At 32.8% G+C, this 144,179-nt stretch overlaps 12 protein-coding genes across 36 annotated transcripts; 10 read left to right on the plus strand and 2 right to left on the minus strand.

The window, feature by feature from the left end:
- Positions 1-1,419: 1,419 nt before the first annotated feature.
- LOC18099369 (putative transcription factor bHLH086) lies at positions 1,420-3,194 on the plus strand. The gene is made up of 5 exons (XM_006383248.3): positions 1,420-2,115; positions 2,235-2,339; positions 2,430-2,495; positions 2,613-2,678; positions 2,780-3,194. Exons 1-5 carry the CDS (start codon positions 1,492-1,494, stop codon positions 2,909-2,911), a joined length of 993 nt encoding a protein of 330 aa, XP_006383310.3. The 5' UTR covers positions 1,420-1,491; the 3' UTR covers positions 2,912-3,194.
- A 7,439-nt stretch (positions 3,195-10,633) lies between these two features.
- LOC112324681 (uncharacterized) lies at positions 10,634-11,443 on the plus strand. The gene has a single exon (XM_024588751.2). It carries the CDS (start codon positions 10,634-10,636, stop codon positions 11,441-11,443), a length of 810 nt encoding a protein of 269 aa, XP_024444519.2.
- Positions 11,444-18,731: 7,288 nt separating this feature from the next.
- On the plus strand, positions 18,732-44,457 carry LOC18099368 (putative disease resistance protein RGA4). 13 transcript variants are annotated; one of them, XM_024589368.2, is made up of 5 exons: positions 18,732-22,312; positions 22,590-22,672; positions 22,879-22,918; positions 23,037-23,171; positions 23,273-23,795. In XM_024589368.2, exon 1 carries the CDS (start codon positions 19,000-19,002, stop codon positions 22,258-22,260), a length of 3,261 nt encoding a protein of 1,086 aa, XP_024445136.1. In that variant the 5' UTR covers positions 18,732-18,999; the 3' UTR covers positions 22,261-22,312; positions 22,590-22,672; positions 22,879-22,918; positions 23,037-23,171; positions 23,273-23,795. The 13 variants fall into 13 exon arrangements, with proteins under 13 accessions (XP_024445136.1, XP_052304201.1, XP_024445135.1 ...); XM_052448241.1 differs by having other exon boundaries at positions 23,088-23,171; XM_024589367.2 differs by having other exon boundaries at positions 22,607-22,672.
- Positions 27,308-65,329, plus strand: LOC18106657 (putative disease resistance protein RGA4). 8 transcript variants are annotated; one of them, XM_052448235.1, is made up of 7 exons: positions 27,308-29,041; positions 62,012-62,261; positions 62,379-63,918; positions 64,171-64,282; positions 64,387-64,587; positions 64,789-64,917; positions 65,087-65,329. In XM_052448235.1, exons 1-3 carry the CDS (start codon positions 27,339-27,341, stop codon positions 63,864-63,866), a joined length of 3,441 nt encoding a protein of 1,146 aa, XP_052304195.1. In that variant the 5' UTR covers positions 27,308-27,338; the 3' UTR covers positions 63,867-63,918; positions 64,171-64,282; positions 64,387-64,587; positions 64,789-64,917; positions 65,087-65,329. The 8 variants fall into 8 exon arrangements, with proteins under 8 accessions (XP_052304195.1, XP_052304193.1, XP_052304194.1 ...); XM_052448233.1 differs by having other exon boundaries at positions 27,309-29,041; positions 62,012-63,918; positions 64,200-64,282; XM_052448234.1 differs by having other exon boundaries at positions 27,310-29,041; positions 62,012-63,918; positions 64,747-64,917.
- Positions 29,174-33,310, plus strand: LOC18099365 (putative disease resistance protein RGA3). 5 transcript variants are annotated; one of them, XM_024589358.2, is made up of 6 exons: positions 29,174-31,074; positions 31,357-31,467; positions 31,572-31,772; positions 31,894-32,098; positions 32,226-32,288; positions 32,389-33,310. In XM_024589358.2, exon 1 carries the CDS (start codon positions 29,526-29,528, stop codon positions 31,020-31,022), a length of 1,497 nt encoding a protein of 498 aa, XP_024445126.2. In that variant the 5' UTR covers positions 29,174-29,525; the 3' UTR covers positions 31,023-31,074; positions 31,357-31,467; positions 31,572-31,772; positions 31,894-32,098; positions 32,226-32,288; positions 32,389-33,310. The 5 variants fall into 5 exon arrangements, with proteins under 5 accessions (XP_024445126.2, XP_024445129.2, XP_024445127.2 ...); XM_024589361.2 differs by having other exon boundaries at positions 32,547-33,310; XM_024589359.2 differs by having other exon boundaries at positions 31,928-32,098.
- On the plus strand, positions 52,608-54,042 carry LOC18106659 (glutamine synthetase). Its single transcript, XM_024589373.2, has 3 exons — positions 52,608-53,162; positions 53,411-53,566; positions 53,665-54,042. The coding sequence occupies exons 2-3, from the start codon at positions 53,421-53,423 to the stop codon at positions 53,873-53,875; spliced, it is 357 nt and encodes a 118-aa protein (XP_024445141.2). The 5' UTR covers positions 52,608-53,162; positions 53,411-53,420; the 3' UTR covers positions 53,876-54,042.
- Positions 65,330-70,105: 4,776 nt separating the features above from the next.
- On the plus strand, positions 70,106-73,965 carry LOC18106655 (U-box domain-containing protein 4). The gene is given in 3 exon segments (XM_024588263.2): positions 70,106-70,579; positions 72,827-73,628; positions 73,630-73,965. Coding segments are annotated over 3 exon segments (1,182 nt in total). The 5' UTR covers positions 70,106-70,256; the 3' UTR covers positions 73,687-73,965.
- Positions 73,966-76,139: 2,174 nt separating this feature from the next.
- Positions 76,140-78,641, plus strand: LOC18106653 (probable aquaporin NIP-type). Its single transcript, XM_006372532.3, has 5 exons — positions 76,140-76,604; positions 76,711-76,932; positions 77,830-78,027; positions 78,107-78,168; positions 78,290-78,641. The coding sequence occupies exons 1-5, from the start codon at positions 76,467-76,469 to the stop codon at positions 78,507-78,509; spliced, it is 840 nt and encodes a 279-aa protein (XP_006372594.1). The 5' UTR covers positions 76,140-76,466; the 3' UTR covers positions 78,510-78,641.
- A 5,314-nt stretch (positions 78,642-83,955) lies between these two features.
- LOC18106652 (protease Do-like 7) lies at positions 83,956-96,850 on the plus strand. The gene is made up of 24 exons (XM_024588996.2): positions 83,956-84,349; positions 84,435-84,505; positions 84,657-84,791; positions 85,270-85,328; positions 86,022-86,058; positions 86,899-87,024; positions 87,480-87,569; positions 88,591-88,656; positions 88,757-88,813; positions 88,898-88,963; positions 89,134-89,241; positions 90,107-90,187; positions 90,617-90,666; positions 91,056-91,221; positions 91,798-92,310; positions 92,976-93,158; positions 93,239-93,344; positions 93,722-93,892; positions 93,970-94,049; positions 94,151-94,378; positions 94,970-95,185; positions 95,318-95,475; positions 96,212-96,323; positions 96,409-96,850. Exons 1-24 carry the CDS (start codon positions 84,061-84,063, stop codon positions 96,589-96,591), a joined length of 3,351 nt encoding a protein of 1,116 aa, XP_024444764.1. The 5' UTR covers positions 83,956-84,060; the 3' UTR covers positions 96,592-96,850.
- Positions 96,851-110,292: 13,442 nt separating this feature from the next.
- LOC18106649 (uncharacterized) lies at positions 110,293-110,955 on the plus strand. Its single transcript, XM_006372528.3, has one exon. The coding sequence runs from the start codon at positions 110,547-110,549 to the stop codon at positions 110,778-110,780; it is 234 nt and encodes a 77-aa protein (XP_006372590.1). The 5' UTR covers positions 110,293-110,546; the 3' UTR covers positions 110,781-110,955.
- Positions 110,956-120,896: 9,941 nt separating this feature from the next.
- On the minus strand, positions 120,897-123,303 carry LOC18106647 (uncharacterized protein At1g66480). Of its 2 annotated transcripts, none has more exons than XM_006372526.3 (2): positions 122,571-123,297; positions 120,897-121,372 (listed from the first exon to the last, which is right to left on the minus strand). In XM_006372526.3, exons 1-2 carry the CDS (start codon positions 123,159-123,161, stop codon positions 121,313-121,315), a joined length of 651 nt encoding a protein of 216 aa, XP_006372588.1. In that variant the 5' UTR covers positions 123,162-123,297; the 3' UTR covers positions 120,897-121,312. The 2 variants fall into 2 exon arrangements, with proteins under 2 accessions (XP_006372588.1, XP_006372587.2); XM_006372525.3 differs by lacking the exon at positions 120,897-121,372 and adding an exon at positions 121,462-121,841 and having other exon boundaries at positions 122,571-123,303.
- A 9,822-nt stretch (positions 123,304-133,125) lies between these two features.
- Positions 133,126-134,569, minus strand: LOC18106646 (transcription repressor MYB6). The gene is made up of 3 exons (XM_006372524.3): positions 134,338-134,569; positions 134,125-134,254; positions 133,126-133,895 (listed from the first exon to the last, which is right to left on the minus strand). Exons 1-3 carry the CDS (start codon positions 134,465-134,467, stop codon positions 133,421-133,423), a joined length of 735 nt encoding a protein of 244 aa, XP_006372586.1. The 5' UTR covers positions 134,468-134,569; the 3' UTR covers positions 133,126-133,420.
- Between the last annotated feature and the right edge of the window lie 9,610 nt (positions 134,570-144,179).

Below are 144,179 nucleotides of genomic sequence, written 5' to 3' on the forward strand. Positions count from 1 at the left end.
AAGTTAATTAACAATGATGGGATTTTAAGAGAAAAGATGTGTGTTGATCTGTACATAGAGATGAGGTTCAGTAAAGTTATTACAGAGAAACAACACATCTCCTTGAAACAAGGAGTTTGCCTTATTCCAATGCCAGCTCTAACATTTGTGTCATTTTTTATCCCTTGCATTTTTCTTATCTGACAGAAAACATGGACGATGATCTTCTTAGGGTTTGCAAAAGATATAGTTAAAATGTCTTCGATGATTAGCCAAAGAATTTTAACTTCAATATATTGTTATTCTGTCTTCTTTATAATACAGGTATGGTGGCTTCTGGTGTACGGCTGATTGGATAATTTTTCTACCCTAAACTATATCTCCACTCCTCAAAGTCTTGTTAACTTTCTCCATTGATGATGAATTTATTTTATGCCCAATAATGCTTACTTAAATATTCGTTAATGTTGTGGTCCTTTGCGTTATTATAGATCTAGGCATGTAGCTGATGAATATATCATATATTTAAATGTACCAAAGTCAAAAGCGAAAGTTTTACGTACGTGAATTCCTGAGGATCACGCTTGTCTGATTGATTAATTTAACAAGATAGGATGTTCATTGAGTTTAGATGTGACAATATCATAATTACGAGTTTAAACCCACCTCTGCATGAGTTTCAACTAAGGTGTGCTAGTTTTATAATAATAATAATAAAAAATCTTCAAATTCATGCATTTCAAGATGCATGGTCCTAACTCTTAGAAGTAATGAGTTTCTTTTCCGTGTCGGATCTCTGATTTGGTCCTCACAATAAGTAGCCATACCACTAAGAAAACATGGCGGGGTTCAAAATCATAATCACGCAACGATGCTAACATGTGAGAAATTCTGGAAACAAAATTAGTGAACTGTTGAAAAGGAATTTTCAATGTTCAAATAGTTGATGAATTATACCAATCAAGTGTTTGGTTGCAACAATTTTATAATCACCAAAGCGAGTTCACACAGTAGCATGGAATGTAAGAAAATCATAAAATAGGGCATGAATCCACGTGCTTAAGCTACAAGGAAAGATTGCAGGAAGCACCCTCTCTACATTAGTCTAAGTTCTTGAAGGTGACAGTAACTACATGGGAATCTGAAAGACGTGGGATTGCCGATACATCCGCCGAGGCTTTTGCTGCTTTGCCCTAATTACCTTCCCCTTTCTTCTTCTTCTTCTTCCATTTTTATTATTCACCAATCTGCCAGCTAACAATCCCAATACAAAGATCAAATAAATTCTTTTATTAGTTCATTATTGAAACAAAATACTTCTTACTTGGACTTTTAACCACCAATCACACTTAGCTTAGTGAAAGGATTACATGCAAATTATATATTATTAATATAATACCATTATCCTTGAGTTCCTACAAATAGGGGCTAGAGGTTGTTTTCTTTCTTCATATGCTAGCCTTAGCTTGAGCTAGACCAAAGTAAGTTCAAGTTCTAGTTTATTCTCTCTCAATGGCACTTGCCAAGGACCGTATGGATTCGGTTCAAACTTGCGCCCTTTATGGAAATGTGATGGGGGATCTTTCCTCCTTGGGGCCTAATTATGGATTTGATGAAGAGGGAGATAGGAACTTTGAGAAAAATAGTGCGCTTATGATCAAGAATTTAGCTATGAGCCCTTCTCCTCCTTCTCTTGGCAGTCCAAGCAGTGCAAATTCTGGTGAACTAGTGTTTCAGGCTACTGACAATCAAGTTGAGGAAGCTCATTCTTTGATCAACTTCAAAGGTACCGGATTTGATAGTATCATGCATGCTAATGGATCTTTGATTAGCTTTGAGCAAAGTAATAGGGTTTCTCAAACTAGTAGTCACAAAGATGACTACTCTGCTTGGGAGGGTAATTTGAGTTGCAATTACCAGTGGAACCAAATCAATCCAAAATGTAACGCAAATCCTCGGTTGATGGAAGATCTTAATTGCTATCAAAGTGCAAGCAACTTCAACTCCATAACCAACAGTGCTGAAAAGGAAAACCATGGTGATTGGTTATACACTCATGAATCCACAATTGTTACTGATAGCATTCCCGATTCTGCAACACCAGATGCCAGCAGCTTCCATAAGCGTCCCAATATGGTACTGTCATCAATTATCATCCCCATGTTGTTCTTCATAATTGTTGCTGACCCTTTTCTTGAATTATAAATCAATGACAAAATTCATGGTCATAACATTGGAAGTGATTTTGGTTGCAGGGAGAGAGTATGCAGGCTCTAAAGAAGCAACGCGACAGCGCCACAAAAAAGCCGAAACCCAAGTCTGCTGGTCCAGCTAAGGATCCACAAAGTATTGCTGCCAAGGTTTGCTTCAACATTTCAAGGCTTACCAGGTTTCAATATAAAATTACTAATCTTGCTCTCAAATTAAGCAAAATGATTTTGATTCCTCAGAATCGACGAGAGCGGATTAGCGAGCGCCTTAAGATGTTGCAGGATTTAGTCCCTAACGGCTCCAAGGTAGACTTCAATTTCAGTTGTATTTTCCCTTGGCTTCTACAGACAAGAATGACCATGAGTTTCTTGTAAAATTGGATCCAGTTTATTAATTCTATGTTCTTATGATATATCACACAGGTTGATTTGGTTACTATGCTAGAGAAAGCCATTAGTTATGTTAAGTTTCTTCAATTGCAAGTAAAGGTAATTACTTCGATAATTCTATCTCTTTAATTTTTCCTATTTTATGGAATGGAATAGTGTAAATTGATCCTTGACATTTCTTCTTCTTTTTGCTCCTGCAGGTGTTGGCCACTGATGAATTCTGGCCAGTTCAAGGTGGTAAAGCTCCTGATATTTCTCAAGTAAAGGGAGCCATTGATGCCATACTCTCATCTCAGACTAAAGACAGAAATTCAAACTCAAGCTCAAAGTGATTGGTCCAAGAAAATCCAAGAAGAGAAAAGAGAAGTGATTTCCATGTGATTATATCATGTGAAAACAATTACTTCACAGGCAAAGAAATTAAAATCTTTGTTTTGGAAATAGGCAACGCTGGATTTTGTAGCAAATATTTCGTTTGTTTTCATGTGGAGATCTTGTAGACTTGTAATCAAATCTTATTTTCATGATCATGTAATGAAAACTGTGACTGCAACCTTGTCCCAGTTTCTAAATTCCAGAGAATCTATCCATTTTTTTTTTTGATCTTCATGTTAATTACTTGAAGACTCCTACACGAAGATCTATATCAATCAACAATTTAAGTATGAATTCTTTATCAATATCTTTCATTCTTAGCACACAAAAAAAAGTTAGCTAGTCATCAAATTGTTCCATCATGTCTCTGCTTACAGAAAACAATTGTATGCATAAGAGCAATTACATGGTATATAAGGGAATCTGCTGAACTAACAATTTAGTGTAGCTGATTCCCTGACTCCATAGTTATCTAAAAAGACATTGATTGATTTTTTCTTGGAATTTACTCAAAGAAATAAGTAAATAAAAACAAAATACTAACAATATCTATAAGTTAATTATGTTTCTTCAAAATAAAAACACTAAAATATTGTTAAATACTCATATTTCAATTTTTTTCCTCAAAAAGTGAGGTCTAATGGGTTTAAGACACTTGCATGATTGTTTTTACGGTAGAAACAATGTTTTTTAAAATTTTAAAATTTATTTACTTGAAATTATTTTTTACATGTTTTTAATATGCTAATGTCAAAAATAAATTTTGAAAAATAAAAAATATATATTACTTTTATATATTTCAGAACGAAAAAAAAAACCTATATCACAATAACAAACAATATCCCTCACTTCAATTTCTATAAATTTAGGACCTTTAAAAGGAGATCCCAAATTTTTAACAGCCAGGTTGTCCACTGTGGGACTTTCCACCTCCTTTCAATGAGGCGTAAAATTGATTCCATCATGTATTAAGATTTTCAGTTCTTAGTAAACTAGATTTAAACAATAGCATCTTCAAAAAAAGAAGAAGAATATCAATGATGAAAAAAGAATATATATATATATATATGAAATGGAATTTTGGAGACAATTATGAAAAGGGTTATGATATAATAGAAAATCACAGGTACAAGCTGTCGAGCATGTAATTGCACATGACAATGCATAGTTTACAATATGCACCTATATGATAAGAATTAAATTTATGTAAATTCATCTACGCAAATGTAGCTGGGCCAGCAAACACTCAAGGGTCTTGTTCATCATTAGCTCGTACACCTGCAAAAGATCTTCATAGGAAAAAATTCTGGGATCTGCATTTTGACTCTCCAATTGTTGCTGATGAGCTAAGAAATATTCTTTTTATAAAGCAAAAATTTGGGATTTTCGTACTTTTATAGTATTTATTATTGTAAATTGAATAACAAAATACACATCCGACCAATAGTATATTTATAGAGAGAGTGCACACAGATACAAAAATTATACACACAAACTTGAATGTGATGTATGGGATCATGCATGATCACTTGTTATATCGATCATCTCCCAAATTAATTGTATTAAATATTAATTGTGATTAAAATTTGTCTATGTAACATTTTCGTTTATGTATTCTTACTTATTTTATAATCGCCAGGTACTTTATTCTATATAATATAATTATTTTTCGTTTTTGTTGGAGTGAGTTTACGGGAATTGGCTGTATAATTAAAAGGATTGGCTCCATCCTGAATCACTAAGGTAGTCTAAAATATGCTGGTCACTGTATGAAACCAAAGACGAAAAGGAAAAAAGAAAATAAATTCAAGAATTCTCTGATTATGATAGCGAAGATATATATATATATCCTATTTGAATTATACTGTAATATTATCTGTAATGTCATCGATATATACCAATATAATATTTTTATCGATACATTCATGTATAAATTATATTGTCGGTTTAATTCTATCAATATTGCGTCTATAAAAACTTAGACGTCATAACACTGTTTAGTTTTTTTTTATTTTATTTTAATTGTGATTCTCTCGATATATACCAATGATATATTTCTGTCGATATTTACTGATGAAATTAACAATAAAAAAATTTGGTTGGTATATATTACAACAATATATCAACGAAAAAAATCATGACAAAGAAAGTTCAATCATTAAATATAATGGTAAAATATCTACGGTAAATAAATAGTGAAAAAAATCAAATATAAGCCATCAAACCAAATGAGTTTTCTGGTCAATATTTGAAGTAAGCGGACAACAATATCTTCAATCATGCATGACGACTTGATGCAAGGTTTAATCTAATTGTGGGGGAGAGAAAAATTAATGCGATCGAGGACATTTTAGTTTGAGCATGTTTCAGTTTTAAATTGCAAGGGATCACATGGCTAATCACATGCATTAATGCCACTTGGACAGGTGTAATGTACAAAGAATAAACTCTAATTATTTAAATGAAACAGCAGAATGACAGCAAACGAATTTCAAAAAAATGGTCAGTGCTTCTCGGTCTCCGGTTGAGTTGGCCACTACAATCATCGTCGGAAACTGCTGGCGTTTAAGAACATGTACGGCTTCTAATGTTGGTCAATGCTTAATATATAGTCCTTGAACTAAAAGTTTTTATTATTCACTACCTCAAACTTTCAATGGTTTCTCAATTAGCCCTTTCCCATTGGATTCCAAGTTTCACCATGAATTAACTAACGGAGCCCTGTTTATTTTTATTTTTTATGTTTTAAAAGTGTTTTTGATAAACAAATATATTTTTTTAATTTTTTTTATTTCAAATTAATTTTTTTAATGTTTTTATGTTATTTTGATGTGTTGATGTCAAAAATAATTTTTATAAAATAAAATAATTTTATTTTGATGCATTTTCAAACAAAAAAACATTTTGAAAAGCAAACGCTGCCACACTTCAATATCCTCTTAAATTCTATCCAAAAACTCAGTTAAAATACCTGCTAAAATTCTGAAATTCACATTTTTTTTAAAAGAAAAACTAGAATTCACCTAAACTACTAATACAAAACCTTTTTTTTTTCTTTTTCTAATAAAAAACTGAAAAACATGTTCTTTTGTTAAGAACGAAGATGAATATCTGTTTGTTACATAAACTATAGCTATAATTATAAAGTTTCATATATATATATATATATATATATATATATATATATATATTTGTTTTTGGTTTTTTCACTGACATGGCTCCCATAGGAACTTGCTCATTGTTTTGTTTATCGTTCAGCATGAATCTGCCAGGAGTAGTGGAACTGCATGCAGGCATTACATGGTTTCCACTTCAACAACCAATAGGTTTCAAATATAATTTCTCATGCTTCCTCAGATTGGATAATAATGATTTGTTTATTATTCAATGATTGCGTGCTTGCCCTTCTGACCCTTAATTAACTAGATAAGACCTAATACTACTGTCAACCATGCATTAATTTAATTAGATGAAATTAAGTCTCTGATCAAGACAATCAATATCAGTTTAATTTTATATTCATTAATATGATAGGTTGCTGAGGCAGTTTGTTTCCAGTACTACTACAACGTTTATAATTATCAAAGCTTTTAAATGTTAAGAAGTATATAAAGTTAATTATATATGAAATGACATCAATATATGTTATATTTTTAAAAAAATTATATAATTTGCTTTTTTTTCTTTATTTCCTTTTACCAGAAAATATATATATTATTAACCAAAACTCTAAAACGCGTGATGAATTCTGTAGCGATAAACTTAGTTTACGGTGAATTGTTATAGTAAATTTATATTTGTGTTTCTCGGTGGAAAAGTTGGAAGGTTAAAAGATGAAGGCATTTTAGTTTTTTTATGTTGATTTATTCGTTATTAAAAGATTGAATAAAAGTATTATTGTCTTTACAGATTATTTTATATGATAAAAATATTTTTTTACCCTTAAAATCAATGAAATTTAATACTTAATCAACTCAATTTTTTTAATTTGATAAAACAACTAAAATAATATCTTTATATATAATATATCAGAAACTCCATCAATAAATGACATATCAAAATCATTCTCTGTTGAAGTACTAATTAAGCTACCATCCAAACCCAACAAGTCTCTTTCACTGTAAAAACACTTGCAGAGATGCAAAATCCACAATAGAGATTCTTCTCTCGTCATGGATATTGGCATTGTGGCAAAATGACAAGCAATGTCGTAATCTGTACATCCAATCATCTAGCTGCAGAATTAGATCCTATACAAGGGAAAAAGGTGATCATTAGAAGGAAAATGAAGTGTAGAATAACAAAATATCGCAAGCAGCAGAGCATCGCTAGAACAACCAAGTCACTCAAATATGAGCACTGTTGTGCTTCCCAAACCCCAGATTTGACAGTAGAACAAGGGCTTGCACTGGCCAATTTCACCAACAAGGGATTGATTAGTTCTATGTTTTCAAAGATTGCCATTGCTTATTCACCAACCACCCGATCTTTATGCACAATTAAAAAGGAAAGGGAAGGGAAGGGAAAAGAAAAGAAATATAAAATGTAATTTTTAAAAGAATAGAAGCAAAATGAAAAAATAAACAAACTATAAGAGAGCTCATGTAGTTTAAACTTAAAAAAATCTTGAATTTGAATATTGTTTTATATAAATAAAAGCAATAATATTAACTATCTTTGACTAATTGTCAGAGCTATGGATAACTATTAGCTTACACATCATACATGGTAGAGGGAAAGAGAAATGAAAATCCTGCATAGGAGCATAAGAAATCATCTATTGCAGCAGATTGTCTGATTAGGATTCAAAATGAGATTAAATTCAACGCACCATCCATGATTGTAATTAAAAACTCGTAATGTTTTCTCACATTAAGGATCGTTGGAGTGCAAAAATCTAGCTAGAGGACCAGTTCTCCACTTACCTCATCTGGGAGAAGCTATGATCTCAAGCTCTTAATTAACTAGATAGCTAGATCTAAATCAAGCTAGCTACGTAGATAAACGTCGAAAATGGAAATGGATTTTATAATGTTGAGGCCACCGGTACAGATCATATAATGTTGCATGAAATTGTCCTTTCCAAAAAATAAAAAAGTCATCACAGTTTCATTTACTTTCGAATCAATATATTGGGATTTGTATTCTCCTTTTTCATAAAAAAATGTGAGATTTATGAATAAGTAATTGCATGATGGGTTTTATGTTTTCATGAAGAGAAATTACAATGTACGTAATTAATAATTTCATAATAATAAATGCCTCCAACATAGGTTCAAATAGTTATTACTAGATATTAATGTAAGAAAAATTAATCAGACCATATAGAAAACACAATATTATTAAATATGACCTTCAACCTTGAAAACTCTCAATCTTACCTTTTATTTAGTCTAGATTTGAAATTAAATTATGCAAGAGTTGCTTTGATGTAAAAAGTAAAAAAAATCATTTTAAAAAATAAAATAAAAACAAATAATCAACGAGTTTTGACCTGATTTTGATTAGGTTTGTCTTAGGTTGAACAAGTCATAGATCAACCTAATTTTTAAATTTTTTTACATTGAACCCCCCAACAAAAAGTTCTTTTGAAACATGGCCTAGCCTAAGCCTTGGGTCAATTTGTTGGGGTGAACTGAGTTAAAAAATTATAGTTTTTTAAATGGGGTGCTTTCAATTTAATTACTAGGCAGGATCACGAGTTTAAAAATTTAACACATGTTGAGATCATTTTTTTTTAGCCCCGATCACATTCTTCTAAGTTTTTCATTTTAAAAAATAAACCTTGTTATTTTCTCTAGTTTCCTTTCAATTATATTATCTTCATCTTATGATCTACATAAGAGGTTTGGTCGGGTGGTCTAAGTTTATTTTAGGCTGTTTTTTTAATTCTTTCCAGTTTCATCCTTCAAAACTCGATTATTTTAAAAATTAATCTCTTCTTCTTTCTTTCTTTTTTCTTTTCTATTTTATCTTTTATTGGGTTATTATGTTCGCATGATCCTGCTTGTAAGTTTTGATAACTTCACCCAGGTTTGCTAGCACTTTGTTTTTTTAGATATGTTTTTGTTCACTAATTGTTTTCCCAATTGATCCATTTATGTTTGGATTCTTGGAAATTGATAATCAATTTTTTTTAATTTTGTTTTTATTATGTCGTATTGTTGATTTTTCCCTTCTTTAAAAACACTTGACAACATTTGAGTATTATTTTTTAATGTTACAAAAAATTCAGCCTAGCTTGCGATAAAACACAGACTACCTATCTAGTATATATATATATCTATTTGTCTAGCTAGATGGGAAACCACCTGGATACATTTAGAGTTTCAATTCGCACCCGATGAAGTGTTCATAATTCACAACCTTTGCCGATAAGTAACCCGATGCAAAACTAAGTATGAAATGCGTTCCCAATTAAGAGAGACGTTGTTGAAGATGAAGTCATTTTTAGTAACCCGATATGTACGAGTTAATCCAAGTAATCCTAGTCAATTTAAAACTACATAATTTTAATATTAAAAAAAATTAAAATAATATTATTTTGATAAACAAAATTAAATTTTAATGAAGTCCAACAGGTCTGTTTTAATCAACTTCCACCAAATTTATTTACAAACCTGACAGATTCCAAGTTTACAGGTAATGAAGCTGATCAAAGCCAAGTTGGACTTGGCAAGGCCTAGTTTAACATCTGTATGAAACAATGTACAGTAACTTCCCTTGCTTTCGTCCCTAGCAAAAAAATCTTCGTTGCTGAAACAAAATAACTACAAATTTTTTTAATGTTATGTTATGGTCATGAAGTACTAGCTTTGTCGCAAATTTTATATCAATTTCTTTTGGTTTTGACACGTGTTTTTTTTATTATAAATTCTTGGATGAATCATTATTAAAAAAAAGGACATGAATTAGAAGATATACAGACAACGTGCATGGCACAATAGTACTATAAGAAGTTTAATTTGATCATTCAATTCATCAATTGATTTCAATAACATATAATTTCATGATTTCGAGAAACATATATGTATCATATTCTAATATGAATTTCTATGTGTGAGAACATTTATCATATTCTAATTTAATTTGTATAGTTCAGCTTGATCCCTTCACGATCGCTATCATTTTACCTTTTCTAGAAATGAATCCGTCAAAAAGTCCACACGCACACACACATTAATTAAGAAGAGCCAAATGCATTGAAATTCTCCTGTTCCCCAAATGGTTACTCAATATATAATTGTTCTCTTATTGTCTTTCTAAATATTTTTTACAAGATCCTGGATATATGGGGTAACAAATATTTCCCCTTTATGCATGGGTGTCATGGAGTTGTGGATTTGAACGTTAAAGTGAGGGATTATAATTAAGAACGCCAGTCCATTGATAAGAAAGAAATGGTATTCTAATCATCCATTAAAAAACAGTATTTCTTGTTTGGATAATTATACCAAATTATACTATGTATGATGTTATTGCATAGTGTAATTTGATAATGTATTGTTTGGATAATTGTACGGATATATATGATTATTAAAAAAGATCGGTAATAACACGATCGAGATGGGAAAAGGATTAAGTTTTGGCTTGATAACTGGACAGACAATGGCAACTTGGCAGAGAAGTTTCCTACACTATTTCAGTTATCCAACGATAAAGAAGCCAGCCTAGACAAGATGGGAATGTGGGACGGTCATGCATTGTGCTGGGTTTTTTCCTGGAACAGAGTTTTGAGAGGCAGGAATACTGGACTTCTTGCTAAAATGTACGCTATTCTGTCAAGGGTGCAATTGGAGAAAGAAACAGAGGATAGGCTTGTCTGGAAAGCAAATAACACAAGAAGATTCTTGGTTAAATCTCTCTATGGGCTTTTAAATCTCAGTCCTCCATTGAACACTGTCTTCTTCTTTAGGGGGATTTGGAGAGGTCTCGTCCCCCCTAAAGTGGAGGTTTTTTGCTGGATGACTATCATCAACAAAATCAACACCCGTAGCATGTTAGTTAAAAGAGGCATCTTGGATACCTCAGCTGCAAACTGTCCTATTTGCCTAGTCGAGGAAGAAATGGTCGACCACCTTTTTATCCATTGCTACAAGCACTGGCTCATTTGGTCCAAAATCATCAACTGGTGTGGCTTAGCTTGGTGTTGTCCAAGGAACTTGCCAAATCTCTTCTCTCAGTGGGACTCTTTGGTTTATGGAAAATTTCAGAAAAAAGCATGGGTGATGTTGTTCTTCTCTGTGGCATGGTCTATGTGGCTTCTCCGCAATGATGTGATATTTAAGCAGAAGATCCCAAACTATGATACTCTGTTCTTCCTTATTGTTACTCGACTTTGCTTATGGTTAAAGGCTATAGAACCAGATTTTCCCTACTCCTCTTCAGATTTGCTAAGATCCGCCGAAGGTCTGATTCGATGGACTAATTCTCAAACTTTGAGGACTGGTGTTATGCAGTCTCCCCCTATGACTAATAGATTCAAATGAAATGTTGACGGATCCTCTATCGAAAAACCTGGCCCCTCCGGAATAGGTGGTGTTTTGCGGAATCACCATGGAATACTTTTAGGTATTTTTTCTTTGTCGGTTGGGATCTTAGACTCCAATGTAGCTGAGCTGAGAGCAGTAATCAAAGCTATCGAATTATCAGCCTCTAATTGCTTCCTACATCATAAACATATTATTATTGAATCTGATTCTGCCAATGTCATTAGCTGGATGAATAATCTTCATAATAGGCCTTGGATTCATCATAAACTCTTCTCTTCAGCTCAAAGGCTAGCTTCATGTTTTGATTCAATCACCTACACTTATTCTTACCGGGAAAGTAATCATATGTCAGATCACCTCGCTAAACAAGGAGTGCATAGAATATCTGATTTTGTTGCTTGGCTATGACCCCCCTAGATAATCTATTGATACTATGTTTAGCCTATGTAGATTGTGGTATTTTGGGGCAATGTTTTGGTTACCATGCAGGGAACAGATAGTGGAAAGATCTTAACTGATCTTAAAATTATGTTTCTATATTTAGCTAGTTAGTTCAACGAATTTATATTCTGTGTAATGTGATTGCATAACACAAGTATGCCTTATTTAATCTTATCAGCTTCTTTCAAAAAAAAAAAAAAAACACAATCGAGATGCAAAAGATCTGTTATGACAGATCAAGTAACAAAAAATTCAATAAAATCATTCAATTGGCTTCGGCTGTACTTTTGGAATCTTGTATAGCAATGCTATAGGGTTTTCATTAAATTGTTGTGATTAATGTAGATTAATTGCATCTATACACATGAAGATTAAGCACTTAAATACAATTAAACATATATATAAAAAAACACAGGAATATAATCTTATAGTTTGGGATATTGTAATTCATAATTATATAATCACTAATCACGCACCCCCCAATCCCAAATCTTAAATAACAATGCTTTGATGAGAATTTCGAAGAACAAAAACAATCCTGTGATGAGTATCATAAATTTAATTAAAGATATTCATTAAGACAGTGTTGTTTATTAAATGGTAAATTTAATTATATATAAAAAAAACTCTTTGTCAACCGCGCCATATCAGCTATGCATCTATTCGTAATGTATTTGATCTATGTTTAAAATATGTGATTGATTATATGAACTCCTCGAAATAATAAAAATAAATAAATTAAAGATAGTGTATCGATCTTCGTACATAATTCTCAACAAATGAGTTTATAAATTCAATATTTAAATTAAGAGAAGGGAAAAGTAAATAGTAATGATTAAATTAAATGAATATAACTTGTAAAGTCAAATTATGTGGGACACAAATAAGTATGCCAACGAAAATCCTGGTATCTAAAACCAAATTTTTTTATAACTCATGATAAAGAAAGGGTGATTTTCAAGATATTACAATATTTGAATTGTTTCTTTATTCATTATTTCTGGATATGTATCATAATAATGCTGATCAAATTACGTGTGCGGAAAAAACATTATATTATATATTAAAAATCCTGTTTTTTTCAATTCATTTGCATCTATTTTTTATTTGGTACGTTCTTCAAAAAGAATTTTACCACAAATGTTTTTTTTTTCAATTACATCTTTTTTTTATTAAATCCTTCATACTTTTTTAATGGAATATAATTATGAAATTTAGACTGGATTAACATGACCCCACAAGGTTTAATTATTGAGTGAAAAAAATGATTTTTAAACTCATTTTGAATATAATTTAAAAAATGAGTTCAAAATTTAATTTATCATTTTTATGGGTTTAATATCTTTATTTTTAAAGTGAGGATTAATTCTTGTAACCCGTCCCAAATCATTTCCTTAAAATTATTAGCTTTTATCAAACATGTACATAACAATTTAGGAAATCAGAGCAAGAATACAATAGATAATTTTATGATCAGATATAAGCACAATAAAACTTATTATAAATAAAATATTTTGAGGTAATGTGTTTTGTCTTTAATATAATCAATGAAAACTCGTACCGTAAATTAGACAATAATTCTTTATTATCCATTTTTAAATCACTCATATTTTAATTTCGCCTCCAACTGTCTAAAAATATTTATTGAATTTGGAGGAAAGAAGTGGATACCCACTGCCTTACAGAGTCCGAAGAAATGGTGCTTGATAGGACCACCGGCATTGCGAAAATTGGCACTGTTTTTTTTTTTATTATTATTGGAGTATTAACACGTGTTGTAGAAATTGCTTCAAAAGGAGTTTCAATTTATTAAACATCCCATTTTTAATTATGCTCTGTTTTTCATGCATATTGATTTTTTATATATATATAATTTCGGGATGTGTTTTATATGAAAAAAAAATCTAATATTAAAAATAATATTTAAATGCATCAAACCGATATAAAAAAATGTTGCTAAAATAATTTTTTTTAAAAAAGATTATTTTTACTTAATTTACTAATTAGCAAAAAATGTTTTTTTTTACTTTCATAACTATGTTAAGAATTCATGTTACTTTGAATAGTAAAAGATTTAATAGTTGACTGGAGGAATTTTTATTGCCTCGAATAATGGGAAATTGTTTTTTTTTTTTAGGGAACGTTATGTGTATAAAAAATTATTATTTGTTTAAGAGACTGTTATTTAATTGATAGGAGGAATTCCTGTTATATTAAACAGCGGGAAATTAGGAAGAAATAAATTTATTATTCTTCGTGAAATTGTAGAGTCTGTAGCCATCGCCTATGAATGGAATCTGTTTTTACAAGAAGACAAATTGTTACTTCAACTTCCAAGAGCCGAACTAGGCCCGATAGAGATTTAGGCCCATAATTTACAAATGGGTCCGTATCAATGGATTTGATTTTTCAGATTGTCTAAAATACTCTGGGCCCAATGAGCCCTAAAATGTTTAGGGTCATGAATCCATTCAACTTCAACGATTTTAAGGCACCCAATAATGATAATTGATATTAAAAAAATATTATTTCCAAGAAAAGCGCGTCATATAATTTCACTAAGCTATTTAAAAGGTGTTTGAAAATGTTGTAGTGGTTTTTTAAAAAATATTTTTCATTTCAAAACACATCTAAATAATATTATTTTTTTATTTTTTAAAAATTATTTTTGAAATCAGCATATCAAAATAATCTGAAAATATCTAAACATATTAATGTGAAGTAAAATAAAATTCAATTTTTTTCAAAAATACTTCTAAAACATAATGTAAAACTAAGGTTGTTAAAATCGCGAGTTGACTCTTAAAATCTTACGATTTTACGAGTCAACATGTATATAACGTGTCAAATCGGGTTAAAACTCGAAATCGGTCAAACTCGGTCAAAATCATACCGATTTTACGAGTTTGACCGATTTTGACCGAGTTTGATCGATTTTGAGTTTTAACCCGTAAAAGTTAAAAAAATTTATTGTCTCCCTATCCGAGTCCCTTGACACTCCACTACATAGTCCCCACTCCCCAGTTTCCCCTTTTCCCGTTGCCCAAATCTCAAATTTTCAATCTTAGCAGACTAACACCAGCATTAGAGGATCTTGGCTATGGAAAAGCCTTATACTGTATTTTAGGCCAGGAAGATATGATCGGAGGATCGAAACCATGGGAAGACAGAGGTAGATGATGAGGAATCAAATGAGCAAAATAAGAGATAGAAATACTTATATAGAGAGAAATACTGTGTTTTAGACTAACCATTTGTTAACTACAAAGAGAGACGGCAAAGACTCAGAGAGAACTTGAAATGCATGTCTTGCTTGATGGGATATTGGGACATTATTTCTAGGACTTGTTACTAACATAAAAGAGGTGGAAGATGAGGTGACATGAGATTAAATTGATGTCATTTTATACGTTTTTGTTCTTGTTGTCACGGGTTCACTGTATTGGTCTCTGTTAATTTTTTTTTGAAGTTGGTGATATACCTTAGAATATTCTATCATCTCACTAGTTACCTGCAGTGTGTTTCAAGACCTGTCCTCTAGAAAATATTCTGAAACTCTATCAATAAAACATAGTTGTTCAATCTTATTTTTTTTCTTTTCGTATTTTTAAGTTATTTAAATCATGTATGAATTTTTATTTGAATTATGTATTTTAAGGTGTTTGAATATTTGTATTGTTTATTTCACTTTTATTTTAATTATGTTATATTATTTACTACTTGACTGAAATTGTCAATATATAATTAGTTAAAATATTTTTCTTGCGATTTTACGATCCGAGTTTATATTGTATATTTCGTGTCGTGTCAAAAAAATATTTTTGACAACCTTGTAAAACACTACCTTAGTTATGCATGCAATTTAGTTTCTATATTATTTCATTCAGCTTTGAAGTTGTACCAAGCCAGCTTTTGAGTTTAACTTGGAAAAAAAAAAACAGAGAATGCCAAATTCTACCTTAGTTATGGAAATTCTGGATTGTTCAAATTTGGAGAAGAGGTGCGAGAAAAAAAGAAAAAGGAAAGGACATTTCTAATAAAGATAGCTCACATCCCTTCCATTCGAATCAACAATAAAGAAATCCAATGATACTTGGATTGTTCAAAGGATGACGACTTCATATGGCAATTTAAATTAGAAATGATTATTTTCGGTTCGGTTTGGTTTTTATAAAAAAAATTAAAAAAAAACTAAAACCGAACCGAAAGCAGTTCAAACCGACCGGTTTCGGTTCAGTTTTTTAGAATAATAACCGGTTCAAATCGGTTTGACTCGGTTTTTTCAGTTTGGCTCGGTTTTTTGACACTTTGAATTAGGGATGATCATTTTCGATTCGGTTCGGTTTTGATAAAAAAAAGTAACCAAATTGAATTAAAAAAAAAACAAACTGGTTCAAACCGACCGGTTTCGGTTCGGTTTTTTAGAACAAAAACCGGTTTGGCTCAGTTTTTTTCTGGTTCAGTTTGGTTTTTTTCGGTTTGGCTCGGTTTTTTCTGCTTTGGCTCGGTTTTTTTCGGTTTGGGTTCGGTTTGGTTTTTTCGGTTTCAGGCTTATAAAACCGAAACCAAACCGAACCGATCAGTTTTTTAAAAAATTGTAATCGGTTTAATCGGTTTTTTTTCACGGTTTGATTTTTTTAATTTTTTTTTAGCTTTTTCAGTTTAATCTGTTTTTCAGTTTTTTTGCTCATCCCTACTTTGAATACGAGAGTAAGCTTCTCACCCCTGTAAAGTTGAAAACAAGCCTCCACACTATTTCACTTAAACCACCATCAAAATCTTTCATTTCCATTAATATAAAAAATAAAAACATTTCTAATAAAATTATTTTAATAGATTTTCAATAAAAATATACTTTTAAAAAACATATTATATTACAATACAAAATATACTTGAACATCTACTTATCTTTTTTCTTTTTAATTTAGAGACCGTTAAATTTGACGTTTCAAAAGAAAATATTCTTAAAAAGATTTGAATTATTTTTTTTATTTAAAATTATTTTTTTAATATTTTCAGATTATTTTGATATACTAATATTAAAAATAATTTTTTAAAAATAAAAACAATTATTTTAATTTATAAACAAAAAAAAAACACTTAAACAAAACCACTGCTTCAATCCATGCTAATAAATTTCAACCGATCATGTTAGAAGATGATGGGCTGGCACAAACCTGGTTTTTTTTTTTCATAACCTCTAGTAATCTTAATGTACATTAAGATGAGAAAAAAAAACTTTAAATATATAATCGATTAATGAAACTTATTTTATATGATCTAATAAATAATTAATGTATATTCTTAAATTTGTTTTTAGGATGCGTTTGTTTGGAGTTTAATTTTTTGAAGTCCTTTTTAGACTTCAAATTTATTTAAATTTTAGATGTTTTCAATGATTTTAATATATGAATAATAATAATAATAAATATTATTATTTTAATATATTATAAATTAAAAGGTATTTTTACAAAAGGACTAAAAACACAAACTTATCATGTTGTTTGGTATTATGGTAGTTTTTGTGGTTGTGGTTTGAAAAAAATTGTTTTATAAAAAATACTTTAATTGAGGTTGGTTTGATATTTACATATGTTTGGTTAAAACTGTGGTTGAATTTGAGGTTGAACAAAAAATAGTTTAATGTGTATAGTTAAAAAATTGTTTTTCAAATTGATGTTAATATATATATATATATATATATATATATATATATATATATTTGATGGTTTTGAATTTAAATATTGTAGATTTAACTATTGTTATTACATCATGAAATAAATAATACTTTATATAAAATATTTTTTATTGTTTAATTAAATTATCTACAATTCGATCACGTATGAAATACATTCAATAAGGACTACAGTTTCCTTGGTTTCTCGCGCAACAACATCAAGTAAAATATAATCAGGAATAAAATTAGGATTGCGATCAAATTCTGTAAATGTTACATCATCAATTAAAAATAAAAAAAATTAATTTAATTTTTTTTATTGGATCAGACCCGGTTCAATGTATTTAACTTTGGATCGGATTAGGTCTGGTCCGACCGGAATCATGTACCACTATTCACGTGAATATAAAGGCATGTTCTACTGTTAATGTGAATAGAACCACAGTGGAGATCTGCATAGCTCTACTGAGATCTGCATAGCTCTACTGTTCACTTAAGTGAACAGTAAGGCTCTCCACACTGAAAGCAGCACAATGCTGCTTTCAGTTGTCTGCGTTTGTAACGCAAGAATGACTGGGGTCCACGCATGTAAATCAGCTTTTCATTCGTTAACAACCATCTGTTTTCGTGGTTAGCATTAGATAGCGTGCGGCTTGGTTAGATAGCCCAGTCATTGGAGAAGAATAGACTATAGAGTGCAGGGAAGACAACGTTTAACCAACAAGTCAATTCATGGATATAAATGTTTTATTTTTTTAATGTAGAATTTAAAAATTTTAGTATATATTTTATATTTATAAGAAAAAAATTTATATTTTTTTAATGTAAAATAAAAAAAACAATTTAAATATTTAATTTAAAATGATAACATAATTTTTTTTTTCAAGGTGAAATAAAAAATATTTTGAAATAATTTTTTAAACTTTATTATTTAAATATAATTTAGATTTATATGAATTTTTTTTAATTTTTTTTATGAAGTATTAAAAATTTAAATATTTTTTTAAATTTTTTTAAAATTAATTTAAGTTAATCTGTATAACTTGAAATTTGACTTTTTAACCGGGTAAATTGTCGAAAACTATAGCGTAGATAGCGGGCGGCTTGGTTAGACAGTACAGCCACTGGAAAAGAATTGAGTGCAGGGAAGACGACGTTTACTAACCAACAAGTCAATTAAAAAAAAAAGTAGGCAAATGTTGTCTTCAAATCACAGCCATGTTCCATTTCTCATCTCATCCTGTTTAGTCAAGGATCTTAGCAGAAGAAAAGCCCATCACCAAACACTTACACCTTTTCCATTTCTCATCTCATCCTGTTTTATCTTCTCCGTATTTGCTTACCATTAATTTGCTCACCTCCTCTGCTTTTCGTTTTCCTTGCACCTTTTCTACTTCTTCTCTACATCCATTTCTTTTCCATTCCAAAACAAGCTATGGCTGATGCAATTCTTTCTGCTCTCGCGTGTACAATCATGGCGAACTTGGATTCCTCATTTCTTCAAGAGCTTGGACTTGCTGGGAGCCTAGAGACTGAGCGTGAAAATCTCAACCGCACGATCAGAACTATTCGAGCTGTGCTTCAAGATGCTGAGGAGAAGCAGTGGACGAGTGAGGCTATAAAGGCGTGGCTCAGAGACCTCAAGGATGCAGCTTATGATGCTGATGATTTGCTAAGTGACTTTGCAAATGAAGCTCAGCGGCATCAGCAGCGAAGAGATCTCAAAAATCGAGTACGACCCTTCTTTTCTATCAATTATAATCCACTTGTTTTTCGACGAAGAATGGTGCATAAATTGAAGAGTGTTAGAGAAAAATTAGATTCCATTGCCATGGAGAGACAAAAGTTCCACCTAAGAGAGGGGGCAGTGGAGATAGAAGCAAGTAGTTTTGCTTGGCGTCAGACTGGGTCACTTGTGAATGAATCAGGAATTTATGGAAGGAGAAAGGAGAAAGAAGATCTGATCAACATGCTGCTCACCAGTTCCGATGATTTCTCTGTTTATGCTATATGTGGAATGGGGGGGCTGGGTAAAACAACACTTGCTCAATCAGTCTACAACGACGGAAGAATAGAAGAGCATTTTGATTTGCGGGTTTGGGTGTGTGTATCTGTTGATTTCAGCACTCAAAAATTGACAAGTGCCATCATTGAGTCCATTGAACGCGTTAGTCCAAATATTCAACAGTTGGATACTCTTCTACGACGCCTCCAAGAAAAGTTAGGTGGTAAGAAGTTTTTGCTCATATTGGATGATGTTTGGGAAGATGACCATGGTAACTGGAGCAAATTGAAAGACGCATTGAGTTGTGGAGCTAAAGGAAGTGCAGTTATTGTGACTACTCGTTTGGGAACTGCTGCTGATAAAATGGCCACAACTCCTGTTCAACATTTGGCAACATTGTCAGCAGAGGATTCCTTGCTTTTATTTGAGCAGCTTGCATTTGGGATGAGAAGTGCAGAAGAGCGTGGTCGCTTGAAAGAGATTGGAGTAGCGATAGTTAACAAGTGTGGCGGGGTTCCCTTGGCGATAAGAGCTCTTGGAAGCCTGATGCGCTCGAAGAAAACTGTACGTGAGTGGTTGAATGTCAAAGAGAGTGAGATTTGGGATCTGCCGAATGAAGGAAGCTGGATTTTACCTGCCTTGAGTTTGAGTTACATGAATCTAAAGCAATCTGTGAAGCAGTGCTTTGCATTTTGCTCTATATTCCCTAAAGATTATGTCATGCTGAAGGAGCGGGTGGTAGCTCTATGGATGGCAAATGGCTTCATTTCTGGCAATGGGAAAATAGATTTGCATGACAGGGGTGAAGAGATTTTCCACGAATTAGTTGGGAGGTCTTTTTTTCAAGAAGTCAAGGATGATGGGCTGGGCAACATAACATGTAAAATGCACGATCTTCTCCATGATCTTGCACAGTACATTATGAATGGAGAATGTTATTTGATCGAGAACGATACAAAGTTGCCAATTCCTAAAACAGTTCGTCATGTGAGTGCTTCCGAGAGATCACTACTGTTTGCTTCAGAATACAAGGATTTCAAACATACATCTCTGCGCTCAATTATTCTTCCTAAAACAGGAGATTATGAGAGTGATAATTTAGATCTTTTTTTCACTCAACAGAAGCATCTAAGAGCCTTGGTTATAAATATTTACCATCAAAATACATTACCAGAGTCAATTTGTAATTTGAAACATCTAAGGTTTCTAGATGTCTCCTATACCTCCATCCAAAAATTGCCTGAATCAATCACCTCCCTCCAAAACCTTCAGACACTAAATCTGAGATGTTGCGCTAAACTCATCCAATTACCAAAAGGTATGAAGCAAATGAAAAGTCTCGTCTATATTGACATCAGAGATTGTTATTCACTTCGATTTATGCCTTGTGGAATGGGAGAGTTGACTTGCCTGCGAAAACTTTGCATGTTCATTGTGGGTAAGGAGGATGGTCGTGGCATAGAGGAGCTGGGAAGGTTGAATAATCTTGCTGGTGAATTTAGAATCACATATCTTGATAATGTTAAGAATTCAACAGATGCCAGAAGTGCGAATTTGAATTTGAAAACAGCTCTTCTATCACTGACTTTATCCTGGAATTTGAAAGGAGATTACAATTCACCTTCGGGGCAATCAATACCAAATAATGTGCATTTGGAAGTCCTTGATAGGCTTCAACCTCATTCAAATCTGAAGAAGTTGAGAATAGATGAATATGGAGGTTCAAGATTTCCAAATTGGATGATGAACTTGATGCTACCAAATCTAGTGGAGATGGAGCTAAGAGACTGTTACAACTGTGAACAACTTCCACCATTTGGGAAACTACAGTTCCTCAAGGATCTTCAATTATATAGAATGGACGGTGTGAAGTGTATTGACAGCCATGTGTATGGAGAAGCGCAAAATCCATTCCCATCTTTGGAGACGCTGACTATTTATTCAATGAAGAGGTTAGGGCAATGGGATGCGTGTAGTTTCCCTCGCCTTCGCGAATTGGAGATCTCTTCCTGCCCTCTGTTGGACGAAATACCAATTATACCCTCCGTCAAAACATTAACCATCCTGGGAGGCAACACTTCATTGACGTCGTTTAGGAATTTCACTTCTATCACCTCCCTTTCTGCTCTTGAAAGCTTGAGAATTGAGAGTTGTTACGAACTTGAAAGCTTACCAGAGGAAGGTCTTCGGCACCTCACTTCTTTGGAGGTTTTAGAGATATGGAGTTGTAGAAGATTAAATTCTCTGCCAATGAATGGGTTGTGTGGCTTATCTTCTCTTCGTCACTTATCGATTCATTATTGTAATCAATTTGCTTCTTTATCTGAGGGAGTGCAACATCTGACGGCACTTGAGGATTTGAATCTTAGTCACTGTCCAGAGCTGAATTCACTGCCAGAGAGTATCCAACATCTCAGTTCTCTCCGATCTCTAAGCATACAGTATTGCACGGGATTAACTTCTTTACCAGATCAGATTGGATATCTCACGTCCCTTTCAAGCTTGAATATTCGGGGTTGCTCTAATTTGGTGTCTTTTCCAGATGGGGTGCAGACTCTCAACAACCTCAGCAAGTTGATAATTAATAACTGTCCAAATTTGGAGAAGAGATGTGAGAAAGGGAGAGGAGAAGACTGGCCTAAGATAGCTCACATCCATAACATTATAATCAACCATGAAGAAATCCAATGATACTTGGATTGTTCAAAGGAAGACGACTTCATATGGTACTTTGAATTTGAAAGTAAGCTTCTCACCCCATTTATTTTCTTTTTAAATTGCCTTGTTTTCTTTTTCTAACCATCTAAATTGCATGAATGAATGGCTATATACTTAGACCTCTGGTTACCGTTAAATTTTATTTTGCCTAGCTCATTTGTCTGATATTAATGAATACCTTGTTACATTATTCTCGCTTTTGATGATATGACATAATTCAAATTTATAGTGTGTTATACATTCCACAACTAGAAGAAATGATCAGTAGATTGTATGAACATAAATATTTCCTACTACTGCAGTGAATTTGTCCTTTCAGGGATCTTCTTGTGTGTTCTTGACAGTAAGTCATCTTCTCCATCAGCTGCGTCAGTGCTCCTGTCAGGTACTATGCTATTCTCTATCTTTAGATTCTTATTCCTTCTCTCCATTCAAATTTAGCTCTTTATACTATTGTGTTAACTCATCATGTATGTTAGATACAACGTCTACCTTTATCAGTTGATAAGATCTTTTTCCTGGTAAATCTTTAGAATAAGAATATAAGTTGTCTTGGCAAATAATATATGCTTTTGTTTAATTCTTATACAGGATTGGTAGATCTGGAATGGATGTGAGGGGCTAAGTAAGGGTATATCATTTTGTGCTCTGAAGGTTTTGTGTTTGTTCTTCTACTTCATGTTTTATATTTAATTACTCTAAATTAAATAAAATTGTTTTATTTTATTTTATTTACCAACACTTTCTAGTCCGGTTAGTGATCCCTCAAAGCTTCTCAAGTGGAACTTTGATGGTTCCAGCTTTGACCACATTCCTGGAGAAGAAATTGGACTTCTGTTTTGCCAGGGAGTTTGGAATTGAGCGGGGGCACACACAAATTGCAAGTAAAATTTTGCATCATTGATTGAAGCTTAATTTATCTGCTTCTTTATTCCACATTCTTAACATTTCTGGTCTCTTACTTGAAAACTCGTCACCTTTTCAGTACTAAGTCTATGAGAAATGAAGGAGGATATGAAGTCATGAAGAAAGTAATTGAAAAGCGTGGTCTGGGGCATAAAGAACGCATAGCAGCCCATGGAGAAGGGGATGAGCAGAGACTCACCGGGCGGCTCGAAACAGCTGACATTAATACTTTCAAGTGGGTAAAGGGGAAAGGGAAACGATTTCCTTGCTGCTCAAGTTCTCTTGTTATAAGGTGTTTTACATTTGTTTCTTAACATCTTGGTATGGAGAAAGAAGGAAAGGAGTGTTTTGAGGATAGAAGGCATGCTTCAAACATGAATCCATATCTTGTGGAAGCCATGAGAATTTCAACCAACCCTCCACATGAAATATTGTTGTTAGTAGAACCATGGAAAGATTTGTATCAGTAGGATATATATCTTTCAATTTGTTTCCCTTTGAATTTGAGGCAGCAAGTGACCTTATCGCTTTCCTTTCCTGCCTTGTGATTCTGCATTTTGTGTTGAATAATGTAAGGTTTATTTCCAGTCATTTTCATGGAAGTCCAGCTTTCCGGTGCCCGGAGATTGGTTAAAAAGATTTTGCTTTGATGTGATGCAGATCACATCTCAAGTTGTGCTTTGATTTTATCACGTTAATGCACTTTCAGAAGGGCCTGAAATGTGGATGGTTAAGTTGTGCTTCTCTTTTCTTGATTTTAGACTCTAAAGTTACGCGTTTTAATTGTTCTCCATTTTGGAGCGAGGAGCATGCATGCTTGTAGGTCAAAACAACTTCATCTAGCTCATTCTATCCTATTCAAGGGCAAGCATGACATAGGCCTTGATGGGCAAAAAGTGTTATCATAATTGATTTTTTTTCATTGGAAAAAATTAATTTGAAATAAAAAAAATTAAAAAAATATTTCTAAAACACACAAACAAAAAGGATTTTAGACTTCTTATGAGCAATAAAATTTTATATTTTTTATGACCAATAAAACCGGATTTGATAGCACTTATAGAACATTACCCATGATAATGCACAAGATCAGTTAAATTATTCTTATTTATTTTAATATATATACTTGAATTAAAATTATTTGGATTTTTTTTTCAAATTAAAACATGATTTAGAAATAATGATTACAATTTTTTTTTTACAGTTATAAAACATGTTGGCAATAACTTGATATTTTTTTTACGTTGAAAAAATCCAATACCACCTATCTAGTGATGATTGGTGGCACAAGGATGGCAATATGATTGGTACTTGGTAGCACTAGTCAAGGAATTAGTTAATTATTTTAAAAACTAAAGTGATTATTTAATTTATTTTAAATAATTAGGGGACTAATTTATAATTTACTCATATTTGTTGTAATGGAAGTAGATTTCAGAGCAGTCGTCCTTTATACTCATTTCTAGCAAAAAAGAAAAAGAAAAAGAAAGATTAAATAAATAGAAAAGAAAAGAATAAGCATTCTCCATAACGAATTGAATTTTCGAACCTAAAAATTGAATTAAGATGAAAGTTGTTAACCCCAGTTGATGTGCCTTTGGCAGGGAGTTTGGGTTTGGTTAAAAGGAGATGAAGTTGCTTAGAGTGAATTCCCCATGTTTCTTGATGCCATATTTTCTAGGGTTTTGCGTATGCTAGAATTCTTTTTATTATTATTATTAATGTGGTTGTTCGGGCTAGTTTGCGCGTACCTTGACTAATCTCACAGGCCATGAAGTTAACGACCATATAAGTCTCCAGTGGTCCTAAGGTTTGCAGGACTCGAACTAGTAATCTCTAGAAAGCAAACTTAAAACCTGACCAGTTGAGCTACACCCCTCAAGTTTTATATACTAGAATTCTGTGTGCTGTGATATACATAGCTTTCTTGCTTGGTTTCTCCTTCTGATTTCTCTTATCTGGCCTTTTTCATGTTTTCCATAGCTGCTCTGAAGTAGATAATCTCTTCGGAGTCAAACAATTGTCATGCTATGAACTCTTAATGTTGTCTTTGGCTTTGATGTCGAGAATCCGTCACCGTGATAGGCGAGGAAAAAGAGATGATCATCTCTGAAATTTCTGTGCTTTATGATCTCCTGAAATTTGATCAATATGACATTTAATTCTCCGGCAGAAAAATTCAGGTTGATATTATTTTGTTTTTCATCTTTTTTTTTAGATAATGACATATGAAGTGTTTTTTTTTTTTTTTTAAAGTGCTTATATTCATAAATTTTAATTAATCAATTGCCTTCTTAAACAGTGGCGGAGCCACATAAAAGCAAGAGGGGGCAATTATCCCATTAATCTTTTTTTTTTCAAAATATTTTTTATATTAAAATATTAATATAATAGCTTTACATGGTTAATTTTCTTTATTAGCTACTAATTGATCTAAGTTCTTCTTCTTCTTTTTTCACTATTGTCTCTGCCTCTCTCCGTTCTATAAAATTTCTCTTCAACTCTTAAGTTATTAATTAGTTAAGCAAGTAGCCTCTTATGCTTTATGTTTTAGGGAAGTTTCCTTCTTTTTTCTATTTGTTTCATTATCTAATTTTAGTTTTATTTTTTTATAATTAGTTATTGAAAATGTTAGGGTTTATAATAATTTATGGGTTTGTTGAATTAATATGTGTATGGGTAATATTATATGCTAATGGATATGAATTGAAATGAGTTTTAATGAATTTACTAGTGATTAAAAATGAAGTACAAGACAACTAAAAAAATTAGGGACATAATAGATAAATTAAAAAGAAAAAATTCAATATTTATGTTTAATCCACTTGTACAAAACAACAAGTTAACAAGAACAACATCAATTTGTGACAATCCTTTTTAGCTATGATTTTAGAGGTTATGTACCATATGTCAACATAGAATTATTGCCAAGAACTTCCCTAGTCCTTCGAAGATTTAGAAATAGATAAATGAAAGTTTGTTGTATATATTAAGAAAGATATTTTTAATGAGATTAAAAATAAAATTATTATGAAGTAGTTTTAAAATATAAAATCTCGAAGAAAACAATTATAATGTAAGTTTTTTCATTTTAAAAGTATTCTTAAATTAATTTTGCTTGATTTAATACATATATTTTAAATTAATTTATTTATATAACATATATCTATATAGCATATAATATTAAATATTTATTAATAATTTACCTTCTCATTTAAAAATTATGGCTCCACCGCTTTTATTAAGATTCTAGTACAAATCACTTGACTTGTTAGTTATCTTTCATGTAAATGGGCCTATATGTTTAAGATCATCATTATTTTTTTATTTTCCAACATTTTCAAGAAAATCCAAAATAAAATAAAAATAATTAATTGTTTTCAACTATTTTACCATTATTTTTAAATACAAAAGTAAAAAGCCACAGACAATATTATAAGGATCTGAATTATCCCCCTTCGATTCTTTCCTGCGATTTTCCTTTTGTGTTCTGTTAGAACACTGATGTAAAAACGCTTTATTTTTTTTTTATAAACAAAATTATTAAGTATAAAACTAAAAAAAGTGGTATTTTTATTAAAATACTAATTTGTTTTATGAAATCATAGCGTTTTTTTATGTATATCAGCGAGTGCGCTTTCTGTACAGATTATTTTTTAAAAATCTTATTAGAGCGCTACATTTCTTTTTGTTGTTTGACTAAATACGTTTTAATGTTTTTTTCGTTAAAATTTATAACATTAGCCGATTGTTATTTTTGCAGCTCTCCAGTCTCCACAATGATTTTAGCTTAAGATAAAAACAAAAAAAAAAAAAACTTTTTTAGCTCGTAATAATAAAGTTTCTTTGTTGCTAAAAAATACGTTGCTAATGATTAATTTTTATTTTTTGCTAAATTTCTGTTTATCCCGCCAGCAGCAGCGGAGCGCAACCAATGGATTACGAACTGCTACTTGATGAAATTGTAAGTACTTCTTTTTACATTGATCGATAACTCATTGATCTATAAGACGTGTAGAACGTGAAATTCCCAAGTGCTTCTTTTTACATTGAGGAGTCATTGTTTAAAGGAAAAGGTGACAATGTAAGAATCTTTTGCCCTGTGAAACTCCAAATGCTGTCCAGCTAGAATTTTAAAGAGATTAATGGGCAAGGAACAAATTCTTACTTTCTCTGTTCAAGGTCATGTTATGCTATGTTCTGTTCTTCGTTCAATTTCCTTCTTTATGCTTTATTCCATGGCGTGGGGAATTGTTTGGTCCTTCTGCTTTTCTCTTTTCCATGACCATTCTTGTGTTTCCAGAAGTAAAGCCCGTCACCAAACACTTTACCTTTTTCCATTTCTCGTCTCAAACCCTTTCTTCTCAATATTTACTTACCATTTCTTGCTCGCATCCCCTGCTTTTAGTTATCCTTGCACCTTCTCTACCTCTTTTCAACAAGCCATGGCTGATGCAGTTCTTTCTGCTCTCGCGAGTACAATCATGGGGAACTTGAATTCCTCATTTCTTCAAGAGCTTGGACTTGCTGGGAGCATGGAGACTGAGCGTGAAAATCTCAACCGCACAATCAGAACTATTCGAGCTGTGCTACAAGATGCAGAGGAGAAGCAGTGGAAGAGTGAGCCTATAAAGGTGTGGCTCAGAGACCTCAAGGATGCAGCTTATGATGCTGATGACTTGCTAAATGAGTTTGTAAATGAAGCTCGGTGGCATCAGCAGCGAAGAGTTCTCAAAAATCGAGTAAGATCTTTCTTTTCAGGCAATCATAATCAACCTATTTTCCGACAAAAAATGGTGCGTAAATTTAAGAATGTTAGAGAAAAATTAGATGCTATTGCCATGGAGAGACAAAAGTTCCACCTAAGAGAGGGGGCTGTGGAGATAGAAGCAGATAGTTTTGCTTGGCGTCAGACTTGGTCATGGGTGAATGAATCAGAAATTTGTGGAAGGAGAAAGGAGAAAGAAGATCTGATCAACATGCTGCTCACCAGTTCAGATGAATTCTCTGTTTATGCTATATGTGGAATGGGGGGGCTGGGTAAAACAACACTTGCTCAATTAGTCTACAACGACGGTAGAATAAAAGGCCATTTTGATTTGTGGATTTGGGTGTGTGTATCTGTTGATTTCAGCATTCAAAAATTGACAAGTGCTATAATTGAGTCCAGTCTAGGCACTTGTCCAGATATTCAACAGTTGGATACTCTTCTCCGACGCCTCCAAGAAAAGTTAGGTGGTAAGAAGTTTTTGCTCATATTGGATGATGTTTGGGAAGATGACCATGATAACTGGAGCAAATTGAAAGATGCATTGAGTTGTGGAGCTAAAGGAAGTGCAGTTATTGTGACTACTCGTTTGGGAATTGTTGCTGATAAAATGGCCACAACTCCTGTTCAGCATATGGCGACATTGTCAGATGAGGATTCCTGGCTTTTATTTGAGCAGCTTGCATTTAGGATGACAACCGCAGAAGAGCGCGGTCGCTTGAAAGAGATTGGAGTAGCGATAGTTAACAAGTGTGGCGGGGTTCCCTTGGCGATAAGAGCACTTGGAAGCCTGATGCGCTCGAAGAAAACTGTAAGCGAGTGGTTGTCTGTCAAAGAGAGTGAGATTTGGGATCTGCCGAATGAAGGAAGCCGGATTTTACCTGCCTTGAGCTTGAGTTACATGAATCTAAAGCCATCTGTGAAGCAGTGCTTTGCATTTTGCTCTATATTCCCCAAAGATTACGTCATGGAGAAGGAACTGTTGGTAGCTCTATGGATGGCAAATGGCTTCATTTCTTGCAATGGGAAAATAGATTTGCATGACAGGGGTGAAGAGATTTTCCACGAATTAGTTGGGAGGTCTTTTTTTCAAGAAGTTGAGGATGATGGGCTGGGCAACATAACATGTAAAATGCACGATCTTATCCATGATCTTGCACAGTACATTATGAATGGAGAATGTTATTTGATCGAGGACGATACAAGGTTGCCAATTCCTAAAAAAGTTCGTCATGTAAGTGCTTACAACACATCATGGTTTGCTCCTGAAGACAAGGATTTCAAATCTCTGCACTCAATTATTCTTTCAAATCTTTTTCACTCACAACCTGTAAGTTATAATTTAGATCTTTGTTTCACTCAACAGAAGTATCTAAGAGCATTGTGTATACGTATTGAAAATCTCAATACATTACCACAGTCAATTTGTAATTTGAAACATCTAAGGTTTCTAGATGTCTCCGGATCCGGCATCAGAAAATTGCCTGAATCAACCACCTCCCTCCAAAACCTTCAGACACTAAACCTAAGAGATTGCACAGTACTCATCCAATTACCAGAAGATATGAGGCGCATGCAAAGTCTCGTCTATGTTGACATCAGAGGTTGTCATTCACTTCTATCTATGCCTCGTGGAATGGGAGAGTTGACTTGCCTGCGAAAACTTGGCATATTCATTGTGGGTAAGGAGGATGGTCGTGGCATAGAGGAGCTGGGAAGGCTTAATAATCTTGCTGGTGAATTTAGAATCACATATCTTGATAAGGTTAAGAATTCAACAGATGCCAGAAGTGCGAATTTGAATTTGAAAACAGCTCTTCTATCACTGACTTTATCCTGGAATTTGAAAGGAGATTACAATTCACCTTCGGGGCAATCAATACCAAATAATGTGCATTCGGAGGTCCTTGATAGGCTTCAACCTCATTCAAATCTGAAGAAGTTGAGAATATGTGGATATGGAGGTTCAAAATTTCCAAATTGGATGATGAACTTGATGCTACCAAATCTAGTGGAGATGGAGCTAAGAGACTGTTACAACTGTGAACAACTTCCACCATTTGGGAAACTACAGTTCCTCGAGGATCTTGTCTTACAGGGAATAGATGGTGTGAAGTGTATTGACAGCCATGTGAATGGAGATGGGCAAAATCCATTCCCATCTTTGGAGAGACTGGCTATTTATTCAATGAAGAGATTGGAGCAATGGGATGCGTGTAGTTTCCCTTGCCTTCGACAATTGCACGTGTCTAGTTGCCCTCTGTTGGCAGAAATACCAATTATTCCATCCGTCAAGACGTTACACATCGATGGAGGGAATGTTTCGTTACTGACGTCAGTTAGGAATCTCACTTCTATCACCTCCCTTAATATTAGCAAGAGTTCCAATATGATGGAGCTTCCCGATGGGTTTTTGCAAAATCACACTCTCCTTGAGTATTTACAAATTAATGAGCTGAGAAATATGCAGTCTTTGTCAAATAATGTATTAGATAACCTTTCTTCTCTTAAAACCTTGTCGATTACGGCTTGTGATGAACTTGAAAGCTTGCCAGAGGAAGGTCTTCGGAACCTCAATTCTTTGGAGGTTTTAAGCATAAATGGTTGTGGAAGATTAAATTCTCTGCCAATGAATTGCTTATCTTCTCTTCGTCGCTTATCGATTAAATATTGTGATCAATTTGCTTCTCTATCTGAGGGAGTGCGACATCTGACGGCACTTGAGGATTTGTCTCTCTTTGGTTGTCCTGAGCTGAACTCGTTGCCAGAGAGTATCCAACATCTCACTTCTCTCCGATCTCTAAGCATATGGTATTGCAAGGGATTAACTTCTTTGCCATATCAAATTGGATATCTCACTTCCCTTTCAAGCTTGAAGATTCGGGGTTGCCCAAATTTGATGTCGTTTCCAGATGGAGTACAGAGTCTCAGCAAACTCAGCAAGTTGACAATTGATGAATGTCCAAATTTGGAGAAGAGATGTGCGAAAAAGAGAGGAGAGGATTGGCCCAAGATAGCTCACATCCCTTCAATTCAAATCAACGACAAAGAAATCCAATGATACTTGGATTGTTGAAAGCATAACGACTTCATTTGGCCCTTCGGATTCAAAAGTAAGCTTCTCACCCCATATATTTTCTTTTTACCTTGCCTTGTTTTCGTTTTCTAACCATCTAAATTTCATGAATGAGTGGCTTCTTAGACCTCTGTTTACCGTTACATTTTATTTTGCCTAGCTCATTTGTCTGATATTAATGAATACCTTGTCACGTTATTCACGCATTTGATGCTATGACATAATTCGAGTTTATAGTTTATTATACATGCTACAATCAAATGAAATGATCAGTAGATTGTATGAATTTTGCCTGCTAATCATACGACTTTTTCTTCAGTGTAACATGGATACTTCCTACTTCTGCGTGAATTCGTCCCTTAAGGGATCTTCTGGTGTGTTGCTGACAATAAGTCATCTTCTCCATTGGCTGCCTCAGAGCTCCAGTCAGGTGTTATGTTATTCTATATCTTGAGATTCTTATTCATTTTCTCCTTTCAAATTTTGTCTTTATAATATTGTGTTAACTTGTTACGTTTGTTCTGGGCATGGTAGATACAACGTTGGAGAACATCTTGTATCTTTCCACTAGACATGGCCATTGTAGCTTGAAGTCATTCTCTCGGTTATTGTCGTTGATTGGATTAGTCATGTCTGAAGCTTAAACTCCTGCTGATGAGCCTGTTTTGACAAAAATGTGATGTAATTCTGCAAAATTATTCAGCCATCCTGATGTGGTTGCTGAGAGGGGCTATGGTATTTTTTTAATCCCAACCCACCCTTATTTTCTTTATTCTTTTTTTTCTTATAAGATAACTGCAAGGTGATTTTCCAATTTTGAATAATGAGCAATCTGATGAAAACAAAAAAAAACCAGGCATGGCCTTGAGCAAGAATACACCTTGTTGCAGAACGATGTTTAATGGCCTTTTGGTGATTATCCTGGCCCTCAGGGACAATACCACTGTGGTGTAGGTGTTGACAAAGCCTTTGGCCCCGACATTGTTGATGCACATTTCAAGGCATGCCTGCATGAAGGCATCAACATTAGTGGTATCAACGGAGAAGTGATGCCAGGCCAGGTAAAATAAAAGAACTAGAATTTCCTTTCTACCTTTTTGATCTTACAATTCTAGTTTAGAACCATTCTGATCCTATTCTATTTCACAACATTAAATCATTTTCACTTTCATGTAATGAGAATTTCAGGTTGGACTTTTAGTCTGTATATCTGCCGGAGATGAATTATGGGCTGCTTGGCACATCTTAGAGGTAGCTCTACTTGATTATAGAAGATAGTACAGCTATTTCAGTTTCTATTGTTTTCTCAGATGTCTATATTTATGTTAACAGAGGATTATTGATGTTGCAGGAGTTGTGCTTCCATTTGATCCTAAGCCTATTGAGGCCAATTTTTATTTCAATTTACCCTTTTACTATTCAATTCGAATGTTACAAGTGTGCATGTTTTCAGTGCTTTTATCGTTAAACTCTTAAGAAATCGGACTTGAGAATTCTTCACATTTTCAGCACTAAGTCTATGAGAAATAAAGGAGGCTATGAAGTCATCAAGAAAGCAGTTGAAAAGCGTGGTCTGAGGCATATCAAAAGATTGCAGCCAGTGTAGAAGGGAATGGGCAGAGACTTGCTGACCGACACGAAACATCTGACATTAATACTTTCAAACGGGCAAGGGGAAAAGGAAACAATTTCCTTGCTACTCAAGTTCTCTTACTATAAGATGGCTTCCATCAGTTTCCTTACATCTTGTCTGATTGTCAGGGTGTTGCTAATCGTGGGGCTTCCATTCGTGTTTAACAATGAACAACATGCGTTGTAATAGCTTGTATGTCAAAACAATTTATGTAGCTGATTCTATCCTATATGTTGAACATAAGTATTGAAGTTATTATATATATACTCGAAATTCCTCGATACTTTTTCTCACGCATAGTCTGATATATGACAATTTGCTAAAACAGTAGGCCATTAGAAACAATAGAAATGATAGAAACAATAGACAAAAGAAGGACCAGACAAAGACTGGAGAAGCAGGAACCCAGTGTTCATCGGAGGAAGGACATTTCAATGTCATTTTATGATTGACTTCACATGGAATAGCATTGGCAACACCCAGTGATGCAGACAACAAAAACATTACTATTTATGTGTTTTAATTCGACCCTACAATGGAAGGATACTTGTAATTTGAAGATTTGCAGGGATTTTTATTTAAACTCTGAATTTGCTGAGAATTTATAAGTCTAGGTTTCTATTTTAGTAGTTCTCCAGTATATAGGTTTCTTGTTTAGGTTTTTCTTACTCAAAATAGGAAGAGAGTATATATTTGACTAGTATGGTTACGGGGAGGTCGATATTCAAAGAGTTTTCAATGACTCTGTGATGCTATCAATCTTCTGTGAGATTTCCTATAAACCCTAGTTAGCATTTGGTTAATATCTCGAAAACAGAGACAACAAGTATCGATACTTTTCTCACGCCTAGTCTGATATATGAAAATTTGCTAAAACAGTAGAAATGATAAAAACAATAGACAAAAGAAGGGACCAGACAAAGATGACTTGACTAACTCCAAGTTTACAGGTAATGAAGTTGATCAAGGCCAAGTTTAACATCTGTGAAACAATGTACAATAACTGCCCTTGCTTTTCCGTAGCAAAAAAATCTTCATTGCTGAAACAAAATATCCACAGATGTTCTTAATGTTATGTTATGGTGAACTACTAGCTTTGTCGCAAATTTTATATCAATTTCTCTGGGTTTTGACACGTGTTTTTTTTATAAATTCTTGGATGAATCATTATTAGAAAAAAAGAGGACATGAATAAGAAGATATATAGACAACGTGCATGGCACAGTAGTACTATAAGAAGTTTAATTTGATCATTCAATTCATCAATAGATTTCAATAACATTATAATTTAATGATTTCGTGGAACATTTATTTCCAAAATGCCTCAGTTGAACATTTATCATATTCTAATTAGTACGATTTTCTATGCCTAAGAACATTTATCGTATTAATTTGATTTGTATAGTTCAGCTTGATAATAACATGATCGAGATGCAAATGATTAAATTAAATGAAGATAACTTGTATAATCAAGTTATGCGGGAGACAAATATTAAGGATGCCAACGAAAATCCACAAGTTGGATTTTTAATAATCCATCCTCGTATTTAAAACCAAATCTATTATTTATTATTCATTAAGTAAGAAAATTTTATTTTTAGATTTGATATTCAGATGCTTTTACCTCATTATAATTTATTATTCAAAATTAAATAAAATGTAAGCTGTGTGTTTTAATTAATGATTAATGATATTTATATTGTCTGTTTAATATTAACATCAAGATATGTATATATATCATATTATATTAAACAAATATCTAAATATTTTACATATATATATATATATTTTAGGTTAGGTTCGAGTAAGTTTGAGATCGGGTTAGACAATATATATATATTCTATCCATTACATTCAAAAAATACTTATTCATGGTCCAATAAATACCAATAAAATTCAGATTTATTGTGGAATATATTAAAAAATCAATATTATTTGACTATGCATAATAACAGGTGAGTTTAAAATAAATCCACAAATTCCCTAAATTTCTCCCGATTAACATTTTTATCTCAGTTTCTGTTAAAGTTGCATCATTTATTATTATAATAACAGTTATTTTTTAAAATATTTTTTATTTAAAAATAAAATAAAATAATATTTTTTTAGTTTTTAAAATTTATTTTTGATATAAATATATTAAGAAAGTTAAGAAAATTCTAGGACAGCGAAGCTGTCTATGCTGTCCCAGTCTAGTATTGGGACAACAACAATAACCAATCAAATCATATGTTGTGCTTTGCCTTTTCTTGATATCTCCCGTCAATGGTAATATAATGGCTACAAAACTTTCCTTTCTGTTAAAATAATAATTATTTAATTATGATTATTCCCAAAAAGTATATTTGTCACTCCACAGAAATAAGATATATAAATATTTTAAGTTATTAAGTAAACTGAAGAAACAAAAGGGAAGAAGAATCTTATTATTCATCTCCATATTGTTACAGTACTAGCATAGCTTTTTTTTTTTTTTTTATTAACGTGGGGTGTCCGGGCCAGCTTGCGCGCACCACAACTATTCCCCACGGCCCACTGGACACCCTGCAAGCCCAGGAGCAGGTAAGGCACCGCGGGGATGACAGGCGTGCACATAGAGGGTTCGAACCCGAGACGGGGGCGGAACAAGTCATACGGTTGACCACAGCAGCTAGACTCTCAAGTGCACTAGCATAGCTTTATATACACGGGATTGCAATGAATATTATAGTAAGAAAAGGTAAAGATATAACAGTGTTCATATCAGAGCCTATCACTATTAAATACTATCCTATCAATTGTAGGCAAAGGAATTGCAGTGCAAAGGGATTGCAGTAGGAATGAGTTCTACAACTTGTGCTGGAGTAAAACTGAAATTCTGCAATTTAAACTCTGTAATTCGATCTGCAGGACTTTGCCATATGTGTTGGAGTGGAAGTCTGATGCTTTTCTTCAATATAAACACACAAAAACAAGAACACAAGGCCGCATAATACATATAATAAACAATAAACATAACATAAACTTTTCGACACCTTTTATTTTTATTATTTTTGTATATATTATTTTTCTCATACAAAAGCCTGTAGAACAGACAAGTCCAAATATCTCAACCTAAAAGCAGCCATGAAAAGCCTACAAATCTTTTTTTTTTTTTTTATAGCTGCATCAAGTGGTAACCTTCTTAATTAATCTTTTTCTGGTTTCAAAAAAAACATAGAAAATTACAAATTTAGGGTTTTAATCTTAAATCTAACATAATCTAAAAATAACTATATATGATAAATACGAAACTATATTTTTGTACTAGGTTAAAAAAACATAAATAAATAACGAAGACCACTTTGCACCCTTCAATCCTTAACTTGCAAGCCTCTCCACCAGTTCACTAAAACCATCATCAAAATCTTCCCATAGCTTCTCAATTCCATCTGCTCATCTTCTTCCTATTCAACCTAGCCTTAGTCCATGGTAAATTCTCAGTTTTACCACTTGGGTTCTTAATTTTATTTTGTTTTACAAAGAGAGCTGTAGTACATTGTGCTATGTTACAGTGACAGGGGAGCAGATCATTTAGAAGATGGGCTGGCACAAACGAACTGGGCTCTTTTTTTTTCTTGGTGCATCACCGCTAGTCTATGGATTTGCATGACAGGGGTGAAGAGATTTTCCACGAATTAGGTGGGAGGAGTTTTTTTCAAGAAGTTAAAGATGATGGGCTGGGCAACATAACATGTAAAATGCTCGATCTTATCCATGATCATGCACAATCCATTATGAATAGAGAATGCCAATTGATTAAGGACCAACAAAGTTGCCTAAATCAATCACTTCCCTCCAAAACCTTCAGACACTAAGTCTGAGATATTGCCACAATCCCATCCAATTACCAAATGGTGTCAAGCAAATGAAAAGTCTCGTTTATCTTCTTCTCTCTCTTTTTTTTTAATTAATGTGGATATCCGGACCAGCTTGCGCGTACCTCGACTAATCTCATGGGCCTTAAAATTAATAATCATGTAAGGCTCCAGTGGCTCTAAAAAGACTCGAACTCGTGATCATTGAGAAGCAAACTCAAGGCCTGACCAGTTGAGCCTGTAGAAATTTAAAGAAGTATAAACTCTTAATCATAGTTTTATTGATGGTAGAGTTACAAATATATATGGACTAGAATCAGTTCCTAACATTACAGCTACTAGATTTGATTATGTCCTTGGTTATAAAGGAAATAAATAATAATTACATGATCATCTAAACTAGGTAATTGACATAACATATATAAGACAATATAATAACTACATGATCTTGTACATTGTCTCTTGATACCGCAGTATATGCTTCATTAATCTCCAGTATTTGTAGTATCTGCATAATTAATCTTCAGTATCTATGTAATAGACATAACATATATAAGGCAATATAATAACTACAGGATCTTGTATATTGTCTCTTTATATTGTAGTTTCTGCTTCATTAATCTTCAGTATATATAGTATGTATTAATCTTCAGTATCTACAATATCTACAAGGATCTACAACTTATACTGTAATCTTCAAGAGAGCTACCTCTCAGGGTTAAGTCTTGTTTATAGGGTTAAGTCTTGTTTATCTTGACATCACGAGTTGTGATCACTTCAATTTATACCTTATGGAATGAGGCAATTGATATGCCTACGAAAAACCATGTTCATTGTGTAAGGAGAATGGTCGTCGTACAGGGGAGCTGGGAAGGTTGAATAAGCTTGTCGGTGAAAACATTAATCATCCGCGGAGTCAACGGTCCTTTGTTGACATCGTTTAGGAATTTCACTTCGATCACGTCCCTTTATATCGAAGAGATTCCCAATGTAAAGGGGCTTCCCAATGATTTTTTACAAAATCATACACTCCTTGATCATTTAAATATTGATAAGCTGAGAAATCTGGAGTCTTTGTCAAATAAAATATTAGATAACTTATTTGCTCTTAAAAGCTTGGAGATTAGAAATTGCGATAAACTTGAAAGCTTGCCAGAAGAAGGTCTTCAGAAGCTCCATTCTTCAGAGGTTTTAAGGATATATCAGTGTAGAAGATTATATTCTCTGCCGATTAATGGGTTGTGTGGCTTATCTTCTCTTCGTCGCTTATGGATTCAGAGTTGTGCTAAATTTGCATATCTATTTGAGAGAGTGCGATATCTGACGACACTTGAGAATTTGTCGCCTTATGACTGTCCAGGGCTGAATTCATTGCCAAAGAGTATCCAACATCTCATTTCTCTCTGATCTTTAAGCATATGGTATTGCAAAGGGATTAACTTCTTTTCCAAGTCAGATTGGATATCTCAGGTCCTTTTCATGCTTGGAGATTCTGGATTGCCCTATTTTGGTGTCTTTTCCAGATGGGGTACCGAGTCTCAGCAACCTCAGCAAGTTGATAATTAACTATTGTTTAAATTTGGAGAAGTGGTGCGAGAAAAAAAGAGAGGAGAGGACTGACCTAAGATAGCTCATATCCTTTCCATTCGAATCAACAATAAAGAAATCTAATGATACTTGGATTGTGAAAAGGACGATGACTTCATATTGCACTTTAAATCTAAAAGTAAGTTTACCACTTCAACTCAAAAGCTTAAGTTGTTAAATGAAAGTCCTAATAATTAATAATTTTCTAACACATCCTCTCAAGTGAAAACTCTTTGGGCTTGAAACTTGCATATGTCCACATTACTTTGTGCTTAATTTTTATCAAATAAATAAAGATGATGAGATTCGAACTCATTACTGCATGGCCATCAAAGCTTTGATGTCATGTCAAAGAATCATCTCAACTAAGTAGCTTAAACTATTAGGTGAGATCTCAAGATATGATTTATTAGGCCTGTTCATGGTTCGGTTCGGTTCAGTTTGAACCATAAAAACAAACCGAACCGAGTAACTTAAATTTTTAAAAATTCAAACCGAACCGAACCGAATTCTGGTTCAAACCGAACCAGTTCGGTTCGGTTAAATTCGGTTTTATAGCAAAAAAACCGAAAAATCTAATCATCCCATCAATGAATGAGACCTCTCTTAAATCACCTTGTAAATTAACAAGCTGTAGAGAAAAAAAAAAGCAAACCCCTAAATCTTGTCGTCGATTGATTTCAAGAGGAGGTTAAGAACTTCAACATGGTAGAACCAAAAACCCATTCAAATCCCTGGCACCTAAACCCCCATAAGACTATAACTAACACCACTGAGTACTGATCTCCGATTTCTACCCCTAACCCTTTTTTATATATAAATTTAACCAAACAACTAGTATTCAAAAATCATAACCATCATCATCAAGTAACTGTTGGGTTCTTATCAGAGAAAAAAGCATCAGATTTAGAGAGGGAGCCCTTCTCCTTGCGATCAACAAAATCATCATCACCATCGGGATTTCGAGCAGGATCAAACTTGTCCATGGCGAAAAGAGCCTTGTCGAGGAAGGGTTTAAAAGCCATCTCAATAGCTTGCCACCCAAATGCAAGAGCCCCGAATACAACCACTGCCTGTAGTTGAAAACTTGAAAGGGAAAAGAAGAATGATTTTTGAGGTGGAGAGTTGGTTTGCACTACAGTCTTTGCCACAGACGGTGGCTTTTTGTGAGGGAAGGGGAGTTTGTGAAGGCAGGGGAGAGGGGGGGTTATGTTAGGTAGGGTTAGGTTAATTAACTATTTATACTCCTTGGCTGCCAGTGGGTTTTATGATTTTTTGGTTGATCTGGTTTGGTTTGTTGGTTTTATAACTAAAACCAAAACCGAACCGGACCTGTTAAAATTTATAGTTTTAAAAATCGGTTTAATCGGTTTTTCATCTCGGTTCGGTTTTTTTGGTTGATCGGTTTTTTTGAACACCCCTAAATTTATATTATAAAGTTGATAATTAACTTGCAAGCCTCCGCACTATTTCACTTAAACCCCCATTAAAATCTTTCATTTTTGTTAATATAAAAAATAAAACACTTCTAATAAAATTATTTTAATAGATTATCAACAAAAAAATACTTTTAAAAAATACATTATATTACAATACTAAATATACTCTCTGCTCATCTTCTGCCTTTTCAATCTAGATCCTGTTTGATTTGCCGTTTCAAAAGTATTCTTGAAACATTTGAATTTTTTTTTTTACTTTAAATTTATTTTTTAGTATTTTTAGATTATTTTTATACAATAATATTAAAAATAATTTTAAAAAAATAAAAAAAAATAATTTTAATTTATAAACAAAACAACTGCTTCACTCTACGATAATAAATTTCGACAGATCATATTAGAAGATGGGCTGGCACAAACCTGGTTTTTTTCATAACCTCTAGTAATCTTAATGTACATTAAGATGAGAAAAAAAAAACTTTATATATATATATATATATATATATATATATATATTGGATTAATGAAACTTATTTTATATGATCTAATAAATAATTAATGTATATTCTTAAATTTTTTTTTAGGATGCATTTGTTTGGAGTTTAATTTTTTTGAAGTACTTTTTAAACTTCAAATTTATTTAAATTTTAAAAGTTTTCAATTATTTTAATATATGAAAAATAAAAAAATTAAAATTATTTTAATATATTATAAATTAAAAAGTATTTTTACAAAATGACTACAAACACAAACTTACTATGTCTTTTTTTTTTTTTCAACTTGCTATGTTAAGCATTACTCTAGAGTCTAGCTTGCAGCGTAGATGCGGCTTGGTTAGATAGCCCAGCCATTGGAAGACGACGTTTACTAACCAACGGTCATTTCAAGTAGACAAATTATGTCTTCAAATCACAGTGTCGAACCTGATCAACTTAGTCAAGGATCTTAGCAGAAGAAAAGTCCATCACCAAACACTTTCACCTTTTCCATTTCTCATCTCATCTCATCCTGTTTTATCTTCTCCGTGTTTGCTTACCATTTATTTGCTCACCTCCCCTGCTTTTCGTTTTCCTTGCACCTTCTCTACTTCTTCTCTACATCCATTTCTTTTCCATTCCAAAACAAGCTATGGCTGATGCAGTTCTTTCTGCTCTCGCGACTACAATCATGGGGAACTTGAATTCCTCATTTCTTCAAGAGCTTGGACTTGCTGGGAGCCTAGAGACTGAGCTTGAAAATCTCAACCGCACGATCAGAACTATTCGAGCTGTGCTTCACGATGCTGAGGAGAAGCAGTGGAAGAGTGAGGCTATAAAATTGTGGCTCCGAGACCTCAAGGATGCAGCTTATGATGCTGATGATTTGCTAAGTGACTTTGCAAATGAAGCTCAGCGGCATCAGCAGCGAAGAGATCTCAAAAATCGAGTAAGATCTTTCTTTTCCTGCGATCATAATCCACTTGTTTTTCGACGAAGAATGGTGCATAAATTTAAGAGTGTTAGAAAAAAATTAGATGACATTGCCATGCTGAGACACAATTACCACCTAAGAGAGGAGGCTGTGGAGATAAATGCAGATATTTTAAATCAGCGTGAGACTGGGTCACTTGTGAATGAATCAGGAATTTATGGAAGGAGAAAGGAGAAAGAAGATCTGATCAACATGCTGCTCACATGTTCAGATGATTTCTCTGTTTATGCTATATGTGGGATGGGGGGGCTGCGTAAAACAACACTTGCTCAGTTAGTCTACAACGACGGAAGAATTGAAGAGCATTTTGATTTGCGGGTTTGGGTGTGTGTATCTGTTGATTTCAGCATTCAAAAATTGACTAGTGCCATCATTGAGTCCATTGAACGCACTTGTCCAGATATTCAACAGTTGGATACTTCTACGACGCCTCCAAGAAAAGTTAGGTGGTAGGAAGTTTTTGATCATATTGGATGATGTTTGGGAAGATGACCATGATAGCTGGAGCAAATTGAAAGATGCATTGAGTTGTGGAGATAAAGGAAGTGCAGTTATTGTGACTACCGTTTGGGAACTGCTGCTGATAAAATGGCCACAACTCCTGTTCAACATTTGGCAACATTGTCAGCAGAGGATTCCTGGCTTTTATTTGAGCAGCTTGCATTCGGGATGACAAGTGCAGAAGAGCGTGGTCGCTTGAAAGAGATTGGAGTAGCGATAGTTAACAAGTGCGGCGGGATTCCCTTGGCTATAAGAGCTCTTGGAAGCCTGATGCGCTCGAAGAAAACTGTACGTGAGTGGTTGAATGTCAAAGAGAGTGAGATTTGGGATCTGCCGAATGAAGGAAGCCGGATTTTACATGCCTTGAGGTTGAGTTACATGAATCTAAAGCCATCTGTGAAGCAGTGCTTTGCATTTTGCTCTATATTCCCCAAAGATTATGTCATGTTGAAGGAGCGGTTGGTAGCTCTATGGATGGCAAATGGCTTCATTTCTTGCAATGGGAAAATAGATTTGCATGACAGGGGTGAAGAGATTTTCCACGAATTAGTTGGGAGGTCCTTTTTTCAAGAAGTCAATGATTATGGGCTGGGCAACATAGCATGTAAACTGCACGATCTTGTCCATGATCTTGCACAGTTCATTATGAATGGAGAATGCCACTGGATTGAGGACGATACAAAGCTGCCAATTCCTAAAACAGTTCGTCATGTGGGTGGTGCTTCCGAGAGATCACTACTGTGTGCTCCAGAATACAAGGATTTCAAACATACATCTCTGCGCTCAATTATTCTTCCTGAAACAGTTCGTCATGGGAGTGATAATTTAGATCTTTGTTTCACTCAACAGAAGCATCTAAGAGCCTTGGATATAAATATTTACGATCAAAATACATTACCAGAGTCAATTAGTAATTTAAAACATCTAAGGTTTCTAGATGTCTCCTATACCTTGATCCAAAAATTGCCTGAATCAACCACCTCCCTCCAAAACCTGCAGACACTAAATCTAAGAAGTTGCTTGAAACTCGTCAAGTTACCAAAAGGTATGAAGCACATGAAAAATCTCGTCTATATTGACATCAGAGCTTGTTATTCACTTCGATTTATGCCATGTGGAATGGGAGAGTTGACTTGCCTGCGAAAACTTGGCATATTCATTGTGGGTAAGGAGGATGGTCGTGGCATAGAGGAGCTGGGAAGGCTGAATAATCTTGCTGGTGAACTGAGCATCACATATCTTGATAATGTTAAGAATTCAACAGATGCCAGAAGTGCGAATTTGAATTTGAAGACAGCCCTTCTATCACTGACTTTATCATGGAATTTGGAAGGAGATTACAATTCACATTCGGGGCAATCAATACCAAATAATGTGCATTTGGAGGTCCTTGATAGGCTTCAACCTCATTCAAATCTGAAGAAGTTGAGAATAGATGGATATGGAGGCTTAAAATTTCCAAATTGGATGATGAACTTGATGCTACCAAATCTAGTGGAGATGGAGCTAAGAGACTGTTACAACTGTGAACAACTTCCACCATTTGGGAAACTACAGCTCCTCAAGAATCTTCAATTATATAGAATGGACGGTGTGAAGTGTATTGATAGCCATGTGTATGGAGATGCGCAAAATCCATTCCCATCTTTGGAGACACTGACTATTTATTCAATGAAGAGATTAGAGCAATGGGATGCGTGTAGTTTCCCTCGCCTTTGAGAATTGAAGATCTCTTTTTGCCCTCTGTTGGACGAAATACCAATTATATCCTCCATCAAAACATTAATCATCTTGGGAGGCAACGCTTCATTGACGTCGTTTAGGAATTTCACTTCTATCACCTCCCTTTCTGCTCTTAAAAGCTTGACAATTGAGAGTTGTTATGAACTTGAAAGCTTACCAGATGAAGGTCTTCGGAACCTCACTTCTTTGGAGGTTTTAGAGATACAGACGTGTAGAAGATTAAATTCTCTGCCAATGAATGGGCTATGTGGCTTATCTTCTCTTCGTCGCTTATCGATTCATATTTGTGATCAATTTGCTTCTCTATCTGAGGGAGTGCGACATCTGACGGCACTTGAGGATTTGTCTCTCTTTGGTTGTCCTGAGCTGAACTCATTGCCAGAGAGTATCCAACATCTCAGTTCTCTCCGATCTCTAAGTATACATCATTGCACGGGATTAACTTCTTTGCCAGATCAGATTAGATATCTCACGTCCCTTTCAAGCTTGAATATTTGGGATTGCCCTAATTTGGTGTCTTTTCCAGATGGGGTGCAGAGTCTCAACAACCTCAGAAAGTTGATAATTAAAAACTGTCCAAGTTTGGAGAAGAGGTGTGCGACAAGGAGAGGAGAGGACTGGCCTAAGATAGCTCACATCCCTTCCATTCAAATCAATGACAAAGAAATCCAATGATACTTGGATTGTTCAAAGGATAACGACTTCATTTGGCACTTTGGATTCAAAAGTAAGCTTCTCACCCCATATATTTTCTTTTTACCTTGATTTGTTTTCGTTTTCTAACCATCTAAATTGCATGAATGAATGGCTTCTTAGACCTCTGGTTACCGTTAAATTTTATTTTGCCTAGATCATTTGTCTGATATTAATGAATACCTTGTTATATTATTCTCGCATTTGATGATATGACATAATTCTTTATTCCACACTCTTAATATTTTTGGTCTCATACTTGAAAACTATTCACCTTTTCAGTACTAAGTCTATGAGAAATGAAGGAGGCTATGGAGTCATGAAGAAAGCAATTGAAAAGCTTGGTCTGAGGCATAAAGAACGCATGGCAGCCCATGGAGCAGGGGATGAGCAGAGACTCACCGGCCGGCTCGAAACCGCTGACATTAATACTTTCAAGTGGGTAAAGGGGAAAAGGAAACAATTTCCTTTAAAACATGTTGACAACACTGAATATTTTTTTATATTAATGTCTTGTTTATTTGCTGAAAAGTATTTTTTTTTGGAAAGTGAATTTCGAGAAAGTATTTTTCGATGTTTGGTAGTGTAATGGAAAATAAGTTGGAAAACACTTTCCAGTGTTTGGTTATATCATGGAAAATGAGCTGGAAAATAACTTATTAATGTTTTATTTTTCTCAAGTTTATTAAAATAATGAGAAACAAATTTTACAAATTAAAAAGTTGAATGAGAATGAAATTGAAAAAAAATATAATTTCATAAATTATCTCAAATAAAATAAATAATAATCTAAATAATAGATATCAAATCTAAAAAATTAATAAAAAAAAAGAAGAAATTAAAATAATAATAATTAACATTTCATAAATTATTTCAAATAAAATAAGTAACAATCAAAAGAATGAGGACCAAATTTGATAGATAAAAAATTTCAATAAAAAAATGATAAGGAAAAAGCAAATAGCAATTATAAAAATAAGAACCAAAGTTAATATAAAAATTAAATTTTAAGAGATGAAATTGAAAAATAAATATTCAAAACAAATTATATATAGCAATCAAAAGTTTGAGGATCAAATTTGATATAATCAGCAAATAATGACATTTCTAAATTTTTCACAACTTCCGGAAAATGTTTTCCGTCCAAATTTTTCAGGAAAACACTTTCCTGAAAACCAAGCCAAATTTTTCTTTGACTGGAAAGTGTTTTCTGTTGACCAACTTTTCTAATGGCAAACAAACACAGGAAAGTTTGGAAAGTGATTTCCCGGAAACCACTTTCCGGAAAACAAACACAGCCAAAAAGGAAAACACTTTCCTGGAAACCAAACCAAATTTTTCTTTGACTGGAAAGTGTTTTCCATTGACCGAAAAGTGTTTTCCGTTGACCAATTTTTGTAATGGCAAACAAACACAGGAAAGTTTGGAAAGTGATTTCTTGAAAACTATTTTCCGGGAAACAAACATGGTTTTAGAGGAATTCCCCATGTTTCTTGATGCTATTTTTTCTAGGGCTTTGCATATGCTTGAATTCTGTGTGCTGTGATATACATAGCTTTCTTGCTTGGTTTCTCCTTCTGAATTCTCTTATCTGGCCTTTTTAATATTTCCAATAGCTGCTCTGAAGTAGATAATCTCTTCGGAGTCAAACAATTGTCATGCTATGAACTCTTAATGTTGTCTTTGGCTTTGGTGTCGAGAATCCATCACCGTGAGAGGTGAGGAAAAAGAGATGATAATCTCTGAAATTTCTGTGCTTTATAATCTCACGAAATTTGATCAATATGACAGTTAACTCTCCGGCAGAAAAACTCAGGTTGATATTATTTTGTTTTTCATCTTTTTTTAGATAATGACATATTCATAAATCACTTGACTTGTTAGTTATCTTTCATGTAAATGGGCCTCTATGTTTAAGATCATCATTATTTTTCCATTTTCCAACATTTTCGATTTCTCATTAGAAATTCCAAAAGTAAAATAAAAATAATTAATTCCATAATAATCAATGCATCGAGTTTAAAATAACAAACTGATCACCAAAAGGATTGAAAGAACAAAGGACTAAAAGTTTATTGTGGAAAAAAACAGAGTTTATAACTAAGCTTCGTTTTCTTGTGAGGAAAAAACAGAGGGAATGAATGCTTGATTGAACATGCCTTATGTTTCAACTATTTTACCATTAATTTTAAATACCAAAGTAAAAAGCCACAGACAATATTATAAGGATCTGATTAATCAATGCCTTCGATTCTTTCCTGTGATTTTCCTTGTGTTCTGTTAGATCACAGATGTAAAAACGCTTAATTATTTTTTTTATAAACAAAATTATTATAAAAAAAAAAACATTTTTAGCTCGTAATAATAAAGTTTCTTTGTTGCTAAAAAATACGTTGCTAATGATTAATTTTTATTTTTTGCTAAATTTCTGTTAATCCCGCCTGCAGCAGCGGAGCGCAACCAATGGACTACGAACTGCTACTTGATGAAATTGTAAGTACTTCTTTTTACATTGATCGATAACTCATTGATCTATAAGACGTGAAATTCCTAAGTGCATCTTTTTACATTGAGAAGTCCTTGTTTAAAGGAAAAAGGTGACAATGTAAGAATCTTTTGCCCTGTGAAACTCCAAATGCTGTCCAGCTAGAATTTTAAAGAGATTAATGGGCAAGGAACAAATTCTTACTTTCTCTGTTCAAGGTCATGTTATGCTATGTTCTGTTCTTCGTTCAATTTCCTTCTTTATGCTTTATTCCATGGCGTGGGGAATTGTTTGGTCCTTCTGCTTTTCTCTTTTCCATGACCATTCTTGTGTTTCCAGAAGTAAAGCCCGTCACCAAACACTTTACCTTTTTCCATTTCTCATCTCAAACCCTTTCTTCTCAATATTTACTTACCATTTCTTGCTCGCATCCCCTGCTTTTAGTTATCCTTGCACCTTCTCTACCTCTTTTCAACAAGCTATGGCTGATGCAGTTCTTTCTGCTCTCGCGAGTACATTCATGGGGAACTTGAATTCCTCATTTCTTCAAGAGCCTGGACTTGCTGGAGGCCTCGAGATTGAGCGTGCAAATCTCAACCGCACAATCAGAACTATTGGAGCTGTGCTTCAAGATGCAGAGGAGAAGGAGTGGAAGAGTGAGCCTATAAAGGTGTGGCTCGGAGACCTCAAGGATGCAGCTTATGATGCTGGCGATTTGCTAGATGAGTTTGCAAATGAAGCTCGGTGGCGTCAGCAGCAAAGAGTTCTCAAAAATCGAGTAAGATACTTCCTTTCTAGCAATCATAATCAACCTGTTTTAAGGGAACGTTATGTTTATAAAAAATTATTATTTGTTTAAGAGAGTGTTATTTAATTGATAGGATTAGGAGGTATTCGTGTTATATGAAACAGCGGGAAATTAGGAAGAAATATATTTATTATTCTTCGTGAAATTGTAGAGTCTCTAGCCATCGCCTATGAATGGAATCTGTTTTTACAAGAAGACAAATTGTTACTTCAACTTCCAAGAGCCGAACTAGGCCCGATAGAGATTTAGGCCCATAATTTACAAATGGGTCCAGTATCAATGGATTTGATTTTTCAGATTGTCTAAAATACTCTGGGCCCAATGAGCCCTCAAATGTTTAGGGTCTGGAATCCATTCAACTTCAACGATTTTAAGGCACCGAAGAATCACAATGATGATTTCGAAAAATTAAGATTTTAAAGATAATTATTATTAAAAAACAATTATTTCTTCATACTTAAAAAGAGCATGTCTTCCTAAGTCTATAGATCATTAGGTTAATTACTTTTAATAAAATGATATAGCTTATTTTTTTTTTTTAATTTTCTTGGTGTTGAACTAAACAGGTCTGTTAACCTAAAAGCTCTGTAGAACGGATAAGTCCAAATAGACAAATGTTGTCTTCAAATCACAGCCATGTTCCTTCTCTGAAACCTCAATTGCTTTACTATAGTATTATAGGCATAGCTAAGTACCGTGTGGAGCCTGATCAATTTAGTCAAGGACGGCAGTTTTAGTATTTTAATATAATTGAACCACCACATTATTTAAATTAAATTAAAAAAAAACTATAAAGGCTCATATTTTTATTTTATATTAAGATATAAATTATTTTTTATTAAAACAATAAAATAATTATTTTGCCGTTCCACAATAAAATATTAAGTCTTCTATGGGGTAAAACAATTTTTTCTTCATACTTAAAAAGTCACTTTCAAATTAGATCAGACAAGGAGGTCTTTTCATTTTTTTATTACAATAAAATTCCTTAATTATTTTAAAAAACAAAGATTTATTGTATTTTTCTTAAATAATGAAATGACTTCCTTAAAGGCAAAAAATTATGAACTGCTATTCAGGGGTCTTTATAGCTTTTCATCATGATTTTTTTAATAATTAGGTTTGTTAAGTAGCTCTTTGGTAATTGAATTAATATGCATATTATTTATATAAAAAAAATTAGTTGGTGCGATTGACGCACACATTGATGTTTGAGTTCTTTCCAAACCTTTTTGGCAGCCCGTGAGACGTTGTCAAGTAGTTAAATCATTGCTTTTAAAATGGCGTTCGAATCGTTTCGATATTTTTTTTTCTATCTCGGTGCAATGGGTGTAACAAACAAATTTTTAATTTATATATGATTGATTTTCTTTTAATTACTATTTACTTTACTTGAAATGATTTATATCATCAGAGTTTTTTTTTTGTTTTTTTTTCATATAAATTTTTATTATTTTTATCTTTTAAATTTAGTATTCATTCTTTTAATTAATATTTGTTTTATTTGAGATGACTTTTATAAGTTTATTTTTTTTTATGATTTTATTTTTCTCCTCCCAAATATAATATAATATAATCCGTGTAGAAGATTATATTCTGCTGATGAATGAGTTGTGTGGCTTGTCACTATTTCATTATTGTATAGAGTCTTAGCAACCTTAGCAAGTTGATTAACTTACAAGCATCCGCACTATTTCACTTAAACCACCATCAAAATCTTTCCATAGCTTCTCAATTCTGGAGCGCGGTTTTTTTTTATGTTTCAAATGGATTTTTCATTTAAAAAAGTATTAAAATATTTTTTTAGTAATTTTAATGTTCTAATATAAAACATATAAAATAAATTTTTAAAAAATTATTTAATATATTTTCAAGTAAATAAAAAACATTACAAATTATTTTAGAATGAAACTTATTTCATATGATCTAATAAATAATTAATGTATATTCTTAAATTTGTTTTTAGGATGCGTTTGTTTGGAGTTTAGTTTTTTTCAGTACTTTTTAGATTTCAAATTTATTTAAATTTTAGATGTTTTAATGATTTTAATAAATGAAAAATTAAAAAAATAAAATTATTTTAATATATTATAAATTAAAAAGTATTTTTACAAAATGACTTCAAACACAAACTTGATTAGATAGCCCGGCCATTGAAAGACGAGTTTACTAACCAACAGTCAATTCAAGTTGACAAATTATGTCTTCAAATCACAGTGTGGAGCCTCTTGTTTTTATTTTTTAAAAATATTTTAAAATAAATTTTAATTTTTTAATTTTTTTTTAATTTAATATTTTTAAATTATTTTGATACATTAATATTAAAAATAATTTTTTAAAAATATAAAAATATTATTTTATTACATTTATAAATAAAAATTACTATGAAAAAACTATCACCAAACCCAACCACGCTCCAAAACAGTTACTTTAAGGATCTTAGCAGCAGAAAAGTCCATCACCAAACACTTTCACCTTTTCCATTTCTGATCTCATCCTGTTTTATCTTCTCCGTGTTTGCTTACCATTTATTTGCTCACCTCCCCTGCTTTTCGTTTTCCTTGCACCTTCTCTACTTCTTCTCTACATCCATTTCTTTTCTATTCCAAAACAAGCTATGGCTGATGCAGTTCTTTCTGCTCTCGCGAGTACAATCATGGGGAACTTGAACTCCTCATTTCTTCAAGAGCTTGGACTTGCTGGGAGCCTAGAGACTGAGCTTGAAAATCTCAACCGCACGATCAGAACTATTCGAGCTGTGCTTCAAGATGCTGAGGAGAAGCAGTGGAAGAGTGAGGCTATAAAGTTGTGGCTCAGACACCTCAAGGATGCAGCTTATGATGCTGATGATTTGCTAAGTGACTTAGCAAATGAAGCTCAGCCGCATCAGCAGCGAAGAGATCTCAAAAATCGATTAAGATCTTTCTTTTCATGCGATCATAATCCACTTGTTTTTCGACGAAGAATGGTGCATAAATTGAAGAGTGTTAGAAAAAAATTAGATGACATTGCCATGCTGAGAAACAATTACCACCTAAGAGAGGAGGCTGTGGAGATAAATGCAGATATTTTAAATCAGCGTGAGACTGGGTCACTTGTGAAAGAATCAGGAATTTATGGAAGGAGAAAGGAGAAAGAAGATCTGATCAACATGCTGCTCACCAGTTCAGATGATTTCTCTGTTTATGCTATATGTGGAATGGGGGGGCTGGGTAAAACAACACTTGCTCAATTAGTCTACAACGACGGAAGAATAAAAAAGCATTTTGATGTGCGGATTTGGGTGTGTGTATCTGTTGATTTCAGCATTCAAAAATTGACTAGTGCCATCATTGAGTCCATTGAAGGCACTAGACCAAATATTCAAAAGCTGGATACTCTTCTACGACGCCTCCAAGAAAAGTTAGGTGGTAAGAAGTTTTTGCTCATATTGGATGATGTTTGGGAAGATGACCATGGTAACTGGAGCAAATTGAAAGATGCATTGAGTTGTGGTGATAAAGGAAGTGCAGTTATTGTGACTACTCGTTTGGGAACTGCTGCTGATAAAATGGCCACAACTCCTGTTCAACATTTGGCAACATTGTCAGATGAGGATTCCTGGCTTTTATTTGAGCAGCTTGCATTTGGGATGAGAAGCGCAGAAGAGCGTGGTCGCTTGAAAGGGATTGGAGTCGCGATAGTTAACAAGTGTGGCGGGGTTCCCTTGGCGTTAAGAGCACTTGGAAGCCTGATGCGCTCGATGAAAACTGCAAATGAGTGGTCGCGTGTCAAAGAGAGTGAGATTTGGGATTTGCCGAATGAAGGAAGCTGGATTTTACCTGCCTTGAGTTTGAGTTACATGAATCTAAAGCCATCTGTGAAGCAGTGCTTTGCATTTTGCTCTATATTCCCTAAAGATTATGTCATGCTGAAGGAGCGGTTGGTAGCTCTATGGATGGCAAATGGCTTCATTTCTGGCAATGGGAAAATAGATTTGCATGACAGGGGTGAAGAGATTTTCCACGAATTAGTTGGGAGGTGTTTTTTTCAAGAAGTCAAGGATTATGGGCTGGGCAACATAACATGTAAAATGCACGATCTTATCCATGATCTTGCACAGTACATTATGAATGGAGAATGTTATTTGATCGAGGACGATACAAAGTTGTCAATTCCTAAAACAGTTCGTCATGTGGGTGCTTCCGAGAGATCACTACTGTTTGCTGCAGAATACAAGGATTTCAAACATACATCTCTGCGCTCAATCTTTCTTGGTGAAACAGTTCGTCATGAGAGTGATAATTTAGATCTTTGTTTCACTCAACAGAAGCATCTAAGAGCCTTGGTTATAAATATTTACCATCAAAAAACATTACCAGAGTCAATTTGTAATTTGAAACATCTCAGGTTTCTAGATGTCTCCTATACCTCCATCCGAAAATTGCCTGAATCAATCACCTCCCTCCAAAACCTTCATACACTAAATCTGAGATGTTGCGCTAAACTCATCCAATTACCAAAAGGTATGAAGCTCATGAAAAGTCTCGTCTATGTTGACATCACGTATTGTAATTCACTTCAATTTATGCCTTGTGGAATGGGAGAGTTGACTTGCCTGCGAAAACTTGGCATATTCATTGTGGGTAAGGAGGATGGTCGTGGCATAGAGGAGCTGGGAAGGCTGGATAATCTTGCTGGTGAATTGCGCATCACATATCTTGATAATGTTAAGAATTCAAAAGATGCCAGAAGTGCGAATTTGAATTTGAAGACAGCTCTTTTATCACTGACTTTATCATGGAATTTGAAAGGAAATTCCAATTCACCTCCGGGGCAATCAATACCAAATAATGTGCATTCGGAGGTCCTTGATAGGCTTCAACCTCATTCAAATCTGAAGACGTTGAGAATAGATGAATATGGAGGTTCAAGATTTCCAAATTGGATGATGAACTTGATGCTACCAAATCTAGTGGAGTTGAAGCTAAGAGACTGTTACAACTGTGAACAACTTCCACCATTTGGGAAACTACAGTTCCTCAAGGATCTTCTATTATATAGAATGGACGGTGTGAAGTGTATTGACAGCCATGTGTATGGAGATGGGCAAAATCCATTCCCATCTTTGGAGACGCTGACTATTTATTCAATGAAGAGATTAGAGCAATGGGATGCGTGTAGTTTCCCTCGCCTTCGAGAATTGAAGATCTATTTTTGCCCTTTGTTGGACGAAATACCAATTATACCGTCCGTCAAAACATTAATCATCCTGGGAGGCAACACTTCATTGACGTCGTTTAGGAATTTCACTTCTATCACCTCCCTTTCTGCTCTTAAAAGCTTGAGAATTCAGAGTTGTTACGAACTTGAAAGCTTACCAGAGGAAGGTCTTCGGAACCTCACTTCTTTGGAGGTTTTAGAGATATGGAGTTGTAGAAGATTAAATTCTCTGCCAATGAATGGGTTGTGTGGCTTATCTTCTCTTCGTCACTTATCGATTCATTATTGTAATCAATTTGCTTCTTTATCCGAGGGAGTGCAACATCTGACGGCACTTGAGGATTTGAATCTTAGTCACTGTCCAGAGCTGAATTCACTGCCAGAGAGTATCCAACATCTCAGTTTTCTCCGATCTCTAAGCATACAGTATTGCACGGGATTAACTTCTTTACCAGATCAGATTGGATATCTCACGTCCCTTTCAAGCTTGAATATTCGGGGTTGCTCTAATTTGGTGTCTTTTCCAGATGGGGTGCAGACTCTCAACAACCTCAGCAAGTTGATAATTAATAACTGTCCAAATTTGGAGAAGAGATGTGAGAAAAAGAGAGGAGAAGACTGGCCTAAAATAGCTCACATCCATAACATTATAATCAACCATGAAGAAATCCAATAATACTTGGATTGTTCAAAGGATGACTACTTCATATGGTACTTTGAATTTGAAAGTAAGCTTCTCGCCCCATTTTTTTTCTTTTTAAATTGCCTTGTTTTCTTTTTCTAACCATCTAAATTGCATGAATGAATGGCTACTTAGACCTCTGGTTACCGTTAAATTTTATTTTGCCTTGCTCATTTGTCTGATATTAATGAATCCCTTGTTATATAATTCTCGCATGTGATGATATGACATAATTCGTTTTTTCACTCTCTTAATATTTCTGGTCTCATACTTGAAAACTCTTCACCTTTTCAGTACTAAGTCTATGAGAAATGAAGGGGGCTATGAAGTCATGAAGAAGGTAATTGAAAAGCTTGGTCTGGGGCTTAAAGAACGCATAGCAGCCCCTGGAGAAGGGGATGAGCAGAGACTCACCGCGCGGCTCGAAACAGCTGACATTAATACTTTCAAGTGGGTAAAGGGGAAAACGAAACGATTTCCTTGCTGCTTAAGTTCTCTTGTTATAAGGTGTTTTACATTTGTTTCGTAACATCTTGTTCGATTGACAGGGTGTTGCTAATTGATGGGGCTTCCACTTGTGTTGGTTGCGGTGTGGAGAAAGAAGGAAAGGAGTCCTTTGAGGATAGAAGGCATGCTTCAAACATGAATCCATATCTTGTGGAAGCCATGAGAATGTCAAGCAATCCTTCATATGAAATATTGTTTATATATAGTAGTAGTAGTCTTTTCAATAAACCACGGAAAGATTTGTATCAGTAGGATAGATATCTTTCAATTTGTTTCCCTTTGAATTTGAGGCAGCAAGTGACCTTATCGCTTTGCTTGCCTGCCTTATGATTCTGCATGTTGTGTTGAATAATGTGAGGTTTATTTCCAGTCATTTTCATGGAAGTCCAGCTTTCCGGTGCCTGGAGATTGGTTAAGAAGATTTTGCTTTGATGTGATGCAGATCACATCTCAAGTTGTGCTTTGATTTTTTCACGTCAATGCACTTTCATAAGGTCCTGAAATGTGGATGGATAAGTTGTGGTTTTTTTTTTTTTTAAGTTTAACGTGGATGTCCGGACCAGCTTTCGCGTACCTTGACTAATCCCACGAGCCCTGAAGTTAACGACCATGTAAACCTCCAGTAGCCATCATATGAGCAACCACAGGACTTAAACTTGAGACTACAAAGAAACAAATCTCTTGGTCCCAAACTTTTACCACTGACCACCATCTAGATAATTTGATTTTTTTTTCTTGATTTTACAGGCCGAAGACCCTCATAAGAGCATGCATGACATAGGCCTTAATGGCAAAAGATTCTTATCATGCTCGAACCCGTGATAAGATCGGGGAAACAAAGTTACCATACAGTACCATGGTTTGTTATTAAGTCGATCCGGGATGTGACTCAATCAAGTACTTGGTTTTTTTTAAGTTATTTACAATTTATACAGTTGATTCAGAAGTTTTTTTTTTTTGTCATTTTAAATTCATGGAGTTTGATTAATTATTCATAATCACTTTTTATGTTTGTCGGGTCAAGCTCGGGTTAGGTCAAAATTTTAATTAATTTGAACACAAACCCGACATAGGACTTAAGCTTCTAAGTTTCTTATCAATCCAAAACTAGATTGGATATGACAATTATGATCCACAACACTAGTTTAATGAATATTTTTTAAAGAAAGTTTCACAATAATTTTTTTTTAAAATAGAATATATGAAATCTTACATGGACTTTTATTTTCTAGGGGTGAACATTGGTTATTTTGGTTTGGTTTTGACAAAAAAAAAAAATCCAATCAAATCGAATATTTTTTAATATTGACCGAAACTAAATTGAATGAACAATCCAAACAGAATAGTTTGGATCAATTTGATTTGATTTTTCATTTATAATAATATGAACAAAAAAAATCCAATTTTTCAATGACTTAAACCCACTTGTTAACTTCATTCATGTAGGGTTTGTACAGAACTAAAGTTTTAATTTCTGCAAAGCAGCAAATTCAGAATTCATGGCTTTAAACCAACTAGAGTCTTTTAATATTATTTTTATGTATTTTAATATAATCAAATTAAAATTATTTAGCTTTTTTTTTCATATTAGAACTTGATTCAGAAATAATATTTACAATTTATTTTTAGCTGTAAAACACAATTAACAGCACCTAAATATTTTTTTACATAAAAACAATTTTAATACAACTCGCCACATAACATAAACCACTTATCTATTAGTGGCACAGGATGGCAATTTAATTGGTAGCACTAGTCAAGGAATTAGTTAATTATTTTTAAAACTAAAGTGATTATTTAATTTATTTTAAAAAAATAGGGGTCTAATTTATAATTTAGTCACATTTGTTTTTACAGAAGTAGATTTCAGAGCAGTGGCTCTTTATACTCATTTCTAGTAAAAAAAATTAAAAAGAAAGATTAAATAAAGAGAAAAGAAAAGAATAAGCATTCTCCATAACGAATTGAATTTTCGAACCTAAAAAATAAATAAAGATGAAAGTTGTTAACCCCAGTTGATTTGCCTTTGGGTTTAATTAGTTAAAAGGAGATGAAGTTGCTTAGAGTGAATTCCCCATGTTTCTTGATGCTATATTTTATAGGGCTTTGCATATGCTAGAATTCTGTGCGCTGTGATATATATAGCTTTCTTGCTTGGTTTCTCCTTCTGATTTCTCTTATCTGGCCTTTTTCATGTTTCCAATAGCTGCTCTGAAGTAGATAACTCTTCGGAGTCAAACAATTGTCATGTTTTTTTCTTTTTAGTTTAACGTGGATGTCCGGGCCAGGTTGCGCATACCTCGACTAATCCCACGGGCCATAAAGTTAATGACCATCTCCAGTGGCCATCATATGAGCAATCACAGGGCTTGAACCTGAGACCATAGAGAAAACAAATTTTTTGATCCCAAGCTCTTACCACTGGGCCACCACCTAGATGGTTTAAACAATTATCATGTTATTAACTCTTAATGTTGTCTTTGGCTTTGGTGTCGAGAATCCATCACCGTGAGAGGCGAGGAAAAAGAGATGATCATCTCTTAAAATTTCCGTGCTTTATGATCTCATGAAATTTGATCAATATGACAGTTAACTCCCCGGCAGAAAAACTCAGGTTGATATTATTTTGCTTTTCATCTTCTTTTTTATATATATTAAAGTGCTTATATTCATAAATTTTAATTAATCAATTACCTTCTTAAGCTTCTAGTACAAATCACTTGGCTTGTTAGTTATCTTTCATGTAAATGGGCCAATATGTTTAAGATCATCATTATTTTTCCATTTTTCAACATTTTCAAGAAAATCCAAAAATAAAATAAAAATAATTAATTAGATGAGCATATTAATTCCATAATAAGCAATGCATCGAGTTTAAAATAACAAACTGATCACTAAAAGGATTAAAAGAACAAAGGAATAAAAGTTTATTGTGGAGAAAAACAGAGTTTATAACTAAGCTTTGCATTGCTGTTTTAAAGTTTATCCACCTTTAGTTTTCTTGTGGGGAAAAAACAGAGGGAATGAATGCTTGATTGAACATCCCTTATGTTTCAATTATTTTTAAATACAAAAGTAAAAAGCCACAGACAATATTATAAGGATCTGAATTATCCCCCTTCAATTCTTCCCTGCGATTTTCCTTTTGTGATCTGTTTAGATCATAGATGTAAAAACGCTTTATTTTTTTTTTTATAAATATAATTATTAAGTATAAAACTAAAAGAAATGATATTTTATTGTATACTACGCCATTGTAGCGCATTACACGGTGTAATATGAATTATTACAATAAATTTTTTTTTCTGTTTTTGGTTTGTCAGATTCTTTTATGGCCAAACTAAAGGTCAAGTGCTTCTCATTTGTTAATCAAATTAAAAGATAGGAGACCACCCCGAAAAAATGAAGAAACTAAATGGTTTTTTTGAAGGTTACCTCAAAAGTTGACTTTAGTCCCCTTACTTTGCAATTGATTGATTTTAGTTCTTTTAATTTTTGAAAATTCACTTTCAATTTAAATATTCATTTCTCTTATTTTTCAGTTATTGGTTTGAGGCAAGAAGAAGAAAGACAATGGTTTTGATGGTATAAAAGGAAAATCATCAGTTGAAACTGATTTTGATCACTAACATGGTCGATTTTGATGTCAATAAATTTTATTTGATTAGAGGAGTTTTATTTGAGTGTTCTTTCACCTTCAAATTGCTTGTGAGAGATCCGACTTTGGGTTGATAATTTTTTTTTTGCTTATTTTCAGATTATTTGAAGATATAAACAGATTTATTTATATCTATAGGATATGTTTTAGGTGTTTTTGAGTAAAAAATAGTTAAAAATAAATTGTTAGGTGTGAAACATCCTCGCATCCACGTTCTGGCGACCCTTTAGTTGCTAAGATCTGAGTATAGCAGGCAACGCGTCGTATGCCGCATCAGACAATGCATCGCCTGCTCTCTTTTACAGAGATATGGTTTGACTTTTCAGTGATCCTCTAATTACCAAAAACCAGCATCGTCTACACCATTTTAAAAATAAATAAATAAAAAGTCAGCAACGTGTTGTCCACACTTTAATATAAAAAACCAAGAGGCCTAGCACTCGGGTCATGCCTCTTTTGATGGGCTAGCGCGTAGGCTAACTTGCGTGCTTGATTTATTTTATTATTTTCTTCTATTTTTTTAATTTTCCCTACCTTTACACTTTGGTAGATTGACTAAAAAATAATTTTAGTTTTAATTTTATTGGATACCATTAAAATTCTATTTTTTTTTTATGAAATCATAGATTTTTTTATATTAGCGAGTACGCTTTCTGTACAACATTTCATGATTTTTTTAAAAAATCTTATTAGAGTGCTACATTTCTTTTTGTTGTTTGATTAAATACGTTTGATGTTTTTTTCGTTGAAATTTATAACATTAGCCGATGTTTATTTTCGCAGCTCTCCGGTCTCCACCATGATTTTAACTTAAAAAAAATTGACTCTCCAGTTTCCACAATGATTTTAACTTAAGATAAAAAAAAAAAAAAAAAAAAAAAAAACACCTTTTTTGGCTCGTAATAATAAAGTTTCTTTGTTGCTAAAAAATACGTTGCTAATGATTAATTTTTATTTTTAGTTTTTGCTAAATTTCTGTTTATCCCGCCTGCAGCAGCGGAGCGTAACCAATGGACTACGAACTGCTACTTGATGAAATTGTAAGTACTTCTTTTTACATTGATCGATAACTCATTGATCTATAAGACGTGAAATTCCTAAGTGCATCTTTTTACATTGAGAAGTCCTTGTTTAAAGGAAAAAGGTGACAATGTAAGAATCTTTTGCCCTGTGAAACTCCGAATGCTGTCCAGCTAGAATTTTAAAGAGATTAATGGGCAAGGAACAAATTCTTACTTTCTCTGTTCAAGGTCATGTTATGTAATGTTCTGTTCTTCGTTTAATGTCCTTCTTTATGCTTTATTCCATGGAGTGAGGAATTGTTTGGTCCTTCTGCATTTCTCTTTTCCATGACCATTCTTGTGTTTCCAGAAGTAAAGCCCATCGCCAAACACTTAGCCTTTTTCCATTCCTCATCTCATACCCTTTCTTCTCAATATTTACTAACCATTTCTTGCTCACATCCCCTGCTTTTAGTTATCCTTGCACCTTCTATACCTCTTTTCAACAAGCTATGACTGATGCAATTCTTTCTGCTCTCGCGAGTACAATCATGGGGAACTTGAATTCCTCATTTCTTCAAGAGCTTGGACTTGCTGGAAGCCTCGAGACTGAGCGTGAAAATCTCAACCGCACAATCAGAACTATTCGAGCTGTGCTACAAGATGCAGAGGAGAAGCAGTGGAAGAGTGAGCCTATAAAGGTGTGGCTCGGAGACCTCAAGGATGCAGCTTATGATGCTGACGATTTGCTAGATGAGTTTGCAAATGAAGCTCGGTGGCGTCAGCAGCGAAGAGTTCTCAAAAATCGAGTAAGATACTTCCTTTCTAGCAATCATAATCAACCTGTTTTCCGACAAAAAATGGTGCGTAAAATTAAGAATGTTAGAGAAAAATTAGATGCTATTCCCATGGAGAGACAAAAGTTCCACCTTTTTTCATGCATATTGATTTTTTATATATAGATAATTTCGGGATGTGTTTTTAGCAAACCAGGTACAGTTTTCTGTCCAATCAAACTGTATCATCTATATAAAAACAAATCTAATATTAAAAATAATATTTAAATGCATCCCGTATAAAAACAAATTGTTGTTAAAATAATTTTTAATTTTTTTTATTTGATTTATAAATTAAAAAATATTGTTTTTTTGACGTTCAAATCTATGTTAAGAATTCATGCACTTTGAATAGTAAAAAAATTAATAATTGACAGGAGGAATTTTTATTGCCTCGAATAGTGGGAAATTTTTTTTTTTTAGGGAACGTTATGTGTATAAAAAATTATTATTTGTTTAAGAGACTGTTATTTAATTGATAGGAGGAATTCCTGTTAATTATATGAAACAGCGGGAAATTAGGAAGAAATATATTTATTATTCTTCGTGAAATTGTAGAGTCTCTAGCCATCGCCTATGAATGGAATCTGTTTTTACAAGAAGACAAATTGTTACTTCAACTTCCAAGAGCCGAACTAGGCCCGATAGAGATTTAGGCCCATAATTTACAAATGGGTCCGTATCAATGGATTTGATTTTTCAGATTGTCTAAAATACTCTGGGCCCAATGAGCCCTAAAATGTTTAGGGTCATGAATCCATTCAACTTCAACGATTTTAAGGCACCCAATAATCACAATGATGATTTTGAAAAATTAAGATTTTAAAGATAATTGTTATTAAAAAACAATTATTTCTAAGAGAAGCGCATCATGTAATTTAACTAAGTTATTTAAAAAGTATTTTTTAAAAAAAATTATTTTTGACATTAGCACGTTAAAATAATTTAAAAACATCAAAAATATATTAATTTAAAATAAAAAAAATTAATTTTTTTTTAAAAATACTTTTAAAATACAATGTAAAATATTACCTTTAGTTATGCATGCAATTTAATTACTATATTATTTCATTCAGCTTTGAAGTTGTACCAAGCCAGCTTTTGAGTTTAACTTGAAAAAAAATAAAAGAGCATCCAAACACTACCTTAGTTATGAAGATTCTAGATTGTTCAATTTTGGAGAAGAGGCCCGAGAGAAAAAAAAATTCGGTCTTGTTTGTGAGGTGATTCTGGTATTAAAATAATATTTATTTGTGAGTGTGATTGTGCAGGGAAGACGACGTTTACTAACCTGATCAATATAGTCAAGGATCTTAGCAGAAGAAAAGCCATCACCAAACACTTTCACCTTTTCCATTTCTCATCTCATCCTGTTTTATCTTCTCCGTATTTGCTTACCATTTATTTGCTCACCTCCCCTGCTTTTCGTTTTCCTTGCCCCTTTTCTACTTCTTCTCAACATCCATTTCTTTTCCATTCCAAAACAAGATATGGCTGATGCAGTTCTTTCTGCTCTCGCGAGTACAATCATGGGGAACTTGAATTCCTCATTTCTTCGAGAGCTTGGACTTGCTGGGAGCCTAGAGACTGAGCGTGAAAAACTCAACCGCACGATCAGAACTATTCGAGCTGTGCTTCAAGATGCTGAGGAGAAGCAGTGGACGAGTGAGGCTATAAAGGTGTGGCTCAGAGACCTCAAGGATGCAGCTTATGATGCTGATGATTTGCTAAGTGACTTTGCAAATGAAGCTCAGCCGCATCAGCAGCGAAGAGATCTCAAAAATCGAGTACGAGCCTTCTTTTCTATCAATTATAATCCACTTGTTTTTCGACGAAGAATGGTGCATAAATTGAAGAGTGTTAGAGAAAAATTAGATGCCATTGCCATGGAGAGACAAAAGTTCCACCTAAGAGAGGAGGCTGTGGAGATAAATGCAGATATTTTAAATCAGCGTGAGACTGGGTCACTTGTGAAAGAATCAGGAATTTATGGAAGGAGAAAGGAGAAAGAAGATCTGATCAACATGCTGCTCACCAGTTCAGATGATTTCTCTGTTTATGCTATATGTGGAATGGGGGGGCTGGGTAAAACAACACTTGCTCAATTAGTCTACAACGACGGAAGAATAGAAGAGCATTTTGATTTGCGAGTTTGGGTGTGTGTATCTGTTGATTTCAGCATTCAAAAATTGACTAGTGCCATCATTGAGTCCATTGAACGCTCTAGTCCAGATATTCAACAGTTGGATACTCTTCTACGACGCCTCCAAGAAAAGTTAGGTGGTAAGAAGTTTTTGCTCATATTGGATGATGTGTGGGAAGATGACCATGATAACTGGAGCAAATTGAAAGATGCATTGAGTTGTGGAGCTAAAGGAAGTGCAGTTATTGTGACTACTCGTTTGGGAACTGCTGCTGATAAAATGGCCACAACTCCTGTTCAGCGTATGGCAACATTGTCAGATGAGGATTCCTTGCTTTTATTTGAGCAGCTTGCATTGGGGATGAGAAGTGCAGAAGAGCGCGGTCGCTTGAAAGAGATTGGAGTAGCGATAGTTAACAAGTGTGGCGGGGTTCCCTTGGCGATAAGAGCACTTGGAAGCCTGATGCGCTCGAAGAAAACTGTGAGTGAGTGGTTGCTTGTCAAAGAGAGTGAGATTTGGGATCTGCCGAATGAAGGAAGCCGGATTTTACCTGCCTTGAGTTTGAGTTATATGAATCTAATGCCACCGGTGAAGCACTGCTTTGCATTTTGCTCTATATTCCCCAAAGATTATGTCATGGAGAAGGACCTGTTGGTAGCTCTATGGATGGCAAATGGCTTCATTTCTAGCAATGGGAAAATAGATTTGCATGACAGGGGTGAAGAGATTTTCCACGAATTAGTTGGGAGGTCTTTTTTTCAAGAAGTCAAGGATGATGGGCTGGGCAACATAACATGTAAAATGCACGATCTTATCCATGATCTTGCACAGTACATTATGAATGGAGAATCTTATTTGATCGAGGACAATACAAGGTTGTCAATTTCTAAAACAGTTCGTCATGTGGGTGCTTACAACACATCATGGTTTGCTCCTGAAGACAAGGATTTCAAATCTCTGCACTCAATTATTCTTTCGAATCTATTTCACTCACAACCTGTAAGTTATAATTTAGGTCTTTGTTTCACTCAACAGAAGTATCTAAGAGCATTGTATATACGTATTTACAATCTCAATACATTACCACAATCAATTTGTAATTTGAAACATCTAAAGTTTCTAGATGTCTCCGGATCCGGCATCAAAAAATTGCCTGAACCAACCACCTCCCTCCCAAACCTTCAGACACTAAATCTAAGAGGTTGCAGACAACTAGTCCAATTACCAGAAGATACGAAGCACATGAAAAGTCTCGTCTATATTGACATCAGAGGTTGTTATTCACTTCGATTTATGCCTTGTGGAATGGGAGAGTTGACTTGCCTGCGAAAACTTGGCATCTTCGTTGTGGGTAAGGAGGATGGTCGTGGCATAGGGGAGCTGGGAAGGCTGAATAATCTTGCTGGTGAATTGAGCATCACAGATCTTGATAATGTTAAGAATTCAAAAGATGCCAGAAGTGCGAATTTGATTTTGAAGACAGCTCTTCTATCACTGACTTTATCATGGAATTTGGAAGGAAATTACAATTCACCTTCGGGGCAATCAATACCAAATAATGTGCATTCGGAGGTCCTTGATAGGCTTCAGCCTCATTCAAATCTGAAGAAGTTGAGTATAGAAGGATATGGAGGCTCAAGATTTCCAAATTGGATGATGAACTTGATGCTACCAAATCTAGTGGAGATGGAGCTAAGAGACTGTTACAACTGTGAACAACTTCCACCATTTGGGAAACTACAGTTCCTCAAGTATCTTCAATTATATAGAATGGCCGGAGTGAAGTTTATTGACAGCCATGTGTATGGAGATGCTCAAAATCCATTCCCATCTTTGGAGAGACTGGTTATTTATTCAATGAAGAGATTAGAGCAATGGGATGCGTGTAGTTTCCCTCTCCTACGAGAATTGGAGATCTCTTCTTGCCCTCTGTTGGATGAAATACCAATTATACCCTCCGTCAAAACATTAATCATCAGGGGAGGCAACGCTTCATTGACGTCGTTTAGGAATTTCAGTTCTATCACCTCCCTTTCTTCTCTTAAAAGCTTGACAATTCAGGGTTGTAACGAACTTGAAAGCATACCAGAGGAAGGTCTTCAGAACCTCACTTCTTTGGAGATTTTAGAGATATTGAGTTGTAAAAGATTAAATTCTCTGCCAATGAATGAGCTGTGTAGCTTATCTTCTCTTCGTCACTTATCGATTCATTTTTGCGATCAATTTGCTTCTCTATCTGAGGGAGTGCGACATCTGACAGCACTTGAGGATTTGTCTCTTTTTGGTTGTCATGAGCTAAACTCGTTGCCAGAGAGTATCCAACATATCACTTCTCTCCGATCTCTAAGCATACAGTATTGCACGGGATTAACTTCTTTGCCAGATCAGATTGGATATCTCACGTCCCTTTCGAGCTTGAATATTCGGGGTTGCCCTAATTTGGTGTCTTTTCCAGATGGGGTGCAGAGTCTCAATAACCTCAGCAAGTTGATAATTGATGAGTGTCCATATTTGGAGAAGAGGTGTGCGAAAAAGAGAGGAGAGGATTGGCCAAAGATAGCTCACATCCCTTCCATTGAAATCAATTTCAAAGAAATCCAATGATACTTGGATTGTTCAAAGGATAACGACTTCACTTGGCACTTCGGATTCAAAAGTAAGCTTCTCACCCCATATATTTTCTTTTTACCTTGCTTTGTTTTCGTTTTCTAACCATATAAATTGCATGAATGAATGGCTTCTTAGACCTTTGGTTACCGTTAAATTAATGAATACGTTGTTACGTTATTCTCGCATTTGATGATATGACATAATTCAAGTTTATAGTGTGTTATACATGCTACAATTAAATGAAATTATCAGTAGATTGTATGAATTTTGCCCGCTAATCATACGACTCTTTCTTCAGTGTATCATGGATACTTCCTACTTCTGCAGTGAATTCGTCCCTTTAGGGATCTTCTGGTGTGTTGCTGACAATAAGTCATCTTCTCCATCAGCTGCCTCAGAGCTCCAGTCAGGTGTTATGTTATTCTATATCTTGAGATTCTTATTCATTTTCTCCATTGAAATTTTGTCTTTATAATATTGTGTTAACTTGTTACGTTTGTTCTGGGCATGGTAGATGCAATGTTGGAGAACATCTTATATCTTTCCACTAGACATGGCCATTGTAGCTTGAAGTCATTCTCTCGGTTATTGTTGTTGATTGGATTAGTCATGTGTGAAGCTTAAACTCCTGCTGATGGGCCTGTTTTGACAAAAATGAGATGTAATTCTGCAAAATTATTCAGGCATCCTGATATTGTTGCTGAGAGGGGCTATGGTATTTTTTTAATCCCAGCCCACCCTTATTTTCTTTATTCTTGTTTTTTTTCTTATAAGATAACTGCAAAGTGATTTTCCAATTGTGAATAATGAGCAACCTGATTAAAAAAAAAAAAAAAAGAGGCATGGCCTTGAGCAAGAATACACCTTGTTGCAGAACGATGTTTAATGGCCTTTTGGTGATTATCCTGGCCCTCAGGGACAGTACCACTGTGGTGGAGGTGTTGACAAAGCCTTTGGCCCCGACATTGTTGATGCACATTTCAAGGCATGCCTGCATGCAGGCATCAACATTAGTGGTATCAGCGGAGAAGTGATGCCAGGCCAGGTAAAATAAAAGAACTAGAATTTCCTTTCTACCATTTTGATCTTACAATTCTAGTTTAGAACCATTCTGATCCTATTCTATTTCACAACATTAAATCATTTTCACTCTCATGTAATGAGAATTTCATCGTTGATTGAATCTTAATTTGTCTGCCTTTTCACATTTTCAGCACTAAATCTATGAGAAATAAAGGAGGCTATGAAGTCATCAAGAAATATCTGTCTTCCATTAGTTTCCTTACATCATGTCTGATTGACAGGGTGTTGCTAATCGTGGGGCTTCCATTCGTGTTTAACAATGAACAACATGCGTTGTAATAGCTTGTAGGTCAAAACAATTTATCTAGCTGACTCTATCCTATATGTTGAAGATAAGTATTGAAGTTATTATATATATACTCGAAATTCCTCGATACTTTTCTCACGCATAGTCTGATATATGAAAATTTGCTAAAACAGTAGGCCATTAGAAACAATAGAAATGATAGAAACAATAGACAAAAGAAGGGACCAGACAAAGATTGGAGAGGCAGGAACCCAGTGATCATCGGAGGGAGGACATTTCAATGTCATTTTCTAATTGATTTCACATGAAATAGCATTGGCAGCACCCAGTGATGTAGGCAACAAAAACATTACTATTCATGTGTTTTAGTTCGACCCTACAATGGAAGGATATCTTGTAATTTGAAGATTTGCAAGGATTTTTCTGTAAACTCTGAACTTGCAGAGAATTTATATGTCTAGGTTTCTATTTTAGTAGTTCTTCAGTATATAAGTTTCTTGTTTAGGTTTCTCTTACTCAAAATAGGAACAGACTATGGTTACTGGGAGGTCGATATGCAAAGAATTTTCAATGACTGTGTGATGCTATCAATCTTCTGTGAGATTTCCTATAAACCCTAGGTAGCATTTGGTTTATATCTGGAAAACAGAGACAACAAGTATCGCTGGAGATTTATTTTATGTCTTCATCTCTATCTCTTCTATATTTGTATGTTAACCAAACGTCAATTCCATTTACAGAACATAAACACCCTTTTCCTTTAACCTAAACCAATGAATCTCTAATTTTCCAATCTCTAAACCGTTGAAAACGAATTGAAGACCAAAAATTCAAATATGTGCTCTGTCACCCAGTGGTGTTTTCCGAGAACAGCCCAGAATCAATCCACTTGAAGTTTTTCCAATTTCCGAAGCAATCATACTCGCTCGTGAAAGATGAAAGAACTTGTAAACGTGGCTAACTAAATAAAAAAAATCCGTTCAATAACTACGTATGCCATTAAGATAAGCAAAAACAAACCTAACTTCAAGAAGAAACTGAGCCAACAGTACACACACATGTATATAGACAACAACGTTGGAATTCAGGGGAAAAAACAAAGCACATGCATTGATTGCCTTGATCAAATTATAAAGAAAATAAGTTAGATTAAAACGAAACAAACAGGAAATTCTATACGTGGTTGTTTATGTTTATTTTTACGTTTTAAAAATGTTTTTAAATAAATTAAAAAAAATTATTTTTTTCTTTATTTCAAATTAATATTGTTTTAGTATTTTCAAATCATTTTGATGTACTGGTGTCAAAAATAATTTTTTTTAAAAAAAAAATTATTATTTTGATGCAATTTTAAGCAAAAAAAACATTTTAAAAAGTAACTGTTATCTCACTGTTAAACATCCCAAATTAAAAGGTGGAGGGAGATGGGAAGCATGTTCGGAATTATAGTGTTAAGTATTTTTTACTTAAAAATATATCAAAATACTTTTTAATTTTTTTATTTTCAATATAAAAATACAACAAAATTATTTTCTAGCTTTTTCAAAAAAAAAAAATCAAAGATTTGAAAAGGTACGGTACAATTGCTATCCCAGATGATGCCATAATAGTATTTAGGTATAGCCAAGGTTCGAATTCTTCTTTTAAGCAAATATATCATATTTCTATTGAGGCAAATTTATTTTTTTTATTTTTTCTTCTGTCTTCATAAATTATATCTCCTGTTATTGTATTTATTATGTCTTAATTTTCTTGATTCTCAATTGCATGGGATAGGGTTGTTCCTGCGAAATCATGATAAATATTGTATGAATAAATGGTTACACAAGGCATTAATTAATTGTTTTTTCATCAATGTCGTCACTGCCGGCAAGAAAGTTAAAAAGGAGGGAGGGGTGTGGTGACTCAACGTATACCCTACCATCACCTCATTAACTATTAACGGTGGGCTTTGTCAGGTTGACTGAGGCAAGGATATTGACACCACCATGCATGTCTTAGGAATACTCTCCATCGATCACAGTAAGTTGCCCTTTTGGAAAGCAAGGCACTGTGGCAGGAAAAGGATCGTCGGCAGGAATTCTTGCACCGATCAATTGTAGAAAGCAAATGGACATGAGGGAAGGTAGTAGCTAGCTAGCTAGTTTGGTACTGTTTTGCCAATCATTGCATTCAAAATTAAAGGTCGCTTACACTCTTGTATGGTGATTGAACAGAAGATCACCATCCTTCAATGCAGTGCAAGATCCAATCAATCCTCTAATGAACTAAAAAAAAAAAACATGGTGCGTTTTCTATCCTCAATATCATGATTTACAAGGATGTTAATTGGAGAACACAGTCTCACCACATCTGCAGGCCTAAGATCACTCTTTATCGCAGATCCCTCTCCAATACTGATGAATTGTTATTGACCTACTATATATTCTCTTGTTTTCTAAATTATAGTTTCTGGGTCTGATCACCAAGAAAAAATACCTGGTCATTGAGTCAGTGCATTAACCAAGGGAAACTATTTAGCTAACACCTTTCCACCATGTTCAAGACAATATTTTTCTTAGAGTTAAGAAAAGGAAACTATTTGACTCAAAAACTTTATTTCGCCTATGATCACTCACAACAGTGATAGAGATGAGAGACAATCCAGGCTGCGCAGCTTCTATGAATGGCTCCTTTCTGTCCACAATATATATTTTACTACAGCAATGCAAACATTGACCTGCAGTACTCTCCCAACACTGACTACGTGCCAGTGAAAGGAAAGAAAATGATTAATGAATAAAGAAGCTAAGAATGGGAGTGGATTTGGAAGCTAGTTTCGAAAGGTTTTTTGAAGCTAATTTTAAGAGAATAAATAATTAATTCTTCACGAGAAAGATGAAGACTTTCTGAAAAACCGCTTGACGTTCAAGAAAAGATCATATTCGTTTCTTTATTTTTATCTCCATTATTTGTAGTAAACGACTTGCTCCTTCAGCTAAACCTACACTCGAAGAACCCACATGTGAGCAAATTAAATTATTAAACTCAGATATAGAAATCAACTCGGCATAAGTTTCATATCACATATTGGACAAATTAACTTTACATTGACATGATTTAATTAAAAAAATTAAATTGATGTTATTTAAAAAAAAATCAAATCTTTGTAGGTTAACTCACCGATTCGACAAGTCAATTTCGAGTTGATTTTTTTAACAACCAATTCAAGTCAGGGAGCGAGTTTGTCGAGTCGTAGATCAACCTATTATATCAGACCTATCAGTGTCTATTTGATATTATTGTACATGAGGATTTTTAAAAGTTTTTTTCGCTTTAAAATGTATTAAAATAGTATTTTTTTATTTTTTTTTGTTTGCTCCCCTTATGATTTCGGGTTCGAGTCATGTGGTTGCTAATATGATGGTCATTGAAGGCTTACATGGTCGTTAACTTCAGGGTCCGTGGGATTAGTCGATGTGCGCGCAAGCTGGTCTGGACACCCACGTTAATCAAAAAAATAAAAAATAAAAAATAGTATTTTTTTATTTTTAATATCAATACATAAAAAAACACTGAAAAAACATGAATTTAATTTTTTTCATGTCAAAATATTTTTAAAAAACACTAAAATATAAATTAGAACACAATGCAAATCAACCAAGTTTAATATAACTGGTAAGAAGTTCCTTCCAACTAATCATGACCTTCACCAAGAAGCTGGTGCCTTCCATGTTTAAAAGGCACGTTTGTTTATTTTAATTTTAATTTTAATTTTAATTTTAATTTCTTGACAATAAAAGGGGCTAAACGCCCGGGCACGTTTTTGTTTAATTTGGTATAATGATAACGATAACCTATCCCCGACAGTAGACAATGATCAACACAATTATTCAGGCAAAAAGATAGCATTATTATAACTAATTACAACATAATTACCACTCAAAATCTCATGAGAATTTTAGTGCCACGATCATATCCTAAAATTATACTTTTTCATAGGTTTTCGAAGTTCACAGATGTTCATAATGTCTTGATGGCTTCACGTAGGTGGTAAATGCATTTATTTTCAACTTTATTTTACTATTTATAACGTTGTGATTCGAAAATAAATATGAGGGATTTCTTTATTTTATTTTTAATGCTAGCTAATATATGGATCTTAATACTATAACTTCTTTGTAGCTTATAATTATCAGTTATGTTCCAATTGATTGTATAAACTTTGTTTGTTTTTACGTTTTAAAAATAATGTTTTTAAACAAATTTAAATTTTTTTTATTTTTTTATTTGTTTGAAATTAATATTTTTTTAGTATTTTTAGATCATTTTAATACGCTGATGTCAAAATTAATTTTTAAAAAATAAAAAAATATATTATTTTGATATATTTCTGAGTGAAAAATACTTTAAAAAGAAACCGCAATCACACTCTCAAATACGCTCGTAATATCTTATCCACTCTCATTATCATTTTATTATGTAACAAATATTCTTCTTTCTCTCAATTTTTATATTTTCATGATATATTTATTTTTCATGACTATTATAAATAACTCTCTAAATATTAAAAAAAAAAAACTCAAAGTTTCTTTCAAGACATGGAATTTAGATTCACACCATTTAAAATTTTAAATACAAAATCATATAAATTCCATGTATAACTATTTATATAATTTCATTTATAATTACTACTTGAAATGAAGAGTTTTTTATCCCATCTCTCCGTCAACGGGCAACTCTTGTAAATTTAAAACTCAAGAATTAAGGAAAAAGATATTTTTTATAAAAAATAAATAAATTCCATATTTTCTCTCCAAATATTTATTTTTCTCGTCAATTATTATGGCAATCACGAATAAACTCTTTTTAAAAAATAAATACATTAATAAATGTTGCTTAACTCCAACCCCTGACCCCTACACTCTCCACACAACCAATAACAGACAAACCTACCACCACCTCTCTCTCTAAAATCCCACTCTCCGATTTTCTCTCTCTCTTACACGAGCTCTCACGCAACGTAAACTACCAGCAAACAAAATCTAACCAACACGCTCCTCCCTTTTCTCACAATGAACTCCTCCTCCTCCTCCTCCTCTTCCTCCTCCTCGCACACCCACTACTCCACCTCTTCTTCCGACACCGACACGCCACCGTCCTCCTCTGCCGCAGTCCGCCGTGCGCTACGGTTAATCCAATCCGAGGATTTGAGTTTGAAAATAGAGGCGGCGAAGGATATAAGGAGGTTAACCAAGACTTCTCAGAGGTGTAGGAGACAGTTAGCTGATGCGGTTAAGCCGCTGGTTTGTATGTTACGAGTTGGTGATGATGACTCAGTTGAATTGAGCGAGTCGGCTCTCTTGGCTTTGCTTAATCTTGCTGTTAAAGATGAGAAGTATGTCATCGTTACATTTTTCTATCTCTGTGGTTTTTTAGGTAGTTTTGTAATTAAGGTGAATTGTGGCGGGTTTTCTCAAAATTTTCAAAGAAGCAATTTTTTAGCTTCTTTTTATTTGAACTGCTTGTGTTCTGCAATTACTTGGAGTTTCAGGGGTTCTTTTAAAATTTGAGATTTTTTCATTTTTTTTCCCTTATCAAAAGAAGTTTCTTGTTGTGACTTGTGTGAGATTGAACTGTGCTTGTTTTGCTCTTTTCTTGGGTCTGTTTTGTTATTAATTGGAATTAGGGGGTTATGTTGAAATCTGGTGAATTATGGAGATTTTTTTTTATTTTTGATTGAGTTTGTGGTAGTTAAATTTACATTTTACAAAGGGCTAATGTGAAATCTTAGAATTAATTGATTCTAAAGATTTTTATGAGAGCATAGAATTTAGGCTCTGTTTCAGAGTTTGGAAGTATGAGGGATTTTTTGTGAAATTTGTAGTTTGTGAGGGCGTAGGTGAAGTTGTATTTTATTTAGGGTATTTTTGTTGAATTATCAAAAAGAATTGATGGGTGTTTGTGGGGATTTTGGATGGAGATTGGTTCTTTACTTGATTGACTCTGATTCACTTTCTTTAACTTTTAAGATAAGATTTTCTTGGATTCCTATAGTTTTCTATGTTAAAAATCTATGTTGTCAGAAATGAGAATCTATTCTTCTTCTATGCTTGTCTTTCTTCTCTTTTGAAGTTCATTGGTTGGTTTGGATTAGTTTGACTACTTTGACACCTGGGATCATAGTTTATCCAATTTGTGGAAGTAAGTTTTGTTTGCTTCATGGGAAAATTTGATTATTTAATATTCGTACATGGAAGAAGGCCATTAAACATTGGTAAATTTTGGATTTTGTTGACTGTTGAACGGTATAATATGTGTGCTAAGTGCTTAGATATTTATTTGGTGGTTTGGGTTTGGAATTTGTCGGCAGAATTTTTAAATGAATTGAGGATTTAGAAAGAATTGGATGCTTTTATGGTTGGAAAATAGAAGGTTTTGATTGGAGAAGATGGTGGTTCTTTGATTCACAGGTTACTCTTTCCCTCTTTGGTCTTCTCACTTTTTCTTTACCATATGATAATTATGGGCTTCTTGGTGTTCCATAACTCCTTGGAGAGGGAAAGAAAGTTATTTTCTTTTTCTTTTTCTTTTTTTAAAGAAATGTGTTTCCTTTCTACACGGGCTACTCTTTATTAGTAAAAACTTTTTACTACTAATGTTACCCTTTCTTAATCCTTAATTGTGATCTATCTTCCTTTGAGGGTATGGTGAATATATTGGTTTTGGTGTAATATGTGGAGAGTAGAATAAACTAGCTGAATGAATTTAATTATGTACTTAATTTCCTCTTGGGAGTTGATATGAGAAAAGGAGAGAAGTGGAGGATTAATTTCTCCAGGAGAGAGAGCTTGGTCATTGGGCATGCTATGTCCTAATACTCTTCTGGTGTAATCAGCTTACTTGATGAGTCTGGATTCTGCTAGGTTTTCCTTGGGCATCCTATGTCTTAGTGCTTTTTCTGGTCTATTGACATCATTTGAATTAGTCTGTTAATTGGTTGCTTTGCACTTGGATTTGTAGATATGATTGGCAATTGAACTTCAGATTATTTTGTTGTAAAACTCGTTTGTCAGGATTCAATGGTCAAATTCAATTATGCTGCTGCCATTCGAGTCTTGAACAAGGAAACTGTTACTTTGTTGCTTCCATTTAACATGCTTCCCACCTTGTCTTGTGATTGAGAAGGTCTATAATAGTTGATTTTGTGTTTATAGGGCTCCCATTCTGTCACACCTTGATTATGCTGGAAAAAAAACTGAAATCATTTGGGAAAAGGCCTCATGAATAACCCTATACATGTACCATAGATTTTTACAGAATGTGACATTCGATCTATGATATAGATGCAAGTAATGCTGTAGGAGTAAGGTTGTTGACTCATATACTATTTAGAAAATTGAGGCATGCTTTAGTTAAGTTTAGGTTACAATTACAATTTTACCTTTGTCTGTTTCATGCTTCTCTCCATATGAATGTTTTCATGGTTTTGTTGTTTGTATGACTTACTTTGTAACAATGGCTTCAAGGTTGATGATATTTGCTATAAACAGCTTATTTTTTGGTAACTTATTTTGTAGACATTATCAATTCGGTGGTTAATTGTTTGCTCTCTGCTAATTTCTCATTTCTGCTTTACTTGCAGGAACAAAATCAGCATTGTGGAAGCTGGAGCTTTAGAACCCATAATTAGCTTCCTTAAGTCACAAAATTCAATCTTAAGGGAGTGTGCAACTGCATCTTTGCTTACTCTATCTGCCTCTTCCATTAACAAGCAAGTTATAAGTGCTACCGGTGCCATTCCTCTCCTTGTTGACATCCTTAGAAATGGTAACACACAAGCCAAAGTCGATGCTGTAATGGCTCTTTCTAATCTTTCAACACACTCAAATAATCTCGACATAATTCTCAAGACAAATCCAATCCCTTCCATAGTTAGTTTACTTAAAACCTGTAAAAAATCTTCAAAAACAGCTGAAAAATGCTGTGCTCTCATAGAATCTTTAGTTGGTTTTCACGAAGGTCGAACTGCGTTGACATCAGAAGAAGGTGGAATCCTAGCTGTTGTTGAAGTGCTTGAAAATGGGTCTCTCCAAAGTCGAGAGCATGCAGTTGGGGCATTGCTAACCTTGTGTCAGAGTGATCGTTTTAAATATCGAGAACCAATTCTCAGAGAAGGTGTGATCCCTGGACTTCTTGAGCTTACTGTTCAAGGAACACCCAAGTCTCAGTCAAAAGCGCACACATTGTTATGCTTGCTGAGGGATGCTCCGTACCCAAGATCCGAGCTTCAACCAGACACACTAGAGAACATTGTGTGTAACATCATCTCCCAGATAGATGGAGATGAACAATCTGGTAAAGCAAAGAAGATGCTGGCTGAGATGGTGCAGGTTAGCATGGAACAGAGCTTGAAACAGCTACAACAAAGGGCTTTGGTATGTACACCTACACCAAAATGACCTCCCTATCAGTGGTTGCACTTCTGAAGTATCTTCAAAATGACTGTTTTTGGCTATCAGTTTGTGACTTCTTTCCTTGTGGCGTTTGTGAGATGATGTTTTCTTTGTAGAAAAGAGTGGAAAAAAAAGTATAGTGAAGAATGCCAGTCCAGGCCGTTGTCTAGGTACCAGGTGACTGGTGAGTGTCGATAATCTAGAAGTTGTATGTGGTTGAAAAATGTAGTTTTGTCGTTACAAATTACAAAAGAATACAAAACGGGGCTTGTATAGTAACTGGTGTACCAAATTTTATACAATTAGTAAATTTTCCTCGCTTTCATAATTGAGCTTTGTCCAGATCTTCTAATCTTCTCCTTCGTAGAATTGATTGGATACCCCTGAAATCAGACCATGTATCTGACCGGGAATTGAATTCCTTTTAAGTCCATTCTTTTCTGTTTCTTGATTATGACGTTGATATTGGTAGTGGTCTAGGGTGACTCGTTATTCAAGATTGATGGATATGAAGTCAGCATCAACCTAGTGTTTGTTAAATTAATCTTTGCCTGTGTTTGCTCCATAGATTTCTTGGCACGTCTCCTTTGGCTGCTTGATTTTTTCAAGAATATTTGGAACCTTGTCAACATGATATCCTGACAAGATAGGTAAGATAGGGAAAGAAACCTGCTATGAATCATGGAGGGGGGAGAAATCCTGCTGAAAGCGTTGAATAGTTGACTGTCTAAACCAACCAAAGCCGTTTATTCCTTTTAACAATTCTTTTTTTTGTCTTCTTCTATTTTGGGTTCTTTATTATAAGTTTTAATCAGAATCTGCCGTTCATTTTGTTGTTCGCAAATTGACCAGTTGTAATTATGCTGATAGCGGCTTGCTTCCTCCGAGGGCAGCTATGCTTTTGCGGTCTTACCTTGGGCTTTCTGCTCTCTTCAAGCTACTTAATCTTCAAGTTCACTACAAAATGCCTTGCCACCTTGTGTCCTAGGAAACTATATTTGTGCTTGAGTCGACAGAAAGACCTCTCTTTATTTTCCCATATATATATATGGGAAAATGATATTACTGGAAAGAAAACAAAGAGGATCAAGACATCCAAGTCTCCAAGAGCTAGCTCAAATTTATTCAAATCTAAACCAGGCTTATAGTTATCACCAAAGCCACAACAATAGGTCATTTTCAAGCAAGCACAAGTTCTTGCTGGAGGATGCTCAAGGAATTGCCAAAGAATTTCATTGATTTGTTTTCCTGTTCTGTTACGTCCGACTCTCTGTACATATACCATTGTAAATTCCAGAATCAATATACTATTGAAGCATGCACATTTTCTTTTTTCCTCTCTTCGTCTCTCTCCTTTTCTTTGAATCTGTCTCGGAATCCATATATTCGCCTCTGTTATTTGAGTCAGCATGCAACATCAACCTGCTGCGTGTCTATAAAGAATTTTCTTTTATATTGACTTCATTGAGATACAGCAGATTAGATGCTGCAAAATCACCCTCGAGAGTTGAGAGCAAATACTAATAAGAATATAAAATAAAGATAGACATGTATAAGCTTGTTTGGATATTCACATTAATCTAAAAAAAAAAATGAATAGACTGAGTGAACATTAATTGGGGTTATTTGACCTGTTTGGCCATACAGACAGGAGTGAGTAAATTAACTAAGTTATTCGGGATATCTATAATAAAACGGAATTTAAAGAATTTTTTTGAATAACTTTATTTTGGAATTTTTTTAAAAAAAAATAGGTTTTGTTTTAATTTCCGATTCAAAAACCAAAACCATATAAACAAAATAAAGTTGAACCAAGTTGAAAAAACTCATTATAAACTATAATTTCATTAAATCAAAATTGCCCAACTAAAAAGCCTTTATTTACAGTATTTATAAGTAAAGCACTCTCTTTTTTTTTTATCTTTTTTCTTTTTTAATAAGAGAAGTAGGAGAAGATATATTTCTTTCAAAATCAGCACATTTCAAAATATACAGTATTCATTTCATCTTATTCATTCAAACATCTTTTAAAAAAACAATAATTATTTTGAAAAAACTAATTTTAACATTAATTTTTCTTTGGCTTAAAGGGTTGATTAGTCTTTTTGAGGTCGATCTTCTCGTGATTTTTTTGTTTTTTTTCGGCTACAGGATGACCTTTTCTGCCTTGTATTCATCCTTAATTTCTTGATAGTAATCCCTTTTCTGGATAATTAATAGAACTCCTTTTGTTACCAAACCCTGCTCAAGTTTTATCACTACAGGAAATGAAAACCAAAAACCTTCGAAACATTGTTGCCATTCCATGTGTGATTACTGAAAAACTGGTTAGTCGTATTTTCAGGGAAAGAGTTGTGGCACGGACTAAGCCTAGTCCACAGCTATATAAAATATTTTTAACCCTAACACATGGAACTGGAAATGGCATGGTCTTCATCAAGATTCATATTAAGATTAATTGAACAATTTACTGCTTCCCAGATGCAGTAGCTCTTTCAAGGGAACCTAGTTCCCTCAAATTTGAAATTTACAACTATATTCTTCTGCTACAATGAAAATAATTATGCAGATAATATTAAGATTTTATCCATGCACAAATTGAAAAAGTTCTCCACCTTCTGAAGATCTAAATCAAGAGTAGCTGATCGCATCCCAAGTGTACAAGATCTCCTTAATTATCTCTAACCTATCCTAAACTAAATCTGCTTGATGTTTATCTCCAAAAACTACTCTACTTGATTACTCATGCCCAGTAGTCAACAAACTTTTCCTTCATAGCCCCTTCTTATCGCTTTTTACATCATTTTTTTTCTTACTTCTCTCGTGATAATGGCTAGAAAGTCCGATGGAATTGAAAGCCAAGAGATTACGAGCATGGAAGAAGGTCTTGCCACACCCACTGACCCCAAAGAAAATGGAAAATTTGATTGCTGTACATCACCTGCAGCCGTGACCATCACACAAAAGGTTTGCTAGCCCATAGTTATGCTTGGAACTGTCTGTTTTCTTGTTTGATGACCAAGCTGGTTTCCATGTACGGTTTATTTATTGCGTTTTGTGGATTGTTTTCCAGTTGATTGCTGAGGTTATTGGAACGTACTTTGTGATATTTGCGGGATGTGGATCCGTTGCTGTGAACAATATCTATGGGTCAGTGACCTTTCCAGGCGTATGTGTGACATGGGGTTTAATTGTAATGGTTATGATATATTCACTTGGTCACATTTCTGGAGCACATTTCAACCCCGCTGTCACCATCGCTTTCGCCATTTTTCGCCGGTTTCCTTCATGGCAGGTTAGTGTTCTTCTTCTGGGATTATAATGGTTTTGACCTACTTTTATACGGGAACGAAATTAATTATATTTGGGTTTAGGGTTTTTTTTTTCTAGCTCTTCAAGTTTTTTAGGAAATTAGAGTACTATTCTCCATAGATATCAAACATGTTCTTCTCCATAGTTATCAAACATGGCCAGGGTGAGGCGGGATTGAGTAAATTAACTTTTTTTTTTGTGAAGATGAAAATGACAGTCTTAAGTTGATGGTTTTTGACTGAATAAAAAGAATTATCATTGATTAACTTTACATGCTTATAATAGGTTAATTTTCTTTATTTATTTTAAAACCTAGTTGAGTTAGGTTCTAAGTTAATCCATCAAATTTAGCTAAGCTGACCAGCAAATCGGGGTTAGAAATTTAAATTATAGGATTGAATTAGTTAACTAATTTTATTTTATTTTTTATAAGGGTGAAAATAGCACACTTAATTTAAGGGTTTTTGACATAACAGACAAAATTTTCTATTATAAAGTTTTTTTTAACTAAGTTATATTAGATTAATTTTTTTTATTTATTTTAAAACTTAACTTGAGTTAGATTTTGAATCGATCCATCAAGTCTGGCCGGACGGATCAGCAAATATTGTTTTTTTTAATAGTTTTTATAATTTTTTTTAATGAACTTGAAAGTAATATACGATAAATCCCGCTATTTGTGCATATGGACTAAACAATACAAATTATCCTCTCTCCTTCTTACAATATATACATGTATGCAAGTAACCTGTGGTCTGTGGACATTGTTAGGCAAGTTTCTGAGAGCATGCTTGTACTTTTCTTGGATGTGTATATTACATATATAGGAACGAACAAAGAGATCTCACTGCTTGATATATTTCATGGTTGTTCTTTGAAGGTTCCATTGTACATCATAGCTCAGCTAATGGGATCGATTCTTGCTAGTGGCACACTAGCCCTAGCGCTTGATGTAACCCCAGAAGCATTTTTCGGAACTGTACCGGTCGGTTCAGATGGGCAGTCATTGGTTCTTGAGATCATCATCTCCTTCCTCTTGATGTTTGTCATCTCCGGCGTATCCACAGATGATAGGGCGGTCTGTTCTGATTCTAGCACAACTTACTTAATTCTAAGCATTGTTTTTTCTCTTATTGTTGAAGTTTCTGTCTTAGCAGGTGGGAGATCTTGCTGGGATTGCTGTTGGAATGACTATACTCTTGAATGTCTTCGTTGCTGGGTGATTTTTTTACCATATACTATTCAATTTAAGCTCATGAATTTGGGTATAATGAGAGAGATTGGTTTCACAAAACAATCTACAGAAAGCAAAATACACGTAACGTGTTATTTTCTTGCAGGCCGGTTTCAGGAGCTTCGATGAACCCTGCGAGGAGCATAGGCCCTGCCGTTGTTAAGCATCAATTCAAAGGATTATGGGTCTACATCGTAGGACCGATAATCGGAGCCATAGCAGGAGCCTTCGCCTGTAACCTGATAAGATGGACAGACAAGCCGCTCGGTGAGCTAACCAAGGTTGGTTCATTCATCAAGAGCGGATCAAAGAACTATGCTTCTTAGTTAATTTCAGAGAGGCCATTTTATTAGAGATTAAGCGTCTAATCCAGATTAGGTTTCTATTAAATCAGATACGATATTGATTAAACAAAACTTGGTTGATTTAATTGGATTTTTTGAGTTGGTTTGTTTTTATATTTTAAAATGCTGAGGAAATTAAAAAAAAATTGTTTTAATTTTTTTTTTTTTTTGTATTTTTAAATTATTTAGATATGTTGATATTAAAAATAAATTTAAAAATATTATTTTTATATATTTTCAAATAAAAAATACTTTAAAAAATAACTATTATCATAATATTAAATATACTCTTAATAATCAACACTAAAAGAATTGTTGTTTTTTTAAAAAAATTAACTTGTTGACTCCCAATTTAATCCGAAATAACTATGTGTTTTTCTAAATTAATTTTCTGAGGGAGTCTAAAAACTTTAACTTTGGTACTAGCCATCCCGTAAATTTGTCCTTTGTTGGGAATACTGAAATAATCACTACCGAGCCAGATCAAAATCAATCAGCAAGTTAGCAGGATTTGACCATATAATGTGGGGTCAATGGGCCCCAAGAGAGTTGAGCCTGTTTACTTTCCTGGTTACTTCTGCTTTTAAAGCAAATAACGGAAAATTGTTAACGAGTAAAACTTTATTAACTATTCATCAACCTCATCATTAATTATATTTAAAATGCAGGGTCATTAAAAGCAGCTCAATGCTGCTTTCCCTTTTTTTTTTTTTTTTAAGTGAATCATTCTCCATTATTCATTTAAGTAATTAGTAGAGAATGAAATGTTACTTTTTTTTTTTTTTTTTTTTTTTCGTGGAGATCACTCCACTATTCATTTAAATGATCAGTGGAGAGTATAATTCACTCTCCACTGTTCATTTAAGTGAACAGTGAATCACTCTCCACTATTCAATTGTGTTTTATTCGAAAAATTAGTGTTTAACATTATAAAGTATCACTATATAAATTAGACAGAGATCGCTTGATGACGTAGCATTTGCAGAATTTGATCGTAATCTCAATTTTGTTCCTGATTATATTTTACCTGATGTTATTTCACGCTTAAGAAACCAAGGAAATTGTAGTCCTTGTCGGATGTATTTCATACATGATGGAATTGTAGATAGTTTAATAGAACAATAAAAAATATTTTATATAAAATATTATTTATTTTATAATGTAATAGCAGTAGTTAAATTTACAATATTTAAATTAAAAACCATCAATATTAATATATATTTTTAAAAATTATTTTATAATCTCAATTTGAAAAGCATTCTTAACCAAACACATTAAACTATTTTTTGTTCAACCACAGTTTTAACCAAGTATATATAAATACCAAACCAACCTCAACCAAAAGTATTTTTTATAAAACATTTTTTTTTTAAATCACAACCACAAAAATTACCACAATACCAAACATACTCATATTTTAAAAAATACTTTTATTGGCTAGGGCTGTTTATAATGTCATGCTTCATGAAACTATCCACAAACGCAAAGGGAAAAGAAAATAATGATGCTTCTACAAATATTTTTTACAGGTACCCATCCAGATCCTCCATGAATTCTTGCTTTATTCATCTTTTGTTTGTTTTTTCATTTTAAATATGTTTTTTTATTTTTTTTATTTCAAATTAGTTTTTTTTGTGTTTTTATAGCATTTTAATATGCTGATATCAAAAATAATTTTTTAAAAATAAAAAATATATATTATTTTAATGTATTTTTTAAACAAAAAATATTTTAAAAAATAACCTACATCATACTTTCAAACAACACCTTATAAACCTAGTCAAGAGAACTTGATATCAATGATAAACATGGAACCATTGGAGTAGACCAGGGAAAGTATGACAGTTTATTTTTGTATTTAAAAAAAAATTAAAAATATTATTTTTATTTTTACTTCAAATTAATTTTTTTATGTTTTTAAATATTTAATATTATGATGTAAAAAATAATTTTTAAAAATAAAAAAATATTATTTTAATATATTTTTAAATAAAAAAATATTTAAAAAAACAATCTTCGTCACTCCAAAATATCAAGAAGAATCCAGCTGAGTTCCCGGTATGCACGTTATGTAATACCTCTACAATAAAAGAGCTCCCCTCTTTTAAATGAGTGGTTTACAACAGTCCAATAATGGAGAAGACTGCTGGATGTAATTATTTTCCCCGTGTTGAGCGGAGGAAGATGATCTGGGTTATTGTGAGCCAGTGCCCGGAGATGGTCCCGCTGTCATTCAGGTTATGGGTGATTATTTTCGGTTCGGTTCGGTTTTTATCAAAAAAAAGTAACCAAACCGAAATTTTTTTTTTGTAAAAAAAAAACCGAAACCGAACCAAAACCGGGTCAAACCAACCGGTTTCGGTTCGGTTCGGTTTTTTAGGGCAAAAACCGGTTCAAACCGGTTTGGCTCGGTTTTTCCGGTTTTGGCTCGGTTTTTTTGGTTTGGCTCGGTTTTTCCTGTTTGGCTCGGTTTTGGCTCTGTTTGGCTCGGTTTTTTTCCGGTTTTTTGTCGGGTTCGGTTCAGTTCGGTTTTTTCGGTTTTTTGTTTATAAAACCGAACCGAACCGGCCGGTTTTTTCAAAAAATTAATCGGTTTAATCGATTTTTTTTCGGTTCGGTTTTTTCGATTTTTTTTTTTTTAGTTTTCTCGGTTTAATTGATTTTCCGGTTTTTTGGCTCACCCCTAATTCAGGTGCCTTGAGAGTTGTGGTGGAGGGGACAAGGATTGGGCTGACCGCCTCGGTGGGCAGTTTATCGGCGAAAATCCAATGTTGAGTGTGATTTCTGCTGCTGTGAATAGACCTGAAAAAAATACAAGCTCAAACGCAAGGGTCTATCTTTAATATGCGCAGCTTTTTTAACAGGGCAGCGTACCATGAAGGATGAGCTCTCTTTTTAAAAAAATATTTTTCTATTTGGCCTTTTGATTTTTTTTTCAGTATTATTTTTTAATATTGAGTTTTTAGTTATTTTTGTTATTTAGTATTGGATTAATTATGAATTTATTTTTATATTTTTTATTATATTATAAAATAAAATAATAATTCAACTTGATAGAATTCATAGCTTAGATTATAGGTTTCTTGGGTTGCTTAGAGTGAATATTGTATATTTCTTTTTTTTTATTTGATGTTTTTTCTTTAAACGTACCCAGCAAACAACTAGTTGAATCCTTTAAAAGACAGTTACTTTTTTACCCTTGAGTTTTTCATTATGCTGACAAATGCATATTGTGCTTCCAAACACTGTTATTTCTAGATAAATTCCAAAATAAGATGTTTTATTATAAGCATATGCATAGTTGTACACTCATTTAAGAATTGATACGAAAAGGTGTTTGAGTTATAAGGTAGGTTGATTGTTAAGTTAAGTCTGATCCATCCATTCATAAAGAATGAATCTGATTCAAATATTTAGATGAGTTATTAAAAGAAGTAATTAAAAGAAGTAATTGTTTCATCAACCAATATATATATATGAACATAACCTATATTGTGAAGTAAGTTTTTACTTTAAAATAAAATAGTTCTCTCTTTCTCTTTTTCCAACTTTAACTCCCTGAATTAACTTGATAAGATTTACAAAGACGTTCGTACTGTGAAATATCTTTTTGGTTCTAGTAATCGAAGTGGCAATAAAGCAATTAATCAAGGGATAAGAAAACGAATTCTCAAATCACCAATAAGTTTCCTTAAATCTACAATGGTATTAGAGCACGGTTTTAAGATGTGTCTTTTGTTATATTTTATACAATATATCTATTACTGTACAAATATTTGTTTTCCTGATACATATAAATACGTGTTAGTTCTTTGTTTATATCAGTGACTGCACCATGTATTATTTAAAAGAGGGATTCTAAAAATGTTTGTCAGATTTGCATTTCTAAAGACAAAAACATTAACTTTTAACTATATTGATTGTATCATAAATTTTTTGTTCTCATTTTTTTTTTAAATAACTGCTTCAAAATGATAGTCGTGTAACTGCCGTTTGGTTTTATTAAAAAATAGATGGCTATGATGGCATTTGACATTGTGTAACATAAATGCATTTTATTATTATTTTTTAAATTCATTAATTTGAGATAATTAATTAAATTTTTAGAATTAATTAATCTAATAATTATACATAACATCTCCTGCCAAATTATTCAAATAATTTGAATAAAGAGTTACCTTTAAAACTCTACAGACATATTGGTATAACGAATGATAATTGTATCAAATGGTTCTATTTGATAAGAAGAGTTCATATTAGATGTTTTTTTTTTTTTTACCTTTAAAGGTCGTTAAAAAAATAGATTTGAGCTCGAGTTGAATTTTGAATCTGGGTTGGTTTTAATTTTTGGGGTGGTTTTTAGATTTTCTTAGATCATATATAGATTTATCACGGTTTCTATGATGTTTTAGGTCAAAATGAGTTAAAAAAAATAGGTTTTTGGGTAAAAAAACTTAAGTCTTGATTTTCCAACCACCACAATAATCTGAACAATCAAACGATAGATCGTCCTTTTTTTTTAAAAAACAATTAAGGGTCCAATTGCACGGCCTGACAAAATGGGCTAAGCCATGATTTTTTCAAAGATAATTTACTTTTTTTTTCTATTTTTTTAATTCAAGATTTTTCTCTATTTTTTTTTAATTTATACTTATATTAATAGCCCTTTTCTCTTTCATTTTATTTTGAGAACCTCTTTTAAATGATAAATATTTTTTTAGTTATATATTTAAATTTGAAGAGTTTTTTGATACTTCTATATTTTTTTTTATCAATTGATTTAAATTATATTTAAAAATATTATAACGATTGCGATTTAAAGTATTTTTTACTTAAAAATATATTAAAATAATATTTTTTTTAAAAAATTATTTTTAATATCGCCACATCAAAACAATACAAAAACATAAAAAATTTAATTTTAAATAAAAAAATTTTAAATTTTTAAAAAATATAATTTGAATAGCGTTCCTAACATATTTAATAATTTGGGGCATAACTCAAGCTACATCAGCTAAATAACCCAATTCTTTCTTAAAAAAAATGATGTAGTTTTAAGTTTTTTATTTTATTTAAAGTGAAACAAGATCGTTTTCAAAGTTTTCTTCTCTTAAAATAAAATAAAATTCAAAGATCCGTTTCGTGACCTAAACTTTGAATTAGGTAATTATCCACTCAAGTTTAATAACTATAACAACTATGATAAAAGTAAGGCATGATTAAAAAGAAGAAGGCAGAGCCCCGAATAAAAAAAAGTAGCAAGCCAACTCTTTGATATATATATATATTTTTTATTATTGTCACATAAAGATAAAAAAATATGTCCCTTTCTATTTTTTATTTTTTAAAAAATAAAACTTCACTTGATTTTTAAAAAGAAAAAGAATAATCAAGTACGAACACAGGTGCAAACAAGTTAAAATGGTGTTTCCCGTTCTTTCCTACCAAAAAAACCATTTTCCTATCTCCCCATCTCTCTCTAAAAAAATCACTCTCATCATTTCACTCTCCAAACCCTAAAAAAAAGAACGCAATGGGAGACCCACTAGAAAGGCTAGGATCAGAAACAGAAATGGCGAGTCTTGAATCAACCATGAAAGAAGAACTCTGCATGGAAATCGACCCACCTTTCAAAGAAAGCGTAGCCACGGCGGAGGACTGGAGGAAAGCCCTTAACAAAGTGGTCCCTGCCGTTGTCGTCCTCCGTACCACTGCTTGTCGTGCTTTTGACACCGAATCTGCTGGTGCTAGTTATGCTACTGGCTTTGTTGTTGATAAACGCCGTGGGATTATCCTCACTAACCGACATGTCGTCAAGGCTGGTATGGTATTTTCTTGTCTCTTGTTTTCATTTTTTCTTAGGGCTTGACTTGATTTTGGTTTTTGAATTTTGGATTTCTTTTTCAGGGCCTGTGGTGGCAGAGGCAATGTTTCTGAACCGTGAGGAGATTCCTGTGTATCCGATATATAGAGATCCTGTAAGTGAAAATACTGATGAACATGTTGTTTTTTGTTTTGAACGTTGGATTTTTTTATGGTTAATTGTGTTTTTTTGCTGTTTTAAAGACGTTATCTTTTATTTGGATTTATGATAAAGATTGTGATTTTGATGCGAGTTTGTGTGTATAGGTTCATGATTTTGGCTTCTTTAGGTATGATCCTGGGGCAATTCAGTTTTTGAATTATGAAGAGATTCCTCTTGCTCCCGAGGCTGCTTGTGTTGGGTTGGAAATAAGGGTTGTTGGTAATGATAGTGGCGAGAAGGTAATTGGTTGTATGTTTGTTATTTATTTTTACTTGTTTGGTGTTTTGTTGCATTTGCAATGGAAGAATGGACTAGGATTCGTACTTTTTTTTGTTTAATCAGTATGTTTTGGTTGACTCAATTCGAATTTAGGGAATTTTGATGTGACTTTTATTCTGAATTTTTGGTTTTCTTGGATTGGAAGTTAGAATTTGAATTTTGAGATATAAAAGTATATGCTTAGATTTATTGATAAAAACAAGAAAATACATAGAGGAGAACTGAGAAATCATTGAAATTATAGAGAGGGAAGGAAAAAATGTTTTTTTGCAGTCGACCTCTTACATATATTAGTGTTGATGACTTGTTTCTCTTCATCATGTCTGATTTCTGTTGTGGAGGCCATATTATCTTTGGTTTCACTGAATTCTGATGGGTTTTTGTTGGATTTCCTTCTGTGGTCAATGTTCGCTTACTGATTTGAAGATGACATTGTAGGTTTCCATTTTGGCGGGGACTCTTGCTCGCTTGGATAGAGATGCACCTCACTATAAAAAGTATGTTAATATTCCTAATTTGTCTTTCAGATGCCATACTTGTACAGCAAAATGCTATTTGATATAGTTAATAAAATGATGTTTTCTTCGTGTTATATTCATCAATGATCACCACAACCTCCCTCAGACACCAAAATGCTACTTCTTTCTCTTCGTGTATTGGAATTTTGTTTCCAAAATAATCTTTGAGGTCGGGCACCAAAACAGTTGTATTATGATACATATTTGGGCATAGTGGGTGTCTCTTGTTCTCCTTGATTTTTAACTCTTGAAGTGGTTACTGGTGGGTTGGCCACATGATGTTTCTGCTTCATCATAGGGGGTGTATGAGAGTGTGGTAGCGGTTGCTTTTCAAATGCTTTTCGCTTAAAAATGCATCAAAATAATGTTAATTTTTAACTTGAAAAAACCTTTTAAGGGTCAGTTTAGTTTGAAAAAGGGATAGACAAGGAACTGGTGTTTAAGCATTATATATTATGATACATGCATTTTATGTCAAGTTAAATGGGTCTTCTACCCTTTTCAATATAAAGTGTTGTGCAATTCAGAGCAGAGAGAAAAATAAGAGGCCCTCAAATTGTAGTTAATTGAGGTCATCTGATAATGGTGAAAGAATGTTTCTGTACCTTAACGAGTCAAAGTTTGTTGATTTCTTGTCCGAACGTTGCTAACGATTACTGATATTTGGTGCAGGGATGGGTACAATGACTTCAATACATTCTACATGCAAGTAAGTGTTTTAATTTTGGATGCTACTAAATTATGAGATAAGATCTTCAAATAATTTGTGCTTGTTGAAGTGATTTTTGAGTTCATTAAATTTCCCTTCTATGACTACTTGAAGCTGTTGACTCCCAAATAGTCTAGATGTTGTCATGCTGTCTGTCTAATTTTACCTCGGCTATGCTTTGGATTTTTTTTACAACTGTGATGGAATATCTGTTGGGAAACCATGGGACTGCGTGCTAGAATATTTTTAAGATCTTGTCTGATTGGTCAGACAAGAATCAGCAAGATTGGATGGGAAGGAGAACTGTATATGCATGAACTATAGCAGATTATTGAACTAGAAAAAAGTTTAACAATTCTGTTCAATATCATTTAATTTTGGAAATGGTTGAGTTTTGTGATGATGATCTTTCATAGTTTCATATGAGCAATACAATGGCTTACAGTTTGGCTATGCATTTTTTTTAATAGTGGTGACAAAATTATCTTGAGTAGTTTGTTTTACTGAAATTTTTATAATTTCCATGGGTCAAGAATATTAGAAATATCCATGTGGCTTCATCTTCTTTATATGATTGTTTAACTGTTATGCTTTTTTTAGAGTGTCAATTACTTTTGGCATGTAATTTGCTTTATAAGAGGTCATGACATCATAAGGTTTCGAATGGCATGTGATAATCTTGGCTAAGTTTGTTGTGTGATTTGTGATGAAGAACCATGCCCCCATTTTCTATTAACCAGAGCATGCATTAAACTTTATAAGTTAATGATATATTAATCTCATTTCTTGCATCTTGACTATCATTACTGTTTTCCCATTTATGATTTGCTTTACTTTTAGGCTGCATCTGGAACTAAGGGTGGTTCAAGTGGTTCTCCAGTAATCGATTGGCAAGGCAGAGCAGTTGCTTTGAATGCTGGGAGCAAGTCTTCAAGTGCTTCAGCTTTTTTCTTACCATTAGAACGAGTGGGTGCTTTTCTTCATTATGCTTTGGCTTATTTCTCGACTTTTATGCCATACTCTTAACATCACCTAAATTTGAAGTCTAGTTATGTGTTTTGGGTTGACAACTTATCTAAAATAAGTGACAGGTTTAGGTAAAATAAATAAGAGCTTGAGCTTTATTAGGTTGCGAAATCTTTTAACTGAATTACTTAAAGAAAATGTATAAAGCAAGTTATAATGTTTGCATATCTTGTTGAAAATTGAATTGGATTTTAATTTATGACATAGTTGTACATGTGTTCTCTGTCTTCCTCTCCATTCCTTGACCTTTTTGTAAATGTGGAGCATAAGCAGATGTCTATGAAAGCATGTAACATTTGAAACGAATCCAGATTGTGTCTATTTCTATAGTTGCTTTTGCTTGTTTCTTTGAAAGCTTAATCTTAGTTGAACACCCAATATGCTAAATCTTTCAGGTTGTTAGGGCACTGGAATTTCTCCAAAAAGGAAGAAACTCGTATTCCAATAAGTGGGAGGCAGTTTCTATACCTCGTGGTACGCTTCAGGTTTGTTGTTGATTGTTATCCTCATGGAGTTTGACTCACATTTAGATTGACTTGGATATTCTTGATTGTGATAGAAAGAAGATTGGACATTTGTTCCTTAGAGGTTGTTGTGGAACAATAAGAGTGATATTGAAAAAACAGGCAAAAAAAATTATCAACCAAATTCTGTACCTTTTTTCATTAAGATTTTTAACTATTTAGGGGGGTTGAGGATTTTTCCCCTCTTTTAAAATGGCTTGTCAAATAATCTGAAAGGTTCATTTCCAACCTTTCCCTTTGCTCACCTGTTTCCAGTCAGCGCTTCTTCCTTTAAGTGGAATGACTTTTCTCTGATATGAACTATGAATCTTTTCTTGGGTTGGACATTGTTCCACACGCACCTCTGATTTTTGCTAACATTTTCATTGTGAGCGCTTGAGCAATATTTGCATCCTTACGCACACTATGTTTTTTGGGCTTGCCTTGTTACCATTTAGCCACATTAGCACAGAAACCTGGATTTTGAAATAAAAGCAGATCACTTTATAAATGCCAGGATAGGAATTAAGAGCACGAAACAACAATAACTACAAAAGGCTTAAGATTCCTTCTGGATAGTGATTGTTCTGGGCTTTTGTCTTCATGTAAAATGGCTGTGGAAAGATAGAAATATCTGCTATCGGAAATGCTTCTGATGATATATGAAATGATGAGATCTAACTAACAAAATGCTTAGGCAGGTATAGTTTACAGAATGTTTAAAGCTTGTTATAAAACTTGTGTATGGTCCATTTGAGCTCATGTCAGTGTAGTGTATAAAGATACTGGAATAGATGCACAGCTCTCCTAGTAGTTATTTCCCATTATGCTCTTACAGTCTGAAGTATTTTTCTGTACCCCTGATTTTGCGACTGAACCTTGTTGTGCACAATGAGATGAACATCTCATTATGAGAAAATGATGGTTCCACTTATGTGTCTTTTTCTTACAATGCTGGATGAATTGCTGTTGAATGATTTAGCATCAGATATTTTTGATATAGATGACATTTGTTCATAAAGGATTTGATGAGACACGCCGGCTGGGTCTTCAAAGTGAAACCGAGCAGGTACTAGTTCTTCTTGTTGCTTGCACTTTTCTGTTCTAATGGGTAACTCTTTGAAAGAATAGTGGTTCCTAGTGGCTTACAACACTTTTGACTCCTTTAGATTGTGCGGCATGCATCACCACTTGAAGAAACTGGAATGCTTGTCGTCGACTCCGTGGTGAGCACAGATTCTTTATATTCTCAACTGTTGAAGCGAAGGATTTAGAATGAAGCATATATAATGATCTCTAACATGTTTCAGGTGCCTGGTGGCCCAGCTTATACACATTTGGAGCCAGGGGATATCCTTTTTCGTGTGAATGGAGAAGTGAGTTATGAGTTTAGTCATATTATTTTGGTGCTTTAATTTCTATACGGCACTGGTTGTATTCTAATTGCTGGACATTATTTGGTATTCTAATGTTATATCTCCTGAACCACAATCAATGTCCTCCCTCTCTCTCATGTACTCTTATACTATATTTCCATGTGCTGTAGGTGGTCACACAATTTCTGAAACTGGAGAATTTGCTCGATGACAGCGTTGACCAGAAAATTGTGTTGCAGATTGAGAGGGGTGGCACGTCATTGACTGTGAACTTAATGGTGAGACTACTTTTACCCTGTAGCTATAGCTTCTCTACGCTTACAAGTTTTACGGCGCCTTTTCTTTTGTTAGAGGAACAAAAGTTTTAAGGGGGTCTCAATGGACTGTAACTCATTGGATTCCAAAGAAAAAAATCCACTTGGTTTCAGAGTGGAATGCTGGAATTTTTTAGACAGATCAGCTATCTAGTGTCCTTAAACTTGGAGAAGTGGCTATTGCTGGTATATCAGTTTTGATACGCTCTTATAAGGCTAATAGCCACTAGCAGCAAGAAGCGCACATGAGAGCTACTAGATAGCATGAGAGGTGCTTGAATGCCGGATCAAATTATGGAACTACTGGCATAAAGTAATGTTTCATTACATGGAGTGGCTTGTTACATGGTAAATTGTATAGGACACATAATGTTGCTTGTTTCACTCATGAAATATATAGAATCTCCATGTTTTCCTCTCTTTTATTACATGCACCCATTATTGGTGCCAGAGCACGTAAAATCAATGCAAACATCCCCAAAAATTAAAGCAGAATTTTATATTGACATTAAAAAAATTGAAATTCGAGATTGGGGCAAAGGATTGGAATTCTAAATGACGTTTAATGTCAATTTTCTCTTGGAGTCCATCGTTGGCATTCGAGTGTCAACATGCATCTTTGTAAGTTGGTTTTGATTTTATAGATGTTTGTCGTCCTGTTTCTGAGAAAAGTTGGAGGAAAAAATCTTGTTTTTATGTGCTTGTTTGAGAATGAATATTTTTGTAGTAGTAGGCCTTTGCTTGAATTCTTGGTATTGCCCTTTTCTCTTAAGCTTATTTGTATTTTCATCATTGCAATAAGTTAATTTAGTTTCCCTTTTTGCTTCAGGTTCAGGATTTACATTCAATAACCCCTGACTACTTCCTAGAAGTCAGTGGTGCAGTGATTCATCCCCTATCTTACCAACAGGTAGGCTGGACTTTAAACCTTCTTAAAATAGCTGAAAATTTGTAACCGTATATTACCTCAGGTTCTCTGGATACTCTTTACCTGGGGTAGTGCCGGGCTAAGCATGATTGGCTTCCTGGCATATACTCTAGACCTGTGATGTTCTTTGAGAGCTCTCATCTATGTTGTGCAGAGTATTTCCATCAAAACTTTGTTGCTGCTTTTTTAAAATCATACCGTCCTAACCATGTTGGATTTTCTGAGTGCATGCCTTTATTCTAACTATTTTGTTGCCTTCAACTTGGTTGATTTGACATTCTTCCATCATACTTAACTGGATTGAGTGATCAGATTTGTTTCCTTTTATGGAAATGTCCTCGTTTGGATCACCGTGCTCATTCTAGCTCATCATGTCATCATCTTAATACCTTAAATTTTTTTATGAAACAGGCAAGAAATTTCCGTTTCCATTGTGGCTTGGTGTACGTTTCAGAACCTGGGTAAGTCAATTCTTTTTTTGGTTCATAGAATTTATGTTGTTGATTGGTTTGCTTGACATTTTAATATGTTTCTACTGCATTTATTTGATATTTAAGGAGAGAAGAAAGATTTTTATGATGATTTGATACGCTGAGAGAAGCATTTTCTAGCCTGATGAATGATTTACCGGAGAGAAAAAGTCTATTATGATTTATAGTGACTTTATGGGGCTTGTGTTTCCTAGCCTAGAATCTTGAATGATTTACTCTACGCATCATTCTCTTTATTTTTGATACTGAGATTTGAATTTTTAAAGGTTTTATTTTCTTTAATTCTTTTCCCTTCAATTAGTTGGGCTTCAACTTTTGGTTCATTTTACTCAACGATGTTATTGTGTTACTCATTGCAGATACATGCTATTTAGAGCTGGAGTTCCTCGCCATGCTATCATTAAGAAGTTTGCGGGTGAGGAGATATCTCAACTTGATGAGCTAATCTCAGTTCTGTCGAAGCTATCTAGAGGTGCTCGAGTGCCCTTAGAATATATAAGTTACACAGATCGTCATCGAAGGAAGGTATATGATGGTTAAACATTGCTGTCCTTTTCAAAGTGAACATATGCACATGACCTTAATAGTTTGGAAAATAATGAAATGTAAACTGATTTCCTTTTTTCTTGGATGAATCAACATTATCTGATCATATAATGTTAGAGCTGAATCTATGGTGGTCAGTAAATTTAAGAGTCAATGCTCTGGATTTTGTGGAATTTTGATCAAGGACTGTTATTATTTTAAACTCTCTCTGTTCCAAACAATCGTCTAGTTTTTAGACTTCTAATATCTTGAAGAATATCAACTTGACTATTTCATATGTTTTGGAAACATTATTGATTTCCACCATTATCCTTTCTTTACTTTGAAATCAATTGCAAAGTTATCCTTTCATACTTGCATTCCATGTGAGTAAATTGGAAAGTAAAAGAATTCCTTTAAATTGTATGAAATGGTAAAAAATAAATAGAAAGGTGGAAACATGATTTGGGATGCAAGGACTATAAAATCAGTTTTGGCTGTTCAGTCATTGCATCATTGCAAATATAATTTGTATTAGGTATTTTTTTCTTTTCTTGATTACTATGATGCTTGCAGTCTGTCCTTGTCACAGTCGACCGCCATGAATGGTATGCCCCTCCACAGATATATACTCGTGATGACAGCTCTGGTTTATGGACAGCAAAGCCTGCTATACAGCCTGATTCCCTGCAGCTATCATCTGCTGTTAAATATATGGGACAAAGCGTAACGAGCCAAACTGTTCTCCCAAGTGGTGAGGGAACTCATGTGGAACATGTAAATCTAGGTAACAACCTAGAGTTGGCTGATGGTGTTACTTGTATGGAATCAAGTGATGACCATTCTTCTGAAGAACCACATTCTCGGGAAGAATCTGATGTTGGAACAAAGAAACGGAGGGTATCAGATTTGTCTGCCAACGGAATTGCTGTTACTGATTGTTCCTTGTCTGAAACTGGAGAAGTTAAGTCAGTCGATTCAAGTACCATGGAAAGTGAAGTATCAAGAGACTATCAAGGTGCAATGACAGTGACAACTAATGCTTCATTTGCAGAAAGTGTGATAGAGCCTACGCTTGTGATGTTTGAGGTAAAAAACCTGAGGTTCTAATTGTCTTTAATGAACTGGTCATTTTGTCAGTTACCTTAATATACTGATGTTACCTTCAATATTTCCTCAGAAGACTTTTTGTAAGCCACCTCTATTCGTAAGCTACAGTGCTGAACTGTTGATTAAGTAGGTCTGATCTTTGCCTTGAGCTGTCATTATTCTCTCTCTCTCTCTTTAGCACCAGTAGCATGATAACTGCATATGTCCTCTCTGCTCTGTCTTCTATGTGTTGGAGGATCATCCATGCTTTTGAGCATACTTCAGTAGAAACAACATGTGTAACAGTTCTTCCTGCATAAGTGATAGGTATCAGTGATCACTCTTGAAATGTCTAGTGTGAAACCTAGATTATTTGTTTCCTCTCTGATAGAAACCTAAAAGGATCATGCCAATGGCCAATGCTACAATTAAGCTTCTATTTTCTGGATTTGCCTCTTGAAGTTCACAAGCCATCTTCATTTTGTGTTTTCCCTTGTTTATACACGTTTAATTTAATTGCCTCTATATCGTTGCTTCTTTTTTGTTCAGAACCGGCAGTCTTTCATTGGCAATGCTGTCAAATTGTCAACTTAGCCATTCACTTTCTTTCTGTTTTACTTTTGTTACGAGAGTCAATCTTAACAAACTGATGTTTGTACTTTTAGGTTCATGTTCCACAATCAATAATGCTTGATGGTGTTCATTCACAACATTTTTTTGGAACTGGTGTGATTGTTTATCATTCTCAAGACTTGGGATTAGTTGCAGTGGATAGGAACACTGTTGCAATATCTGCATCAGATGTGATGCTATCCTTCGCTGCTTTTCCAATTGAAATCCCTGGGGAGGTAAATTTTAAAGAAGTTAAATGTATGGAAAGCCATATATGGTTTATTTTATTAGGATTAATTTGTACATTACATTCCAGGTGGTTTTTCTCCATCCTGTTCACAATTATGCTCTTGTTGCTTATGACCCCTCGGCTCTAGGAGCTGTTGGTGCCTCAATGGTTCGTGCTGCTGAATTGCTTCCTGGTAGGTTGACTTCCTGCATTTTTTCTTCAATACTATCCTTCACTGTATTGTGAATGCATTATTTTTTTTTTCAAATTCAGGGAGAATTTCTGTAGACTTGATATAATTTTCACTGCCAAAATTTTTATCAGACATCTTTTGTTATCATGAGCTTCTTTGAAAATGATACGGCCTGAACAATGTTTTCTTTTCCCTATTCCTTCCCTTTTTAGCAATGGATGCTGTTTTTCTCACTGTTTTCAGAAAAGGGGATTTTCTTCATTTAGTTAGTTTTGAGGTGGTGGGAATTTTTTTTTTTCCTAGGTATTCCATTTTTTGTTTATATGAAAACTTGATCATTTTTAATGACCAGTGTGCATGAATGAATTTTGAGACAGAGCCAGCATTACGCCGCGGGGATTCTGTCTACCTTGTGGGGTTAAATAGGAGTCTGCATGCGACATCTAGGAAATCCATTGTGACCAATCCTTATGCTGCTTTGAATATTAGCTCAGCTGATTGTCCACGATATAGAGCAACGAACATGGAAGTCATTGAACTCGATACTGGTAAGGGTGTAGATGAAGTTTGTTCTAAAAGTAGCATAAGTTTGCAGTGGATGTCTCAATTTTATACTCTGTTCCAGATTTTGGGAGTTCATTTTCGGGTGTGCTAACTGATGAGCAAGGAAGGGTTCAAGCCATATGGGGAAGCTTTTCAACTCAGGTATGATCCTTGAACTAGTAACTTAATTTCAAAAATTCAATTCCTTATTGCAGTGTTTTTCTGATGTTTTTTCTTCTCCTGTCTTGCATTCTTGATTGCAGTTGAAATTTGGTTGTAGTACGTCAGAAGATCATCAGTTTGTTAGAGGCATCCCTGTTTATGCTGTAAGCCAAGTTCTTGATAAAATCATAAATGGTGCAAAGGGACCACCTCTTCTGATAAATGGTGTCAGTAGGCCAATGCCACTTGTCAGGATTTTAGAGGTTGAGCTTTATCCAACTTTGCTTTCAAAAGCTCGAAGTTTTGCTCTGAGCGATCACTGGGTCCAAGTATGTTATCATCTAGACACTGTTTTTTTTTGGTCTATGCTGTTTCTCTGCATTTCCTTTCCTCTCTGTGAAATGTGAATGCCTTCCTTTTTGTCCCCTTTGAAATGCTTTGAAATCTTTTGATATTCTTATCATGTATTGAGCCTCCTTTAACATGAATTCGTGGAGGAAATTGCTGAAATCATTAAAATGATTATGTTACCCTGGGATATTATCAATTTAGAGTAATGATGCCTTATTTTCATTAGACAATGTGATGTACAGAACCCAAGCAATGTGGCATTTGGTGGCCTTATAACTGGTTGTCTGATTAAGTTTACCTACTTTTATAGTTTGCTCTACATTTTGCTAGGTTTTGTGAAAGATCATGCATATCAGCTTGTTTTGTTTTCTTCATTTCTTGTTAGTGCCTGTTGATATTTCTGTTTTCTGTCCTTTGAATAAGTTACCGCTTGGTTATTTAATGAGATTTTTGAGCTAGATGAATGTTTTGGAAGGTTACTTGAACATACATATTTATTGGATATATGATGTAGGTCATGGGCAATGTTGTCATTGTTGTTATTCAATATTGCTGATCATATTTTACAGGCTCTTGTCAAGAAAGATCCAGTTAGAAGACAAGTTTTACGTGTCAAAGGTTGTTTGGCTGGATCAAAAGCTGAAAATCTATTAGAACAAGGAGACATGATTTTGGCGGTGGACAAAGAGCCAGTTACTTGCTTTTGTGACATAGAAAATGCTTGCCAAGCATTGGACAAGTGTAGTGACAATGATGGAAAGCTCAAACTGACTATCTTTCGACAGGCAAGCAAATGGATATCCATCCACATGTGGTTCAGTGTTTTCTCCATATTGTTATATATCCTGATCAATTGTAAATGCTTTTCTTGCCTTTGTTGGTATTAATGTGATATTTTCTCCTTTATGGTTTGTCAGGGACGTGAAATTGATCTTATTGTGGGAACAGATGTCAGGGATGGGAATGGCACAACACGTGTAATAAATTGGTGTGGGTGTATAGTTCAGGATTCTCATCCAGCAGTGCGTGCCCTTGGGTTTCTTCCAGAAGAAGGTCATGGTGTGTATGTGGCAAGGTAAGGATTCTCTTTCAGCTGCAATTTTTTGTTTTTTTTTGTTTTCTTCTTTGTTTTGGTGATATTGGGAAAAAATTGGCAGTAACATTGACATGATAGGAGGCATCGTGTTATTGCCAGTTTAATATATCTTTTAATTTAAATTGAGATGGTCCTGACTGGGCGTGGCTGCATGTGGGTTCCAGACTGGTAATATGGCTTGACAGACTCAGCTAATTTGAGTCGTGTTTTAAAGGCACAAATGTTTTCTTGGCAAAAAAATAAGATGTCAGATGCTGGAGTAGGCCCATGTAGATGCTGCATAAAAGGGAATCACCATGAAAAGATGGAAATGTGGAGTTTAGAACTGTAAATTTTCTGCAAAAAAGAGAGTTATAGATGCTGTACCTCAATTTTACTTTGGTTTTCTCTAATTCATCCTTTCTCAAGAACAGCAACAGCATTCTTTAGAACATTAAATGTTCTTAACCACTTAAACCACCCCTTACCTGAATAGGCACAGCCCCCCCCCCCCCCCCCCCGACTGATACTTTATCTCATCATCAGAAGGGGGGCTTTTCCAATCATTGAACCGAAGAAACAGGTTTGCAAAAGAGACACAATATAAGCCGACAGGCTACACAAGTACATTAATTGCCAGGAGGAGGCATGTTGAACTAGGCTGTTTTGTTGTCTTGGACCAATGGCTGTGAGCCTTTGTAGTAGTCGGAACTGGCTAATTCTTTGGTTTTATTAGGTGGTGTCATGGAAGCCCGGTACACAGATATGGTCTATATGCTCTTCAATGGATTGTTGAAATCAATGGAAAACCGACGCCTGATTTAGACGCCTTCCTTAATGTTACCAAGGTATATCTGCTTAACATAAATTTTATTGCTTTCCAGTGCGTTTTAAATCATACAGAATCACGCAAATGCTATTACTATTTAACAGGAGTTAGGGCATGGAGAGTTTGTCCGTGTAAAGACTGTCCACCTGAATGGGAAGCCGCGAGTGTTGACATTAAAGCAAGATCTACACTACTGGCCTACATGGGAGCTCCGATTTGATCCCACTAATGCAGTGTGGCGCCGAGAAACAATTAAGGGACTAGATTACAGTGTGTTATCTGAATGAGGCATTCCTAGTTTCTTTTTGTCTATTTAACCTAGGAGGAAACAACCGAACTACAGAATGAAGAGTCTCCTGCCCTGGAGGACTTTGGTCGAACAAGGAATTGTTGTCACGAAATACTTCAACACAGTTTATTTAGAATTGGAGGTGCAGTATATATATTTTGAACATTAGAATCCAATCATCATTATATGTTAGAGAAACTTTTAATGTACTGTATTATTGGATAATAAATAAACATTTATTGTTTGGCTCCTTTTCATCACGGTTTACAGTGTACATGCTGCTTGGAAAGGTGTTTTCTTTTTTGTTCTATAAAAACTTTGTTCACCAAATCTTAAACTTCAGGAAACTATGGTTTTCTTAGATTCTCTTGTTAATAATTTCTTTTTTTTTTTCATTATTAAATTGGCTGAAAGAAGGGATAAAATTCCACCTCTGAACATTTTTTATTTCCCTGAAGATGTGAAATCACAAATTAATTGCTGTCTTTGAAGAACTGTCTTAAGGCATGCGTTTCTTTTTGTTTCTTTACGCGTATTTGCTCTTGGTTTTTTTATTGCTGTCTTTGAAGAACTGTCTTTAGGCATGCGTTTCTTTTTGTTTCTTTACGTGTATTTGACAATTTGTTTTGTTTTTATTTTATCAAAAATATTAAATTAATGTTTTTTTTAATATTTTTGATGTATTGAATGTAACAAAAAGTATTTTTAATTAAAAATAATTTTTTTAAAAAAATACTCACCACAATACTGTAACTTACTGTAACTTGTAATTTTTGAGGTCGTGGTCTAAAAAAATTATAAATTATATTATTTTAAAAAATTTAATGTTAAACAGTTAAACTTACATTGAATTTTATTTAAGAAGCTAATATATATATATAGGATCTAGAAAAGGACAAGTTTGGAAGTGAAAGTATACCAGGCGGATGATAAAAAGGAATTAAAGATTTTTGGGAGAATAAACTATATAATTGCCATGAAATAAACTGACTTAAAAGGGAAAGATTTTTTTTTTTTAAAATTGTGTAAGGGTTCCATGTAGAAAAAAAGAGAGAAGGAGAGGAGCACTCAACCCTTCAAAAAAGAACATTAAAAGAAAATCATATGCTTACGAAGTTTGCTTCTGACAAGATTCCAAACGAGGGAAATAAAAAGAACAGTCAAGAGACAACGACAAACAAATTAGGCCAAATGTCTTGCATGCTGTGATTGATGCCTTCCATTAGTTAATTGTGTTAGAAGCAAGCAGTCAGATGCTTTTGGTGTGCATCGACCTTCTCAGAAATGTTCACATGTTCATGACCTCGAGCTCGAGCTCCGATCATATAACAATAAAAATATCGAAATAAATGAGATGAAAGGACTCAATTGAGAAATGTATGATATTTTAGGGACCCAAATGCTTATTTTAGGCACCAAATTAATGATAAGTATAAATGGATAGGTAGATGACTAACTTCGAGGACTTTCTTGATGTATTATGTTAGCCTAAGTTAATATTTGGTATTGGGTCAACTATATTTTTGAGATTTTGTTTTTATTTTTAAATTATTTTTTTAATATTTTTGAATCGTTTTAATGTACTAATATCAAAAATAAATTTTTTAAAATAAAAAAAATATAGTATTTTGATGTATTTTCAAGTGAATTTATTTTTAAAAAACAACCCTTATCACATTACCAAACGGATCCTAAGAATCAAAACCAAACCTAGGCTAGAATTGGTAGATAGCACAAGCATTATTAAAAAGTAATATAACTCATATCTTAAAACCTCACTTAAAACTTACATGCAAAAGCATTCTAATATAAACAATGACATTTCTAACCAAATTCATTTCTTGTTGTTGAGACATAGCTACTTGAATGTCTTCTCACACCATATTAATATTGTAGTTTAGAAATTTCAATCTTTCTCTCCCATATTATATAAATAATAGATATGCTCTAAAGGAGTGATTTTCTTCTATAGCTACAAAATTATTCACATCTTCTTTTTTCTATCTTTCTTGGAAAAATGGAGTAAAACTCTATTATTGAACACACCTTGGTGTTTCTTTTTTTTTTTCTTTTGCTTTTGGTACAATAGGCAAACATGAAATTAAGAAAAGACATTACTAAAGGCAAATTCAATGCCTTAAAGAGGAACAAAAACTAGTAACAAGGAGAACAACATGGTAACCACCATACAAGAAAACAAAGAAGGAATTGTCAAGATGATGACTAATTGTTTTTTGTAACTTTCCATAACAAATTCAAAGAATCTTTTGGTGACCACTAGACCTTGGCTTAAGTGAGGATGCTATGTAATGGCCATTCTCTACTATTTTGACCTACTAGTTGAGAGATGGAAAAAGATGGTGTCGAGAGAATCTTCTTGACAAAAGCTTACAAAACTAATTACACATCACTATCATTAGCTTGATAATGACTCTAAAGCCTTAATTAAAGCTTAAAATCTTGAATTAGAACCAAGAATAAGCCTCCTAGTAAACAAATAAAACATTAATGATACATAGATCATCACTAATCTTACAAGCTATATGATAAAAACAGAAACTTCAAGAAATTATCTTGAGATACTCTTAACACATTGATAGAATTGGAAGATAGAACAGGGGTTTTTCTTATATGCATTAGTTGACAATGTTTAATCAAGAAACTCTACATGTTCACCACAATATTTGGAGAAAATACTAGGACTCATCATGATGAGTTCTTAATCTTTCACATTTCATCAATGCTCATTATTCCTGCTACAACTTGGATGTAAGTACGATCGATCAAAGTGTAGAATTAGAACCAAGAGATAAACAACGATACCATAATTATGCATGGAATCATTGCCATTGGAATCCCCTTAGGACTCATTGCTAGTGAATAGTCCGGTGGTGGTGGAGGATACATGTAATACCATGGAAAGTAAGGCAATATGGGGTTTGGAGGAGGAGGTGCATAATTCCAAAATGGGGGGATATTTGGCACATACCCTCCAGGCGACGGATAGAAGGGCAGTGGTGGCGGTAATTGCGGCAGATAAGGTGGCGGAGGCGGAGGCGGGCAAATTGTAGTAGGTATAGGTGGTGGCCGACAAGGGTAGGGGCACACACCGGGAGTACTATAAGGTGGTGGGGGTGAATAGTATTCTGTATTTTGGCTAGGGACAGTAGTTTGTGCCACAAATTGGGCTGGTGAAATTGCTAGTGTTATGAGACAAACTAGGATAGAGGTTACATGGATGAAACTTCTGGCCATTGAGAGAACTAGCGTGGCAAAGAAAGATGAGCGAGGAACAGAGTAAAGAGTAGAATGGGCATTGGACGTGTGGTTGGCTACTTATAAGGCTGTAAGGGCTTTTAAATATTATTGCAAATTAATATATGCATGAATAATGGTCATCATTGAGAGCATTAAGATTTGGGGACGTTGTTTAATTAATGCCAAAAGAAATGGCTACATAATTCACCTAATTTTGTAGGGAGTCACAAGGGAATATCGCCCCTCAATATTAAAATTTCAGAAATTCTTTTAGTCCAAACCTATAAAGAGATGAGGTAGGGATTTAGGGATGGAAAAATCGCTTGTCGGGATGGATGGCAGGCAGGTGCCTTACCCTGCGTGCTAGGCTAGTGTGGTTCAAGTTGAACTATCATGGGGTATGCCCACTTTACTCTAGTTGTGGGGCATAATTGAATGAACTTATAAATTTTTATCATGTTTGTTTTTATATTTTAAAAATATCTTTAAAACTTATTAAATAAAGCTTAAATTTATTAAATAAAACTGAACTTCAACTAGCAATCGATTTCTCTTTTCATGAATTAATTTAATCTTACAAGGAAGATTATGTAAGGATTATTTGGCCGGAGAGGGGCGGCGCAAAAAGCTTGTAAAGAACGGAAACTTACTGTTCATCAGATTAGATATATATAATCCTTGACTGCTACATCAATTCTTTAATGTTAACACCAAAAGACCACAGCAGTATCATGTGGCTGTAAAGCATAATGCAAAAAGGGCATGCTACAAAGGGCCTTCGGTTCATTAGCCCGTCTAGTATTGCAATACATATTATTTTTAAAAAATTTATTTTTAATATCAACATATCAAAATAATTTTAAAATACATAAAAATAATTTAAAACAAAAAAAAATAAAAAATAATTTTTTTAAAAAATACTTTTAAAATATAAAAACAAACAGGATCTAGAAATATAAACTTAATATGATACACTATTGATAATGACTACAATGAAAAATATATCTAGGCCTAGAAGAATATCATATCCAAATTACATATCAATTTTTTTATGACTGTTTGAGATTACGTTTCAGAAGGTGTTTCTAAATATTTAAAAAATAAATTGTTTAATTATATGCTAATATTAAAAATAATTTATAAATTTTAAAAAATATTATATTAATATATTTTTAAATAAAAATATATTTTAAAAAATAATCATTACCATTGCAATACTAATTGCACGGAGGAACGTGCATTCCACGCGCCGCACATGCCCAGTCTAATATTTGCCAAGGAACCGCTTCAAAATGAAATGTTGTTTGTAATTGAAGGATAGAGATTAGAGAGTTCACATGAACTGTTGTCGGAGTTGTACGGAGGAAAATGCAGTTAAAAGACAAGAAGGAGGGAAAGTCAACCGTTAAAACATGTTACAGTTTCAGTGTTAAATCCAAGTATGGTAGTTTCAGTATATGTGAATCATGGACCGTAGGACTTGGGGTGTTATTTATAAAACGGTTTCCAAGTTTTAGAAACCAGAAATTATTTCACAAGTCAGCTCATCATTGATCTGCTCATATAAATTATATAAAATCCCTCTTAAAAAATGATTATAGGATCCACTACTCTGTGAGTGTAAATTGATGGCGAGTTTCAGATTTATAAAATTTTGCTGCACAACTCTCTATCTACTATAGGTGCGCGAACCTCCAAGAACTTGCTATAGTTCATGGATCGGTGGATTGTGGATCAAAGCAAGGTACACGAGTTCCATGCAAGTGTTACAAACATCCTATAAGTTGATTCTTGCAAAGCTATTCCCTTTGTTTATTTGTGCTGCAACATAAGTACTGTGATAAAACCATTACAGAGTTTCCCTGCCATTGGTTTTTCAAGTGATCTTATTTATTGTGCTTCAAATCATATCCCCCGGAAGAACTCAGGAACTGAATTAATTCTTGACATGAAATTATTGTTGTAGGAGAATGGCATTTTCATCTTTTATCTGACAAGGTGGGATTTTCTCTGATATCCCGACCTGCAAGTAGCTTCATTTATGAGTCTTTTGTGGTAGAAAGAACTGACTCACGTACAGCTAGTAAGTGCAATAATGTAGTTGAAATATAAACGCACCAATAGTTTGATTGCTCTCCATCATAGTCTGCCAATGAAAGTGACTGACTACAACTCTAACTTTGATTATTTTGAGAAAATCATCTGTAATTGACTGATGATTAAGTTTCGAGGTTGTGATTTTTATTTTTGTATATATTCTTTTATAATTGTGTTTAATTTTATTAGAGTTTTATTAACAAAGATAGACTTGAACATGAAACGTTATTTTTCTTGCTTATGTGAGAGTATCGGTGAGTTACAAGCTCATTGATTATATATTGAAACCGGTTGTTAGTCGATCATATGCCAATTTGCGAATGATCTTCACTAAGTTTCTGTGCATTACCAAACACAGTTTAAAAGTATATTAACTTTTGAAAATTATAAAAATCAATTTAGAAATTTATTAAGATAAATCATGAGATTTCTTGAAGCAAGCAATTCAAGAGATTGATTCATTTATTATGTAGTAATATATTAGATTTATTTTCCTTTCTGTATGTATCGCCTTGATCATTTATAATCTCTTCAATTTGAACAAATTAATCAACATCAATTTAATATATATATATATAGCTCTTGATTTGTGGCTTTTTTATGATAGTAGAGTAGACCACCATGGCTGAAACATGTTAATTTCTTATCATTTCTTCAATTTCTGCTACTCAGATTTCAGAAAATATACTTAACTTAAAAGCAATGGACAAGGATTGCTCTGTACATTTTTTTTCTTTCAGGAACCTGATGTGCAGGTGATATCCCTCCTACTAAGAATGCGTATCGTTGAAAGAGTAAAAGCTGGGGCCAGCAATAGAGAGTGAGTGGTTCATAATAGATGTCGTACCTACCTCATAGAGTAACAGATGCAAATTCTAGCTAGTGTTGGTGGCATCAATTAGTGATGGCAGCTAATCAAGGCCTAAAAGGGATAGCTTATGGATAAGAAAATTCCATGAAGGAAACCCATAAATGGCTTCTTTTCTTGGTAAAGAGCTTGGAAATATTCTTTATTAGCTAGGCCCATCTCTAGTAGTGACCATATGCTGTTACATATCTGTAATTTTGTAAATTACATTTTTCATCAATTAATCGGTCCATATTGTTTATGTTCATATAGTATCATATAGTACTAGTGGAGATTTGTCGGGCTCTGAAACTGGAAATCTGCAGGAAAGTGTCAAATGGAAATTCACCCCCCCCCCCTCCTCATGCTATCTGCTCTGGATGAATTAAGTCCATTAGACATGCACTAGTTATCTACTCTAAAGTGTAACTGGTCAAGATCTCGAGTGAAAATATAGGAAACAAAGCATGGTAGTGTGATTTTCTTGAAAGAGTCTCCTGCTGATAAACAATGCATGCAGCATTTAAATGTGTAATTATGTTATAAAGTTTATACTCTTAGCCTGCTGGAGAAATAAGTTTCTTTATTGATCAAGAAGCTCCGGAATGATCAAGGTTATTCATTTTTGTTTTTCCTGATATATGGAATTGGACGGCATTGTTCTTCAAGAGTTCGACCAATGCAAAAGGCAAGAGCCCACGCATACATACAGCCATCTACCAAAATCTTTACACCATGGCAGGTTGAAACAAATAAAGAGAACAACTCAACTACTAAGAAACTGGGCTAATTATTAATTTTGGATCAATAAACTATTAAGCCTCAATCTCACACTAGTTAGGGTCGTGTATATTCATATCTAAGGCTTCAGACGTCTCTAGAACAATTGAAATGGAAAAAAGTTCAATATTACAAAAAAAAAAAAAAAAGGGAAAGAAAGGTTACCCTACTCTAAAAAAAAAACCTAAAATGAATGCAAATGAAACAAGATCACCTGAAGCCATAGCCATTGATGGTGGATTAATGTCTTTCAACTAGTTCATGGGTCATCGTCAGCTTATAATCCTATTGATTTATTGGAATATTAATGATATAATTACAATTATTATCTTGCAATAATAAAAAGTACAACATGTTTGATAAGACCAACATAAAAACATATGACCATCATTAAGATCATTGAAATTATGTAGTAAATGACTTGAAATGGAACCGATTATTTAATCGACTAATTAGAATAAAACTAAGAAGAAACTAAGTTGATTTGACACCAAATTCTAAGTTACCAAATCACCAGAAGCTCTGTGACTCCAAGACCAATCAAAAGCAGCAACCATGTGACAGCATTCTGTCTAGCACCATCGTAAAGCCCCCATCGATTATAAGGATCAGTTTCATACACACTCCCAGGCACAGTACTGGTCACATAATAGAACCTTGGAGGTGGTGGTGCAAGAGGTGAACAATATGGAGTTGGTGGTGGTGGTGGTGGTGGTGGTGCAAGAGGTGTACAATATGGAGTTGGTGGTGGTGGTGGGGGCGGAGGAGGAGGAGGAGGAGGAGGAGGCAGCTGGCCACATGGGTTGACACAAGGGCATGATCCACACTTTATTCCTGCATCGGGTTCTTGTGGCACTAACGTTTGGTCTAGCTTTTTTGCAACGCTAGCTCTACTTATCGGAATAATTGTGCATAACAAGAAGGAAAGAAGCAAGAAGAGAAGTTGATGAGGACCCATTTGATGCATGGGCGACGATATTTTCATGTCGAGAGCGAGCGAGAGAGATGATTTGTAGTTTTGAAGAGGAGTAGAGAGGGTTATGATACTAGTAAGGGAGTGTTTGCACGTAGAAAGGCAAAAGGCACGTATGGGTTACGTTATTTTAGTTATTTTTAGAACAGAAAATGGTGAGAGAGAGAGATATGAAGAGATCGTTTCAATATGTTGTAATGTTTTGAAAGCGAAATGCATGTGGAGGTCGTAAATGCGAGGGACCAATATTTGTGTCAAAATATTCTTAATTAGGGTTAATTAGTCAACAATAAATCATGTTTAATTAATCTTTATCGAATAAAAATTGAATAAAAAATTATTTTTGTATAAATTAGTTTAGTGTAAGTCTTCTATCTGATTCTTGAGTTATTTTGTGTCTTTTTTTGTTTTTATTCATTTCACTGGAATTTGGAAGCAAATGATAAAATAATAAAATCATCAACGTGCATCAGTAAAACCTTGTACTGTAATGATTAGCAACCTGCCTTTTGTTTCAAGAAGATTAAAAGCTAAAGTGCTAATTAATTAATTAAATATAGTTACTCTATAAAAAAAGAATAAAAATAGTGCAAGGCTGGCATTATTCTCCTATTAAATCCGTGGAATCATTTTTAATTTATAATTTAAATGACTCAAGCTTACTAATCAAGCTCACTTTGCAAATACTGCTAGGCTGGAATTATTCTTCTATTCCTTTCCCGCTTTTGCTAGCTAGAAAAACACAAAGTAAGCCCTCCAAGGCTTTCATGCATATAATTGGCATCATATTGCAATTTAATTGGTAGCAAGCTATTAAGTATTTCGACTGCTTTCGTACGTTCGTGGGTATACTATTTGAGGTTGTAGGAATTAATTCTCTGTTCAACAAAATCTCGAATTTTGAAATATTTTTAGATAATAAAGATAGACAATATATGGTTTGGATATTTGAAAAAAAAAACAAACGAAAAAGGTCAAGTTAATGTTAAAGAAGCCTATATTATCTGATAAATCTAACACTATTATTTCAATATTTAAAAAAAAAAACTAAAATGACTCTATTTTTTTAAATTTTTTTTAATAAAATTAATCTGGATATCATCTAAGTTTTAAACGGATCGACTTCCAACCCAAGTTGAATCGCATATTAACCTACCTGAAAGGCTTGAGTTTAATATATAATAATGCTTCCAACTAGCTTGAACCATTGGAAGGGAAAAGAAAGAATCTCGATCATCATCAATGTACTGTAGGGACTTTGCCTCATATATATATATATATATATATTCCATTATGAGCTAAAAAGTGGAGATGATAAATGAGTAAAATCTGATGATCATATTGATCTGAGAGCCATCACAACTTTCCCATGGAAGAAGCATTTTGGAGTGGGCTTGAAGATGCTTGAAAGGGAATCGTATGCCATGGAAATATCAGATCGATCAAGAAAGCAAACTGATCTTAGATTGTCCCATTTCTTTTAACAAATAAACACTTTTATTGATTGAATTAATTCAATGTCAATTATGTATGAGTCATCTTAGTAATGTTTTGTAAAAGATTAGTATTTACTTTTTTTTTTTATTTTTTCTCATGCAAGATAGGCAATTGCCACTTATTTATTATTATTAATTTTTTTTTTTTTTAGAATCATTAATTTACTTTGTGGTTGGAGGGAAGAGAGGAATGAAAACGGACCTTTGAGGGAAAGAAATATAGTAATGGCAGAAAGGTAGGAATACGGTGCTGATTTGATGAGTGATCGAGAAGCATTACCACAAATTATCAGCATTTTATCTTCAGTTTCATCCTTTACGTTTCTCTTTTTATTCTAGACAATCTAGCATCGTAATTTGCTGCAGTAAACACCGACATGAACATTATGTCGGTATATATTGAGTGAGTTGCAATGAAAATTGAAGAAATAACAAAAAGCAGAAAAGTACAATAATATATAATTTTTACCAACTTTACTCATAAAATTAACTCGACAGTAAAATTTGTTCGTAGATATACCGATGACAATAATTCATCAGTATACACTGATAGAATTATAGATAATTTTATAATGCGATTTAAAAAGATAAATCGTACGGTGACATGACACTTTTTACTGATATAATAACTGATGGAATGAACAAAAAAATTATTTTATCGCTAAATCTATTGGTAATATTTAATTTATGACAGCCATGTTTGTCGGTATATTCCAGAGAATAAAAAAAAAAAATTACTGCAAATGTCACTGCTATTGTTAACTCTCTGAAAAAATTACAAATAATATTTCATCGGTGATATGTTATATTTACCGACTAATATATCAACAGATAAATAAAAATACTGATGAAATTGCATATGATATTTCTGTCAGTTGTATGGCAAACTTCCTGATGTAAATACTAAATGAATAAAGCGGGTAATTGTTTTTTAGCGTGCTTTGTCTTTCTGTAAATCTATCGGTAAATTTATTACTTACAGACTCACTGACAAACCAAAAATTAACGATGAGAGTTTTTTCTGATAGATCGGTTTTGTCTACGAGCCTGTCGATAAAATATATATCGATAGATTATGAATGTAAATACCAACAGAAATCTCCATCGATAAAAATATTAAATCTGGTAGTGTGGCCTTGAATTAATGAAATGAAATAGATTTTGTGAAATCAATTTAAAAGCAACACTTAAACATGAGATTTTACAAATAAAAAGACCAAAAAAAAGAGTAGAAAGATGTATCACGTCCACCTACCTGGCTTTAACTTATATCACTCTTTTTTATTAGACAGAAATATGTTTTTTTTTATAATTTTAACTCGTGTGTACATAACTATATGATTTTGAAATATGTATTTTTTACACCATTCAAAGACTTTTAATTAATAAGTTATATTTGATATTGGCTCCAATATTTTTATTTAAAAAATTAAAAAAAACATATTTCTCTAATCACTAAATCGATTTCTTAATTTTTTTAATTCATCAAAAAACATGTTGAGTTTTAGGCTACACTCGATGCAATGCCAGCACGCTGCGGTGTGTTTAATGGTGTTAAAATTATGAACCAACATTAGATAAGTAATAGAAACTGAAAATGTTATGGAGTCAATATTATATGAGGGGAAAAAAGTTGTGTTGGTGATAAAAAAAACTTAGAAACTGAATATAATGAGTTGTAGCAATCCACAGTGTTTTGTAAGGATAGCTACAGTGCTTTCACCATATGATTTAGCTTTTCGCTACATAATTTAGTTTTTTTGTTAATAAAACAAAAATAAATTACAAAGCTAAATTTTCAACCAACTCAATATTAAAAAAAATAAAATCGATAAAGATAATTTTGAAAAAAAATCATAACAAAAAAACGAAAGAAAAAAAAACCATGTAGGGAAACACTGTAGCAATCCATAGTATTTTGTGAGGAAAGCTAGAATTGTAATTCTTAACCAGCTCAATACAAAAAAAATCGATAAAGATAATTTTGAAAAAAATCATAAATTAAAAATCATGCGGGAAAACACTGTAGTAATCCACAGTGTTTTAAAGAAAAAAACTACAAAGCTAAATTCTCAACCAGCTCAATATTAAAAAAATAAAATCAACAAAGACAATTTTGAAAAAAATCATAAAAAAATCAAAACAAAAAAAAATGAAAAAAATAAACCATATAGGAAAACACTGTAGCAATCCACAATGTTTTATGAGAAAAACTATAGTTGTAATTCTCAACCAGCTCAATATTAACAAAATAAAATTGACAAAGATAATTTTGAAAAAAATCATTAAAAAAAACAAAAACCATGTCGGGAAACACTATAGTAATCCACAATGTTTTTTTAAAAAAAACTATAAAGCTAAATTCTCAACTAGCTCAATATGAAAAATAAAAAATTAAATCAACAAAGATAATTTTGGAAACAATCACTAAAAAAACCATACGGGGAAACTGTAGCAATCCATAGTGTTTTAAAGAAAAAAACTATAAAGTTAAATTCTCAACCAGCTCAATATTAAAAAAATAAAATCAACAAAGATAATTTTGGAAAAAATCTTTAAAAAAACAAAAAAAAAATCATGTGGGGAAATACTGTAGCAATCTACAATGTTTTAAAGAAAAAAAATTACAAAGTTAAATTCTCAACAAGCTAAATATTAAAAAAATAAAATCAACAAAGATAATTTTGGAAAAAATAAAAAAAAAATAAAAAATAAAATAAATCATGTAGGGAAACACTGTAGCAATTCACAATGTTTTGTACGGAAAGCTACAGTTATAACTCTCAACCAACTCAATATCCAAAAAAATAAAATCGTTAAAGACAATTTTAGAAAAAAATCATCATAAAAAAACCTTGTGGGGAAACACTGTAGCAATCCATAGTGTTTTAAAGAAAAAAAACTACAAAGCTAAATTCTCAACCAGCTCAATATTAAAAAAAATAAAATCGACAAAGATAATTTTGAAAAAAAAATCATGAAAAAAACATTAAAAAAGACCATGTAAAGAAACACTGTAGTAATCCATAGTGTTTTGTGAGGAAAGCTAAGTTGTAATTCTTAATTAACTTAATATTAAAAAAATAAAATCGATAAAAAAATTTTTGAAAAAAAAATCATTTAAAAAACAATGTGTGAAAACACTATAGCAATCCAATTTTTTTTTAAAAAAAAGTTATAAAGCTAAATTATCAACCAGTTTAATATTAATAAAATAAAATCAATAAAAATAATTTTTAAAAAAATCAATAAAAAAATCAAAGAAATATCATTAAAAAACCTACAAAACTAAATTCTCAACAAGTTCAATTTTAAAAAAATAAAATCATTAAAGAATAATATAAAAATAAATCATGTAGAGAAACACTGTAGTAATACACAGTATTTTATAAGGAAAGCTACAGTTATAACTCTCAACCAGCTCAATATCCAAAAAATAAAATCGATAAAGATAATTTAAAAAAAATCATAAAAAAATATCATAAAAAAATAAAAAAGAAATCCATGTGAAGAAATTGTAGTAATATACAGTATTATTTTGTGAAGAAAGCGATACTGATTTCGTTTTAGAGTTTTGTTAATATAACTGAAGCGTAATTTACTTTTTATAAAAAATGATTTTAATGGCTGAAGTGTTCAGATTGCCGACAACACATTTCAGATATTTATGTCTGAACTGTTCATATTGCCGACAGCATACAGACTAATCTCGGTTTTTTTTTGTTGATTTATATTATTACCTATAAAATCATACTAGAGTTTTCCTTTTCCTTTCCTTTTCTTATATTTATTTTTTTGCATTGTTATTCAAGTCATCATTTCATATAAGCTTAAAAAAATAATATTTTCATGTATAAAGAAGATCTCGAGCGTGATTAAAGTTGCAATACTGGTTATATTTTAATTTTTTAAAGTTTTTTATTTAAAAATATATCAAAATAATTTTTTTATTTTTTAAAATTTATTTTTAATATTAATATATTAAACCGACATAAAAATATTAAAAAAATAATCTTTACAATTTTTTTTATAACACACTGTTCACTGCAAAAACGATCAGCAAAGCAATCAGTTTTAAAAAATGATGGTATCTATCTATAATTCTATATGGTGAAGTTATCCCCAGCCAAAAAACTCCTCTAAACAAGCAGCAAAAAGATTGAAGGAAGACACGTGTCCTTTCACTTTACATCAAAACGACACGTCTCCATATATAAGCAACACGTAGCACTCGCCCTCCATGACCCAATCAGATCAGCCTCCAGCCCATGATGTCCTCGAAACTTCTCTATAAAAATCATTCACAAACTCCTCAAAACAGGTGTGACATTGAAAGCCCACTCACTAATTTCAACCATAGAAGCCGTCTTCTTCGTTAATTTTCCCTTTTGCAATCCATTGCTAGCCTCACAATTCTCGAAAAGTCTCTTGTTTTTCCTGTTGGTAATTGACGCTTTGTGTTATTTTCGTCTTGTTGGGGGCAGTTAATTGCGATAAATAATATGACTCGTGGAGGTGGCTTTCCGATGTGTGTCCAATGCGGCACAACCAGCAACCCTTGCCGGTGCAAGGTGCTAGGTCCGACTCTTGGGTTCTTGGCGTTTGTGGTCGCCGGGGTGGTGGAATGGCCAGTGGGGGCAGTTGTTTTTCTCTTTAAACGCATGAAGGGTCGGAGGATCATGGCCCATCCTGCCACTGTCGTTTACCCCCGAGTCACGCATGCCATCCCTATCTAATGGTTACTTTGGACGAGGGTTTCTGTGGCTGGTGTTGCTTGCTTTACTTGATTTGTGCGGTGTTAAATTTTATATATCCATGGAAGAAAATGTAATTTAGATGCGTGCTGGTTTTCTTTGTTGTTGTATTGTGATCGGAAACTAAAATAAATGACAGTGTCTAACTTGCTTTTTACGGATTGGTGTTTGCTTACTCGCCTTGCGTTTGTTCTTCCTCGCCGCATGATTTCTAATATTAGCATGGTGATTCTTTATTTTCCTTGACATAATATGTTGCTGTAGTTCTTTGAAGTGAATAAAAAGGAAATGATTTCTATCCGCCATTGAAAATAAGTACTCTTTTCTTCTTTTCTTACATCCTCATCCTTATCTATTCTTACATCCTTATCCTTCTAGTGAGCTAGAAGAATAAATTATATTATTATATAAATAGGAGAATAAATTAGGGACCTAGGAGAATAAAGTCTTGTACTGATATCCTTATCTTTCTAGTTTCTAGTGAGCTTGGAGAATAAATTATATTATTATATAAATAGGAGAATAAATTAGGGACATGGAAGTTTTGTACTAGAATTAAATTTTTTTGTACTAAAATTAAATTCTTGATAATTATAGATATTAATTTAAAAAAAAAGGATCAAAATGAATTTTTTATATGAAATTTAAAGTTAGTCATATATTTTTTTGTGTTTTTCATTGTAGTTCTTTATTTTTTAATTTTACTTTTTTTTAAAAAAAATAATTTAATATTAATTTGGATTTTGAGTATCAAAACAAAAATTTTTAAAAATACTATTTCAATCCACGCAGCGTTAATAGCCATTGAAATCGCCTCACAACGTAGTTTCTTTATATAATAGATTCCTTTAATTTGCTTAAAATTTTAAAGAAAAAGGTTCACTATTAATATCTACTCAGTTTCTTTAATTATAACACAGATCGATACCTTTAATTTGCTTAAAATTCTAAAGAAAAAAGGTTCACTTAATATGAAAAGTGAAACCACCTTATAACGTGAGTTGGACTAAATTTTTATTTAAAAAAAAATTAAAGAACAAAAAAACATTTATACGTGAGTCAGATCAATTTATAACAGATCGATACCTTTAATTTGCTTAAATGTTTTTTGCATATATTCATCTTTGCACTGAAGATGATGATTCAGATATTCCAGTACTGTGTGTAACTCTATAAACACTACAACCAGCTGCTGGGTGCATTTTGATTTCTCAATCCATTCCTTAATTGAATTAAGTAAACCAATAGTTAATTTTGTGTTAAATTTAATTGTGTTTTTTAAGGATGATAACAAGAAAAAACATAAGAAAAAAGTTAAAGGACGGAATTTAAAGTAAAAAAAAAAATAAAGGGCAAGAAAAAAGAAAAAAGTTTACCAAGAAAACAAGAAAAATAAAATAAAATAAAGTTTAACAAAAAGGCAATGAACCATATTCTGAACCTGGGAGGCCAAAGTTCGAGTTTTTCGTGTTATTTCTTAACCGTTAAGATACACTGGAAAAATATATGAGTCACACACGCTACCCTCTACCCAAATGAGCTATAAAATAAAGATATTTCAACAATCTAGTAGGTGATTCAGTGATACGAGTTTGGGATCAAGGAGTTTATTTTTCCTGTGATCTCAGGTTCGAGTCATGTGGTTGCTAATGTGATGGTCACTTGAGGCTTACATGGTCGTTAACTTGCCCGTGATATTAGTCGAAGTACACGCAAGCTGGTCCGGATATCCATGTTAATAAAAAAAATATTGCATGACACCCATGTTAATAAAAAAAATATTGCATAATGATTAAATAAATATTTAACTTTTAATTGTTTAATTGTTTTATATAAATAGTTAAACCAACCTTTTTTTTTAATTTTCTAAAGAGTGGGAAGTAACTAACTTTAAAACACCCCCCTCCCTTCTTCGATTAATAATAATAATAAAAAAAAAACCCTCTTAGTAGAGGAACGAAATTTAATGTAGTCACTTCAGAGAATGGAAATACTAAAGAAAAGAAAATTTTACATTAGGAAGAAAATTGACGTAATGCATGGATTTGAATGGTCTTTTGTCATTCTAGTATATATAGATTAATAAAAATCTTGGAAAAATAACACATTAGAAGTAATACAAAAATATTACCGTTTAAACATAACCATAATTATAAATAACCGTGCACAACTGCTATTAAGAATAATAGTTATTTCAAATTTAATATATTTTTTAAATTAATTGACATATACAAAAGTAACTAAAATATTATGAAAAACCAATTGTCAAGAGATAGATTTAAGATCCATTGGCTTGGAAAATAAGTGATGTGACATGAAAAAATTTAAAATAGAAAAAAAGAAAAAATGAGTCGTTAAAGAAACATCAAAGCTTTATTTTTGACATTTCTAGTATTGTAAAAAAGATTTCGATAAAACAATTCTAATTATATTTTGAAAGACAATCAAATATGATCATGATTAGTTAGAGGTTTTGTTCGAGGTTAATTTAGAGTTAGTCACAATCTTGTTTGAAAGTCTTTTAAGGTGTGGTTAGAATCATCGAGATCTTTATAATAATATTGAATGTGTCAAAAAATAAATCATTGGTGTGTTCTCGGTGACCTATTTTTTAAAAAAAACTTTTTATTATTTTATTTTTCGCTCTTGTCATATTATTTTATCTTATTTTTTTTTCTTTTCTTGATAATTGGATTATTTTTTTGACTATTACATCTATGTAAAAATTTGAGTTGAATTTCTTTCTTCACAAATGACATGTTTTTTGAAACATGATTAAAAAAACAGGGTAGGAAATCAATGAAAGCCATTGTTTTGATACACGCTTGAATTTGAGGAAATCTCAGGCAGAATATCTTGGTTACTGCCGAATGTTTCGGCTGAAGATGACAAAGATTTCACTTCACAGGTGCTCATATCTCCCATAAATTTAAACAAGACTGGAATTTTATGACAAATTACTCAGTCAATGTTGGAGCAGATTCTGCCTTTACCTGATATTTCAGAAGGAAAAAAAACCCTCCATCAAAGTATTGTATAGTAATCAGACCCCAAATCGATTAGAGAAACGAAAGAAAGGGGAAAAAACCACATAATAAAACGGAAAAGAAAATCCCATATTTTTCCAGAGAGCAACTACCTTTTATCATCTGAGATTTTTACCAGGAAACTCTGTAGGACGTCAGAAGTTGAGAGTTTTCAATAGACAAGAAGAAAAACCATTCTCTTCTCCTTCTGAAACCCAGAAAATCCTCTTCAAGCTCTGAGGTTCTTAGAGTCTCCACCCTATTCCTCTGAAGATAGAAATCACGATGGTGCTGGTGTGTTGTGCTCAGGCTGTGTCTGCTAATATAGTATTTCGAGAATGTTGTTGCAAGTGCCAGTGCTACAATTCCTGCTACAATCGAAAGAGGGAGGCAAGAAAATCTAGATTTTGGATTGAGATAACTGGAAAATAAGTGCCAGTACTAGAATTCCTTGTCATCCTAGAACTTGGCCACCCGAGTACTTCTTCGACTATGTACATTTTTAATGTTAAATTGCTAACGTTGCACTTATCTCCCTGCAAAGCAGCAATTTGGTGGGTCCTTGAGTCCAAGAGGATGTGTGGTTTTTTTTTTTTTTTGCCCATTTTCATGAGAAATTGAAATTACAATTGGAAATGGACCAAAAAAATTAGGAAAGGAAAATTAGTTTCGACTACTTTATTTTACAAATAAAATTAAAAAAATATCATGGTCTAAAAAAAAGAAAGAAGATGCTATTGTGATGTGGATACTATTTTTTTAATTTCTTGAAACAATTATTTTATTATTATTGGGATTTTCTTTTAAGGATTTGTTTAGCTTAGAAGTACTAATAAAAGTTGACTTCTGTTACCCCATGTAGCTTTCTTCATTATTTTTGCATAATTGTGTTATTTCATTCATTGTTGGCAGAATTCTGGTTGTTGGCAGAACAAGATGCAGTACAAATATCATTTTTAATTTGGTTGTTGAATTGAATTAAAATTTTAATAAAATATTTTAAAAATTATATTTTTAAATAAATTAAAATTTTATAATAATCAGAAACGTAAAATAACTTCAAATAATACCTAGATTTTAGAAGTTATGTTTCCTAATAGATTAGGAATTTATAATTGACAGATGGAGAAAAGTTTCAAATAAGGCCTGCAAGTTGTTGTATAAGATTGTGAGCATACTTATCATTTTTAGTAGAGATGAGTAAAAAAATTAAAAAAATTAATTAAATTGAGAAAATTTTAAAAAAATAACTGAAAAAATTGAATCTTGAAAAAAAACCGATTAGAATATTTAAAAAAACTGACCGGTTCGGTTTCAGTTTTATAAACCTGAAACCGAAAAACCGAACCGAACTGAAATTAATAACCGAGCCAAACTGGAAAAAAACCGAGCCAAATTGGAAAAAACCGAGCCAAACCGAAAAAAACTGAAAAAAACCGAGTTAAACTGAAAAAATCAAGCCAAACAAAAAAAACCAAGCCAATTGGTTGGTTTTTGGTTTTTGCTCTAAAATAACCAAACCGAACTGAAACCGGTCGTTTTGAACTAGTTTCGGTTCAGTTTTGGTTTTTTTTTTAAATATCAATTTTGATTTTTTAGGTAAAAACTGAACTGAACCGACAATGATCACCCCTATCTTTTGATTTGGGAAAATTTCATTGAAAATAGAGAACAATGTAATCGGACTAGTTCTTGATCAAAGCTTGATCGAAATTAATTCCCCGTAATCCTGGAAAAATTTGATTTCTACCTTCATCACTAGCAAAGATTTTGGCTTGTCCCCCTTTTTATCCATCAGTTCTTTGTTCTTCTTCCTTGTTGGCAGTCAGTCCCCAAGCACAGGGCGATATTGAACTCTCCATGTATGGAAATCAGCAGAAACAATGAACTTGAGTAAGCAGGAATCACACTCCCCGTCCGTTGTTCAATATGCACGCACCACTTTTCAAATTATTGACAGAAATAGAGACACCATTCAAAAGTATTTTACTATTTTGTAGTAAAATATCAATTTGGCTTCAAACCATCATGCACGGCCCAAGTCAATGGTCAGGTCAATACGAACTTGTGTAAAACGGCAGAGCCACATGGCTCTTCACCCAATCAAATAATGACATGTTATCTCCATCGTCAAGCAAAACGGCCACGTCATCACACGGCTTGACGAAATGTTGACCTGTCGGGTCCTCTTTCGTAATTTTAAATGGTTAAGGTTTATCCTATAAGTGGTGCTTGGCATGGCATTTACTGGTGGTATGCAAATTAAGCTTTGATTCTCAACATCTCCTCTCCTTCTCCTTCTCTGTTTTCTTCGTCCCTCTGATTTCCATGGCAAGGCCTCTGTTAGCCATGCAAAACCATTCATTTTTATCAAATATCCCAGTCTCCAACTTCATTGCTTTTATAGCAGTGCTTAGTGTATTTTCTCTTGTAACTTTCCTATGTGCTTCTCATCACAAAGCAAGAAAATCACAAAGACAAGGAGATGAGGAAAGTGTAATTTCACATTCAGGTGAGAAAAGGCTTCTTTCGAAGATAAATAGTGATATCAGGGAAAAGGCTCATTCGATGGTGAAGATGATTTCTTGGAGGAAGCTGGAGCAAGATGAGGATTGTGATGAGGATTGTGATGATGGAAGTGAAGAGATTTGGAGGAGGTCAATCGTCATGGGAGAAAGGTGCAGGCCACTGGATTTTTCAGGCAAAATTATGTATGATTGTGAAGGAAATCTTATTCCTGATCATTCAACTCAATCGTCATGGAAGTGAAGAGGTTTTTCTTCAAAAGGACAGATTTTTATTTTTATTTATGCAGGGGAGGTTAATTTTCAGAAATGTAAAAAAGGTGTACAAAAACAAGGAATTAATCAAAGTGAACGGAGGTCTAGCTCTTTTCATGATGTATTATTGAAGGCTTCAGTGACATTTCTCTTGACTCTATCTAGCTTCTGAGTTGACTTCGTATCATATAGGCATATAGCTAGATCTTATTCATAATTATCGTTAAGAAATTAAATAATTTCTTATTTTTTTAGTATTTTTTCGCTTATCTAGTGTTTTTAATCTTCTTGTCTCATTCAATCCTCAACATGCTTGGGAGTGTTTTTTATAAAAAAAAAATTTTTGAAAATGTTTTAAAATAATATTTTTAAAACAATTTATTTTTAATATTAGTATATTAAAATAATATAAAAATATTTTAAAAATTAAATTTTAGAAAATCTAGCCGCACGAGGGTTTCATGACTTTCAGGGTCTCACTTTTTCTTCCTCTTTCCTCCTCGTCCACGGTTGGGCCAAGTGGATTGGACTGATGGGCCTGCTATTTTATTTCTCGAATCTTTCTTCTTCTCCTTTAGTGGGCTGCCAACCTTCTTCTTCGATGGGCTATCAACCTTCATTCGGACCCTTGGGCTTGGTTTGGGCCGTAGGATGGCTCGGTTCACTGAGCCCTAGGGTTTAGTTGGGCTTATATTCCCCTCTCCTTTTCTTTTTCTCCACTTTAGTTGGGCTAAAAGGAAAGAAGTTCAAAGTTCGGCTAAATAGAGGAGGGTTACGTTTAGTAGGTGTACGTAGAGAGTTTAGTCGGTGAAGAAGGTTCGGTCGGTCTACATGGAGAGGGTCAAGTTGGGGAGAAGAGGGTTCGGTTGGGTTGGAAGAGGAGGGTTCATTTGGAGATGAGAGGTATGCCTGAGCCTAGAAGAAGAAGAAGAAGAAGAAGAAGAAGAGGGTTTTGGTTGGGCCAGGAAGGAGAGTAGAGGTTGGGCCACAGGCTAGCGTCTTTTCCCCCCTTCTATTCCTCTGTTGGGCTTGACTGTCTTCCCCAATAATTCTCAGCCCATTACTAACCTGACTGTTCACTTTAATGTTTTGAAAACACGTGTTCTCCTTCCGAACTCTTAATTGACAAACTTATAATTTTAATCAAGATAATTAAAATTAAAATTGAAAATTAAAACTAACAAAGTGTCATTATTTTCCGATTTTTATTTTTTAAATTGACAAATTTTAAAGTTCTAAGATGTCTAATTTAATCAAATAAATGTTTAACTAACTTGACAAAATTCCTTTTAAGTGGATGAAAAACATGTCTTTTTTTATTAAAAAAAACGTAAAAAACCTTATATTAAATTTCATTTATTACTCCAACTCCAACTATTTAATGTTTTATTAGTAAACTTATACTTTCCAAAAAAAAAACAATTCCAAGGTTGATTTGTTTGACTATTTACTAGGACGAGATAGATAGTTAGAGGTTTTGGCCAAGATATTACTTTCGAATAACTAATAAACAACTTTTAGTAATCTTAATTAAGGCCAAAATGTCAAAAAAAAAACTATTATTATTTTCATATATGTTATATATAAAATAAGGAAAGCTTAAAAATTGTACCTCTCCTTATCATATATACCTTAACCCAGTACATGCCTTGGTCTCTGATTTTTATTTTTTTTTCATCTTGGTCCCTTCTTTTTTGTTTTGTTCTTTAACATTGCTTTGATCTAGATTGGTCTTTGTTTTTATGTCTATGTATAAGAACCTTGCGGTGTTAGCGGAATATCTTGTTGTTTGGTTTATATTTAATTTTAAAAAATAAAATTTAATTTTATTGATTTAAAAGAATTAGAGATTCAAGTTTGAGGATCGAAAATGAAGATTAAACAAATATTCATTCATTTTTTTATGCTAAAATCATGGAATAATTTGCATAGCCAAGGAAAGATTATTTTTTGTGGTCACTCGACTTTTTTTTCTTTCTAATTTGATCTTTCTACATTGATTTTTTTTTATTTGACTTGGTAGTTTGTTTTAATTTTTTAGACATGGAGTTCTCACAATGTCCAGAGAATTTTGTTGCTTAGTTTATACTTGATTTGATAAAATAAAATAAAATCATGTTGATATAAAATAATTAAGTGTTAAGGGACCTAAATTAAAATTGAAAAAAATATGGTGGGTTAGGATAAACAAGCATCACAAATTGGTTGGCTCATGTAGAAGTTAACTGCCGCGTTCTAGCGGCCCATGTGACTGCCCTTTATAGCGGAACACCACCATCCATATTTCCATTGGAAGTGGTGTAACGAGATCTTCCCGGTAGAGCAACGCATGTGATGGTTGGTGGTGCATGGTGGCTCCTTTTTTGTTTTTTTCTCTCATTTCTCTTTTCTATCTTCTCTGTTTAGGATTTGCGTTGCTCTGCAAAAAAACAAATTTATCTTGTCATTTTGTTTATTCTTTTGATTTCTTTTTTTTCTTGCTTTCGGTACTTCTTCAAAATTGATTTTTTTTTAATTTCATCATTCAATATTAGGTTGACTAGGAATTGAGTTTTGTGGTTTTTTTTAAAGGTGTGATCTCAATCTCGTTACCCGGATCATGAGTTTGAAATACTAACCCTAGTTGACATCAATATTTTTATTTAGATTTTTTAAATCAATTTTCATTTTTAGTTTTAAAATCAAGATCCTATATGAAAATCTGAGGTAGTCACTGCCTCTATAAAAAAAAAAGTATTGTAAGAGGCTCATGATCCATTTTATTTCTTAGTCAAAATCCTCCAAACTATCATACTTATATTTTCATGTCGGCATAAATGCTTAAAACAACTAGCCACCACTTTAACTTTTCAAAAGTTAATCCTTCATTTGTATAAATAACAAACAAATTTCAATGATATTGACAATCATCATTTTCAACATTTCAAAAGGCAAATCATTTGCTTTACCAATTTTTTTAAAAAGATAATCTCGTTCGGCTCTATATAAAGGGACTCCACATAAGGTATAAACACTTATCCTTTTGTAACATACTCAAATTTTCTTGTAACCTTTTATATTACCATCGTTTATCCTATAAAAAGATTCATACTTCTTGGATCTGAACTTCTATAACCAATATTTCTTGTATTAGTTTCAATATAAATTTAAGTAAGATTCCTTTAAGTCTTACTTTTAATATATCTCTTATTTTAATTCTGTTTAAATTTCTGTAAACTTAAGTATGCTCTGTTTTTATTAGAGAATCATATCATTGTTAGACTTGACTCTTCATTTACATCATAAATTTGTATGTTTTATATTTCATTTAAAAAAACAAATATATCAGTTGGAAACCTATAACCGGATTTCAAGATCATTCTCAGGTGTAGTAACACCACAAATTTATTTATGTATTCATGTTATTGAAAATTTATGTTTTATATTCTGTTTTAAAAGCATGTAGATCTGCTAGAATTTTTCTAGCAGGCAAGTTATACATCTCAATTTTATGTCTGTTTTGCATACATAATTCTTGTCACGCTTAATTAAAAATAATTAATGTCACGGGTCTCTTCTCACAGGATTCTGTTGGTTGTTCGATTCACAAGACATACCTAATTTTGAAGCTCTAATCAAAACGAAAGCAAAATGTATCCAACTTTTGACCCGAATTCCACGCAGTGTATCTAATAGAGAATCCTGTCTTTTGACTTCAGAATTACGAGGAAAAGTGATGGTGAATTTGTTTTATAAATTCAACCTGTGGGACGTTAGTCTTATATGTCATGATGTCCTTGTAGCTGGTCTAAGAATACCATGTGTATGTAAAACAAAAATGAAAAAAAAAATTCTTAAAAACTCTCGATTTTCTTAATTGAGCTTCCCCCGGTTTGAAATTAGTTATCTATCAATTTCATGCACATTTACACCACTGCCAAGTTTTGATTGATTTAACTTCATTCATATAAGTTTGCATTTGCAATCTATGAGGTTCCTGGTTTGGAATTTGGATCAAAATTTGCATGTTTAATTGATAAAAATTTGGATCAGATTCATGTTCTTCGCTCTTTAATTGATCAAATATTGAAAATTAAGGTTCAAACTAGAAATATGTTGGTTAAAAAGATAAAAATAAAAATATCAAATATTTTAAAATAAATTTATATATTAAATAGTAAATTATATTATTGTTAGTTTCTCGAGGCAATAAAATATTAATCAATGACCATTTATAATATCATGTTTTAATTAGTATTTCATTATTTATTGTTCTTATAGAAAGTAGAAGGTAGGGTTGACATTGCAGCAAATTAGAAACTGTAAACGTGATTCTGGGATAGTTTTAAGTTTCAGGGACTTAAGTAGAACATTTTACAAACTAAAGAAGGAAAGTAAGCTTTATCCAGCAAGTCTCGTATTAGCCCAGCTCAGGAGATTGATCACCCTGCTGGGAAACAACAGTGTCCTAAGGCCTGTCCTCGTAGAGATGGGGAATTTTCTTGAAAGAAAATCATAAACTGAGCTATAAACACACCCTAGACGTGCATTGGGATGCACAACTATTACAGCATATCCATGCCTAAATTCTGGCTATTTATAATTGCAAAAAGAGATGACGACGAAGTATGTACAACGATCGTCGCCAATGGCTGTCTGCGGCTAAAATGAAGAGGGACTTCTTGGAAGCACACCATGTCACCCTCCACGCTTTAAACTAGTTAATTTGCTAGTGAGAGGCAACAGCTAAACGGATTTCCCCCTCTTCTGGAACAAAACTCACTCGTTTCTGCACATGATCAAACCAAAAATGTCAATAAATAGTGTCCGAAAGTCATAAAAAATTATGTGAGGGTTTTTGTTAGGGCAACTAGGGCATAATAAATGACGGATATGTAGCTTTCAAACCATCAATTCGAAGACAGGGAACCAGAAAATAGAGACTAATTACTACTTAATGTCAACCAATGCACACATGACTGTATACATACCAAACAAGGATCAACAACCTACACTGTCCATGGTGGTTGGAACAGCCAAGAAATTAATTAGAAGGTTAATTACAAAGGTATGTGACCCTACAGGAGTAGGCTTAAGTTGTTTTTAATTTTTTATTATCATTTATTTGATAGATCCTTGAAATCTACCACTGGTTTGCCTTGAAAGGGTCCGCTCTCTTTGGTGACTAGAGCTTTTAAGGGTGAAGATGTTCGGTAGCATGTCGTCTCTTTGTTCGTTGTCCACTACTCTTCTTTCTCCTAGATTATAAATTTAGTGTATATAAGAAAGAATCACAGATAAATTATAAGCAATATTCATCAAAGATGACCCACTGATATTCTAATTTCAGAGTTTTCATTTTCCTTTTCTTTTGTTTTCTTCCGTTCACTTCTAATCGCCGGTGTCCATTGGGGGCAATTTTTCAGAGAAGCTGGATTTCAAGAAAGATTATCAACGTTAAATGTCATTTCTTTGGTTTTGAAAAACTTGAGTGAATTTTAACGTATATCCTAAATTAAAATGTTCGGAAGAGATGAATAATCATGCACTTTGTAGTTTGTAGCTCAGTTATTGAATAAGAAGAACCCACTTTTAAATTCTAAAAAGAAAAATGAAGAAAAAATGGAAGGAAATAACAAAAATATTTTCCTTGTGAATCATAGGTCGACAAGATCACAATTATCCAAGTTATTTTATTGGAATAAAGATTTAATTTAAAAATATATTGTTTCTAAATATTGCTCTGCATTCTCCCTGATTTGCCGTATGACTCTCTTAAAACTAATTAATTCAAAGCCGTATAAAAAACAATCAGCTTTAATTCAGATGTAATCATGAGTGCGATTTCTGAAGCAAATCTGCCTAGCAACTACAAAATTTAGATGTAATTATAAGAGATTCACATGATCAATTAATAGCACCAAAGCAATGGCAATGCACATGCAGCACATGAAAATTAATTAAATTAAAAAACAACTAACACACACCTTAGTTGTCTTGAAACTCTCCGTAATGCTACCAAGCTCCGGCTGCCATTGCACGTGCCGGTTGTGATCATGCTCACCATTAGCCTCACCGGAATTGTCCATGTAAAGATCAATAATCTTCTCAGCCACCTCTGCTTCATCTTTGCTCTCCTCCACCAATTTCTGCACTTGTGCCTTAGGCAGCCTCACCTTTACCCGAACCGTGTTAGGCCCGTCGGACGTTTGACCCGACGATGATCTAACCATCGGAATGTCAGAAACTGATCTCCGAGACAACATCAAGCACTCGAGCCGATCTTTGGCACTCATATGTATGCCTGACTGAACCCTCCTGGTATTCCTAGGATCTTTTTCCTCAGGAAACTTTGGCAACTCTACTAAGAAATAAATCTTCTTGGCCTTCAACTCCTGTTGAGGCTCCAATGGTTTAGCTCGAATTCCAAAATGCTTGACAGCTTCGGAATCCAATAATACATACCCTGGATAATCCTTAACTACATCGCTGGCTCTTGCTGGAGTCTTTAACTTGAATGTTTCACCATTGATCTTCATCACCTTTGCTTTCTTCCCTCTTCCTAGATTGTTTCCCATCTCTGGCTGTGAAATGTGTTGCTATCGTAAAGTGCTACGTCCGTGACAATATTTATATGCATAGTCTAAAGATGTTCAAAAACAATTTGATACTACAGTTAGTAACAGTAAGTTTGAAAATTCGGTGTGGTGTGAATCTGTGGAAATTCTCTCTATATATAGAAAAGTCAAAATAAGCATGTGAAACCGAACTGGGAAAACTCAAAACCATCACGACTAAGTTTTGATTTATGGAGTGAAATAGATAAGAATGATTGGGTTATTACTCCGTTAAAAAATTCATGGCCTGCAATCTCTCTGCAATCCAAACCGTAGACAATGATTTTTTTAAAAAAATTAGAATAGTAAATTAAAAGTTTTTAATACAATTAGAAAAGGATAAGGTGAAATTGCATACTTTTATTTTATTGCATTTATGAAATGCAATATTTAAATATGTTGTGTTTTTAAAGCGCGACAATTACTAATTAATCGGTCGATTGGATACAATTGTATAACCAGTCAATCATTTCACACAAAAACTATAATTTTATGAATTTTTTCTTTTAAATATGTTTTAGAAGTAAAATATACACTTTTGTCCAACTTGTAAACTAAAAAACAGACTTTAATTAAAGTTTTAAAAAGTTATTGTTCACACAGTAGTTCTCACGGATGATTCTAAGCAATCGGGTGTGGGTCTACCATAACTAGATAAGGATCTGCCTCAAATAAATTACGTAAATGGTCTAATAAATGCATTTATAGAGTAATGGGACAGATTTAGACCCAATAGGAGCTTTAGTTGCGCTAGACTATAATGAAGGCTAAAAAACCATTACTTTTAATTTGATTGTTAAATCACGCTTAAATTTGTACAAGAATTTTCGTAGACTATTTCCAATAAAATAGTCAAGAAATTACTATTCTGACTATCATATCTTTATATTTAAAATATCTTTATCTGGATCCTGATATTTTTAATAATTTTATAATCTTTTATAAAATAATCAATTTATTAATTCTAAATTTTAATAAATATCATGATTATGAACTAGAATATCAATTAAATTTTTTTCACAATTTTCAATGAGAACATATAATAAATGTGAAATTGCATACTTTTATTTTATTGCATTTATGAAATGCGATATTTAAATATGTTATGTTTTTAAAGCGTGATAATTACCAATCAATCGACTGATTTGATATAATTGTATAATCAATCAATCATTTCACACAAAAATTATAATTTTATAATTTTTTTTTAAATATGTTTTATGAGTAAAAGTATATATTTTTATCCAACTTGTAAACTAAAAAACAGACTTTAATTAAAGTTTTAAAAAGTTATTGTTCACACAGTAGTTCTCATGGGTGATTCTAAACAGTCGAGTGTTGGTCTACCATAACTAGATGAGGATCTGCCTCAGACAAATTACATGAATGTCCAAATAAATATATTTATAGATCAATGAAATAAGTTTAAATTCAAGAAGAGATTTAGTTGCACTAGCCTATAATAAAGCTAAAAAAACCATTACTTTTAATTTAGCTGTTAAAATATACTCAGATTTTTATAGTAGTTTTCGTAAAATATTTCCTTTAAAATAGTCATGAAATTGTTATTCCAGGCATCACATCTTTAGATTTAAAATATCTTTATCTGGGTCCTGGTTTTGATATTTTTAATATTTTTATGATTTTTTATAAAATAATTCATTTATTAATTCTAAATTTTAATAAATATCATGATTATGAACTAAAATATCAATTAAATTTTTTTTCACAGTTTCCAATGAGAACATATAATAAATGTTGTACTTGGAAACGCTACATTCAATTAAATTTCATGTTTCCCAACAGTAACATTTAAAAGTATACGACTTTGCCTTCACTTTTTATTTGCCTAATTTACACCTAATAAATGGAGTAACCGAAGCCTCCAGAGGTGTTGCAATCAACTTTTTGAGAAGCCCATCAAGCGAAGGTGACGAGAAGGCAAGATTCCTTTCCCATCTTGTCACTCACAAAGCGAAACATCGTGGGGATAAACTTACTTGGACGCCTTCAGAAAAAACTGGATACGTACAAAAGTAGATCGGCTTACGTCACATTAGATGTCAACAACGTTGTCCTGTCTGCCTGCCACTCCGGTCTTATCACTTTCAGGTCAACAGAAAGTACATCAAACCGCTACAGGATCTCCAGTTAGCCGGCAAACAGCGATCATCCACAATATTCAACCGTGCTTGGATAAATTAGCTTCATCATCATTCGGTGAAAACGATATATAATTGTATTTTTCTTAATTACTAGAAATTTAAAAACGAAGTGACTGCGAATGAAAAGGATTTTTTAGATATAAAAAATAAAAATAAATAAAATAATATTATTAGCTCTACAGGTCATAATAATAATTCTTTAACTTATTCAAGTTGGATTTTAATTCAAACCGTATTTTTTATTAAAATAAAAATAAAATAGTATTGTTTTAATTTAAAAAATTAATTTAGTAACTTGTCGGGTTGGTCTATCCAACCCATAATTTTAATTCGGGTCAAATCCTTGCCCAGGTTAGACCCTTGCCCAGGTCAAACTGTAATTATTATGAATATTTGGAAAATGAACTGAGAAAATTATGGAAATTTGCTTGATAGGTCAAAACTTGGAATTTAAGCCAGACCTAGTGGACGAGCTACGCTTCTAACTCTCCTTACAAGGCGCCGCTGATTAAGCATGAGAAGGCCCAACATATGACAATGATCAGAAAGTTTATCCTTTCTGGATATATATATTCCAGGCAATAACTTGGTAATTTCTTTGCTAGTTTGATCTTTTCTGGTTTTATATGCTGGATTTGGAGAGTCTTTGTCTTGTCTTTGAATTTTACTTTAGAAGATATCAAGAACTATTTTGAAGGAATTCTTAATTAAAAAAATCAGGGATAAACATGGCTTTGTAGTGAATTTTGAATATAAAATATATATAATAAAGATATTTATTTTTTAATGGTGTAAGTATTTAACAATTGCAGAGTTAGCAGCTATTATGATCAATAATCTGAGGATAAAACCATATAATATAAGCTTGAATTTAATTGTTGCTTTCAATTTTGACAACAGATTCACAAGAAATCTAATTTATCTGGTAAAAAATATGAACCGGCTCCATCACTGACACGTAGTACAATCAACCGACAGGAGTTGTCAATCTGATGAGGCTGCCAGTTTGCAAATAATACTATTACATCGACACTCTTTATGATAGGTAAACAAAGAAATGAATAAGTCTTGTCATTTCACGGTCCCTCCATCCTTTTGTTTTTTTCTCAAAATTCATAAATCCCATTGACTGAATTATTGTACAATAAAACTAAATGAATACAGTTTTTTTTTTAAATTGTTGGTTAATTAAATCCCATTGACAAAAAAAATGTCCTTCACCGTAAAAAAAAAAAAAAAAAAGCACCCATGCTTAGCTTTGTAAGCCCACTAATATGTCTTTCCTTCTTTCTATTTAGACGAGGCATTCAAGCTCAGTGTCTTGGGCTCAAGCAACTCAACTCTTTCTATAGCTTGGTAGTATTTGTTTTCTAAAAAATATTTTATTTTTTAGATTTTAATTAAAATACACTATATTAAAATTATTAAAATAAGATTTAAGTTTTTTCATAGTTTTTAAACAATACAGTGGATTCTTTGAGAGTATAATTAACAATTATTTAATTAATTAATTATTATATACCTAATATGTAAAAATTTAAAATTAAAATGTGATTATGAATAATCAATTAAAACAAAAAAAAATTATTGTTTTCTTAAAAGAAAAAACTAATATTAAATTGCTCATGGACATATGTGCATCTGAAATTGTGATGTAAAGTATTTTTTAAAATAGTTTTTTGCTTGAAAATACATTAAAATAATTTTTTTAAAATTTTTTTATTTTTAAAATCATTACATCAATTACATTAAAAAAACATTAATTTAATATTTTTTAAAACTAAAAATACTTTTAAAAATAACACAAAACCAGAAACAAACCGACACCAACCACGTATAAAATGAAACAATCCCCATAAGCTATGGCCTAAAGATTTGAAAAAGGTGAGGTGGTGTGGCGCTCCACGCAAGCCTAGACACAGTCAATGCCCAATGTCTCGGGCCTGAGTTGGAATTCTTTCGAAGCTTAACTAGAACCGACATGTTTGCCCATGTTTCAATACAAAATTTAGCTAAGAAGAATTTTAATTAAATTGTGCATTCCGAAAAGTAAAATCTAAAATTCAAGGATATCAAAAAAAATTTTAACACGATATAATAAATACAATATAAATTTAAATTATAAAATTAATAGTAAAATCTTTTAATTAATTATATATTGATAATTCCGTCAAAAAAATTAAATTATGTTGAAGTCTGATAAAGAGAACCAATAACATTATAATCAATGAGTGATCTAAATAAAACGAGAGAGATAGTATGAATTAAGAAATTAATAAAAAAATAAAATATCTCAGAACAAAACTTTTCAATATAAGGAGAAAATTATTGAAATGTAGAAAGTGCACAAGAACCCGGTGACAACTTGATTGTTTTCATCACAACAAGTTTCTAATCAGTAAAACTTCAGGTTAAATGAAACTCAAATTCTAGAAAGAATCACACAATGTGACCCCATAAAACTCAAGATTTTTCCAATCTCTCCAAATATTTTTCATATCTAGATCGATACTTATCTACATGATGTGAATTGTAACATTATTATATCTTTTTAATAAATATACGGAAAATAATTAAGAGTTTCTTTTTAATAAATGTGAGGAAAATATAAACACATAACAAATTTATGCTATCTTTTGACATAGATTTTATTTAATAGGAAGAGTTTCTCGAACAAAATAAATAATTTAATCTAATGATGTCAAATATAAGATAAGATTATAGCTAAATGCCCCTTAAAACAAATACCAAGATCCAATTTAATAAGATTTTAAATTTTAATGTAATTTACTATTTTAGAATTAAAATTATATGTTGAATGAAAAATAATAATACAGGAAAGAATAGAAATGGTATAAATTGTTTTGTTTAAATGAGTCTTTTTTTTTTAATATTTGCAACTATTGTAAAAAATAATAATAAAAACTTTATATATTTTTAAAAAATTTGTATCTATTAAGTCAAAGGTAATTCCAAAAGTCAAATTTAATAAACTCGTAAATTCGGTCTAATTTTAATGATTCTGCACGAGTTAAGTATAATTTTATTAGATTTACGAATTTTTAATCTAATTTTACACGTTAAATACTTGTTAACTCATAAAATCATACAATTTTACAAGTCAACTCTTGATTTTAACAATAATAATCTAAATACCTATGAAATAAGAACACATATGGCATACCGAGGAGGAATTAAACCCGCATATTTAAAATCTAATCCTAGTCGGATTTTAATTAAATCTGATGAAAATTGTTCTAAACATAAGGGCCACGGTAGCTCAATCCAAATAAGATCAGATTTTGTTTTTTCTAGGTGGTTTTTGGTTACATAACATTGTACCAAGAAACAACCATAATTAAAGGTTTCAGTTGGGTAAATAATAATAAAAAAAACTATATGTTGGGAATAATAGATAATAACAGGACTTGATGTTTCAACTTTCACGTGCCCTACAAACGGTAATAGATGTCTTAAAAGTTATGCTTCTGTTTTCCATTTTTTGTTAGGTCTCACAGTACTGATCATGATTTCCCACAGCCCAAGGACTGGAGATCCCTAGCCTTTTCCTTATGGGAAGGAGGGGTATCAACTATCAACAAAGCAATTTTTTTAGAAGCAGTATAGAACTGCGTTCCACACAATCTTTTAAAAAAATAATAATTTTTTTTCTTCACATTATTTTTTAAAATAATTTTAATATATTAATATTAAAAATATTTTTTTAAAAGACATTATCACACTCCCTATCTCTCCCTTGAAGGTCGACTAATTCATGATGTATTGCTACGTCAATGTATCTTCTATATCAAGAATTAAATTAGATGAACTTTAAAAGGATATAGCATAATTAATTAGATTTTAAGTTTAGTTTTTAGAAATTATTACATACTTTATAATTATTAAAGGTTTATATAATCATTAATTTTAAAATCTATAAAATTAATTAAAATATATATAAACTGGTTTGTACATTCAAATTAATAAAAACATTTTTGAATCAGACATGAAGTTTTAATGACCGAAAAAGGACATTGGAGCTCGATCCAGTATTCTTAAACAAGTTTCTTGTGAAAAACGAGAAAAATAAAGAGAGACCTACACTGTACTTTGGCCAGCTGTTGTCATTAAAACCCGAAACAATACTGGGAATTGGATGGAGACCAATACAGGTTAAAGACAAAAAAAAAAAAAAATCTGAATTGATTTGTTACCTGATTGACTATGGCTTCACCCACTCGAAATCCTCTCATTTATTGATTTAAAAATAATAATAATTAAAATAACATTATTTTAATTATTATTTAAAAAATTAAAAATTGATCTAGATAAACTCTCCTGACGTGAAACTCAAAGTCAAACCTCAAGTTGGATTTTACAACTATACTTTGACCACCAGCACTTTGTGAATTTCAAATTTGGCCACTTCACTGATTCATGGCTGTTTCCATTTAGCTTCTATCCTTCTTTTATCTATCAATTAAATTGCTAACATAAATCCTCAAACCAAGTCCTAATCCTTGAAGTTTTAATTATGTTATTTTAGCCCCAAAGTCGGATATGTATTAATAATTCCACATTTTTTTCATCCATGAACTGTTTTTTCATGTGCACATGAAAGTTAATAAATTGAACTCTGAGGTAATTGTATCGTGAAAATGGGTATGTACGGGAAGTATTTGTTAATACATTGTGTTGGGTCATCGTATATCGGTTGTGAAAGTGATTGATGGTGAGTTTACGAGGGAAAATCTCACCTTATAAGCAAGTTTTTTAGGAGATGATAGACTCAATATCACCTAATAATAATTGGTATTATTAAAAAAATATTGAGGATGAAATTAAAAAAAATTAAAAAAAAGTAAGAATTGAAAAAAAAAGGGCTAAATTAAAAAAACAATTCCAAGTTTTTTAGTATAGTAGGGTAATATGGTTTAGGGAGTGCTTGTTTTTGTAATTCAATTAGCTTTTCAAATTATTTTTTCTCAGTTTTATTGAAAAGTAATTTTTTTTTTTTAATTTATAATTTGACATTTGATTTTAAACCCTTAATTAACTTCATTGTTTGTTTTACTATCCTTTTTAATACGTTATCCTGATCTTATATCCTGGATAATAGGTTAGTTAAGTTAATCATGGTTGATTTGGATTTATTTACCTCAGTTTTTTTTAACAAATTAATTTTTTTATAATTTCATCATTTGACGTTAAATTATTGGTCATTGAGCCTTTTGTTTTATTCTGGTCTCATATCGCCAGTGGCAGGTTGGTTGAGTTAACCTGGGTAGACTTAGTTTTTTTTTTTCTCAATTTTCTTTTATTCTTTTTAATTTCATCATTTTGCATTAAATTATTTGCCCTTGAGCTTTGTCATTTTTTTTCCTTCTCTTATTGTTTTGTTATTTCGAGAGCCCATTGGTCAAGCTAACCCGGGTTAATTTGTATTTTTTTTCTCAATGTCTTTTTATTTAACTTTAGACTTTTTTGCTAGGTCCGTTTGAACGTCTACTTTTTTTTTTATCCTGGTCTCATGTCGGAAGTGGCGAGTTAATTAAGTCAACCCGGATTGACTCAGAGTTGATTTTCTCGATTTTTTATGAGTTTTTGTTTTTATTTTTATCATTTTGCATTAACTTATTTGTCATTGAGCTTTGTCATTTTTTCACTTTTTTTTTGTTTAGTTATTCCGAGAGAGGGTTGGTAATGTTAACTCAGGTTTTTTTTTAATGTTTTGTTATTGAATTTTGGTCTTTTTTACTAGGTTCTTTTTTTAAAATTATTTTGTTTATCCCGATCTCATATTATGGTTTGTGGGTTCGTCAAGTTAGCCCAAGTTAACTTGAGTTTTCTTCTTCAGCATTATATATATATATATATATATTTTTTTTTTTTCATCTTTGACATTAGGTTATTAGGTCTTGAACTTTATAATTTCTTTGCGTTTTTCTTTCTACGGGTTGTTTCGGTCTCATATCCCGGATCATGTTTTAGTAAATTTAACCCAATTTGTCTTGGATTATCATCACATGAATATCTTTTTTTAGAGTTGGAAAAAATTTGGCTCAGCCTATGACGTAGCACGGGCCACCTATCTAGTTCATGACTAAGCCCGAACTGCCAGGCCACCCCTCTTCTCTCTCCATCTCTTTTGCTCTCTTTTTCTTTCTACTTCTCTCTCACACATATTTGCTCCCTTTCCCTTTCCCTCTCTCTCTTACCTTACTTTCTCTCTCCTCTTTTCTCTCACACCTTTGTTCTCGCCTGCACAAGACATACCTCAATATATTTTTATTCCAAAGATATTAATGTTGCATCATCAAGTGCATATCAGATTTTTCTATGCAGAACAGACAACAATTTTTCTCGTTAGTGAATATTTTCTACCCATATCTAGCACCGCTAATCACCAATTTTTTTACCGATAGCACAACAAACACCACTATCAATAACAGGTAACAACATCTCCACCAATGATATAACATCACTCTTCATGATCTATGAGTTACTTGTAACTCCACGCACCAAGATACCGATACATGTAACATCACTATCCACATTTCATAATATAAGTTGATGTGATCAATGTCTATAAATACCTTGGTTACTAGACAAACATTGAAGCAGAAAAATAGAAATTGCATGTTAACTCATGGCCAACACAGGCCCATACTAACACAAGCAATTTCATAAGCAATTCAAACTTCACACACAAAAGAGATCATAGCTATATTTGCTACTATTTTCTATTTCATGTATACAATTTCTCCTCATATATTTATTGGCACAAAAGAGTCTTTTGTTCCGACAGAAAACTTATTTTGTAGGAAAAATCAAGCCTAGAGAGAAAAGCCCAATTACACAGCCTAGAACGTAGACCCCGTTTGGAATTAAGGTTGAACCTGCTTTTCATCAAATTTTAATTTTTTTTGCTTCAAATTAATTATTTTTTAGTGTTTTTGGATCGTTTTGATGTGCTGATATAAAAAAATTAAATAAAAAAAATATTTTAATGCATTTCAAAGCAAAAAATACTTGGAAAAGTAATCTCTACCACACTATCAAACACCTAAAATCTTTATTGTCTGAAGTTGTCACTAATTTATCAGGTTCCATTTTAATTTTAAGAATCATTTCCGGGCTGGGAAATGCCATTTTCAATGGGCTAAGTGATAAAATATGGCCATCTGCTTGTTAATTATCAATATCCCCTTCCCAAATTGGTCAATCCACATCCCAATATTTTATACAAAATCTTTTCAATCCATTTCTAAACACCTTTTAAATTTTAGATATTAGATAATATGCATGGATAAGTACTCATATATATATATATTGGGAGACATAAGGAGAATATCATATCTAGCTAAGTGTAGATTACACATGCAAACAGTTACCATAATTATCACTCTACAATAATCCAATTAGTCTGGCCATTGTCAAATACGATATGAAATTCCTCTTGTCATTAATGTTGAAATGTACCCACCAGCTAGCTCCTCCGTCAACCTTCCAAGCTTGGTAATATTAATTATCTAGGAAAACATAAAATGAGTTCCCTTAGGGCACACATTATAATCATTGAAATTTGAAAATCCTATTAATTACAACATTGCCTACCCATAGATTACCAGTAGTTGGATCGAAGATCCATTGACCAGAAATAAATTAGAAATTAAATCTTAATGTAATATGTACTCTGATGATCATACAAGTTATTAATAATTAGACTATAATCCTAGCCATGTGTACACACATGAAGAAGCTGAAACCCTAGTTAATTTATTTAATCAGGAGCTAGATTAATTAGCCATCCATCCTCCCTTTTCTTAATTATTGCTTAAATGCAACAGAAGTAGCTAGGTTACATTAAATTAATCTCTAACTGTTCAGCAATAAAGGTGGTAATAATTATCGACAAAATAATTCTCCATCTAGTTAACTAGCTAGGAAAAAAAAAAAAAAAACCTAGCTGGTAACATCTTAGCTGATTTAATTTCCACGAACATCAGGCAACTAACTGAATTCACTGCATGCCATGGCTGGCAAGGAATTGCCTCATCTAAAGAGAATTAGAGTCGGCAATGATGTTGGCTCGCTCTCAACTTGGCAAGTTTTGCCCCAATTGCAATTTTGTTGCTCGTTTCCAAAACTGGTCTTATGACCAGGAGAAGCTGGAGCTGCAATGGTGAGATCAAGATTAATGTTCGAGGAACCAGAAGTAGCAACTTGCTGTTTCACCAAAGACTTATAATCATCTTCAAGACAACTGGCTGTGTCGGAAACCCTATCACTGTCATCATTTGATGATTTCTCTGGTTTGCTTGTGGTAATAGTATTCTTAGACCCCGTAGTAGTTGATGTTGCAAGAACAGGAGCAGGCTCAGTTTGAGGACGAGGAAGAATTTGGTTCAACCGATGATTATTTGGGTCTATTCCCATGTTTATCAGCTTTTTCTTTAAATGGGAGTTCCAATAGTTCTTCACCTCATTATCAGTTCTTCCTGGTAATCTTCCTGCTATCAATGACCACCTACAGCACCACACAAATTAACACCATGCTTTAGCATATTATGCATCTTAAACATAAGTACATTAAGTTGTTTGCATCTAGCCATAAGAGGAATCGATCGCTCACATCCTTGACCTTCAGACCAACCCCTTGAAAGGTCAATATATATGCCATGGATGTGTTTGAAAGACCATATGTGAATGATGCCCTCCGGGCCTATGTTTTTCCTTTATTTAGAGGGAGATCGTACCTATTTCCAAGGAGGGCATGTAGCTTGATAATGAGGTCCTCTTCATCCTGGCCAAAGTTACCACGTTTTATGTCTGGCCTAAGATAGTTTATCCATCTTAGCCTACAACTTTTGCCACAGCGGTGCAAACCTGATGAGAAGAATTACACAAATTTCTTCAGCATGTATATATAGATAGATTGAATATTGCTAACACATATAACATATATATACCTGCAGCCATAGGGAGAGATCGCCAACAACCTTCACCATGAGTTTTAATATAATCAATGAGCTTCTGATCTTCTTGCACGGACCAAGCTCCTTTGTTATTTCCTTGTTTATCACAGCATGGTTTTCTCATAGCTCCGGTACTCTCCCTTCACCGACTCCAAGAATTGTAGCAGGAGAGATTGAGAGAGGCAAGGATAAATTGGGAAAGACTGAAACAAGGAGTCGAGTCGACGGCAGGGGAGATATGCATTTATAGAAGTAGTTGAAAAGGAAGGGTGTGAAGCGCTTGGAAGGTTGACTTGGACAGTTGGACTGGTGGTTTTGAGGTGAGTTAGAAAGATGAGAATGTCCTACAGTTAAGAGTGGATAAGCTACTTCCTTTGACGCTAGCTCTTGTTGCTTGCCGTTAAGTACCTATCACTTTCTTTACTTGTGTAATTTTTGGTAACGTGAATAATAAATTATTTTATTTTACTATAAAAAAATAATTTTTAATGGCATTTGTTCAAAAAAATTGATAAATTAAATTTTATAATAGATATTTATTATAATATTTATATTTTATAATTGACATTATTGTATATTTTTTGTGACATTTTTCTTAATTTTAATAGTGATTGTTATATATTTTTACTTATATTGTATATAAAAAACACATTTGTTTAAGTGACAGTGGCAATTGAAAAAATGCTTTTATATTCAATGTTTATAGATTTATATCATAATTGTTAGTAAAATTCATAGTTACATAACAATGTCTCGTACAGTAATCCAACCAAAGATTCAAGTCAGAAATTGGGTTAAACAATCACTAATAGAATTTTTAGATTTACCAACATAATTTTCTATCAGTATTTATGCTCATAGTTTGTCGACATGAAACTTATCGACGGGTTCATGAAAGGAAATAATCCGTCGGATAAATTCTTGTTGGTGATTTATGGTCTATTGGTAATAATTTTACAGATGAATTTACTAACGGACAAAGCGCGCAAAAAAATTTTTTACCCACTTCATTCTGTCAGTACTTCCATCGCTAAATATAATATATCACCGATAAAAAAATCATATGTCATTCCATCAGTGATTATTTTTCATTTGTCGGTATGTCCATTGATGAATTTGACATATAAACATCAAACAAATTGTCTGTTATTCTGTCGGTGAGTAAACAGTGACAGTAATATTTGTAATAATTCTTTTCCAACTCTCTAGAATATACCGACGGTCTGAGTCTGTTGGTAACCCTGTTAGTAATAATTTATATATATATATATATATATATATATATTTTAAATTAAATAAATGTTTTGATTTTAAAAAAAAGAAAATAGAATTTTAATTACGATGCATATGTAATCCCTAACCTCTCGAATGGATACATCCATCTATATTGGACTGGGCCTTCAAATTTTGCCTCAAATTATAGATGTATGGATAGATGCTCTATTGAGTCGAAGAACAATGAAGATAATATCATTTCAAGTTTGCAACTTGTCTAGGCGATATTCATTTCAAGCCTCTCTATGTGTTGTGTCTGCAATTTGTTGGAGCATATATCTCTAAAAAAGTAATTGTTCTCCATGAGTGTATCTCATATCCCATTTGACAATAAATCTCGGTGAGCTAGTTAAATGAGTGTTTTCATAAACACGTGATAATCATGACTCTTCATTACATATAATTCGCAATCCTCTAAATTCACTAACCTTGATATGTTTGAAGCATGTTCATTAGAAAAACATAGACTCTTAAGACATTGGTAGACAAGTAACTGTGTAATTTTTCCTAAGACAAAGTTGGCTTTGGACTTTGCAACCCATGATTCATTATAAATCAACTCCATATTTTTACAGTGACAGAACAAAGATATATTCATTCTAGCGTTGATGTTGTCCTTTGTCTTCCCTTTCACGTCCATAATCGTGTTAAAAAATTTTCAAACACGTTCTTTTTAATGTACATGACATCAAAGTTATGTCGGAGAAAATTAGTCTTCCAATAAAAAAGCTCCTAGAAAATACTTTGTTTTACCTAATTATGAGTCAAACCAAAACCAAGAAAATTCTGCTTAATTACCGGAATGAAAACCAAATATAATATCTTTGTACTTTGATACCATGTTGTACAATTCTTCACCCAACGATAGCAGCGGTGCAGCATCCCTTTCAACTCTGCCAACAAAGAAGTCCTTTATATTTTTTATGTACTTGTAATCTGATGATAAGAACCGTCTATGATAATCAAAAGAAGATGTTTTACCACCATTTATTGACGTGAAGGCATTTTTTTATTTTCTATGCAATATGAATATTCTAGTTTTCTATACGTGCTAGAAATCATTCCATATACAAGAAAATCATTGATAATCCACATCAAATCTGCCTTCATCTGAAACTTATATTTCCTTGATGCATCATTTGTTAAAGCCTTGGATGACCACAATTGTTTAAACTCATCAATCAACAGATGAAGACAAACATCTATTTTCTGATATAGACTATTAAGATCGGGTATGACCATAGATAAAAACATGAATTTCGGTCTCATACACATCCTCGGTGACAAGTTGACCATGAGTATTATCGGCCAACAAGAATAAGGAGTAGCAAATGACCCGAATGGATTGAATCCTTCTATGCATATCCCAAGACGTACATTCCTTAATTTCACTAAAAACTAAGGATATATCCTATTAAAATATTTTTAGGCTTCACCATCAGAATGGTGCATCATCACTCTATCTACTACATTATATGAATGATATCATGTTATGTACTTAACAGTATTTGATGACATGAATAACTTTTACAGTTCAAAATAATATTGTTTAAAAAAAAATTAAAAATGAAATCATATCTCATTCGAGATTTGCATGAGTTGATATGTTAAATCAATTGAGTTTGATTTGATCAAGTGTCACCCGGTTCAATATAAAACTCAGGTTCAGTCAAATTGAATTTAATAACATTGATAAAATTCATATAGATATCTCTCAATTGATATAGATATTAGAAATTTGGTTAAACAATTAGATCAATCCAAAATGATATTGTTAAAAAAAATCAAATCATATCTCACTTGAGATTAATTTGACCGGGTCATGAATTGACCTATTAAATCAATTAGGTATGATATGATCATGTCTCACCCGGTTCAATAAAAAACCAAGGTCAAGTGGGATCGAGTTTAATAACACTGATAAAACTCATACAAATTTCTTTCAATTTATATAATTGTCATTAAATATATTTATAATAAAGATAAACAGCATTACAATTTAAAAATGATAGTCTCAATTAACTTTTAGTCTTGCATTGAATTGTTAATGTAGTGTAAATGTTATAGAATTAACTTAAATGGTGATATATATTATATGGATATAGATTAATTTGCTTATACATGTGTGTGTATATAGTGTCATGTGTAATCAAATACATGCATGAATGTAAGTAACAAAATTTGTAGGTGATGGCAAATCAGTCATCCATAGTTATGAGTACAAGTTTTTATATTTTTGGAGAAATTATGAATTTAATCGAAAGTCAAAACCCTAGTACATGCAAGAAACAAAAAAAAAATCCAAAGTGAAAGTCTCCATGTGCTGCCAGCGATGTCATTGAGATGCATTCCAAACAGTACCACTAGCTAGTGATTCTAATTAGGCATCGTTTGGAATTCTCAAAAAATAAAAAAAAATTAATTTTTTTTTATATTTTTGAATAGTTTTTATGTGCTGATCTTAAAATAAAAAATTTTAAAAATAAAAAAACTTTATTTTAATATATTTCGGCACAAAAAATATTTTAAAATGCAATCACAATCACATTCTCAAATATCCTCGTACCCTTAATTTTGCATTCAATTAACTAAATGAATACAGTATACAATGCATATGATTCTGGTTTGATTATATCCAAATATGTTCCTCGGATTATTAATTGAATAGGTTTAAGTTGAGTTTATTTACTCTGTATTCTAAATAGTGTTTTATACTTATTATTATTATTATTATTAAGGAAATCAAGAGCTTTTTTAATACCAAGAATTCCGTGCACATCTTTAATTCTAAATTACGTGGGCCACCAAAAAAACCTCAATGCTGCAGGAGACTTTTGCCATTAAAATTTTAAGGAAATCATTGCCCATTCACGAAACATGAGTTTTGAAAGGATATTTCATAAGTTTAATTCAAAGTTTCATATTTAAAATTATTTGATGAGATTTCGTTGTGTTTGCTGAGAAAACCAGGTTTGGTGAATGGTAATAAAGAAAAACTTTCAAACTGAGGAAGCATGAATGCTAACTAAGTTATAAATTCTTTTGGCTTTGGTGTTTGTTTACTGTCTCGGAAAAAAAAAATGAAGATAGTGGGATAAAGGAGGCTTGTCTTTGTGTATTTTTTTTAAAAAAAAGTATAAAATTTATTTCAAAATTGTTTTTTTAAAAAGGTTTATTTTATATTTTTATCTTTTTCTTCAATCAAACATAGTTATATGATCTTTTTAGTATTTATCCCGATTAAGTCATGAAAAAATTTGATGCAAAAATTAAGTTTTTCACGAGCTGTGATCATAGGACAAAACATGCGGACTTGAATATGGACTTGGTATGTGGGCATGATTATTCCTGAAAAATAAATCCCTCATAAAATAAAAGACTTTCCAATACCTAAATCAGCAGGTGTATAAATGAAATAGTATGCAGGAAAATTGAAGTGTATAAAAGTGTTGAATCCAAAAAAAATTGTGACTTGCTGTGTTTACCTGATGACTCAATTTATTTATAGACCTTGATCACGTCAGTTCACTTCAATATATAGAGAGTTAAATATTAGTGAAAATATTAGTTTTCACTATTAGTTGTTATGTGATGATCCTCTATTGGTGGAGAGATTGATAATTATAAATGATATGTTGGCTAAAAATAACTGTTAATCGAGAATAAAGGTGTTTGATTTACATAAAACATGATGTATTTTGCATTGAGACCATTGGCTAAAAATGAGACACCAACCCAACATAAGATTGTGTACTTTCAAATAATCGATCATGAAAGCATTGAAAGAAAATATTTAATGTACGTGACAATAACTAGAAATGTTTTAACTATTGGTCAGACCCAAATAATTTTTTCAGAATTCAAAATTAAAAGAAAAGGAGACAAGAAAGTTTGTTTGAGCTACCAACCCAAACAAACTGCTAATCTATTTTTTTTTTAAAAAAAAATATGTATTATCATGTCTTTTTTATCTTGAAATACTAACTAAACTCAAATAAATCTAAGAGAATGAACTCAAATTTGAATGGTAAAGTGTCTATCCAAATCTCAAGTCTTAACCACTAGCTAGAGTACTATTAGATCATGAATTCATCTCCTCCTCCTTTTTTTAACTTGAACTTGAATCCATAAGCAAAAGGTTATGATTTACTAAATGAAATTACGCTCATTTTTTGTGTTCAACGTTTTTTTGTTTTTGGGTATACAAAATGAGAGGCAAGAAGGCTGCCCCAAACTTCAGCAGCTTTCGTAGACTAAGTTGCTTAATTTCAAGCAAAAATATGTTGCCAGGTACTAAATTTGTTCAACAGATCATTGATATTGCCCATGGCACAGGACTTTTAATAAGAGATTAATTGACTCAAAGGTATACGAGAGCTTTTAGGCATGGACAGTTACATGAGTCAAATAGTCAAGCTAAAGCTGTAAAAACCAAAGGCAAGAAAAGCTTACAAGGCATAGATTTCAAGCATAAGGAAGCAAAGTTAAATCACTTAATGTGTGTTAATAACAATATATATATATATATATTAAACTCAAAAATTTCATTTTCAGTTTTCTAAAAATGATTAAACTAAAAATACTAATAAATTATTATAAAAAAGTTATGTTAATTATTAACTAAAAAAAAATCTTTATATTAAACTAAAAATTAAAAAATACTAATTTTAATAGCTAAATATAAAAAAGTTATAAACTAAATATAAAATATAAAATAATAATTGTAATCTTTGCATTGTTAAAAAGAATTTGTATATATTAAAAAATACATTTTCCTTGAAAAATAGTAGAAAAATTATATTGAAAAAATACGGAGAATCTCTAAAATATATTTTTCAAATAGAAAAACTAGATTTTTTTGTTTTTCAGTTGTCGGAACGGAGAAATGTTATATTTGAACAGACGTTATAGTTTTAATTCTTTTTTTTTTTTTTTTTTTACTTTAATTCCTAGAAAAGTAGAGTATTGCTTCCCTTTTTAACAGCCCCTTGTTTGAGCCCCTTGTTTGCGCTCCTCACGAGTGAAATATCATATAATCCAATTATTATTATTATGTTTTTGACCCCATTCTGAATAAAGCTAATGCAACAAACAAGAGCTGCAGAATGCTTAGAAAAACACAGAGAGAGAGAGAGAGAGAGCGCAGTGCAGAACATCCCACATCTAGCAGGTGAAAATGTTGAATAAGATATTGCTGTACTGACCACTAACGATCCACAGAAGGGAAGCCAAGTCCACCTGAAAACTATACAACCACCAACTTGTAAACTTGCTGCTGCCTCCTCCAGATTTTCCCTACTTAACTCAACAGGACAAATGAATATGAAAATATATAATGTTTCCATATATTTATTGCTTAAAATTAGAAGATATACAATATGCTGTCAAATTAATAGTTGAAGAAAACACATTGCATGTTGGAAGAGGAGATAGTGCAGGATGAGCTGCAGAGAAGGGTTAAATTAAAGTTATATACCACGAAGTTTCACCATGAATTTTTCCTTTTTTCTGTATTCACTTTCTGTTCTTGTCTTTCAAATAATATTTTATGGTTTGACCTCTAAAAGCACCATGCATCACTTTTAGAATTTCATGCATAATGTTGGCACATGGTTAGACAAGAGTATGGACTGGTAGGTTTATATGGAAATTTTACCATCTAACAGTCATGCATGCAATGGATGCTTGTACTACAATAGCTCTTGCATATGATCAAGAACGGCTGACTCAGCCTTTCGTGTTGACAGCAAACGGTCCTGCCAAGTTAGACAGATTCAGCGTTGATATTTCATAACTGGTATTCAAGAACCCTCCATCCCATGCCTAAACTACAAAATCATGTAAGCTCAGCTTAGATACAGTAAACATTGAAGTCAAGGAGATAACACAGCATGGATGGACATATTTAGCCTTTGGAACTTTCATTAGCAAATTGATGACCTTGAAATTTGACCAGCAGTTGGCTGTCCAACAGTCCAATATATTTGTTTTATCCTTGAGAAAGTTCATTAGTTGTTGCTTTTCCGATGACTGTGCTAGAATTAACAATAATCTATAGCTCACAACTCCGAGGAGCCCAACTGTTTTCTTGGACATTGATTGACTGATGTCTATTCATTATCCTACCTGTAAAAGAGCTAACCATCTCAGTTTTCTAGTTTTACATTTCTGAAGAACAGTTATTATTTTGACTGCGAGATTACTATCGATTACAAAGTCTATAAATACAGCAATCTGCTTGCAAAGCAGGTGAGGGCTTGGGATTCAAATCTTGTCCTTGCCGTCTTATGAATATAAAGAAGCGGTTAGAAGATGTGAGGAACGGTTAGTAGGACAAATTCAAACATTGGTTTATTGTGAAATCTCCTTGCGACTTTTTCTTTAGTTTGTTCACCTGCTCAGCTTTATACTTACAGATGTCAACAACTATTGGTTGGTTCTGCTACCAAGCTACTAGCTAGGAGGGTTTTGATAATTTGATCACGGGACATGCTGAAAGGCTTTTAATGATCACACATGAAATAATTAGGGACTTTTGACAAGAATATTTTGAGTTCAGAAATTATTTAGAAATTTATAATAATTAGGGATTTCTTACAAGAATTTTTATAAGAGTTCAAGGTGAATCTCCATGTTGTTGTTATTCATGTGTGAAGATTTTAGCTTCATCACAGCTCATTCAGAAAAGTAAGTAATTTATGAGGTCTTTTTAGATGCTTATGGGGATGATGGCAGGTGCCTAACGTTCCAAAAATATGTGTTGAATGAATCATTTTAGTGCATAATACATGCCAACCATGGTTCGCATTATCTATATGGACAGGGGTGACTGAAGGTGAGCCTGCTGATGCAGCTAGCTCAAGAGTTCTTTCAATGGCGGAAAAGAGTACTTCAAGCAGGTAGTACGTGAATGTCGAAAGATTCTTGCATGTGACTTCACTGGTAATACCAGAGACAATAGCAATTCCTAATTATAGCTCATCAATAGCCTCCTTCACTGTATCAACTAGCTACGTACGGGTATTCTAATAGGAGCAAGAAGGCCACTCTTGAAAATGTGGGTCTGATCCACGGTTGCCTGACTCAGATAATTTTGGAAGAATGTGATGTGCATATAAAGTGTGGAATTTGCTTCTATTGTGTGTTTGGGGCTCGAATTTTGATTATTTTTTTTGGTTTTAAATTAGTTTTTTTTTTTTTTTTTTTTATCAATTCTTCTTGTTTTAAATTGGTTTGTGGCCCAAAGTCTTATCCATTCTTCTTCTTGTTGTTGTTTCCCTGTATATATCATTGTATGTATAAACCGTACGTATGCATTCTTGTCACTTGAGACCACTTAAGTTACTAGAGCAACGATTCTCATGACTGTCTTCTCGTAGTGACACTAAGACAGTCCGGAGTAGAACATCTTATTATTATTATTATTATTATTATTCTTTTGTATAATTATTTTTATTGTATTATTTTTATTTTTTGTGTTTTAAGGATATATTTTCAAAAAAATCCAATGTGAAATTTAATAAAAATGAGCATAATATCTGATTTGATTTGAGTGTTAGTTGAATAAAGTTGAAATTTTATCACATTGTTTTCAAAGCTTGATTACGAAAAGCCAACTAATTTTTGTTTTCACACCAAGCTTAGATCCGGAAAATATTGTTTTGGGATTTTCTTTACTTTATTTGTTATTTTCTATTTAAATAATTAGGATAATATTGGATTTAATTAGAACTTTACTAATTATAATATCTTTAATTTGTTGTATTTAAATAGCCCTGTAAGTAATTATTTTTCAAAAAAACATTTATATATAAAATAAACAACTTTCAAAATATATTAGAGTTTTCTCCCCTGTTAAATTGCTCGAGAAACCAAATTTTTTTCTCTATAGTTAGAACAATGAAACTTTAAAAATTAAAAAAAAAAAAAAACTATTCAAGCTGAACGTGCATCCCATTTCACCAGCAAGTTTGTGATAGGAAATGGAATGGTGGTTTTAGGCGTTTAGGTGAATGATGGGACTTTCCTACTGTTAGATTGGATAAGGGACGCGTTTCATTTTGAGTCGCCTGTTTACCGGTAAGTAGACATCTCTATCCTTGCCGATGTAGTTTTAAGCCTGCCGGTGAGCAATATTCAATTTTTTATCCACTAAACAAAAGCATAGTGGAGCTGGTAGGTATATATTTTATTGTATTTCAACTTGTAGTTGTGGTTGCTTTTTAAAATATTTTTCATTCAAAAAATATATTAATAATATATTTTTTATTTTTTAAAAATTATTTTTAAGATCAGTATATTAAAATGATTTGAAAATATAAAAAATATATTAATTTAAAAAAAATTAAATTTTTTCAAAAATATTTTTTAAACACAGTGCGAAATTTAAAGTCCACCAAAGAAATTATTTGTGCCTCTAATTCTTTCTTCTTAAAATAATTTTTAATATTTTTTTACGTGGTTTTGATTGTTAACAGCAAACACATTGAATAGGACTGATCAGACTGGGTTTTAGAATCATAATCAGCATTAGTAGAAGTCTTATCCTTTAATTAACCTGC

This window comes from Populus trichocarpa, chromosome 17 (genome assembly GCF_000002775.5).
Source record: "Populus trichocarpa isolate Nisqually-1 chromosome 17, P.trichocarpa_v4.1, whole genome shotgun sequence".
Taxonomy (NCBI): domain Eukaryota; kingdom Viridiplantae; phylum Streptophyta; class Magnoliopsida; order Malpighiales; family Salicaceae; genus Populus; species Populus trichocarpa.

Coding starts and splice junctions, on each gene's coding strand:
- LOC18099365 (XM_024589358.2), top strand. CDS start 29,526: ATGAGGCGCATGCAAAGTCTCGTCTATGTTGACATCAGAGGTTGTCAT.
- LOC18106649 (XM_006372528.3), top strand. CDS start 110,547: ATGACTCGTGGAGGTGGCTTTCCGATGTGTGTCCAATGCGGCACAACC.
- LOC18106657 (XM_052448233.1), top strand. CDS start 27,339: ATGGGCAAGGAACAAATTCTTACTTTCTCTGTTCAAGGTCATGTTATG. Junction 29,042..62,011: donor TTCCACGAATTAGTTGGGAG/GTCTTTTTTTCA, acceptor ATTAGTTGGGAG/GTCTTTTTTTCAAGAAGTCA.
- LOC18106647 (XM_006372526.3), bottom strand. CDS start 123,161: ATGGGAAACAATCTAGGAAGAGGGAAGAAAGCAAAGGTGATGAAGATC. Junction 121,373..122,570: donor AGAGTTTCAAGACAACTAAG/GTGTGTGTTAGT, acceptor GATCATGTGCAG/AAACGAGTGAGTTTTGTTCC.
- LOC18099369 (XM_006383248.3), top strand. CDS start 1,492: ATGGCACTTGCCAAGGACCGTATGGATTCGGTTCAAACTTGCGCCCTT. Junction 2,340..2,429: donor CACAAAGTATTGCTGCCAAG/GTTTGCTTCAAC, acceptor TTGATTCCTCAG/AATCGACGAGAGCGGATTAG. Junction 2,679..2,779: donor TTCTTCAATTGCAAGTAAAG/GTAATTACTTCG, acceptor TTGCTCCTGCAG/GTGTTGGCCACTGATGAATT.
- LOC18106653 (XM_006372532.3), top strand. CDS start 76,467: ATGGCTAGAAAGTCCGATGGAATTGAAAGCCAAGAGATTACGAGCATG. Junction 78,028..78,106: donor TATCCACAGATGATAGGGCG/GTCTGTTCTGAT, acceptor CTGTCTTAGCAG/GTGGGAGATCTTGCTGGGAT. Junction 78,169..78,289: donor TTGAATGTCTTCGTTGCTGG/GTGATTTTTTTA, acceptor ATTTTCTTGCAG/GCCGGTTTCAGGAGCTTCGA.
- LOC112324681 (XM_024588751.2), top strand. CDS start 10,634: ATGGGAATGTGGGACGGTCATGCATTGTGCTGGGTTTTTTCCTGGAAC.
- LOC18099368 (XM_052448240.1), top strand. CDS start 19,000: ATGGCTGATGCAATTCTTTCTGCTCTCGCGTGTACAATCATGGCGAAC.
- LOC18106646 (XM_006372524.3), bottom strand. CDS start 134,467: ATGAGAAAACCATGCTGTGATAAACAAGGAAATAACAAAGGAGCTTGG. Junction 134,255..134,337: donor ATCTCTCCCTATGGCTGCAG/GTATATATATGT, acceptor TCTTCTCATCAG/GTTTGCACCGCTGTGGCAAA. Junction 133,896..134,124: donor CATGCCCTCCTTGGAAATAG/GTACGATCTCCC, acceptor GTGGTGCTGTAG/GTGGTCATTGATAGCAGGAA.
- LOC18106652 (XM_024588996.2), top strand. CDS start 84,061: ATGGGAGACCCACTAGAAAGGCTAGGATCAGAAACAGAAATGGCGAGT. Junction 84,792..85,269: donor GTAATGATAGTGGCGAGAAG/GTAATTGGTTGT, acceptor ATGACATTGTAG/GTTTCCATTTTGGCGGGGAC. Junction 88,657..88,756: donor TTCAAAGTGAAACCGAGCAG/GTACTAGTTCTT, acceptor TGACTCCTTTAG/ATTGTGCGGCATGCATCACC.
- LOC18106659 (XM_024589373.2), top strand. CDS start 53,421: ATGAGAAATGAAGGGGGCTATGAAGTCATGAAGAAGGTAATTGAAAAG. Junction 53,567..53,664: donor GCTGACATTAATACTTTCAA/GTGGGTAAAGGG, acceptor TTCGATTGACAG/GGTGTTGCTAATTGATGGGG.